General features: G+C 38.9%; 1 protein-coding gene across 8 annotated transcripts; it reads right to left on the bottom strand.

Annotated features, from left to right (window-relative positions):
- Window positions 1–13449: 13449 nt before the first annotated feature.
- Window positions 13450–76417, bottom strand: ATP2B1 (ATPase plasma membrane Ca2+ transporting 1). 8 transcript variants are annotated; one of them, XM_042792142.1, is made up of 23 exons: window positions 75413–75587; window positions 52743–52921; window positions 47905–48315; window positions 42965–43162; window positions 41843–42097; window positions 41637–41762; window positions 41127–41270; window positions 38475–38513; window positions 37218–37379; window positions 35363–35577; window positions 33942–34184; window positions 31302–31543; window positions 28224–28461; window positions 27135–27314; window positions 26964–27051; window positions 26583–26689; window positions 24417–24608; window positions 24009–24222; window positions 23656–23867; window positions 21630–21737; window positions 19536–19718; window positions 19139–19225; window positions 13450–14903 (listed from the first exon to the last, which is right to left on the bottom strand). In XM_042792142.1, the coding sequence occupies exons 3-23, from the start codon at window positions 48107–48109 to the stop codon at window positions 14592–14594; spliced, it is 3750 nt and encodes a 1249-aa protein (XP_042648076.1). In that variant the 5' UTR covers window positions 48110–48315; window positions 52743–52921; window positions 75413–75587; the 3' UTR covers window positions 13450–14591. The 8 variants fall into 8 exon arrangements, with proteins under 8 accessions (XP_042648076.1, XP_042648077.1, XP_042648075.1 ...); XM_042792143.1 differs by lacking the exons at window positions 52743–52921; window positions 75413–75587 and adding an exon at window positions 76024–76417; XM_042792141.1 differs by lacking the exons at window positions 52743–52921; window positions 75413–75587 and adding an exon at window positions 75851–75959.
- Between the last annotated feature and the right edge of the window lie 52899 nt (window positions 76418–129316).

The following is a 129316-nucleotide window of genomic DNA, read 5'->3' as shown; positions in this document are numbered from 1 at the left end:
GAATTCTCAGGATCAGATCAGTGGTAGCTGGCACGCATTAAGTGGTTGGAACTTGCTGCTGAGTGCAGGACTGCTCCTTTGGGCAAAATTTAACCAATGCATTGTCTTAGAGAAGTTGTCAAACTACACCATTAGCCAAATAATTTTCCTAGTTTCATGAGCGTACAGCTGCTACCTCATGCTCAACTAGTAACAACAACCATCATGATTCATATGCTAATTTATATTTTCTGCTGCTGATGGGAGGGGAAAATGGAAATTACCTTACTTTCTGTCTTTTGCCTGCACTTACCCAAGGAGGACTAGGGGAAAACACACATAAACATATCAAATATGAGTGAGCAGTAAAGGTACAACAGAAAAACTAAAGCAAGTGCTTGAAACCGATGACCAGAACTGCCAGGTACAAAGTATGAGGAATGATAACATATGTTTTTATATAAACAAGTGAGGAAAAACAATATGCCACTATTATTGTAAAACAAGGAACCTAATGGAGGAAGGGAGTATGTAGCTGTTAAAAAATCACAAAGGGAAGGTGTGTGGGCCAGTTGATCTTCTGGGTCAACCACTATGACTTCAATTGAACGAGTCTGTTTATAGTTGCAAAGGAGGGGGAACATGGTATCCAGAGAGATGGAGAAGTAAGCAGAGGAGTGCGCGCAGTAGAGCAAGCATGGTCTTTAACTGCGCAGCCTGGTGCACTTACCATGTTTTACCTGTGGTGGTAGTTTCTTCTGCTAAATGCTTGCTGAAGGCCAGGGTCTGACCCATCAGAGACTTCAGGTGCTTAGCACAGAGCTGTGCTAAAGGCATTTGTTTAGCAATGTCATAATGCTGGTCTCCCAGCTCCACACCACCCGTGCATCCTCTAAGAAGGATCCTTGACTCTGTATCTCATGACCTGTCCAGACATAACTTGGGCACTGAATTAGAAACTTCGTTGCTCTCTCCTCTGCTGCTCCTTTGTGGTGTGTATCTAAAAACTGAACCACCAGGATATTTTACCAGGGCTGACCTAGATTTTTGCTAGTCCCCTTAAAAGAAGTAGGAGAACTTGATTCCACTGTTCCCTTAGTTTAGTTTCCAGAGGGACATGAGTAAGGCAAGGTGTTTCTGACCAGCAGTGGCAGCTGCTTCAGATTCAGGGTTGTTACAGAGAAGACTGGGTCACATAAGGGAGAGAAAACCTTACAGCTTACGTTTTTGTACTTCATAGGCAACCCTAAATGCTGACTGATCTGTGTTCATTGTTATACCACAGCAGGATAGGGACTTCTTTGTCTGGAGAAGGAAAGCCTGCATCTGTACTTAGTTTTTTTGTTTGTTTGTTTGTTTGTTTTTGTTTTTTTCTGCTGCAGCACTGGCTGCTTGGGCAGGAAGAGCTTACCAGCTCAGTTGGAAACCCACATGACAGAGTACCACAGATGGTTCCTGCTCCTACCGTTTAGATTTTCTCTTGAATATTCCTTGTGTGGCTGATGCACACAAAAAGATGAAAGGGGTACTAGTAGTTTCAGACTCATAAGTTTTATGATTAAATACACTGTTCTGTTTGCATGCCTGCATTGAGAATGAAAGCTGCTACAAGCTGCTATGATAAATGAGACAGCTAAACACTGGTCTGATTCAAAGAGTAAGTGGTGTAGTTACATCTTGTCAAATGGTGCTTATGAAATTATAAATATTGAACCTATGGGCTCTATTCTGCTGATGGGGCATGCACATATAGCAGGTCATTTTGTGGGGTAGAAGGTCCAAACTGCAAGTATCTTCCCTACTTCACACCTTTTTTTGAACTCCCTTTCCTTTCCTGCAAGAAGGCTGTATACATGCATAGCTGGATGTGTGTCAGCTTGCTCGAAGCCTTCTTGGAGGGGCGTTAATATTATGGAATTTTATGCTGATCTCAGCATAATGACTGGCTTTGTTTCAGAGAGGAGCAACTTCTGAATGCCTGAACAACCCATGTACTGTACAGTGGAGAGAAGCAGAAGGTGGCATCTGCTTAATATCACAAAATGGAGCAGGGAAGAATGTTCCTAATTTTCTTGTTAAAACAAGTCTGCGAGAACACTGCTCAGACTCCCTGTAGCATTCTGTTGTATCACAACACATTACTTGTTTTTATATTTTGCACACTAATTGCAAGGCTGCTGCATATGGACACACTATACCCAGAATCTCCATCACAGTCCAGTTGGGATTCTGCAGGGTGTTTTACAGGGGCGGTTGGCATACAGGTATTATGGAGACTGGTCCCAGCTGCAGGGAGGGTCAATAGGGCCTCACAGCAGACAAGATACGCAGCACGTTGGTATCACTGTAATCCCCGAGCACTACAGAAGAGGAAACGGAAGTCCAAGCGCCTTCACTTTCAAAGTTAGAAGGGATATCTGGGCAGTGCAGCTTTTGCAGAGGCAGATGGAGGAATCGCACAGGAAGCGTGCTCTGATGGCTTCTGCCTCTCTGGAACTACCACAGGCAGTTTGCTTTCAGTATGCTGTGAGGCTGCAACCCCACGGGTATTTTCATGGCACACAATCTCTCTGATGCAGAGAAAATACTAAATTAATGCTAAAATGATCACAAGGCAGCCTATTAGATATGACAGCACTAAACTTACTTTGTGCACTGCTTGCATTTTTTTTTTGCACTAATTCTTACTTAGAAATTGTTTGCTAACTACTTTTACTCTAGGTTAAGAGAATTTGTTCTTAACTAGACTTCTTATTTGAAGAACACAGTCCGCTGTTAGTATAAACAGCTTGCTCTTGCACCCACAGTACAGACAGGGTGTCCTTTGATTTTCCCAGCAGTTGTCAGAAGAGGGTCCTACCTGTTTGCTACATGAGCTGCCTTCAAGATCATTCCTGCTGCAAGGAAGTTTTCCTGTCATAGTATTTAAAATTATTGTGAAACTTAAGTCTTCACCAAAAGCAGATCAGCACATGCAGATAGTAGGCATGTTTTACTGTGATACACCACTTAATTATATTACCCACCTTTAATTTTGGCATTTTGAATAAAAATCATTAGATTAAGTTTCTTACATCAGTTTACTTTGAACATTTGGTATTCTAGTCTTGTTACACTCCCTCCAACCCATCATCACTTATGTGAAATCATACAATAATCCATAGTGGCTGTCAAATTTCAGTATTCAGATTCACAACACAGATCATAGTAGGTTCTCCTCCAAACCAAAACAAGAAGTAAAGGTGACTGAAATGCTCAAGCAAAAGTATGAATTGATAGAGGACATAGTTTGTAGCACTCCTGCCATTAGTGCCTTGAGCTGGAGGAGCCTGCTTTTAGATATGCACTTTTCAACTTACATATTCATTCTTTTTTCTCCTCTCTCTCCTATCCTGTTACCCTGCTTTGCTTCTCTTGAAACTTGCAGTAACCTCCTCACCGCTTATGCTTTTCTTTCCCCTCTCCCAACTCCCACTTAATTTCCTTCATCCACAGGATTTTAGCTGTTACTTCCTCCACCTCTAGTTCCTGGGGCACTAGAGGCCACAGAGGGGAGCACCTTTCTGCTTTGGCTTTGTTGTCCAGAGAACAGCCCATGCAGCTGGTAGCATCCAACAAACATCAGCTCGCAGCGGCAGTTTACCCAGAAGAGGTTCTGGTGTGGCTCACCGCACTGTCACAGAAGCTGTCGAAGTGGCACAACTGAGGGGACACTGAAGGAAGAGCAGAGCAGAGCAGAGGAGGTAACCTGAGCCAGCATCATGGACCACAATCCTGCTGTGTGAAAGGCTCAGCTGCAACCCGATCACAGCCCCCTGCAACCAGGCAGAGCAGTTTGCTCAGAACAGGTACAGTCTTCACAGAATTTTGCTGAACAGACCACGCTGACTATATAGATATTTAACATGTTGCAACTTGTCCATGCTTTCCACTGGGATAGCAGAAGAGAACCCCATCACCAGGAGATCCACCTTGATAAGTATCAAAGCTTGTTCAAAAACTTGGAGATGGCAGAGCATCGGCAGTAACAAGCATTAACAGAAAAATAATACTTCCTCCTCAAAGTCCATTCTTTGAAATGGCTAAGCCCTTTGATTTCAGGACATTACTCTTACCTCGCTCAAAGCAAACCTCTTGAGCTGTATAATTTTATTAGGGTGGTTAGTGGTTAGATGTATTTCTACATAAAGTTTCCTCAAAGGCCTGACTGCTAAGTTACAGTACAACCATCATGCCTTGCAAGACTGAAACAAGGCAAGAAAGCCACAGGAGCAGTTGTCTTGTATTTGGCAATATCGCAAATGCAGTCAGTTTGGAAATAGCTATCTGCAGCTTAACTGTTGAACTTGGATTGATTCTAAGTGCAGCATTTCAAACTGGGTTTATGGTAGCATGCAGGACTATGTTTCAGCATTTCAGTCTTTTTGACAATGATTGTCAGAGATCAAGGATGACTTTGGAAAACAAACACTGAGGTGTCTATGGGTTGTGCTGGTTGCCTTTGGGGACAGTAATGAAGGAAGTTGATGTAAAGTAGTATTCTTAAGTGGTATTTTATCAGCTCAGCCTCCTCATCCAGTAATCAAAAAACCTGTAGCACTTCTTCATTCAAACATATAAAATGCTGATCATGTTGATTGCTATCAAGCTGACACATGATCATTTAGCTGATATTCAGACTTGGACTGTTTGTGGCCCTTTAGAAAAAGAATGAAGTCAGTGAGATTTAAAGCTGAAATAATTGTGTTCAAGTATTGACATGCCTGCAGAAGGGCGGGGGACCCCTGCTATCCCAGTCTCTTTAAAAATGGCAGTTAAGAATACTTTAACCTCCTGCTGTAGGGTTTAGTTCATCTTTTATTGAAAATTAATCACTTTGAAATGAAACAAGCTGCAGTATACTGGCCCTACAGAAGAAAATTCAAATGATTCTGCACCTTTAAGATAGTCATAATGCAGCATATTAAGATTTAGTGGTATAGGCACTCCCCCACATCTTCTAAACATACTTATTTTAAATCTGTTTTAGTTTCAAAAGCAGTGTGTTATTTATAACCAAAAAAAGGCTATGACAACTGTTTTGCAGAAACCCATCTTTTTTTTCAGTAGTTAGAATGTCAAATTTCTATTTGAATCATCTCACATTACTTTAACATTTGGTCAGCCAGCCATCTTAGTTTTACTATACAGCTTATATGTGAAATATCTGACAGAAGCTTTTTCCTATTACATCCTTTTAGGACCAGAATGTCAGTTTTGTAATGTCAGGTTTCCTACATTAGCATTTAAAATTTTATATGCAATTATTTGAGAACTAGGAAAAAGAGACTCCAAATCTGATATAACACTAAGTTCTCCAAGTGTAACAAAGTATTTCTGTAACTCAAAGCAAAAGAGGGAGCATTTGTATGTAACAGAACTGATACTGCATTTTATTTAATTTCACTGATACTTTGCTCAATTAGATGAAAGCCTGTAACAACACCACTTTGTGAACTAAGGAGAAAAGTCAGATTCTCAATTCCATTTAAATTATAGATTGAAAATATTTTTTCAGTGCTCTTTATTCTTGATCAGTTAGCACAATAATATAGATTGCTAACTTTATATACCTGCAAGAGAACTTTCTTTTTCAGAAACTGATCATAAGCACATAAAACCAGAAAAAAAAAAACACAGTAGCTTTGAGAAAAAGGAGCAGGTTCTTGCAAGAGAGTCCTGAGTAGAGAGCAGGGCAGTGAAACAATATAAATCTGCAAGTATATCACCTTTTCATTTTCCTGAGAAATAGGTACTATTTTTATTCCTTATACACCTGAAAGATTTGAAAGAGCCAAACAATAGTATGAGAAATCCTCTTATTCCTTGAGGAGGAGCTGCTTCCTACAGGTCTGCAGCAGGGCTTTCTGGAGACCATGTTAAAATCTGTGGGCTTTCCTATGCATTAGGGACTGTTACTTTGAAGTGGCTAAGCATGTTTGGCTTGTAGCATGAAACAAATATTAGAAGGCATAAGCAAAGTTTAACAGATACCCACTGAAGACAGCTGCAAAATAGGATCACAGAATAATTCAGGTTGGAAGGGGCCTCAGGAAGTCATCTAATGCAAACTCCTGCTCAAAGCAGTAGAACTTCATGAAGTTTCATTCAGATTATTTCATGAAGCATCATTCTTTTAATGCCTGCAAAGACTAAAAGGCTGTGAATTTTCCTCACTGAAGAGTTCTTTTCTGCTGAATAGTCTCCCATCTCCACAAAAGAATAACTGAATAAGCTGATATTTTGAATATTTGGATACTGATTTAACCCAGTATCTCTCAGCTCAGAATATCTTCCCGGACAGCTGTTTGCAGAACTGCATTGCACTGTGATGGGATAAACTCAGGAAGCAGGAGAAGGAGTAGGAATGAGAAGCCACACAAAATCTATGCAGTTCAGCACTGAACAGTAACAACTAAGCTGTGTGTTATTTCTCTTTCTGGTTTCTCTCCTAACAGGAGATGAGAAAAGCTCAAAACCAATTTAAGCTTCACCGACCTTTACTAAGACTCACTGAAAGTAAAAAAAAAAAAAAAAAAAAACAAAAAACCAAAACCCAACAACACAACCAACAAACAAACAAAAACCCCAAAGTATCTGCAGCTTCTTACAAAGAGCTTTTCATTCATGACCAGTAACTTATTTCCTAACTATCTCTGAAATTTAAAATTATCACCACTGAAGACTTTGAGATTAGATGTCATCTTAAGTTCAGCTCACTAGCAAACAACTTTAACAACTGTAAAAACACTGAAGTGACATTATTTGCACTGAACTTCATGTTACTTACATTAGCCATAGGACAAACTTTTAATTCTTTTTATTCCATCTTCAGCTTGTAAGATGATATGAGAAAGAGCTGCTAGAAGAAAGAAGAGAAAAATACATGCTTTTATTTACTAAAAGATGCTCCTACAGAGGAATGGGAACTACAAGTTTTCTTCAATGCACATATGCGATCCCCCTTTCTTCTGCACCCAATGGCCCCATCTTTCCAAAAAAGATCAAAGCTACTGGTGACATTTTAGATAATCTGAGTCCCTCTCTTTTAAGGAATCCTCTGGGATACCTAACAGTCCAGCAAGCATAGGATATCATCTTGCATGCAGTAACTTAAAGCCTGAAAGTTGTAGCATTTTAGATATAAAACAAGCAAGGAAGAGTTGCTTATACTTAATCATATAATTTTGGGACTACTTTTTAAATAGTAGCATCTTTCAGTGCTGTCACCTAGAGCAACTCACAGGAGAGATCTTTTGACAAAATATATGGAAAGAACTAGCATTGAAAAAAAAAATATTTTTAAGATAGTGACAGCTTTTTTCCCCTGTGAGGAAAATAACACTATGAGTTTCATTTCAAAGTTTCAAAGCCCAAAAGAGTTATCTCCAGAATTGCTTAGCTGGTTACTTAGCACATCAGGATTCTAGAAGGCCCATCATGTCTTTACAGAACATAGAGTTGATGACATTTTAGGACATTAATTTTTAACTTTCCCAGACAGTCATCATTCAGAAAGGTTTACTATAGCAGAAGTGATCCGAGCTCTGCTATTACAGTGAGCATTACAGCAGGCAAGTATCAGCAAGCCCATTGGTCAGGTTGGTTTAAGATAAGAGGAAGACAAGTGTCAGTTCCATTCTTGCTTTGGCTCAGATTTGATCACTCCAGTGACTGATTTCTTTGTTGAATTCAATCTGCATGTACAAATAATATCCATGAGGCTAGTGGGAAAGCCTTGTAGAATTACAGGAATCCCAGGATCACAGAATGGCCGAGGTTGGCAGGGACCCCTGCACATCATCTGGTCCAACCACCTGCTCAAAGGAGGGTCAGCTACAGCAGGTTGCTCAGGGCTGTGTCTAGTTGGGTTTTGAGTGTCTCCAAGGATGGAGACTCCATAACCTCTCCAGGTGACCTGGTCCAGCATTTGACCACCAGGCACAGTAAAAAAATTCTTCTCTTGTGTTCGGGCAGAATTTCACATGTTTTAACTTGTGCCTGTTGCCTCTTGTCCTGTCAGTGGGCACCACTGAGAAGAGTCTGGCTCCCTCCTTTGATTCCACCTATCACACATGCACAATTGTGGCAAGTTAGACCCCTACAGAGTTGAAGAGCTTAATGCTTGTTCTTGGGATTGGGTGGTGGGGAGGAAGAAGGGGTGTTAAGCAGGTGTTTACTACCTGTGGCCAGGGGATCTGCACAGCATATCACAGCCTGCACCTGCTCATGTTAACTGTGTTGTGGATCAGTCACTCCTCCACGTACAGGGGTCTGCAGGTCAGGATCACTACGCTTGTTCAAGTAAGTAGATGTTTTATTATATAGCTACCTTACCTTGCCTTCCCTATTAAAGTATGTATTCTCCCTATTAAGTCTGCATAGGTGTTTTATACATATTTTTAAAGTCCTGCCCTTAGGACTTTTTACTAGAAGTGGGTCTTCAAGATGTACCTAACAGAACTCTACTGCAAGGCATAATGCTTTTGAGGTTTACTGCCCAAGGTTTAAATTTAAAAACGTTATCCTAACTCTCAGCACCTGTACATTTGCAAACATGACCAAAGTCCTGCTATGCGCAGCGCTGGAACCCTGACTGTATACCAAGGTGCTTTCAAATAAGCAGGCAAAGAGGTACAAACAAACATCAAGGGCTGAGCTAGGTAAGGGGAGAAACATTTGGCCTTAAATGTTTATTCACTACCACTCATTCTTATATTCATTCACTGTTCATTTTTAGTTTAAAAACTAATTCTTCAAGCCTTCAGACCAATTAAAAAGTATAAGGAGCACGTTAAGGACCCTTCACTGGAAACACCAACAGGCACATTGCACAGCAGTTTTCCAGTGTGTTTACTGATAGTAGGTGAGATCTTGAAGTAGAAGACAGAAGAGAAGCAGGGTAGAAGTATGATAAAGGAGACAAATCCACAATTGCACCTCTTAATTCATCTGTCCTTCACCGATTCCCTACAATAGTCCTTGGCAGACTGGAAAGGGGAAGAGGAGAAAGGGAGAAGATACCAAGTTTTAGGTCGTGTCCCTAACGCTGCTAGATTTATTAGAGCAGAGCCTAGTTGATTTGGTAAAAGAAAAAAAGCTAGTAATGACTCATCTTTTTGGAAAGTAAAATACAACAGGAAGTACTTTTTCCAGAGTATTTTATTTAAAAGCACAAGTTTCATAGAGTGCTTTTTGGATGATGGTCCTCAATGAATTAGACTGTTACACTAATCAGAATATTAATGAGCAATACATGGCAAGTGAGTAAATACATGCCTTCCTGTCTTTAAAAGCAGTGTTGTCAGAAAGTAAATCCTATCAATTCCAACCAAACTATCAATTCAGAGTTCCTTATTTCATGCAATGTATGACTGACCCATGTATTCTTTGACAGGTCCTATGACAAGGATCCGAAAATTCTAAATTGATAGTGTTGCAGATTCTTTCCTAAAATCCATAGCATAAAACACTATGCAGTAGCTGCCAGCACAGTATTCAAAATAAGCTCTGTAGTTCCCCACAAACATCATCCAAATAGTGGCTTACTTTCAAGAGATCTTGAAACTAGCTTAGGTGATATCTGAAGATGCTTTGTATGCACACCCATCAGAGCAACTAACTTGTGGAAGAAGGAAAATGTTAAGTTAAATCTTGTATTTGTAAAACTGAAATTGTCAAAGATAGATGTATCTTCTAGGGTTTAGTTGTAGGCTTTTTTTTTTTTTTTTTTTAATTGTAGCACCTTAAGTCAGAAGTTTTGGGAGGCTATTCACACAAAGTTTAGAAGCGATTGAACTGTATGCTCTTATTCTCTACAGGAGACTCTGAAAGCTTTTAAACAGGAAAAGCTAGTGTTCACTTTGTGCCTTCACAATTGTCACATAGCAACACCAGGATTGTGCCTTTGCTAAGGAGAAAGCCATAGAAAATTTTCTGTATGATTGTACTTACAGTCTTCCAGCCTACTTCAGCTTCGTGCCCTGTAACAGAGGCAGCCTAGGAAAGCAGATGAAGATGTTCAGAATACTGTTAGATACTGCTAGCTTTGCAATGAATCAAGGGGATACAGAATGCATACTTGCATTTCAGCAAGAAACTGGTGCTTCGTAGTTGGACTGACGTGCTACTACACCAGAATTTGAGATGCCAGATGATGTTCCAGTATTCCAGAATGTACACCTCCACCAACCAAAAGCTGTTAATTCCCAGAAATCCCCTTGCTAATCATTTTTCCAAGCTTGAATCCCCACCATCTTCCAGTAGGGGCAAGTCAAGGAACCCTTTTTAGCCTAACATTTTTATAGATTTTTAGAAAACTAGATGTCAGGTGCACGTATCAGTAGTAAAGAGTTGCAGAGGAATTTCCTAAATCTTGAAGATCAGATATGGCTGAAGCAAGTTACTGACCATCTTCTGCAATGCTAGGCATCCTTATCTATCTTTTAAAGGAGTACATCCAGAACCCTAACAACATCTGAAGTGGTTATAAAATTGTATGTGGACACAGAACAAAGTCCTCTGTCTGCTCCATACAGGGCAGGAGAAACCTACTTGCTTATTTGCAGCTGTTCATGTTTTAGACATGAAATATGTAAATTTCTTCTCCTTTTATACAATATATAAACTCCTACTAATGCTGCTGAGTTACTATGAAAGCAAAAGAGCCATGCCCAATTTGTTTCCCCTACTGAGGAATACTCCCTGTTTTGTCAGCTTTGCAGTGTAAGCACTAGCTTTATGCTTTGCAACTAGAATGGTGCTGCCACTGTCTGGTGAACTACCTTTCTCATGCTGTCTTCTTTCAGGTCTTTAAGCCCATCCAATAGTTTTCTAATCCTAGGCCTCACTTTGAACAAAAAGGACAAGTAGTACCTGTAGGAGGCTTTTGGTTTAGATACTGTGCAAGCCATATCTCCTTGAAGGATGCTGCAGTCTCTTGAAGAAGGTAGTTAGGTAGTTCTGTATACAGTCCAGGGGAGAAGATAAGCAGGAACAGCTTTAAGGCTCTTGATTCTGGCCCAGAATTTCTCAGGACATGGCCCTGAATAAGCAGGCCAGTTCAGTCTGGAGATAAGTCGGAGCTGGACCGTCCATGCTGGCCAGGCTCATCCAACAAAGTTAAGGTATTTCAGTGGGGGCTTGAAATCTGTAAGATCAGAAGATATGCACTGCTTGGGAAGAGGGTGGAGGTGGAAAAAAGCAGGAGTTCTTTAGAACCAAGTATTTTCATCAGAAAAGCAGTATGGACATTAAGAAATTCTACTTTAATTTATGCAAGGCTTAATATGATCTGGATTCTTCTAGGGCTCTGCAGAGGCTGGCACTACTGGCAGTAGAAACTGAACTTATCAGGCGTTTGGAATAACTTCCCAATACCATCAGCCATACACAAGTAACACTTCCATGAATATTACATTTGCTTGCTTTGAAACACATCCGTAAACTTCCTGTTATTCTAAGAAAGTCTCAGAGCTTTAGTTCATATGTTTTGGCTGCGTACACTTGCTACAGACCCCTGCATTTACCCATCAGTTTGGCATTAAGGTATGTGATTCCATTATTCTCTCCAGACTACTCCATGATGCAGCATTCTCCTCTTCCTGTTAAGACCAATACAGAAAAAAATGAGTCCTCTTATATAACAATTTTCACCCTTCCCTCAAAGCCAAGATTAGGTGTCCTGACATTTGTTTTAACAAATACAGTAGATCTCCTACCCAGGATACTGTATTTTAAGCCACTTCAAACAATAGTCAGTCCAGAACTGCATTTATGTTAGAAGTTACTATTGCTTGATTATAAATACCATGTACAGCATGACCTCTTGAAAGGGAATGAGCCTAAGTGTAGCATAAGCTATAGAATCGGCATGCATTTCAGGTTTAAGTCAGTACTGTATTGACATTCAAGAATTTCAGTCCCCATACAGACTGAGATGAACAGCACTTTTATTTATTTCAGTTACAAGAAGAAAGACAAGTAAACCTTACAACCAGAAAGGCAATGAAGGCCTCATGAGCTTAGTGATATCCATTTCATAATCTAGGCAACATATTATGATTTTTTGAGATCACAAAGAAAGCATACCCCCTTCTTAAACAACTTTTCCTTATTTCTGTAAGGAAATTTCCTGTAAGAACAGCACACAGATGTTAACAGAATCAAGAGGGACCACTGATGTACAAAGCCTACATTCACCCTCCCACCCCCATTCAAAAGGCTTAAGTGTAGACTTTATTCCAAAAAAGATAACACGCAGTCATGATCACGGCTAGAAGAGAAGGAAAAGTTAAAGTTGTTTTCAAATGAAGTCAAATTATCATGCGTTAACAAAGTTAAAATGAAGATACTTTCTCACGTGGCAGTGTACTTCATGGGTAAAGAAACTCTCCTCATTTTAAGCCAATGCTTATCTGACTTTTGTAGTAGGGAGAAAACAGCTTACATAGAAACTAATCCCCCTACTAAGCAGTCTAGGTAAGATCTATGATGTAAGGAAAGTGCTAGAAACATGTGGGAGAAATTACTATACAAAGTGTCAAGTGCACCCCACCCCTTGCCTAGAATTCAGTGTATTTACTTAAGTACAATAGAAGACTGAATTCAGGAGTGGTTGACAGTGGGATGCAGTGCTACAGGTTGAACGTTAGCTACTAAAGGACAAACCCAAGCATGCATGTATCCCACCACAAGGGAAAGATACACTCGAGCTTCCTAACCTGCTCATTTCTGCAGTTTGCTCTAGTATTATCTCCTCCCTCATTATCAACTTAACTCCGCCGCTCCTTTGAAGACACCCCTTTAAAAATCTCCCAAATTCTGGATTATTTGGCAAAAAAATATTCACCTGCTATTTTAAAGAACACAGAGATGGAAAAAGAAAGGAAAAAAAAGGAGTTTACAGCTCATCTCCCTGGTTGATCATCTAAGCAGTATTGGACCTAGAAAACATGAGGAAGTACCAGATCAAGTACTGTTCCATCATCCTTTGCTGTTTAAACTATACAGCTGAGGCAGGCCATAACTTATTCAGTCAATCACTAGCAGGTCAGTTTTGTTGCGTAAGATATTAATCAACTGAAAAATGTATTTTCACCCGTGCTATATGTCAGTTCTCAGTTTCCCCTCACTTAAGTGGTCAGGGATATGTTTTTTATTCAGTACTCACAGTAAGTCTTGAAATTTCAGGCAGACCTATTCATTCCCAAGGAGCATCCTTTTGGCTCAGTGAAGACTTTTGAGTACCTTAGTTTACATTCATTCTGGAGGCAGCCACCATGAGTCCATTTACCCAAAGTACTATTTTTAGCGGGGCTGTTACCATCTTGAAATTGCAGTTTAAAGTTAACCAGTAATACAAAAGAGTACTTTTCAGTGTTTCCAGTGAAGGAGCTGAGAAAAAAAATCTGTAAGAAACCATTGCTGCAATTTTATTTTAACAAAAGGGCAGATTTATTCATGTTTACAAACAAGTTTCAAAAACAAAAAGGAGAACATGTATGCTACCCACTAACAACCTTTCAAAATGCCAACAGCCCTCATGCTGCATGAAGGATTCTATAGATTAGAAAAAAATCACAGTTCCACTCACAGTTCACCAAGACAGCACTAAACTAACATGTTTAGACAAAAACAAAGGACTAAGATTCTGATGTATTTTGATTTAATCCATTTTGCCCGAGATAACAGAAATATTTCAAGCAAGTTCCATCACATATTGATGTCCTGCATTAAACAATCCTACTAAGTTCTGAACAAAAGTTATTCAGTAAGTTTCTCAAAATCTTTAAAAATTAAACAGTTGTTTCAAAACCATTAAGTAGTAAATGTATTTAAGAAACTAATTAGGACAGAGGCCATAACTTCATTAGAACACCACTGCTCATGTTTTTACAAAGCATTAGTGTTATCTATTTGGCTATTAGTATTAGCAATTTATCTACAATATTTAACAAGGTAAATTGCAGGCAAAATTTAGTACAGTTTCAATAGAAACACCCTTTTCCTGAAAATACAGCAGTATTTGAAGGACTAGTTTTTTTGTGTTTTTTTTTTTTTTTTTTTTTTTTCTCTGCATCATTTATAAGGAAGCTTCCCATCTATGAACAGGAACAAAAAAAAGTATCTACAAACCTTGTAAACAGATCTGTATCATTTATAAACATAAATAATCCAAATTATTAACAGCCAACAGCAGAAATTAAAGTATCAATTCAACGATCCAGGGCCTCCTTGCCCTTCCCAGCCTTCCCCTCAGAAAAGGATCATGATAAACTAAAGCTCTGCTAACACACTGTTCAGGACCATTCTTAAGTACAACAGATGATCCACAGGTCACTTATGCTGAGTTACTGTTTATCTGTCAGAGTTCATTATTACTCCCACCCCCAGAAAAGCACCCTCCAGTCTGGCAGAAAGCTTTTTTTTTAAAAAAATAAATCTACATTCGTACAAGTGTGTCTTCTGTTGAAGTCCAAGACAAGAATATCATCTTGTCCATCATAATGTGTGAAGAGACCCAGTTTCAATTTCTTTACAATGCAGCTAGTGTGTTAACATTCAGCTTACAATCAGAGTGATGTTTCCAAACTATGTAGCGGGCTCCCTGGGGATGAAGAGGTAGCAGACTTGTTCATGTCTGTTGTAAGGTGAATTCCACTGTCAACCGCATTGTTATTTTTATTGGGAGAGGGTGGGGGAGTAGAGTTGCGTTTTGTTGGAGCATCATCTTCAGCATCAGTATCATCAATAAGGGGAATATGAGGCTCGGAGTCTTCTATTCTAAACTCTGGATGCGTCATAAAATTGTGAATTGAACTTCGTGTCTCAGGTTTCTCTAGCCCCTCGTACAAGGAGCTACGAAATGCATTCACCACTCGGATCTGTAAACAAAGAAAAAAGATTGTTAAAATGCTGCAGATTTACTGCTAATGGCATGGTTCTTATGAGTTTGAATCCACAAACAGCTAGACATGAGTGAATCGAATTTGTATGTGATGCAGTGGAACTTGCAATAAACTGTAAAAAATGAAGAGCGTTTCAGTAGAGCACTGCCAGTCTACACAGTAGGAATAAAAATTGTAAAAGAACTGCAAAAAGCTGAAGGGCCTAAAAATTCAGACGTGGCACTAGAATTGTTCAATTATTTAACATGGGCTAAGCATTTTTCAGAAGTGAGGCCAACAATTATTTACTTGTCTACAAATTAAATCTCAAGGAGTGTTTTATTGAATACTTGGGGGTGGGGTAGGGGGGATGGGGGGGAGAGGCTGAAAATAAGTTAGAGGATAAAAGGGTTACTAATTCTCATGCTAGGAATTAGGATGTCAACTGACTATGAAAAAGCCAAGCAAGTGTAAGCCAATGTCACAATGACTGGACATTTACAAAGAGTCATGCAAAAAAGGATACCACTGTAACAGCTGTAAATATTCGAGTATATACCCATCTACCACACTAGAGAAAGTTCCTTACTGAGTAGTGCTTTGGAAACTTAAGACCAGAACTAGGAAATTCAATACTGTATTGTACAATTAAGTAGCCGCAACAGGTTGTAACTTTGAAGAGACTATGCAAGTAGCACGAAGTATGAGAAAAGCAGGTGATTAGCCCTTGCCTAAGTCTCCAATTTATACTGAATTCATGGACAAAATTCCCAGGGTGAGTAATATTTCAAGTCCTTTCATTGTTTAACTAACATCTTTCAAACCAGAAAGCTAAGTTTACAGAATTAATAAATAAACATTTCAGAGTGAAATTAGACAGAATAAGGTACAGCTACATTTTGCAAACTGTGCATGCCCAAGCTGACTTGACTTTAAGCTTTCCAAACTATAATTTGAATGATGAAACCACTTGTCCGCAACCCCCTTCTCCCATACCTGTTTCCCTGACCAGGAATTCAGGATTTGTCCTGAACTGGTAAAACAAATAAGGTTAGGCAGAAGTCAGTGATACTTTAGTCCAACACTTTTGTCAAGATACAGTTTCGCCCTCCTGCTAGCTTCCCATTCAATTCCCAACATCTCTACTCTGAGTAAGTCTCCAGCAAAGCACTGCTTCAATCCCAAAGCTTCTCTGTTGCACAGTAAGCCGTAGAGCAGCTCTGTAGTAAGCAAGAACCTACTGTTACAGACCAAGTCCAATTTAAAGGTATTTTTTTAAGCACATCCAAGGTGACTTGTTTCAAGGTGAGAAATACATCATGACTAGGGCTTCCATAGACTTCCTTGATAGTAAAAATAAAGTGACTTCCAGGTAAAGGAATGAAGTTGGAAGGTCAAGTAGATAAGAGCACAGACCACAAAAACACCTAAGATACACCAAGCAACTTCACAGTAAACAACAAAGAAGGGGCCCCCAAAAGCAATACATTATCAAATTTGTTACCACAGAATCACTGCACACAATAAAGTCTTGGGTCCCAACTGTTCTTTGACCTCTAGAAACAGCATTGTTCCCTCACCCCTACCCGCCTCAGAGCCCTTGCACAAAGAATTTTACTCAAAAGCTATCATGTCTCCATTTGTATGCTACAGGTTAATGATGGGGCTGAGCCCCATTAACCATGGAAACTGGAGGGGGGGGTGGTGGTGGCACGCACGCAAGGGGAAGGACATAACTACCAGTAAAGGCAGGTCAGGGAACAGTATGAATGTGCTTGAAAAGTAAAAGATCACAACAGCGACTAGTACTTTATTGTTCATTGCATGAAAAAAAATGAGCACGCTGTTAAGTAGTTGGAGTGTTACGTGAGCTTTAAACAAGTCCAGCAAGCTGCATAAACTGTATTGGCACTTACCAAGAAAATCAGCAGTGACAATGCCAGACTGAAAGTTTGCAATGCCTTTATTTGGCATGTTGCATCCCACAGTGCCACTGATTTATGTGGCAAAATGAAATGACTGCCTCGTGGGACTGGTTTTTCATTGCTTACAGATGGTAAGTTAGAACATAAGCAGTAATGGAAAACAATTTTTGGCTTAACAGGACAGCTGTAATTATCATAGGAATATAAGCATACCCACAAAAAGGCTTGATTCCCACACAGAATGCATACTAAACAAGTGGTCTAGACACACCTATGAACCCAGGACCCTCAGAGTCCAGCCATGAAGGCAGAAATCAGGCTATCAGCATTTTAAGCTATACTAAAAACGGGAAAATCTAGTGTTTTGAAGGCTTTATTTTCAACTACTCAAGATAATTAGATGAGAGAGATAACTATAAATAAATTGCAGAAGTGAGGAGCAAACAAGACAATTTGTTATGTGTAATTTATACTGTCATCAGGCCTTCCTCATATTAGTACCAGAATAGCAAGGAATGGAGTAAGCACTCCAAATCCTCCTAGCCAGATGGCTGCTTAAAGAGCTGCAACCTCACTTCACAGGAACAGCTGAACTATTTTCCAAGAAACGGCTCCAAAGGAGAGATACAATGAGATAACACATCTGCTTCCCATTATTACGTGTTAGTTATCAAAAGTTGTTCTCCTGGAGGGTGTTGCAGAAGGCTGTACTACTTAGTGAGGATCAAAAACTAGTCCTCTGCTATTGTAGCTCCGTATCTGCATTGGTCATTTGATGCAATGAGATGCTGCAGTGCCCATTAGATTCTGCTCAAATGGCAGCATGGCATGAAGTTGCTCTCCAGAGAATTCTGAATGTCTAATTAATGTTCTTGAGTGTAGTTAGGGATATAGGTTACCAATTAGCATTTTAACTAGGAGATGCAATCCTGTGTATCCTTACTGTTAAATCTACTTTTCATTTCATGTTCTTGAGGCATGCGAATTTGCGAGCTGAGTTTCTCGATACTATTGAAAGATAGGGAAATACCCGTCTCCCCAGTGGAGAACAAGTACAGAGGTAAATACTTTTGCAAGCCCACACAGGAATTCTGCCCCCAAGTCAAAAAAAAAAAAAAAAAAAAGAAAAAATCAGAAAAGAACATTTCATTTAAGACAGCTCCTGAAATTAAGGGTCTTCATCCATCTGGTAATCTGAAAGTTTAAAAAGCAGGGGGGGAAAAGAAGCCCTCTCAGAGTTATTTTAAAGAAAGAACAATTATTTAACCAGTCTCTAGGAAGTTAGAGAAGTTACACATGTAATATATAATTAAGATGAAAAACTCTTTCAACAATAGATATTGGCTATAAATATTCAACTACAACTGTTATGCATCTTCAGGCTCCAGAGTTTAAGCCTACATACATGAGTAATTAAATCCCTAGCCTCTAAAGAGGAAGGCTGAAACTGAAATGCCACTTAGAGCACAATATAGAGGGGAGAATCAAGGCGAGACAATCTTTACTTTCACTGATGGCTTATGAACTGCTGCCAGAAGCACCTAGAGAGGAAAAAAAACCCTTCAGATTTGAATAAAAGCTTTACCATTCATTTTTTAAACCCTTTTTCCCTTTTTATATTAGCTAATTAAAAGTTTCTTCTGACTTGCACACATTTTAGAAGCCTTGTTTCACCACCTGAATCCTGATGTTGAAAAAGGTGTGTTATTCAGTAAAAAAGGTCCAACAAAAGCAGAGATTCAGAAGTTCCTTACAGGCTACAAAGAAAATGCATTTAGTGCTCCATGTTCTAACTACATTCATATTTTTAACATATCATTTGTTTTCCCATCACTTTGTTTACCTTAAGTATAATTTCTGTCATAGTGCAAGACATCTATTTTTGTTGACCTGGGTCCATGATTATACAGTTAATTCACTTATTCAATATAATTCACCCTAAGAGGCATATACTCGAAAATTTACAACAGTTTTTATGTTTTATCTTAAACATCCCTCTGTACACAAATGGATGAAGGCACAGGATGTGCAGGCTCACAGCTTTCACATTAAAGTCTTTTGTTGAAACTGTTCCACCTGTTCTCAGCCCTCTAAGAAAAAAAAGTCTTGAGGACTCCACTTTGTGGAAGAGCTCTATAAAAGCCTGAACGATGATTTTAAGTACTAAGGAGAAAATGAGAAACGTTAGGTACGTGAATTAGGAAATGTTAATTTCATGCACTTTAGGAACACACACTCACACCCCACAGTAGTAGAAGCAGTAGTAGAGGAAAACACTACATGTGTAGGGGTAGAAATATTTGTTACATCATGGTGCTGGCTGGCGATGGAGGGTTGCCGCCTTAGAGCCCCCTGAATGGTACTTCCACTCTGGAAAGCATTCACTACATCCATCTGCAAGGAATCAGAGATTGTGACAGCTTGCTCAGCAAAAGAGAGAGAGAACAAGAGAAAGGACCATCCCATCTATAACACACAAAAAGTAAAGAAAAAAGGCACTTTTTTTATATAAAGCAGATACATGGGCAAGAGTTGCATTTAGAGCTGAAGAAAACAGAGGACCCTGAGGGATTACACATCCATCCATACCCCCTTTTGACAGTCTCAGTCACGCCAGTTAGAACTGCCACCTTAGTCAAAGGACTGGAGATGGAGAGATTTCCCTCCTAACACCCACTGCATCCTACCTTTTTCAAGACCATACCTGAGTTTGTATCCTGTTTAGGCCCCTAAACCACAAGATCTGACCACGACGTAATTCTCTCTCAGCATGATCGATCTCCTCTACATCTTCTGCTAGTTCTTCTTCAGGAATCTCTTCCTTTTGTGTTCCATGACCAGCTTCTTTAAGGAACTTCAGACGGCTCGTTGGAATTGTTGAAATCAACTGACAATGAATGAAAAATATGGATCAGGATTATTTTTTTTTTAATAATAAATGTAATACTAGACTTAAGGCTTTACATAATATCCTGCATACAATTAGCAAAACTGAAAAAACAAATTATGTAAATGAGATGAGTACATCAAATGTAGAGCGATCACTCCAGCTGAACAGCTGCAGAGCTCTGAATATCCTTACCACCTCTACTGAGGCATGAAATTAAACTTGGACTACAAACCTAGAAAACAAGATGTCCTTGCTAGGGACAAAGAATTTCACTTTAACATTACTTGACTGTGCCAGGAAGGAGCAGCACTGAAGCTACAAGAGCCATTAGTTCTGTAGATTGGTGCTTCTATCTACAGCTTTCAGACCTCCATCAGTTTGATGAACATGATGTGTTTTACCTCAAGTGAGAACTACATCATTTAGTTAAAGTAGCCACAGTTAACTCAGAAATACAGAACAGACATGCATTCTTTTGTGACCTGGAAGGTATCAATCCATTTGCAAGGCGAGTGATGTTTCCAAAACCCTTATCCCAAACTGTTCCTTTGCTACTTGGTGTACAGTAGTTCATCTACCTTAAACTAAACAAAAGCTACACGTGGCTGTTCCAGCTTTCCTTTTCATCCCCACCTTCAGGACTATTCTGGTGAACTATGTAGTTAAGGGGAATCATCTTTTGATACGTCCCATCTAGCAGATCCAGATCAGTTCCAAGACTGCTTTCCTTGATCATCACAAACCTAGAAGACCATTTCAGCAGCTGCAGAGGAAAAACACCGCTCCAAAAGCAATATAAACAGCCCTTTATGCTGAAATTGCTACTGTGAATGTTCCCAGATCACACTTCAGTTTCTACTATTCTCAGAAAGTCAAAACCTCTTTGACTTTAATGAGATGCTAGAGCAGCATGAACTGCAGCAGGGAAGGTTTGCCCTTGCAAGACACCTTGGGTCAAAGGTATTTCAAGACATCTCAATTCTCTTCTAGGCTACTTTTAAACCTCAGAGTGACTCTATTTGATTTTTTTAAATAATTAATTTTCCAGAGAAGCTTATTAAAAAGCTTATAGCCACTTCTAGGATATGTGTTTATGTATGCATTTACAACTAAAATTCACCTTACTGATTTTATACTGAAACCTGAAGTGTCCTTTACAAAATGGAAGGAAAGAATCTGTAATGGAAAACTCTTCATGTGGTATGAAAAGTTTAGACAACTATGTCATTAAATAATGGAAAACTCCGTAGGCTCTAAAGTTTCATGTAAATAAGCTTGCTGCTTACAAGCACTGTTGTGCATGCAATAGTAATGAAACCCTAAGGGGGGGAGGGGGAAATAAAAATCAAAATGCAGTAGCTTACTAGGTGGGAGAACTTTCCAATTATTTCATAATTATGCAAATGAAGACTAAAGAGAAGGTTGTTTTGAGTTTTGCTGCATTTCTTGCTGCTCCAGGAAGTTTTTAAATCAAGAAAGTGCTAGCAACTTTAACAATTCTGATTTTTCAAGGAAACCATTAAACACTGAGTTAAATATCTTTCACCATAAACATGTTCATTGCATCTGTATTCTTACAGAACTTCTTCTAGTACTTATCTGACTAAAGACATAATTTCATATTTAAAAGGTAACTACAGCTGTTTCTAGTTAAAAGCTACTAAACTTAAACAAGCCATAGTATCTAGTTATGAAATATAACCGATTGACCAAGTCAAAGTAAAGAATATCCAACTAAGGACTTTCTAGCTATTGAAGAAGTCAATTTTAATCAGTATTTACTGTTAATCTCCATACATTCATATAGTCCACTTGAAAGATCTGAATGATAAAGATAGTGTATTTGTATTTTCCATGTAAAGTATTCTAGTGCAAGTCGATATTTGGCATTTTAAAAAGTTATTTTACCTGGCCCCAGAGTAGTGTTCCCATGCCCAGGAAAATGGACCACAGCCACTGTTCAATCGAGAGTTCTGAGCAACTGAAAGGCTTCCCACCAAACTGCACAATAATTATCTGTGAAGAACAACATCATTAAACAACATGTATCAGTGGCCTGTTACTAGAAAATTCCTTAATGCTTCAAGATCACTACAGACAACTTTGTATTAGAACATAGGATTTCCTATCTTACTAAGCATACACCTCCACTGTCTCAGCAGTTTGAACAAGTTTCTAAACCTAAGCCACCATCTTATGCTTTTCAATATTTCAGGAACTACCCATTTATTCTTCAAATGTCACACTCAAAAACCTGTTGACTACTTCATTTTGCTTGCAGTTCCTTTCCTTCATTTCATAATTACAGCATGTATGTGCTGCTACAAATTTACAGTGACTATTCATCATATGAACACCCATCTCAGAACCAAGCTGATTAATAAACTTCTTTTAATAGAAGCCATAGATCCTCAATACATGAAACATTTCAGAAATAATTCAGAATATTACTATGTATCCTATCAGTGTTAAATGTCAGACTTAAATGTCACACCATGATGACTGAATGTAGTAAGACTTGAGGGGGGAGGGGGCAGAGCTCTCAAAAGGCAAATTAAATGAGCTCCTACTGACTTACCTACTACGACAAGCTGTATGGGCCCTAATGAGCAAGGTATCCCTCTGCATAGGAATTATATGCATGAAATTCTGCCCTGGAGAATCAACAATTCAAGTAGCAGGGCAGGTGTGAAAAGGAGACAGTATTGACCATTAAGTAGGACACCTGACAACTGAAAAGCCTAACAGTATCTTCTTTTATTAACACAGAATAAAACACTGAGGCAACAAGTCAGGAGTTACTTATTTGGGAAGATATTCAGTCCACCAAGTTTATAAAGGGAACACAGTTGCCGTCAGGAGTAATTTCTACATATTTGACTTGGTTGCATAACAGTCAGTCTGCTGCATATGCAATCCTGAAAATAGAAGTAGCTTCTGAAGAAGCGTCATCTAAAAAAAAACTAAACCTGGCAAGTAAGTGAACTAACTTTATGTGAAGCAGAGGTGCATACATTTGCATTGCCTGAGCAGCTGTGAATTTGGTCAACTTCATGCCATCCCAAGTCTAAAGAGAAGCTTAAGGAATAGGTTATATCTTAAATTCAAAATAACTTAATTCAAAATAAAAGAGGCTTCTGAGAAAAAGTAGTATACTGATTTGTTGGTTATTTCTTCTGATGAGTTAAAAGTTAAGGCCATTTAGAAGGTGAAACTATCTCTTATCAACTATTTTCTTTAGATTAAATTTTGACCTGGTGTTTCTCAACAACAGTGTGTTAATCTAAACAATTTCAGATAATTTAATTTAATTTGTTAGGCTATACTGAATTAACTAACTACCTTTTACAAATCTGCCTACATGCACCAATAGAAGGTCCCTAGACAGCAGTGGTTTTCACCTAAAACAGCAGCATCTATACAGGTAACTGCAAAACATATACCAATACAGATAACCGATTTCTGTATCGGGAAGATAAAAACTGATATTTAAGTTTCTAAAGCTTATTCTTGTCCTAATCTCATTAAAAAGATATGACAAGTTCTAACTTTTCTCTAATTGTTTAAATGGGCTCTTGTTCAGATGCACAGGCTGATACTATGAGGAAGAGTTCTGACTGGGAGGGGATGACATAAAACTTTTTTACATTTTGCCAAGACACTAGAACACCAAGATCGAATTGAAGGACTACAAAATTCAGAAGGTAAATACAAGTACTTCTACATTGCAATTTTACCAATTTCAAAAAGAGGTCTGTCTTGAAAACCCTGTCAAGTAGCACTTCCAAGTGATTTATAGCGTGTTTGACACAATGTTTTTCACATTGCAGAAGTGAAATGCCTGGCAGTAGTTGATTAGCATTTCCAAGGTAAGCAAGTACATCAGTGTAGTAACTGCATTTTCCCTGCAACCTCCAAGAATTTACTTACTTACCTGCACAATAAATGTCCCCAGAACAATAGAACAGAAGATAGCGTTGTTAAAGATTCCTTCAAAAACGTTTCGTTCACCATGAATTTTTCGGGCATTAATTTCATTAAAAAGCTGCATCATCACAAACGTATTAAATACAATAGTATAATGCTCTGAAGGAGGAGCATGAAGAGGTGCGTTTCTTCCACTATCAATATCAAAAATTCTCTCACCTGTATACAAAAAAGGCATTTATCAGTAGCTTAATTGCTGTCTTTACACACACACACACTAAATCGAAAAACTAGTTTTAATATCACATCTCTGTTCTGTTCAACTTTTAGAATAGCTTTTTAAAGCGTCAGTATTCTTACCAGCAAACAGGAGTGTGAAGACCACAACAAGTTGGTAGAATGCATGACCCAAAATGTTCTTCATCATTGTACGAGAAATCAAAGGTTTGTTTCTACCATAAGGCTTCCGCAACAGAAGAGCTTCAGTGGGTGGTTCTGTTGCCAGGGCAAGAGAAGCTAATGTGTCCATTATGAGATTTACCCACAGCATCTGCACAGCTTTAAGTGGAGAATCCTATAAAGACAGATATATAAATCCTCCAATATAAGTGAACAAATTGCCACTATTTAAGATATTTATTATATAACATGGGCATGTTCTGAAGAGCATTATGTTCTTTGGACTAGTATTTAACTGAAAGTTTGAACTGAAGAGTTAATGAAATTTTCAATCTTTATTAGCTGAAACAATCCACTACCAGTACGTACTTGTGTTATGCATGCTCCTGTAAAAGCAACAATTACTGCTACTACATTGACAGTAAGCTGGAACTGAAGAAATTTGGAAATGCTGTCATACACGTTTCGTCCCCACATGACTGCTTTAACAATACTTGTGAAGTTGTCGTCTGTAAGGATAATATCAGAAGCTTCTTTAGCTACATCTGTTCCAGCAATACCCTGGTAGAAAAAGAAAAACACTATGAAATAAAACAAGATGCACTGTCTTATGTAATAGAAGCTATTATTATACACTTGGTCAGCATTTCCTTTGATGCACCATGTCTGAAGGACTATTTTATTGTAAGCGCTTAAAGTTCTACTGAATCAAGTTCTGCTTGCAAGTTCTACTCAAGCACAAGAAATTGTAAACAAACAAGGTAATGCTGTCTTTAAAGACTTTAATCAAAATCTTCAAGCTGATGATAAAGACACTGTGTAAGTTCTCCCACAGAAATGTTACTAAACCCTGTTCAAGTTAAAGGCCACCAGATGGTGCAGTACTACAGTTTAGTCTATGTTCTAGGGAGTTTGCTATATGGATCCCAGCGTGCGTTCATAACACGTTAGAATGAGACACGTTACCCAAAACCCTCTGCAGAAGAGCATTAGCATTAAACAGTAGAATATGCAATGCCACTGCATATGACATTCCTAAGTGTTAAGAACCTGTAGTTTCCTACAGTATCCAAACAGTTAAGCTGAGTTCTGTGTAATATGTACTTCAAAGATATTTATTTTGCTTTTGGCATTTCAAAACCACTAACTCAATAGCAAACTTAATGATCCTTATTTTTGATACTTTATTTCACCAAGGCAATGACTCACTGGCACAGATATGTGTACACCTTAAAAAGTACCTTTAAATGTCATATAGTAGATGGTATATTTTAAGTGTTGTTTAGATAAGCAGAGAAATTAGTTTCTTACACAGATGAACAGAGACAGATACTACAGGAAACATTTAAGTTCTGGAAAATGAAAATAAATCTGCCCCTGACAGTTCCAACTACAGCAGCTATACAATAGCAGAAAACAGATACTCTTTAAAACCAGACTGTTACAGTCTAGAGAACGTTTCATGTGTAGCTGTCAAATTTGTAAATTATGCTTTTGAAAAATGCTGCTTGAGAATGACAAGAAAGCTCTCCCTCTTTCCATTTTTCTTCCTTCAAGATTAGCATCTGAGTCAGCGCATCTGCATGTGGTGTAGGAGTGTGTTTTTTTTTTTTTTTTCCCTTCAAGTGCTTAATAATAAGTTTTGAAAGATTAAAGTGACTTACTAGCACCAAACTGTACCTTTTCAGCTTAAGACTGAGGAGGAATCTCGAGGCAACAGGAAGCTTGAGGAATCTATCTTACAGTGTTTTGAAAGAGACAGAAGAAAGCTGAAGCCTACATACTTAAGGCATAAGTCTTTCTAGTATTAGCATTTGAAGCCGAGGCTTGGTTTGGCTACAATTTGAACAGGTAGTTGGGAATTTAAATTGAGAAAGCCAAGTAATCTAAGGAACCATGACGACAAATGCAGATCCTAGATTGTCATAAAATGCTGTTACTGCAATTGTAATAGATTAAATAAATAAATAAATGTACTAAATAAAATGTGTCTTAGTATAGCATCCAAAGCCATTTTAAACGTCAGCTGGTGGTCTCTCTTGCATCATAGTCTTCCTTTTCCTATGCATCATTTAATAGAAACCAGATGAATAAGCTCATCCCATGTTGCATTCAAACTTTACTCAAAGTCAACACAGTTTGCTATTTACCACCTAAAGTCATTTTGCCTCATGTTGAACAGAACTCATTTCAGAATTCTTCAGTATCAGTAAATCTGTTTCTATATTTTGCAACAAACCTTTCTGTAAAAAGGCTTTGATTTGCAAGTGACGAGGGATCTGCATTTAATTTTTATTTAATGACTAATGCCACAAGGACATTTTCCATCAAACATGGGTAAGCTGGAAGACTGAAGCAGGATGAAAAAGGAATTAGTATTAAGTGTGAGAGATGTTGGCTCCATCAATTTAGTTGTATATTAGGCTTATGAAACAAGCAAGGTTGTTTAATCTTCTTTTAAGTGATTTGCTAAGTTATTTCATCAGAATAGGTCTTCAAAATACTGAAGATTAAAAAAAAAATTTAAAATCATACCATAGCAAATCCAACATCTGCCTTTTTCAGAGCTGGACCATCATTGGTACCATCACCAGTTACTGCTACAACTTGCCTCTGTTCAAAGATAGTGCTGTCAATTATACCTAAAATAAAATGACATCTCAGTGTTACAGTTTAAAATTGACAACACAGCACAGATTTAACCTGAAAGAGAATCCCAGTTCTTGTCTTCCTCAGAGTCATCAGATAGTTCTAGTTTGCTCCATTTCTCAAGCAGAAAAATAAATAAATAAAACAGTTGGCAAATGAAGACATCCTCATAGGCATTTCCCACTGCTCAGTCTTAGATTTTTTTCTAGGAGCAGAAAAAAACCATAGATCTAGCTTTACTTAGAAGCCCAGATAGTTTCTACTTACCTTTTACTAGAGTGTGTTTGTCAGTGGGAGAAGATCTTGCAAGAACACGGAGCTTTGGCCAAATTTTATCTATTCGCTCTTGCTCTATCTGTAAAAAGAGAATTAGTCATATTTTACAGTTAGGAGATTTAAAATACCTTCTGATCTACTTTACATAGCCAGTATGCTTACCTCTCCTTTTTCATTGCGTATTCTCCTGTTAAAGTCTTTGCCCTCTAAACACAGGAAGTCTTCACCAGGATTCAGAATACCACATTTTAATGCAATAGCACGAGCAGTGTTAATGTTATCGCCAGTGACCATACGTACAGTTATGCCTGCACGTTGACACTTTTTTATCGCATCAGGTACCTGTAAACAAAAAACAAAAACAACCCACAGGCTTATAGATTGTATATTACCTGAGTAAATTTAGACATGCAAATGAAAGAAATCATTTTGGCTCAATCCAGGATAGCTCTTATTTTAAAATCAAGACTGTTGTTATGGAACATTTAAAAAAAAAAATTAGGTAGCTTACCACAATTCTTTTTCTGAAAAACATACAAATAGCAATTCTGGCAAAGAGGCTTTGTGTTATGTCATGTCCCCTCTTGCCCACCTTGATTTTTCAAATACTGCAGCATTCAAAAGTACCTGAAAAATCCTCATGACATATTAGACCGTAGTATTCAAAGGTACTGAGTACTGGCTTTTCATTTATGATTATGTGTAATAAACTACATCTCCATTACTTTACCCATAACTTTCAGTGTGAAGTGATGATAGTGCAGATCAGACTGGAGTTCCACTTATACTGTCATAAAAGTTTTTGCTATTGAAACATACTGCCCTCCTTTGACTTCAACCACAAGCTGGACTCCTTACCTCAGTTCTTAAGTGACAAACTCTCCTCTCCATCATTACCCACGAGAAGCTGTCAACAAGCACAATGGCTAATATTATCCTAAACAATACTCCTAATATTCCAAGTGGTAAAAAAATAACAAGTTGTTCCATCTACTGAGACCCTGTACAGTAAGCACCTTAAGTCATTAGTTCGTACAGAGCTTCAGCAACAGAGCATAAGTGACATCAAGAAGTTTTAATCTCCTTTTACAGCTCCATTAATTTTCCCCCCAAGAAATTAGATTTTAATTTATCAACTATGCTTAAGGCGTACTATAGCAATTCAGTTTCTTGTACTCTTTGCATGACAAACAACAACATGAATCAAGATCCATTGTAACGGAATCACTGTGATTTAGTCAGTGACCCTACCTCAGGTCTCACAGGATCTTCAATCCCAACAACAGCAATGCATGTCAGACCAGTAACAATATCATTTTCATTGTCCCATTCAGGCTCAGGTTCCCCTGCTGGGAAGTCTCTGAATGCCAGGCAGATGGTTCTGAGCCCTTCAGAAGCCATTGGCTCAATTACGGTTTTCACGATATCATCACGGTCCCTAGGCCTAAATACCTTTGGTTCTCCATTAGCACTCAGTATTTTGAAGCACCTGAAAAGGAAGATTTAAAAGAGTTATCAAATTTTAACCAGAAGTTCAGCACGTTCAATGGCTTATTAGTCAACTCCAGTAAGTTTCCACAAGCTTTGTTTTCACTTGACACACACACGCACACCCCAAAAAAAACAGTAGCAGCATTTTTAAGATAACCTTCTCCATATGCACCTAATCTCTTCTCAGTTGCAAAACATACTAGCTGCAGAAAGTTAACTGAGCCAGTCATCCTATAATGAAAATAAAGCCCAATGAATTTAAGACACAAGCATTAGTTACCTCCAAGAAGTATCCATTACTCCACTGTATGGGAACAGACTGGTGTCGACATTGGTTGAGTCAGTCAATCCAGTTTCAAGTTCAACAAAATAATCCTACCTTGTTAACAGTTACACAGGTCTTAAAAGTACAGTATGCTTCCAGAACATGCATGTAGTGTCTTAACAGCTGTAAGCACTAAACCTACAACACTAAAAGCAAACTCTGGTACTGCTATCCTTAAGAGTAGTAAGGTTTGTCCCCCTAGTCTAAGTGCAGAGAATACAGAGAGCATTTGGCATAGAATACTTAATTTGAAGTATTAAATTAAAAATAATTATTTAAATCTTATTTAATTGCTTGTATAAGAGACTAGATTCAGCACTACGTACTCTAGCACTTCAACACATACTCTTTTAGTTATGTTTCTTCATGCCAAAGACACCACTGCTTTCATAGGCAGCATAAACACTTTGCCAGTATTGATGCCATGAATATAACACTACCAAATATTTTTGCACAATAAATTTAGCCTGTTCATCTGCATCCTTAGTGAAGTTTTGCCATAAAGCAATGCCATAAGCTTGTTTTACAAATTAGTACTAACGTGGCATAGAAAAAAAATATAATAATTCATTACTTTAAAATATCAAGTTCAGACCTGGCAGATCTTAAGTAAGTAAGTAACAGTAAGATGACTACTGTTACATTTAAGTGTTTATTCCAAGGGTTTAGGGAATTCCCAGGTGCAATACATATAAAACGGTTTCCACCTCAGCCAGGAACTGAAAATGAATCAGTTGGTTAAGGTTTCATAATATTCATCAGAACTGAAATTTGAAGTATATCTGAATTGTCTGATTTTGGTTCTCTGTTCAAATGTCAGCGATCTCTAAGGATATCTTGTGTTACCTGAAGTCATAGGACTTGTGATAAATTCAGAGCATTCAGAGATGACTAAATAGAAGCCAATAAGCTTAATGTAAAGATTTAATTGAAACTCACTTCAAATATTTGACTTGATGGTAAAGAAATAAGAATAAAACTGCTCTGCTTGAAAGAGTGTACTGCATTTCTTCTACACTCATTAGTGACTCATTTGCGTTCTATAAATATTCATGTTTAAGCTTTCAGTGCTCAAGAATATTCTTTGTTATAACATGTATGACTGAGCAGCACAATTGACAAACCAGGTTGCAAGCTCCATGATAAGTTTCTGGCACTGCAGAGGTAGTGAGCAAAGAAAGTGGCTTATGATGTTAAGACTTTTTTCTAGTCAGTGCATATTCCGAAATAGTTCTGGAATTACAACTATTCCAATTATTTGGAATATTTTATTGGAATATTGGAATTACAAATATTCCAATAGTTCCAAATCAGACTAGGTTTTCTTGTTCTTTGCCAATTGCCCTTATTTATTTTCTTATATCAGTTATGAAGCCAAGTGGACCACATGAGCCTCAGATGAATGAGTTCTAGCAACTCCTACAGTTCAATAGCTCAATAAGATAATAAAGTACAAAATATTTCTGAAGGCAGAAGTAGTGCAAATCTGGGCATACTGGTGAGACTTGGCTTAAAATCTAGCTGTGAAAAAAATCATATCTAAATCTAAGTTCCATATTGAAAGGAACAAGAGTCATTTAAAGATTGACCTTTTGTCAGCACTAAGTTGAGCAGAAGGAAGATTTCCTCTTTTTTCTTTAGTGCATTAGTACTTTCCTAGATAATGATGGGGGGCGGGGCTAGTAGCAAGCAAAAAAGTAAATCAAACTGATTAATATAATCTATGCACTACTCAGACTAGAAATCGTCTGACATTAGAAACAAAACCAGACTGGCTACATCTGCTGTTCTTAGAGAACATGAGGCATACATGCTTGATTTTTCTCCTCACCTAGTTAGGAGTTACCAGGGCCGCCTTCACACCTAAAGGTTTGTCCCAGTGGTGACTAATCTCTCACTAATACTCTAATCTCATTCTAATAAATCCTCTACAGAAGTGCAGATGGATAAGGAAGCAATTTGCTTTGTCACCCTCAAGTTTCTCCACTGACCAAGTTCAACCTCCTGTTAAAGTGATCAACTTAAACACCCATTTGCACAGTCTTTGGAAGCTAAAAGTAATCACTTTTCAAAGGCACAGGTCCTTCCTGGAATTTAGGCATATCAGTTGTTGAGACTTTACTGGAAGATGGGTGAGCATTTTGACCAACCAAACCTAGAACTAAAATAGTTTACCTAGACAATAGATCAATTGGTAGATGCTTTTCTGTATCAGAGCAGAGTTCATAAGTTAATCACAACCAACTCTTTTTTGGGGAGTAGGGCCAGGGTGTGAGAATTAAACTAACTGAAATGCTTGTCCATCTTACTGTTGGAAGTTAAAGAACTAAGAGAGACAAACTGTGAAGGTGGCTGCAATCACAAGGGTATGGGACTGCTGCACTTGTCTGTGAATAGGGCGACAGAAATATTTTGCAGACTGTGGCACAATGTTGCTTAGCACTTCAGTCTCCTCACCTATCACAACCTCTAGGCAAATTTAAGTGCTGAATTACAATAGTAGTTGTTCTTACTTTTTAAGAACTATCTCAGAGGCACCTTTACTGAATATCCGGAAACTGCCATCAGAGTTTTTTAACACAGTACTCATAGATTTTCTAACAGAATTGAAGGTGTACACTTTGTACAAATCCTCTTCTGGTATCTCATTCCTTACGTCCTGATAATCACGTTTTAAATCCAAGAGCAATCCCAGCAAGGCACATTCAGTTTTATTTCCAACATGACGTGGTAGGCCACCTTCTTTTTCAGGAGGCTGCAAGAAGAATGAGAACCTTCACTGATTAGGAGGTTAACTTATGAACCACTGAAGTACTGCATTTAGAAACAAGGAAGCTAAGGTCAGGCTTAGCCCTGTGATGGGGAAGTTTCACTTTTGCAACACTTACTCTATAAATTGCTATGGGTTGTCAGCCAAAGTCATACTGCTGGCTTTTGTAAATAACATCTGTACCTGTTTAGGATCCTTCGGTCCCTTTCTCAAACTCAAAAATCACCCATTAAGTCTGTATCAAATCCCAGCATGACCCTTCTAAAAGGCATTTTCCATTGCTTGAAATATCTATCTCACCAATTGAGTGTAGCCCCTGAATAATTATTCTGCATTTTAAACGTACAGATAAGTTTACTTAAAACGATTTAAGCAAGCTAAATGACATTTTTTTTTGCTAAATTAAACTATTGCCTCCTGTAATAACTCTTCCTCAATGACTTAGAGTATGATCACATCACCTGTTAGACTTCTACTGAAGAAACTAAGTCTTTAAGCTTCTTAAGTCTCACTACAAGTTCCATTTTCCAGGCCACAGCGTATTTAACTGGAAAGAGTTAAGAAACAAGTTTCCAACCATTTAATACCAGAACAAGTTTCTTATCTCAGCAATGTGGAATATGCACATACTAGTGCTATAAGGAGTATTTCTCTCAAGAAATTACTGAGCTTGTATAGCTATAACATTGCAGTGTAGTTTGTAGCAAAAAAAGGCAGAAGCAGTTACTGACATGCCTCAAGCAGCTAGAGCTGAACTGTATTAATCATAACTCAGTTATTCATTTTCATCGTTCAAAGTGGCAAGATCTTGGATTTGGCTGTACTGAATACTCACACTTTCAAAATGTTCACTTTAATGTGCAGTTTAAGATGTCCAGTTTTGGACTCCCCAGTACAAGAGACATGGACATCCAGAAGCAAGTCCAGCCATGGGCCAAAGATAAAGGACTGAAGCACCTGACGTATGAGGAGAGGCTAAGAGAGCTGGGCCTGTTCAGCCTGGAGAAGAGAAGGCTTTGGGGGAGAAACTTATCAGCATATATTAAATGCCTGAATGGGGCAGGTGGGTGGAGCAACGGTAAAGAATGCCAAGCCAAACTTCTTAGTGGTGCCCAGGGAGAAGACAACAGGCAATGGGTACAAAATGAAACTCTTGAAATTCCATCTGAACATAAGGAAACACTTTTTTACTCTAAGGGTGGTCAAATACTTGACCTGGTTGCCCAGAGGTTGAAAAGTCTCCATCCCTTGAGATTCTTAAAACCCAACTGGACATAGCACAGAGCAACATGCTCTGGATGAGCCTGTTTTGAGCAGGGAGGTTGGACCAGAGGATCTCATGAGGTCCCTTTCAGCCCTCTGATTCTGTAAAACAGACTAACTGACTGCATTGGATGTAATTTGATTAAAATTGTAATAGTAAGGGACCTCATCAGTTTACATGAAACTTTTTTTTTTCCTCCTTTCTATAAAAAGATCTTTAGAAATCAGACTGTGAAACCTCCTCAGTTGTATAACTCAGTAGTATTTCAGTCTTGTTTCAGAGAAATCAGGGCTGGTGATCTTGATGTGCCATCTCAAGTACTGCTATTGAGGAAATTCTTTTAGAGGTACTATCTTTATTGGCTGAAAAGTAGCTTTTTGGACTGACCTTTTACTGCTATTCCTACACAGAGCATCCAGAGTGGAGGCTTCTACTAAATCCTGAACTGCCCATTTATTTACTTTTTAAAGCTAAATTCCAATTATTATTTTTACTGCCTCAAAGAATATGTTAAGCAACACATTGGAATAACTACAGCAAGAAAACTATATTTAGAGTTGCAAAAATGAGGCACACAGAAGTGCTAAATAGTCCAGTATTTAAAATGTATAACAGACCATTACTCTTTCTATTTTGGAAATCTCAAACGAAGTATGAGCAAACATGTTACAATTCTGAAGTCTACAAGCTCATACAAAAGCATCTGGAATAAAAATGCATCAAAATCCTCATCTGGACTTGCATTTTCTCAGTACATTCCAGCAAATGTTATGCTACTCTTACATGTTTGCTTTGAAGTAGCACTCAGATTGAGCCAAGATCTCTTCAAGTAAGATAAACAGCCCCACTTATAAAAACAAATTTAGACACAATTGTGAACTTAAAGGAAGTTATCTTCCTGAGATGGTATCTCTGAATTATCAGTTCTAACCGAAATAAACTATTTTTGAAGTTTAGTCTCAAATGAATGGTTGAGGAATTTACAGCAGGTACAAAATACCTTACGCCGAGTTTTGCCACACACTTACACTTAACTGCCTGACATGTGGCCACCAGACAATTTTCATATTTTGAGGAAGTAGTTTAGTTACCTTGATCAGAATGAAGAAATTCACTTACCAGTATTTTGGAAGTATAAGCACAATTAACAGAAATTCCTGTCACAAGGTAAGCCATAGTTTTCTCTGGAATAGCTTCTGGTTCTGGAATTTTTTTATAATGTTTTTCACTGATGTAGGCTTGGACCACTGTCATTCTGTTCATGGTCAATGTTCCTGTTTTATCTGAGCAAATAGCTGTTGCATTGCCCATTGTTTCACACGCATCCAGGTGTCTCACCAAGTTATTATCTTTCATCATTTTCTAAGGAAAGAAAATCAGTCAACAGCTATCTATGACTGTTCACATTTTAGAAATACTCATTTAGGGTGTCCAGTCTTACACAGCAGTTTCAGATGATACTCAGCCTTTAAGTTATCTGGCATCTTACAGGGGAACAATTTGTAGCTTCCACGTTCTGTAAGGATTCCTTTAAATCTACTACATCACAATAAACTTCATTTTGAACAATATTCTTAAATACAGCCCAAAACTCCTGTATCTGCATGTCACACTGACTACTGATACTATTCAGACTGTTAATGAGTAAATAGTTGATGGTGATACCTAGAAGTAGAAGGGAGGTACAGACTGAGCTTTACCAGATACAACATCAAAAAAGTATTTCTGCTTACAAGAAAGATCAAGTAAGCTATATTACAGACTTATCCAAACATCAGATGAAATATATATTTCAAAAATAGCGCTAGAGTCAGACTTAAAATGAAATACTAACTGGGATCCTAATGTTTCAGCTAAGATCGTGAGGACTACACAAGCTTCATAGGTCAGATATCGCTTATAAATTCTTTACTTAATAGGTTTGGATAGTATTTTAACCTCAAAGAGGCAGTGTAACTTTAAATTATACAATACTAAGGCCACTGCTAGTTAGTGCTGTAAGTTAGTAAGTTTTAGAATACAGCCTAAACAGCCATTGTCTTTACAATTACATTTTCAGATCAATAACCAGTCCCAGCATGCTGAAGCAATAATAAAATTAAGAGAAAGAACATGAGTTAAAAAACATGAAGTATAATAAATAGAAAACTGTATGTTCTACAATATTCAAGTCCCCAAGGAGAATCAATCTGCAAACTTTTGTAGTAGTTGCTTAACACAGGTAGAAGTTCAGGCTTATAGAAGAGGTTTTTTATTTATAAATTTTAACACATCTATTTATTATAGGCAAATGCTACAATGTTATGAACTAAAATCTTTAGCTGTTGATAACCAGTTTGTCACTACCCACTGTTTATGTTAGTGTGTATTCAGAGATTAAGAAAAATACCATAGTGGATTTCTTATGCAGTTCAGGGAAACAAGAAAAGCTTCTCCCCAGTCTGTCACATACATGTAATGCAGCATATCTCAACTGAGATTTCACAGCTGATGAATACACCCACCTACCTTTAAAATCTGTTCCCCATCTATCCACTTACCTTAACAGAGTAAGCCAGAGATATAGTGACTGCAAGTGGAAGACCTTCTGGTACTGCCACCACCAAGACTGTAACTCCAATAATGAAGAACTTCACAAAATACTGAATATAAATTGGTGTACATTCAGCAAGCCAAGGTCTCTTCTGAACCCAGAAGGTATCAATTACAAAATACAACACAAGGATAATGACTGTGATTGCAGACATCAACAAACCTTGTTAAAAAGAGAATAAACAATTTTCAGAAATTACTTCAAATATTTGGCAATATAGACTGTGGATAAGTGCAACTATTTCTGCCTTGATGGAAGTTCGTTTACAACTAAGATTATAAATGCGCAAGTCAGGAAACATTGAGGTACTTCCCAAAGGTGTTCCAACTTTCAATGAAAGTATTTCCTCATGCATTTCACCTAGAAACTTCTAAAAAATTTTTTTTTCTTCCCATTTAATTGAAGAGTGTAGATCTAATTATGAAAAGGAGAAACCGATATGTAAAGTAATTTGAGTAAGAAGAATAAGAACCGAAATAATTCAGCAGGCCTTCGATGATGGTGCTGCTGCCTTGTTCAGTAAATCTGCTGATAGCCTGTACCCTGCTTCCTGCTGAAGGTGAGATTAAATATGGCAGCTAAGCAGAGTGTTCAATGAACTGGGAGTAACTGGGAAGACAAATCAGGACTGCTGTTAGCAAGCTGAGTGGCACACTTAAGACACCACATGAAAACAGTGAAGGAAAATGCACCTGGATGGAATAAAGGAACAGAAGTCACTGAAGTGTCAGCTCTCTATAGAAAGATGCTTCAGTGCGTGCACTGTCCCAAAGCAGCAGGACAAAAAGGCACATGCATGAAGCAGGTGAACATTAAGACTGTGTGGGGAATTACAATGGGTCAAAAGGTGCATAAAGGAAAAAAAAAAAAGCTCTCTTATGAAATATGTGAAAAAATTGTTTGATAAGAAGACTATTTTACACTAAACATACTGTGGAAGCTTCAATTCAGTATTTCTCAGTACAAGTTTCTCTGAAAAATTAACATTGCTATATATAACTAGAGTGCTAAAGCTGAAAGTTCAATTACTTTCTCCTCATATTGTAACTGCTGTCCTCACACCACAGATGCTGATGCCAGCCCTTTTTGAACTGTGGGTTGGGCTACAAGACTCCTAGAAGTTGCTTCTAGCTTAAATCTTTCAACAATTCTATATGGACAAAAATAAATCCTGAAATATTTGAATTAAACCTCTACATACTAGTTAACATAGCCTAAAATTTACAGTGAACTTGACTGTTGTTTTAGTCTACTTTTAAGAAGCAACAGTTTATCAAATGTTTTGACAAGACAGCTGAATATTAGCTGATAGAAAGGTAACAGAAGCTAAAGGATAGTAGAAAGTCAATTAAAATGTTACATATCAGCAAGGCATATGTTAAGCAGAAATTCCTAAGCCTCTGGAAGTACCAGAGATAACCTGGTCGACCCTACCGCATTTTCCAGACTTCACTCAATTTATAGATTTCTAGGTACATCACTAAATGCTATATCTTATCTAAAATCATCTTTCATAGCAGTTGTCCACTGTTATGAAGTTGGAATTTTCTCTCTCAGAAGCTGACACTCTAAAGCCTGAATCTATTTAAATCAAGGAAAAATACAGGCTATCCACGTGACAGTCTGAGAAGCCATCAGCACACTGAGGCACAATGGCATATTTACATGCATTGGAATTTTGCACTTAAAATAATCAAACTAGTCAAGGCTAGCTACTTAAGTCATCCCCTCACAAACTATGCATGTTCTGACTTTATTAAAACATGTGACCTCAACATAAGGAGAGTACTGATACCTCATACCTGCTTTGCCAATCTGAACTGCGAGCTTTGTGAGTTTGCCTTGAAGAACAGATTTTTCTTTCTTTGGCAAATTTGCTCTCTTCTTGTCTTTTTCATCTCCATCCCCACCATCCTCACTCTTCAGTGGTTGCATTTCCATGGCTGCACCATCCTGAGCTTTAGCTAGAAGTTAAGATCATATGAAGTTTAGCCATTCATTCAGTCCAAAATCAGTGATACCTAAAAAGCTTAATAACACCGTGCTCCATTAAACACCAGCACTGCGTAGCACCTTGTATCCAGACACACCACGCCACACATGGATGTTTAGACAAGTGTATTGTGTACAGGTGCCCAGGTGCTGGCAGCAGGGGAGCTGCAGCCCATGGATAAGACCGTGGTGGGGCAGGCTGTCCCCCTGCAGCCCACGGAGAACTACAGTGGAGCAGATATCCACACTGCAGCCCACAGAGGACCCCACGCCGCACAAGACAGACGTGCCCTGAAGGAAGGTGCAGCCTGTGAAGGGCCCGTGCTGGAGCAGGCTCCTGGCAGGAGCTGGGTACAGTGCTTCAGGAACAGAGGCTTGTGCAGTTTGTTCCTGAAGCACTGTACCCTGTGGGAAGGGCTCACACCGGAGAAGTTCATGAAGGACTGTATGCTATGGGAGGGATGGAGAAGGGGAAGAACATGAGAATGAAGGAACAGAGACAAGCCTTATGAACTGACTAAAAAACCCCCGTCCCCATAGCCCTGTGCTCTTCAGGGGGAAGAGGTAGAAGTCAGGAGTGGAGTTGAGCTGGGAGGAGGAAAGAAGATGTTTTTAGTTGTTTTTTGTTTCTCATCATCCTACTCTTATTTTTAATTGGCAATAAATTACAGACTCAAGTTGAGTCTGTTTTGCCTGTGAAGATAATTAGTAAGTGATTTCCTATCCTTATCTCAATCCACAAGCTCTTCATCCTATTTTCTGTCCCCTCCTGCTGAGGAGGGGGAGAGCGCAGCTGGGCAGGCATCTAGCAGCCAAGCAAGGTTAACTCACCTCAACAACATAGCTTGAGAATCATTGGTAAAGTTTACTTCTGTAGTCTCGAGCTATGTTGAGACTACCAAGTTCAGCTAAGCATTTGTTTGGGGCAGATTCACTTATGCCATCTTTAGCCTAAGAGCTTTGGATCCAAGTAGTCAATATGCATTTTCATTGGAAAGTATGTATTCATTACATACACACTCAGAAAATAGGGATTTGCACAAAAGTATCAGAGAACCTGCATTTACCTTTGTTACGGTTTTCAAGAGCTCCATCTTGCTTTTTACCTGTTGAAGAGGGAAACAACTTGTATTTTAAGTTGGCTGTGCAGAGTTATTTCAGTGTTTATATTTATATATAATGCATACATTACCATATGCTGAAACAAGCAACTGCATTTTTAAAAAACATGTAGAACAAACTGGAAACAGAAGGCTGACATAACTGAGGCTTTACAAGAACAAGTCAACTCACAGAAACAGCTCACATTAGTTTTTTAGACTTTACTTTTCACATATAAGACTGCAGCAGTGTTACGCTACCATAGTTAAGTTTGTACAAATTACTGATACATGCATTTATTACACTTGTGAGGAAAGCATTTAAAAGGCTTGCCTACACATTTTTCTAGGAAATAAATTTATGACATTAAAGTGAATCTGAAATTCTGAAATAAGTAAGTGAAACATTAAAGGTAACTAGAAGACCAACACATCATGTGTAGCTTATTTGGGCTGTGGTGGGAGAGGAGGGCACACTACTTCTTTTTGTTTGTGTTTTCAGGTAGAAAGGTTTAGATACTACCTTGGCAAGTGACAATTTTTTCTCTTAAGTTGAAAAAGAAAGGGCTATAGTTACTATTTATAATAACCTGAAATGAAAGCACAAAATTGAGGAACTTAAAATGAACCCCAGAATTTACCAGTATCACTGGTAATTCATTAAGTCTTCAGCCTTAGGTTATGTAGACTGAAACATATGACAATACTCAGGTAGAAGAAAATCAAATTATCAAATAGCCCGTCTGGCATGACATTTAATACCTCCACTACATTATTACTGTAGACATAGTCCGAGTTTTATACATAATATTTCCCTCTAAGCATCCTCATAACAGCTGAGAAGAAAAAAACAAACCAAAACATGTCCACCTTCTCCAGAAGATGCCACTTCAGACTTCTTAAGAACTCATCACTGTCTCCTAATTTAGCATTTGTTGTTTCTTAGTTCCCCTTTCTCTCTTACACAAGCAAAATTCTACACTTGAGTTACTTCTAACTCCTTATACATATGTTTGCTTTCACTCTGAACCAAGTCATACACAGCTAACTAAAAATAGCCACTTTAATCTCCTTAACATTCACAGAGAAGCTAATTTAGTTTAACCTGAATTTTACTGAGGAGAATCTTATCAGGCACCTAACTTAAGGCAAAGAGGAAGTTGTCTATCTTTGGAGACAAAAAAACCTCACAAGTGTTCAGGCCCTAGGACACACCAAAACACTACTTGTCAAAAAGAGTTCTACTTTTAGAATAGTGAACACTGGCAGAATATTAATAAAAGCTATAATCTTCTCAGTATCTTCTGTAGCAGCTGGTACTGTTGCTTGCTTCCTTTTCCTTCCACTGTGAGGGAAAGAGCAAAGGATGGAAACTGTTCCACGCTAATCCCTGAAAATGTTGCAGGCCCACTTTTATTCTTCACTACTTTGCTTAAGCTTGAAACTAATTTTGAACTTTTAATTCTTCTTACAACAATTCTTGTGAAGAAACTCACTCTAAGTTTTAAGAAGGGTCAGAATTGTAGGTATTTGTGTATTAGGACTGAACTGTGCTTTTTGGTTTGTCCTAATTCCTACACAGAGCACACACATCAACAACTGTCTCTAGTTTGAAGGTCATTGAGATTCCTAAGCATGTTTCTGTATGGCTTTCCATTACTATTTCATATTTCTCTAAGGAAAAATGTATATTTTTCTGCCAACAATCTTCACTTAGTCCCATCCAGTAGACCTCATAATGGTTTCTAGAAAAATTTTTGTAGTGGTGAAGCTCAGTTCTGAACATGCTTTGTGAGAGCTAGTATCAAAACATTACTGGTTAACATTTCTAAGCTTTCATTCTCAGGATAAAGGCTATGGCTTAGGTAAGTGATCTTATAATTCCAGCTACTGAGCAAGTCCTTCAGAATAAGGAAAATAGACCATTTCACAGTTCACAGAAGGGCTTCAAAGTGCTCTGGGTTACAAGCCCCTCATCCCTCTAAAAATAAAGTTTACAAAAAAGTACTGCTAGGGATTTGCCTTGTGTGTATCTCTGAGCATTCAAAATTTCAGCTCTGGAAGAAAAGGAGTGGCAGAAGCAGCTGTCTGCTCACCTTTATCAAAGTCAGTCTTGTATATGCTTAAGACATCCACAAACTCATCAGTATCAATGATACAAGTTTTTCCCCTTCATGCATCATAAAGACCTCTCTATACATGACGTTTTCTATCTGTCAAAAGCAGAGCTAGATACTTACTAGGTTGAGCTATTGGTAATAGCCTGTTTGCTGTAAACAAGTATTTGCTATTAGGCATGAATGTACTTCCAAGTTACACAAGCCAGCTGTTTAACAATTTATACATGGCATGGCTGGTTAGGAGTTGTAAATTTTCTAAGCTCCAAGTGACCAATAAGATCTGAACTTTAATTAAAAATCCATGTGACAAGCGTTATTATTAGTGGCATAGTCTCAGGTCACAGGATCTGAGGGTTTTTTTTCCCTGTGAAACCTACTGAAATCATGAAGTTTTTAAAAAAAAAAAAATTCTGGTACAGATGACTAGAACATGACTTTATCCAGTAACATTCAGGAGTTTACCCCTCCCTTCCCATGTATTTAAGATTATTATGCCTACTTTTCTTGTCCTTCTTCTCTTTTTCCTTCTCCTTCTCCTCTTCATCTCCTCCAGCCCCAAGTAAGGTAAAGATAATTCCAGTCTGAGAGTTCACACCTACAGCAGTAACTACCATTCTTCCAGAGCCTTCCATCACATGTGTACCTGAAAGATTGAATCAAATTTTCCACTGAGACTTGAGCAGTTATATGACAGAGAACAAAGTGAGTTCTCAACCTTCACACTGATGAAACAGTAAGAGGTATGTATATATATACCACTGTGATTCTCTAGAGCTTTAGTTGACAAAACTATCTGGAAAACAAAACTATAATCATCTACACAAAATGTTTGTCAATTTTAAGAGTCTACTCACTTTGACAAAGTTTTGTGCTAGTTGCACTGGTTTTGGATACTTTTGGGAGTCAGACTAGGTAAGGTCCAGTTTGCCAGATTTTAACTTCAATTTTAAATAACCAGTTTACCCCAGAAACAAATCACCTCCTTCAAGAATTGTCAAATGTTACACACCTGACAGCAGCATAGGATCTCTGTCAAGAGATTTCTTAACATGATCAGATTCTCCAGTCAGTGAACTTTCATCAATTTTGAGGTCATTTCCTTGAATGAGTACACCATCAGCCGGTAAAAGATCACCTACGAGAGATCACTGGGTATGTTGACTGCAGTTCCTTTTTTAAAAATAAAAGAAAGTTCAACTTAAAAAATAGCTTTACCATATTTCACTTGTGCAATATCTCCAACAATTATGTCAGCTACTGGTATTTGGATGACTTGGCCACCTCTGATGACTGTGAATTTCTGTTCTTGTTCAATACGGCTCTGCAATCCCCGAAACTGTTTCTCTTTACTCCAGTCATTGAAAGCTGTTACTAATACCACACAAACTACAGATAGGAGGATTGCTGCTCCTTCAATCCAACCTGCTTCAGATTCCTCCTCTTCTTCACCAACATTTACTGATCCACATACTGTAGAAAACAGGTTTTAGATTTAAGAAAGTTCATGCAGATAGTTATTTCAAAAACAAAAAGTTTTGCCAAACAGAAGAAACTACTAAAAGTTCCTAAACATTTTCCACGCTAGCCTTCTTTGCAATTTTACATTTATTTTCAGAAAGGGAAAACACAAGTTGCTAATGAACCTGAAAGCTAGAGCAGCTCAAGAAAGTTAAGACACCTAGAATTTACATCCCTGCTTATCTGAACATAAGAGAAGTTGATACAGAAAGCTGCCTGTCCTTATTATCTTGTTAAATGATGGCATAAGAATGCCAGAATAGACAATCAGTTAACCACCTTCTACTTTCTCATCATTTCCCTCTTTACCATTACCTTAACAAGCCAGATATCATTGCAAAAATTCAGTTCAATGAAAGCCAGATTCCTTCATCTTCCATTTAAAAGTATAAATATAGCTTCATTTCTTAAATTAGAATGCTACTAATGTCATATTGCAAATCAAGAAAATTTAAGACTTGCCGACTCCCCAAAGAAAGGACACGGCCGCAAATTATAAATTGCTGAAATATTGAGACAAAGATTAAAAAAACACTTGCACAGAATCATGACAGAATCTAAGACAAGTCATTGCTTCTGCTGCTTGAATTTTACCTTTGGCATTATTTTGGTCAGAATGATACCAGATCATGACTAGGGGAATCTCATGTTGCCCTTTTTAAGGCAAGCTAGAGTTTTAGTCATGTTTTCTCAATAAGGAATAAGCTGCTTTTCCATTGTCTTACTGTCTCTCATCAAATTTACAGTACAGTCATGTTGGACCATGAAAGTCAGGTGTATAACACAGGTTGATACCTACTTTCTAAAAAGTTTACTTACGTGATTCATTTCCTCCTGGAGGCTGGTAAAAAGAAAGGCCCAAGGATACTACAGCTGCAATTTCTAATATAATTAGTGTAACATCCTGTAGTGCTTCCCATACTAACTGAAGAAATGTTTTTGGCTTTTTAGGAGGTATAAAGTTCTTCCCAAAAACTGCTTCTCTCCTTTCTATATCTGCTGGATTTCCACTTAAACCTATTTAATAATAAGACAAAGTTAGTGACGCTTATTTGCATTTCACCCTCACATTAGAAGTTATTGAGATTTCTCATTCATGGAGTCAAGCCCTACTCAATATTTCAGTAACAATACTGAAAAGCCATATCTCAAATACAATTATATAAGTATTATCCTTAAATCAGAGTGACTACAGAAAACCAGCTATATTTTATAATTCACACTTTGCCAATATAAATCAAGCTGATGGTCTACCTACTTGCACTTAATACGACATAGCAACAGAATAATAGTAGAAAACATACCTTTGTACAAAGTAAACAAGTTTGCAAGACAAGATCATTAGCAGAGTTACTACTATCGAGACTGAGTAGCACCATGCAGCTTTAGCAAGACCACAGCCTGTGAAGCCAGCTCTGGTTCCCACTGTAGGGATTCTGTATTCAGAGATAACATCCTAGGATCCTACAATTGATGTAACATTTATAATGAAATGTTTAATATAATTATTACTATAAACACTATAATTATTATTTTTGTGTATTATTTGAGATAAAAAATCTTATAAAAAGCTGGTGAACATTTCCAGGCATTATGTGGAAAAAGGCAGACACTGAATGATGCTGCTTCCACGTGGACAGCAGTTGTTAGCTCTTCTGAAGTTTCATTTTCTATCTCCTCTCACATAGAGAGAGCCCATATTTAACACTGTGCAGGGTCTGTCACCTCATTTTTGTACCTATTTTCTTTTTTATATGGCGCATTTCTTTCAAAGTCCTCCTCTCTGTCTCAACTCTTGTACCATCCTTAAGGGACACTAGCAGGAAACAGTGAGGAGCCTTCACTAAGAGACACTGCATGCTTTAACAGTTAGCCAAGCCCTTAAAAATCAAGGAATACCAAGTATATTCAGTTCAAGGTCACACACTCAAGGTCTTCCATAAGTACACCTCCTGCTTACTCCTTCAACAGCTTCTAGCTGCCTAACTCACCATTAAAAATTTAAGACACTAGCTCATTTTTCAAAGCAAAATGGCCAAATGTCCAGCCATGTTCAGATCAAAGGTCTGGATTATTCAACCATATTGCCCCCAAGGTTATGATCAGCACCTGCTTAAAGACAATGATTTTCCCAGTAGCAGTTTTTTTAGTAGTCAACCCAATTGCTAAGGACCCAGTTGATAAAGCCATTGTAAACACGCTAGGTAATCGATAAGAACAGCGATCACTGCAACTGGCTTTCATAATAAGTGGGATATTTAACACCTCTAACAGATACTTCCTAGAACCATTGTATGCTATTTCAAGACACTGCCAAGACTACTGAACTGCAAAGCTCAGTTTTAAATGCTAACAACTGCTATGTAATCACTCAACTGAAAAGCAAAATATAATTTGCAGATCTTTTCAAAAGTGAAATGAATTAAACATATTCTTAGTGTATATAATAAGTCAGATTTATTCTAACATTCTTAGATACACCCTGAATTCACAGCTTTGGAGGTTTAATACAAAGAAGCAATTTTACTAGCTAGCCACCACACTATACTAATTGAAGTTCAAGTTTTGAGGTGCTTTCTTTCACTCTCAACTCAAAGAGCACTGCAAGACCTTTCTGAAAATCAAGCTATACAAGAAGGTCTTGAGAAACTCAGGACAGGTTGGTCATTCCAAAAGGCTGGACCATATTGCTGTTCTGAAACAGATACCATTTATTTCTTTTAGCATGGCAGAGTTTGGAAGATTATTTAAATAATGTCAGTGGCACCACTTTCCTCCTCCCTTCACAGGGTACAAGGATGCAGAACATCAGAAGTATACAGCAGTGGTTTTCAAAGAACAAAAAGGGTTTTCCAACAAGGCTATGTAAAGTCAAGCTACTATCAGAATCACTTTGTCTGGCAAAGACAAAAAGTATTTGTATTTTTAATATTCACCATGCATCATTACTGAACTTGATACATTTACCACACAACTAGCAATTTCATAGTTCACAGTCTATAGTCCTGAGGTTGAAACTACTGCCATTGGATTGTTCATTATGTATCTTAACGAGGGTAATTTATGTTATTTGGTGCTAGGTTTGAAAATGTTAGGCAAGGGACTAGTTAAAGCTTCATATACAAATTTTATTAGAAATCTAGACATAGAAGTTACTAGACAATCAAAATTATATAGACCTGTGGAAATATCAATGGTGGTCCATCTCTCCAGAGTATAGGAAAGACTTTTGCTAGTATATGTCAAACATTCATTTATTCACATTTGTACACATATAAAGGACATAATAAACATTAAGTACAAAGCAGTAAAGTCTGCTCAGTGTCTTTTTTTAGTAATACTAGTAAAGGACAGTTCCCATTTCTCACTTCAAATCAGGTAGGTCTGATCCGCATTTTGCCTGAAAACAGACACTGCCTTACATTGTCATCAACTTCAAAGCAAGAAGTTACATAAGCTGAACTCATCCACTTTGTGTCATTTCAGAACTACCTGTACTTCTGCTGTGAAGCTACTAGTAATTACTCAAGTCAGCATTTCATATCATAAAGAAAGCTTCTGAATAGGAAGAAGTGTCATAGGGCCTTGCAGGCATACACATGAGATTTTAGAGAGCTAGAACCAGTGTAACAAATAGCAATTTTCTGCTTAGATCTTGAGTAGATTTTCTCCATTTGAAACGTCTCCATTTCTGTACTTACAACTTGAATTTGACAAAAAAGACCTAGTTCTACTTTTATGAGAGCTCTTCAGCACTACCTCCAAGAAATTTATAGCAGATTACCTGACAGTGAAGCTGGTTCTCTAAAGGTTCACTTAATGATTTAGAGCCAAAACGGCACCTCCGCAGAGGACATTGCTCTAACTCATTTTACTTAACCTTTTCTGAGCTAATTATCATGTTTGACTGTTGAGGCCTTGCTGTGTTTATGAGCTGGTCCCACACTTCGAAAAAAAAGATGGCGCCTTTTTATCAAGTTAGTGATTGCATTTAACTGATTGCAGTACAGTACATCTAAATGTCAAATTCTTTTGAAAGGAAAAGGTCTTGATCAGACAGTCTGCAGTACCTCAGAATCAATCTGCAGGAAAGGGCATCTAACCCTTTTTAGTTTTAATACTCTGACACTCATTATTCCCCTGTGTTAACCTGATTGTTATGTTACAAGAAGTAAAGTGAATCCTGCAGTATACCAGGTATTTGGTGCTTAGCGCATCATGGACATCTACAACCATACACCCACCTAGCTTGCAATAATAATGGGCCTTAAACCTTGCAGATTACTGCAAAACAGGATTCAACTCTCAGTTCAGTTCCTGACTGTAGGAAACTACATCCCTTTTCACTGAGAAAGGAAACTGCCTTTCAAAACCATGCAACAAGTCAACAGGATAATGAGAGACTGCTGCTCCTATGTAAGAGGTGTTACACTGCTTGTACACAGCAATGCTACACATGCATGCACTAAACTTTACAACTCCACTGATGCTGAGGAACAGAAGTCTGCACTCATGATTTACAAATGGCTTCTTCAGTCTAAAACTGATCTACTCCCATTCACTGGCAAGTCAGGCATGAGAGTTGGCTACTTCCAGTTTGGTAAGAGGAACCCAGTTCCTGTGCTGAAATAATTTCAGGAGTCTGGCTTCAAAGCAGATCAAGCCGAAACATGTTAAATGCAGTTGTGCCCAGATATACCTTACGGCATTAGTAGGCTGTTCTTGATCCAAGGAGACAAAACTTTCCATAGCATTTCTGAAGAACAGAAAGCAACAGCTCTCCAGGATTAAGACAGCAGGTACTTTACTGTCACCAACATGACACCACATTGGTTAAAAGCTGCAATACCACAATTTTCCAAAATGAAGGTTTTGATACTTCTCAATCACTACCAACAGCAGGACTTCACATTAAGTGTGAGCTAACGTTAGAAAAAAACATGTAAAAACATTTGTACAGGATACTACAGTTTAGATATCTTAAGTGATATGACTTGCATTTTTCTTTCACAAATTAAAGCTTATAGTTTTCATTTACAATGGAAGAGAGTAGTAAGAGAGAGCTAGATCTTAAGGAAAACTTCTGGAAAGCTCTCAGGAAGGAGATATATTTATTTCCTTGTTCACATTTGTACAGTCTATCTCAGAGTACTAACTTTAGAGAGCAAAAGCATCAGGTAGCCACACTCCATAGAACACCATCAAGACCAACATGTCAAAGACTTCTTTAAAGATGCTTATTTCTAGAGAATTAGATTGTGTGATCACTTTGCAAACTTTCTACTAACAGTACCTCTTAGTGCCAAGAGCTGTATTGGTAGTTATTTTGCATAGATCAAATGAAATCTACAGAAATGTTATAGATTTAAAAACTAGATCCTGCTATTAAGAACTCAATGCAATACAAATAGAAAACAGATGTCATCAGTTTTAAAAATTGTTGCATTAGGGAATACAAGAACTAGGAAGCAACACACATTAATAAGCCCTACATTAGACTATTGTATTGCTATTTCATATGTGGATGCCTACATTGATGCACTTTATTCCAGAGTACTTCACCACTAATCCAACATATCACATGCAGTTTAGACCAACTGAAAAAGCTCTTGCTTACATTTTACCATTGAATACTTCTGCCTTAGAGGAGGTAAGTAATAGTATTTTATTATGGTAACTGAAGTACTTTTATAAACTTTGTTTGACTAATGCTTTTCCTAAATGGAGTTTCCTCAATAATAGTCTTAAAATTGACTTACCTTCATTTGGTGAAGTTTTCAATTTTGTACAGATACCATGTACATCTCCATAGCATTCCTGTATTTTATGCAGTGCATCTGTAGCTCGAAGTTCCATAAGAGAACGGAGCTCTGCAAGGGTAACTCCAAAATCTCCATGATTAGCTTCTTTTACAGCATGTTTTACACCACTATATGCAACCGAGTTGTTTGCCATATCACCCATGATGTGTGCAGTCTCTAGTGTAGACGGTTTCCAGTAAGGAACAAGATTTCAACTTAGAATATTTCCAAAAAGAAAATAAATCCTTTGGGTATGAAGACAGTCAGAAGAGCAGACACATCACCCAAGTAAGAGACCCCGTCTGGAGAGATATCTTTGAGGTTGTCCCATGGCGCGTTCTGTTCCCCAAGCCAAATGGCATCTACAGTCTAGGGAAAGAATAAATATACATTCAGTTACATAACAGCTATACTGAAATATATTGTAAGACAACCCTAATCTTTGTACTGAGGTTACAGAACAAATTTCTGCTTAAGGACAATTTCTTCATATTTCCTGTAATATTTTTAGTTAGCATTCAGCTGGCAAGAGTGATAAGGAATAAAATGGATGTTTTCCATTCCAAAATAACCTTGCATACTTATACTTCCTTAAATTATTGATTCCTTCAAACAGCTGTTGCCTTTTAAGTCTTTCATTTTGCTTGGTATACCTATATGGTTCACCATCAAGAGGAAACCTTCAAAAACACCTGGAAGTAAATCTGTTTCCAGGGAAATGGAGTTTGGAACATCCACCATCACGTGGGGTAAAAACATGCTCAAGTTAAAAATCCTAACTTTTCACCAAAGCTTTCACCTCAGAGTTTGGGATGAGCAAGCTTTTGTGTATTCCCATTGATTAATTTGTGCAAAGCTCAAGGAAAACAGTTTCGACACTAAGTTAGCCCACGCATTAAGCACTTTTGTAGTGTAAGTAGGAGTATATCTTCAGGCAGACCTAGGTCTTAATGCAGTTTAATGACCAAACATTTTTAGCTCCCCCCTCCAGCCCATTTCATCACAACTCAAGCCTCCCACAGTATCTGCATTTAATTCTATGCACAGAGGGGAAAATTGCACAATATTACTTTCCTATAGAAGGAATAGGGACACTAAGAGCCGCTCTTCTGCCTCATTATCAGGGTGCTGTAGCTGAGAAATTAACATCTACCCACAGGATTCTTAACCTGCACAGGCAATCTATATTTAATTCCTGCTTGGTTGACACATCTTGTATGTACACATACATCTACACAACAGCATAGTGAATGCACAAACACTTCATGCCTATATAAAGATCTGCTGTGTGCAGAAGACAGAAGTCTGATCATTTAAGTCAGCTTTATCAACATAACAGGGCATGGTGAGCACAAGTAACAATACATTTCCCCATGAAATTATTATGGCTGACAGGCTCAGATGAACAATAACTTGGCCACTTTCAGGTCAACAAAACCCTCAGTTGTCATATGCCTGGGAAAGAGTTACCACTGACTGCATTGTTTTATGAAAGCAAAGAGCCAAATAGCAAAGAAAATACTTCTGGCTATTGTCCTGCCAGGTTAGAGGACTGTTCGACTAAACCACTCTATCTGAGTTGAGGTCCAGGGATAAGCACCTAATTACCAGAAACTTAAGGTCTTGGTTCCAGAAAAACCTCAGTTCTCTGCTCTGGAAACAATCAGCTTCAGCTCTAATCAATCTACCATTTTAAGCACCATGCCACAGTACAGCATTAGCACTGAAGACAACCACTGATGCTGAAAGACCCTGAAGTGATGTCACTCAACCACAAGTGACAATCCCATTTCCAGCAGAACTACAACCACTCTTCTCTTCCTATCACTAGGAGATTCTGAGAAAAACACTGTCTATGGGTATTTTCTGTAGAGCGACAAAAGGCATAAAGCAATCAGTATTCATATGCTTAAAACGTCAACATCCTGTATCATCAACAAGATACCTAATTTAAAAATTAATTTTAAATCTTCATTGTTTTCTCTGTTACTTGCAAAAAAATATTATAAGAGTTGGAAAGTCCATGACAATGGATTTAACCTGCATGCTAGGATTCAGTTTTGATTAACACACATATTCTTCAGCTGGCTATAACATGTTCTGCTAGAGCATCCTGTAAGTGAAGAAATTCATTCAAATCATGTATAAAAGAGTGTTCTTTAAAACCACATCATATCTTTATCTAACGCCCCAAAACTGGATGCTGTTGGCCAACTAGTAGCCCAGGAGGATTTATCAATTGCTATGATAGTATAACAAGAAGCAGATCAGGCAAATGAGTTTGTGTAACTATGGAAAAGATGTAGTAGCTGCTAATTAGGCAAAAATAGACCAAGCAGAATGCCCCACAACTATTTACATCAAACTTGATTCAATTTTAATTAAGAAAAGCTCTGTTCAAGCCTCCAGCAGGAGCCCTGCACTTGAGGCCCAAATACACCCAAATCCAAGTACAGACACGAGGTTAAGATAAGCTGCAGCTCTAGTCACTGCTCATTTGGCATTGAAGAGCTCTGAGACTAAATACGGGGCCAGTGCAAGACTTGCTTTCAGGTGCAAGTAATCTTAAGAGCAATAACATTGCTTAATCATAGCTCATGCTGTGCTTTGCACTCTGATTCTAGCAACTCTATGCATCTCGATCCGTTTCTGTTAAGGTGTAATAGTCCAGTGATTAGCTGTCACTAACAGTTTATACTGAAAGAGGTTCTCAGATGTTCTGAAGTACCTCAGTGGTGTCCTAATGTATCAACAAACCCTCAGAGTTCAATAAACTTGCATTAGAACTACAAAAGCTGTGTGGTTCTGAAGATCAGCTCTAGCAGTGTTACAGATTATTTGACACATCTATGGAAAATTCAGAGGAACTGTGTGAAGGCTCTTCAAATTCTGAATACTGAGCAAGAGCAGTTTTGCTCCAAATCATAAAAACTTGGTTAAACATCAGCAATTGTTACACCAAATCAGACCATAAAGAATCTGCTCCAGAAGAACATTTTTACCAGGCATCTCAATGGACAGTACAAAAGCCTCTCGGCACCCAGGTACAGAATGGACTGACCTTAACATAGTTTCTTTGCTGATTCCTACAGAAAAATCTTGCTACAATTTTCTTTAAGAAATATCCTTAATGCAGTTTTGATGTCAAACCTTGCAACATTCAATTATTTCCTGTTACAGCAAGTTCCAACAGTCCACTTTGTTACAAAAGTGGCAATGCATAATGCAACTATAAACAGTGAAATTCAGTATCATAAAAAAAAAGCATAATTTAAAGCTATATAGATCATCTAATAATATTTACCTCTTCAACTAGTGGAATATTTCATTTGTTTTGACAAGTGCTCCAGGTCTCAACTCAATACTTGCAGAAGCCATTTGAGATATGTTATTTGAGTAGCATGAGCTCTGAAGCACTATAGTGAAAAGCAACTCACCTCAAACTTCCAATCTGATATAATCTAAAATTTTAAATTCAATAAATGGTTATCAAACTAAAAGTCACCTATACACCATTCCTGGAGTTTCCTCTTATTTAAAGTTTAATTCACTTGAAGCTATGTTAGTGTCCCGCTTAAACAAGCTGTACACAAGATGGTTAAGAGAAGTCTGTCTTTCATTAGGCACATAAACTTTTGGATAATTCTTTGTTTACATATCACTGTAACTTTAAAGCTACTGTCTACCACACTCAAGTGACTAAAAATCCTGTACTGCAGAGACACCTTACAGTTGCAGCACATACTCTCATAGGCAGGATTCAGATACTTGTGCAAATCTCTCTGAAAAGACCCTGCTGCTCTACGACTGTAATAACTTCACTGACATGTCACATCATTGCAGCTGCCTACGAGTACTGCATCTTAAATTCCTCACCCAAATCAATATTTATCGCTAAGTGAGTGTGCTTTATTACCAAAACCAATAATTCAAAACCATAACCGATGAAACAAAGGTTAGATAATTTTACCAGTGTTAGAAGTTTGACAACCTCACAAGCCTCTGTAGTTGGACTGGAAAAAGGACAAGTTCTATACAAAAATCTACACATAGACAGGTTTCCAAAGCATTAAGAGACTATAGATTACAACTCTAGTGCCACTGTGTTGACCAAGCTAGCAGCTGCAACATGTTTCTTGCAATGTACTTGTAACACTTTAAATACAAACCCATGCTAATCCTCTGCCCAAAAAAACAGCTACTATTAAAGCAGCCCTGAACATTAACTATGCTTCAAAAAAGACTCCAGAAATAGTCTTTCATAGGAGAAAGTATTTAGTAATTCCTTCTGTCTGGAAGAAAGCTATAATCTGTGTTCTACATTTATTAAGTCAGTGTTGAAGTGAGTTTGCAGTGGCCACACACTGACAATCAAATGCAAACAGCCAAGTTTTAGGAGTGGCATAATTATGATTACCCAGATGCACAGGACCTTGTATCCCTTTGACCCCTATCCAAGACTTTCCTATTACTGAATTTGCATTTAGTACTTGCTTTACCAACCTACAGGAAATGCATTTTGATCTTGATTAAGAAAATTAAAACAGCTAAGTAAACTCATACCTCAAGAGTCAAAGCTCCAGCAGTTATATATCCTGTGTCATTCAGTTCAATTTATACATCTGCTTGAACACTATGCATTCAGATAATAGGCATTAGCTGGTACTAGCATTTGACCTTCAACAACACACTAAAGCTGGCTGCTGTAATATAGGAAAAGGCTTGCAAAGTGATTATCTCAGGAAAGCCTCTGTTTAATCTAATTAGTTCAATGAAGACCAGACAGTTCTACATACCAAGAGGTTGCAGTGACAAAAACTGTCCCCATGTGTTTCAGTTGTCATGCCATTTTAATCTGTTTCAAAAAAACAGCTTTTAAGATACTGAAAGATATAATACGTCTTTGCATACTTCAGTTTGAAACCCACAGCACCGGATATGTTCCACAGCTTCAAGCCATCACATGACATTTTTCCTTAGGGAGAAAAAAAAAAAAAAGTTGTCCTTAATATTATAATGGAAAGTAATTGTAACAGAGAAAGTGACCTGGAAATCACACTGAAAAAGTCTGAGGTTGCCTGCTCTGGAGGGTCAGTTTTCTTACTTTAAGAGACAGACCCTCATACCTACTTGAAAGACTACAGAAACTTAACAGCTGCTTCACAAGAAATATGAATGAGTGCTAATAAAACAAAAGGTTCACACAGAACAGTATGCATTTACAGGTCACTATCCCGTATGTTAAAATGTGCCCAACTAAACAACTCCAGGAGTTAAATCATTGCAGTGACATGCCACTGTTTTAGTGCAAGCATCTCAAAGACCCTGGCTTAACAGACAATCACAAGTAGCTTGAAGAGCTAAGAGGAGAGGGCACGGTCATGGAAGAGATTCCACAACGAAGTTTTTAATACATCACCTTCAGCCTTGAATGTACCCAACAGTGTTGTAATGCCAAATTTCCCTTATTATAACTCCAGTGTTATAAACAGTAAATTCAAAGGTTATGAGTTTTGCTGAGTTTTCAAAGAGAAATCTGATTTAATTCTGAAACTTAATCTCTTCAGAGGCAGATGTACTCTCCTAACTGAAATAAAAACTGGTTGCTGTTCCTAGATTCTTGCAGTGGATGTAAACACTGATATTTATCACACTTCATATAAAAGACTGCTGCTGCCCACTGCGATTGACACTTCTGTACTAACAGTTTCATTCAGTGGTAGGGTTTTTTTGCCTTAAGACCTCAAATTATTTCTTATTGAAATGATAGCTAACAAATTAGGACTTCAGTAGCCTGAAGTCAATTAGGTAGTACAAATTAGTAATGTTTACGCAAAAGATTCCTGCATCATTTCCCCCCTATTTTGGTAGCAGCAAGGGAAAATTTTAAGTGTTTTGAAGGTGAGTTATTACAGCAGGAAGAACATGACCAACTCTTACAAAGCAGCTCACTCCACAGCCTCTGCAAGGAGCTCAGCAAGCAAGTAGACATTGTCTTATGCCATCAAACATGGACACCTGTACTCCCCTGCCTTTTCCAAGCCATGGCCTTTCCTCAGTCACAAAGCAAGTCAACTCCAACTGAAGTCACAGCTGGATTAAGAAACAAGATTGGAAAGTGCTGTATAGAATAGTCTGAGTAGGAAAACTATTTTATCAAAAGCTTAAACTAATTGTTAGCTTTCTGAATTTAAGGTATTTTAACTTGAATGAGATAACTGAATAGATACCAAAAACTGAAACAACAAGTAGGGCTTCAGAAAAACCTATGAACCCTTTCAAGGAACATCAGACTTTAAGACAAACTAGAAAGCTCTAGAGAGCAAAACCAGTGCAATCATCATTACAGAAAGCATTAAGTGTCCCATGTATTTAAAATACTAGGCTTTCATACTCTCCCATTTTGTATTACAATGCTGAGTTGTCTACAAAAAGTCAAACAATTTAAGATAAACTTATGCAGAAGAGTTGAGTTTTTAACTACTTAAAACACTCTTCTGGAAGCAGAAGTTACTCATTCCAGATATTCATTAACAGAGCAATGTCTTGAAGGGTCTCCTACAGTCCACAGCTCTGATCACCACTCAGCTCAAGACACCTTTTTCCTTCTCTACCTGCAGGCCCTCAAACTTCCTTGTCAGTATTTCCTTTTACTAGGTTCTACTTTTTGCTTTGCAATGACATTGTAAACTAAAACAAAAAGGCTAAATTTGACAGGACTGTTTATAATACCAGACAATTCCAAGTTAAAACTATAATCCCAGAGAAAAAACATTTTAACTTAGACATGACTCTCCCATTCTGCATTGTTTCTACCATGTTCAAGTACTTAAAATGCATTTACTGTGTGTGTCAGCTTCCTCAGATAACTTGAGATGAGTGGAGCTGCCAAAATTTGGATTAAGGTGGCTGATAGCTGAAGACAAACATGGGATATCACAAAGCTCCACCTACTGGTGTTTAAAATGCAAGAAAAATATATTTGCCTAATGCTCATCATTATTTTCCTTTACTTCAGACCCACTGAGTCCTAAATAAGGTGATTGAGGATTTGAAGTCTCTTAATCCTGCACAGTTCAGGTTAAAAATGTTTATTTGGGATAATTATGCTGTAAAGTAAGTTCTATTAACAGGTCTGTCACATTAATACCTTATATATAAAACCCTAAAAGCAGATATTTTTTTTTTTTTGTGCCATAAAGTCATCCACTGACAAATATTCACAAGTTCAGGAACAATTTACAACTCTTCTCATCAATACTTATCAAAAACATGTTGACAAATTACAATATAAAAAAATTGAAGTTTTTCAGAAAGAGATGGTAGCATGGCATCCTACTTAAAATTATGCATAAGTCTACAACAGAATTTACTTGCATTCCCAAATTACAGGATGCATTCCAGTCACAAAACCTGACACGCATGTGTTAAATGAGGTATATGACATCATTATCTGCAGCTAAGTTTCAAGTAAAGGGAAAGTGAGATGGTACCAAATTTCACCCAGAGTTGGAATTGGATTCCTGGATTTCAGTCACTTGCTGCATTTAAAGCTTAGTGCGTGCCTGTAACAACACATCCAGCTGGTCAGTTCTGACAATAATTATGACTCAGAGCAAAAGAGCAGCTGACTCCTTCATAACAGTTATTCCTACGGGTATATCACTTGCCTTGAGAAATCTTTTTATCTTTTTTCACAAAGCCTCTAATTTTTGCTGCTTCTCCTTAACCCCGCCTCCAATATCTTTTGTGCTAAACACACATTTCAGATGTTTCCTCTATTTTTACTTCCATCTTTCAATTCCCACAGTACCATACATGCATACCACTGAAATTGCTTCTGTCAGTTTGAGCAATGATTTTCTTCCCTTCCCAATCATTAGACAGTAAGCAGCATTAGTGGAATTTTTTTTGTTCTGAAGCTCCAAGTCAACTTCAGGAGTTCTTAACACAAGAAACCTTGTTTCAGAATGTCACACCCATTTAAATTAAAACATATTCAAGTTAAATTGCATATAGCACTTCAGCCAAAAAGAGACATTTACCATCTCACCCTGATTTGAACACTCCCCCTTTTTCTCCCAGAAAAGTATTTTTTCATATAAATATCCATTTAGAGCAGAGAGGTATGCTTTTGACTGTAATCATGCCTCCTAATATTAAAGAAGTGCCAAAATCTCTTCAGAGCTACGAGCCTTCAAGCAAAAGGCAAAAGTCCATCACTGTCTGATTCTTTCAGTATTCAAGAAACCTCAAGAGAAATACAAAATGAGTCTTAAAACTACTACAAAATATTTATGCCTAATGAGATTAAGCCTAATTACTTCCATAAAGTCACTCTGCATATGACTGACTCCCTCCTAGTAGTGAGGGCAGCAAAATTAAATTAGAAGGTTAAGTTTTAAGGGATTTTTTGCTACCTTGGACTAGCTTACTGCTATGTAGAAACAGTACTATGAAATAGTCTATAAACTTATTGAACAGTAAGCACGTAATATATAAATAGTAACATTTATGTGGTAAATCATCCACTTATGATCCTCAGAATCATCATCTCTGTCAAGCAATGGTTTGGAAAATAAAAAAAATAAAATAAAAAATCCCAGCTCTGGTCACCCGTCTCAACGAGCACACATTATGATTCTAAACTGGATATCTGCTTTGTCCTCTTGTGACAAAAGTTTAAGCAGCTTCCCTCCTGTCCTGCAACATTTAAGACCCTTCATCTTCAGATTCTTCAAAGGCCTTTTGGAAATACAAGAACACAGTTTATCTTTATTCTCAAACCCTTAGAAAGCCTTACTTCTTGAAAAACTTATAATTTGAAAGCTATGCTAGCTTCCCCTGCATGTCACTAATCCCTGCTTGCCAGAAATACACCGAGTAAACTGGTTAAAGAGACATTCTGAAAAAACTCTGTTAAAAAACTCTAATTACATTTGCCATACTCTGTTCCTAAGAAGCCAAAGTTTTTTTTTTATTCAAATATCTTGACTAGTCTACACTTGTGTAGCTCTTTCAGAACTACTGCACAAGTTTGCTGCTCCTGCTGGTGATGGCAAGAAGAGATTCAGGTTTTTTTTTTTGTTATTTGTTTGGTTTTTAACCCCAACATTTGAATTTGGAAATCTACTGTATGGCTTTGCAAGGAACACAGATGTGTAATCTTTTGCAGACTTCTTCATTATGATTATACTCATCACCTCTTTAGCTCTTTTTTGATAAATTTTGAGAGCTTAGCTCACTAATCCATTCTAGTTGCCCTCCTCTTTCTGGTACAGTACAAGAAGCATCTTCAGTAAGTTAAGCCTCATGGTATTATCTGATATGTTTTACCATTTAGTAAGGCTACATACTACTTTATCCTTCAGGCACATCTCCAGTTTCAAAACTGGTCCTTCCTCATGATTATACTTTTTGATCTTTCTGAAGTCTGACACCAACTTAAAGGCTAAGTTCTCAGGCTGCCTGCACTTTCCTGCTCTTTTAGCCATTCCTTTTAAAAAGCCTTCTCATTTATGCAGGGTTGGTTGCTGGTTTGAAGTTTTTTGCATATATTTAAGCATTACTAAAGTATAACTATTGATGTCCATAGAATGATGATGAATTAAATGCTGTGTGATCAGTATGAGTTACATGACAATCCCATTCAATAAAAAGGTAATAAATTCCTCTCTTGGCAGTTTGTTTCTTTAACTTAGGGAGTGTGTGAGCACTGTTAGTAGACAGCAGGCACAAAGCTGAGATTCCCACCATAGCACTTCGTACATCTAACAATGCAAGTAGCAAGTTTGTCACATCCTCAGGTGACCAAAGGTATGGCTGTGCTACAGTGTTGGGGCATAATACTTCCACCCACAGAGGTCCTGAAGAAGCTCTCATTATTTAAACTAACAACACTGCAACTTACACCTGCTACCCTTATCCTTTTTCATTGGGAAAAGCCACCTACATTAATTGGCAACTGCATTAATGAAGTAATAGACTATGTGAAAGCCTCCTGTCGCAACAGTCACAGAGGCAACCCAGGGCTCAGAACAGTAAACTCTTCTCTGTCTTTTTACTCTTCTTTCCCTTCACTGCAGCCACTGAGAGCACTTTGTTTCGAGTCCCGCTCTAAGCCCACCTCTCATGGGACACACAGCACTCCAACCAGTTTCAGCACCCCATCCTTAACTAATCCTTTTCCCACTGCTCTTGCCTTCTCCCTGCATTTCCATGATCTTTAAGAACGATTTTTTTTACAGTAATGCAATCTGCCCCTCCAGATCCAAGGAGGTAGAAAGCAACACACATGTTCCCACGCCTCCACCCTCCCACTAGCTGTGATCACAGCCATGAATTTCACTTCTCTACAGTCTAAGAGTGGGCTACTCACAGCAGCCTGGTGCAGAAAGCAGTCATCCAAAAAGCATTTTCCCCTCCCCCCACCCAGCCACAAAATAAAGCCAAAAGATTTAAATATCAGGGCTTCTACTGGCTGAACAAGTCACCACAACAGATTCCCCAGAAGTTTTTCCACAGAATGCCAGGATAGCTGATTGGTTTGTAGAAGTCATAAAGGCCAACTTAAGGGACACACACTCAGCTAATGCTGGGAACACCTTCATCATAGAACTATGTTGCTGCCACCTTTAAGATAACAATATCTGTTCAAGGAAAGGTTCATCTTCTCTCTGCTATTTCAGGTAAAGTGACATGCCACTAAACAAATCCCATGATACATCATTTTACTGCCAAGGCCAGACACCATTTGAACTGAACAGCAAATTAATCAGACCATCAAACCACAGCTCAATCAGATTTATTAATCTTAATTTCTCAGTCTTGGTAGGCTATTTAATAATTGCTGTACAAACTGGCTATGTGCAATTAACAATTTCAGCTTAATTTCCAAAGTCTTCAGGTGTGAAGGTCTGTACTGTGCATGACTCTCTAAGTTTTTGAGAACACAAGGACATCAGTTGAATGATTAATTAATGAGAAAAAAGTGACTGGGGAAAAGAATGCAAATGGAGGCATGCACCATAGTAATATTTAAAAGTGCTATTTCACACAGTAGAGGAAATCCCTCTCCCAGTTTCCCATAAACCAAATGTCTTAACTCTTCACTAGTATCAGTGGATCCTAATGCAATTTGTAGATGGTTGTGCTTCCAATCTAAACAGCAAGCATTCAAATTAGGAGGTGAACTACATGTCTATTTAGCTCTAGTACAATGCTTACTCCTCTAGGTAGGGAAAGGCCATGCCTTGAAAAATCTTCACAGCAACCAGCTGGACCAATTCAGTGCTGAGGATCAGATATTTGTCTCCCTCACTCCTCTGCCCAATCAAAGCACAAGGCTATCAGAAATAATGTGGTAAACCAGCAAGCGCCCAGGTGCCTAGAGCGTACACTACCGTTGGCATACATAGTGAGGTGTCAATCCCCTGCTAAGGTAGCTCTGAATCCTCAGCAGTAACTCCTAGTAGCTAGTTCAATAAGGGTAACGTTCCTCCTTCCAAAAGACGGCATCTGAATTGGGAGACCACTGCCATGAGTTCAGCTGCAGCTGACTCTCTGGGCCAAGAGTCTATCAATCCATGAAGACTACAGATCATTCTGTTTCAGCTAAGTCAGACCTATTTTGTTCCTTCTACATAAAGCTACTTCCCACAAGTGTTTGCTTATTCTACAGTGGCACATGGTAACATTCTGCAACTTCTGCAATTAGTTTTTAGCAATAGCATACAGTATCTCTGAAGAAAGCGAATTGGGAAGGGCAATATCAGCTCCTCCACTCAAGTGACAAACTTCAAGCAACCTGCTAAACTGTTGAATTTGTGCATGTTAGACTAATTCCAACTGGCCACTGTTGAATGCACAAAGTCTTTTACGGATCAAAATTTTCATGTCCGGCTCATCATTTCCAAAGAACTTCCTCAAAGGGCCATTGCATACGTTTGACTGTAGCATACCTCAGCTCAGCATGAGTTTCTTTCCCCATACAGACAAGTAGGGGCTCACAGACAAGCCCTGATAAATCAGAAGCTAATTACATTTTTAATCTAACCCCTGCCACTCACAAGTTTCCCTTACTGCAGCAAATGGTAAAGCAGAAAGGCTGAGAGCTTGCTCTAGCCTGAGGTTAGCAAGACTCAGGGAAATGACTGTTTCCTCATTGGAGGGAAGTGACTGAGAACATCATCAGAGTACCATGAAACAAGAGTGACACAGCACCATGAAACAAAAGATAATATGAATTACCAACACTCCCACAGTTAGGGACTCACTCTTTCTAGAGGTAATTTTGGAAGATGCATAGAAGTTTCCCCCTCTGCCTCCCACTGCTCCACAGATTCCTAAGCAGCCTCCTGTATCCCTGTCTTCTTCCCAGGATACCATCACCTGGTTTCTCAGCACCTTCAATACTCTTTAGCTTGAAGGACACATAGCAGTCTGTCTCCATTTCTAACAGAGAAGAGAAAGCAGACTGCTGAGAAGCAGCTGCGTTAGGACTGTTCTCAAAAAACCTGCATATTATTTCAGTCCCATTAAGAATGACTTACTTCAATTAGTTTCTCAAGGGGGGTACAGGAAGAAGTCATCTGAAAACATTTATTATTAAGGAAGACTTCAGTAGCGCTTCCAAAAAACCTACCTGAGGTAGACAAGACTTAGAAAAAAAACTGGTGCAAGTATGAAGTCTGCTAGTAACAAGCAACAGACTCATTTTTCACACTTTCAGACTTCATAAGGTCTCTCTAGGCAGGCTACCAAACACTGGTTAGGAAGAAGTGAAACTTCTGAGTCCTACACACTGAAAAACAACCATACACTTCATTTCAAAGTTATGTTATGAACTTGGCTCATTTAAGTTATGTGCATATTCAAGTCTCAACACCATGTCAAGGTGGTTGACAGCCAAATTCTACCATGGTCTATAATCTATGTTTAGTTAAATTCTTACTTTGATTCTACTTCCAGCATTTTACAACATTGTTTTCAGTTTCCTCCCTTTCTGGAGGAAAGGGATGCTTTAAAATAGACACAAATTTATACCAACAGAATCCTGAATATCCTTGGTATGTTTAACATTCACAAGCATAGCAGCACAGCTTATAAACAGTGCTTCCAGTTCACCCTCAGAACAAACATACATTTACACTGAACATTTACATGTAATTTTGTATTTTGCACCTGTAGACTTGATATTAAAAGCTAGTAGCTTTCTCTAGACTATTAATAGCAAGTTGATTCTTGGTGTGCTGCACTCCTGCTACAAAAGACAGATTTTTGCACATGTATTCACTGAAAGATTGAAATCTTTCCCTCTAACCAAAACAGCATGAAATTTGGGTGGTAGTTGGTTTGGTTTTGTTGTTTGTTGTCTTTTGGTTGTTGTTTGGTTTGGTTTGTTTTTTTGGGGGAGGGGCGGTGGGGTGGAGGTGGGGGTGGTGTTAATATTTTATTTTGCTGGTATTAGTTTAGAGCAGTTATCTAATTAAAGGAACTTATCAATGTGATGAAACAGTATATGGTCAGAATAATGTGATCAAACAGTATACAGTCAGAATCCAGAATCCAACAAAGTGTGAAGGAGTAATTTAGGAAGTTACACAGCTGTCTGTCAAAACCACAATCTAGTTTGAGGCATGATGTTTTATGCACATAATTAAGACTAAACAGCTTTTGAGACAGCTTTCTTCCTTAAAACTCAAAAAGTAGGTACTTACTAAAACATTACCTTGTTGTTGAGCAATTATTATTAAAATAAGCCATTAGCTGTCAAGAAGTATTTTCCACTGAGCAAATATTTTCAAGTATTTAAACAATTGCCTCACAGCAAAATTGCTCAAAGAAAGCCCAAACCAAGCTATTTTAAGCTACTTTATTATTTTAAGCTATTTTAAGATTAGGAAACTCTGACTCCTTAACTTGGAGGTTTCTAAAATATGCTAGGCTTTCCTAGAAAATGGAAGCATTTCCCTGTGCACTGAGAATCCTCAGCTGTTCTTGCTTGACAAGATTAGGGTCCAAGGCAAGCATCACTAAACTAAACTTTATGGACTGTATTATGCAGGTCTACAAGTTTTGATTTACTTGTCAACTAACATGAACATTATTAAAATACAACTTTGGACATTAAAACAAAAACTACTGAGCATGGCAGTAAAACTAAATTATGATCATAAGTGGGGGATATCCAAGTCAAAGGACTAAACTTCAAGACTTTAATCCACAATAGCATGCCCAAAGGGAAAAACTGGAAGAGCAGGATATTTGGTAGGGGGGGAACACACTCGCTGTGAGAGGAAGACTTGTTCTAACCTTTGTGTGAACGCCTGGGCAACTGCCTGCTTTTATACCACCAAGCAGTCTGTTCTCAGTGCAGCAATGGCTAAAGACATCTGCAGATAGCCACAGGTATACCCAAAGAGAAATCTAACAGGAGGAACCACAGAGTGTTTGGTCGGACTGAATTCTTAAATAAGGTTTGCACAGTAGTCTTACCATTCCGAAATATTTGACAGTCATGAATTACAGAAGCAGACATCTGGACAAAAGACCATGCTTTCCAGGAAATGCACCTTGCACGCATGAAAAGCCAGAAAACATCCTCAGACTTAGCAACCAGAAGCCATGCTCTCCACATCACAAGGCTCAGGGGTTCTTGTTCAGAGATATACTGAACTAGCTAATGCTAAAAAGGCAGTTTGGCTTGTTATTCCACTTATCTAGCTTCAGACCAGTTACTGACCAGTATAGCAGGGTAGTTATTCTCCCAGTCCTCTGAAATTGTTATACAATCCTTAAATTCCAGAAAACAAAAATAACTAGAATAGTAGTATAATAGAGTAATAGTATCAGAAAACAAGAAAACAGAATCAACTGCATTGGATTGTAAAGATGTCTGTTGACTTTCAAGAGCAATTGTCTTTATTATGGACGTAACACCTATCTATACCAAGACCTTGTTTGAGGTCTGAACTTCTTCCATTCCGGCTAAGAATTTTTGTACTCAATGTCTCTTCACATAGGAAGAAAACCAGTAGTCTCAGAATAAACTAATATATGTACAGAGCACTGTAATTTATGGAAGGATATAAGTTCTCTTCCCTTTGGGAGGCTTCCAGACATCATACCTCTTTATGTACATATGGCACACAGTAACTATAAAAACAAGGCTCAGATGTATGACTAGATGTACAAGTATTTGGAATCTTAATTTGGATAGCCTCATCCAATCATTGATACACAAAAACAGACCAGACTACAATTACAAAGGTATATACAACACCAGTGTTTACCATTATAGCAGGAGATAGCATCTGAGACACCTGATTAGCTTTCAGTAACTATTTGTTGACCCATTTTTCAGGAAAATCCCTCTTTCATTCATTAAACTTTTTTTAACTCAGAATTTCACACAGGTGTATTTGTAAGAGGTGCTACTCGACTATTTAAGCTCACGAAAGCTATTTTTGCAGAGCCAGCAGAGGGAGTACAGACATCATTTTACTTATCAGCTGTGGAAAAGATACCTTGTAAGAAAGCACTAAAAGAGCTGTGCCTGCAAACCTAATGCGGTTAGTTTAAAGCATGCCAAGAACTTCCTCAGGCTTTCAGAGACATGTATGCCAATGGCCAGTAGAGTTGGTGTTTTGTTTCTGATCCCCAACCTGCAGTTACATGTCAAAGTCTCACATCTGACAAAAATGGCAGGATCAACTCTTAACAGTCCTAACAAGTACCATAAGCCTGATGCTTCACGTGTCAAAACCATCCCACTACATAGCTACAGTTCAAGCTAATCAACAGGTTTTATTCCCGTGGATTGTGCTGTTTCTCAATTTCAGGAAAGCTAAACCATTTTGCTTGTTCATTTCTTGAAAAGCAGCTTCACTGGCAAGAAAAGTCGAGAAACTCAAGAGTTCAAGACGACTCACGGCAAAGGAGCCAGGAAGGTGCAGAGCGGTATTGGACTGGAAGGTAACAAACAGCTAACCTTTCTGCTGCCGTTTGCAAAGGCATGCACCTCTACTGGCACATCTGGTTTTATGCATCCTCTGAGGCAAGAGCTCTGATGCTTTATTTAGCATTTCCATTGATCAGCCTGCTTTGGAGCTCGCAATTACGACTGAATGGTGTTGACACAGCAGCGCTCTGGAAACAGTTTGAAAGAGGAACAGGTTTTAAGCGGACAGATTGATAGCTTTTTGCCATCTCGTGGAGGTGAACACTAAGCTCTAAGCCAACATACCTTCCTGGCAAAAACTCCACAAACAGACACTCCTTCCTTGTTTAGACTGCAAAATTTCGACAAGATTTTTTTCTTTTTTTTTTTTTCCAAATAAAGTTAGTATTTCCCAACTTGTTGGTAAGAGGCTAAGGTAATACAAAATTCTTGCCCATCTTAAGCATTCATCAAATTATTTTATTGGGTGGCTATTTCTGGGCTTCACTATTTAAAAGTTTGTATATGAAAAGTTTACGTAAATGTGATGAGCTCCTCAGTCTCAAAATGTCCTCTAGCTCTAGAAGAGTAGCAAAACACTCTCCTCCTTCCAAAGAAAAGATAAATTTCCATCATCTTAAACTTCACATGAACTTTAAAAAGCTTTGACAGCTTGAATCATTAGATTTTGATTACTACCTACCCAAGAAGAAGAATGTGCCTGTAGCTATGGAATTTAGCCTTCACTTGTTTCAAGTTTTTAAAACAGAAGAACCACCCTTCAGCAAATTAGATGGCTGCGTCTGCTCCCCACTTCCACAGGAAAGTGGTGTGCACTTCTCAGCTTCATTTTCAAATAGTAGATTCACTAAATGGTCAATAGGCCAAACTGGTTTCCATCTTACAGAGTTTATGGTTGCATATTATACAGCTGACAAAGTTTCTCCCTCAGCATGTGATGACAGCACCTCACTGTTTTGCTGTTGAAATTGAGGGCTCCAGCAGTATTCCCTATTTGCACGCTGGGCCTGGTTGGTTCCCGGGATTCTGGCCAGGCTGCTCAGTATGTTTTATGTAGGGCAAGCACAGCAGGAAAAGCCCCATCTGTTCCATCGCAAACATGGTGATGCCCAAGTACCAGGATGCATCCTGGCCACTGTGATCATCCTGCCCCTTCCCAAGTTATTGTTGTCTCTTGTGTCTGCAGAAGCCTCACTGTTGTCACATGAGAAGATGATTGAGAAAGAAAAAATGCTGTTTTTCAGGCAGACTGATTATCTAACCAGACCAACCACACAGATAATCCAATACCAGTGCCAACTCAAAATAGGGTACAGAACTACACTGAACCTGCTTGAGTCAAGTAAATGTGAAACCACATTTGAAGGAAAGATGCATTTTTTAAAAGATGTGACTGAATTTATGACTACAAAGTCATAGACAGGTGGCATAAGCAAGGTGAATGTCAAAAATTCACACAGTAATTTACTGGTTGAGTATGCCACCACAACTCTAATTCATCATGCAACTGGAACCTCATTAAGCTCCCAAACAATTATGTTTATATAATATCCTTTACACCTGAGACACTGACATTAGGCTTCTAATCAGCAAGTTAAAACATTTACATGGAACGGGTAGGGTGTGGGGAGGTACTGAAAAGCCCCTTGAAACATGAGTATGTTTGGAGCAGTCTTCTTGAATAAATTTCTACAGCAAATTCCACAGAATTTTACACTTTAAAATTACTACAGCTACCTTTAAAGATCTACAGAAGTTTGTTGTTATCTCAGTTTTTAACCTGAAAAGCTGCAGGCCTTGCACCTAGTACACAGCTGAACAACTACTGATTCCAGTATTAATCACTCCCTGAGATTTAGTACTTCAATAATTAGTAACCGACAGCATGCAGCAGACACAAGAGCTTTTTTAGAAACTAATTCTGAAGTTGTGCACTTCCCCATCCATTTCTGCTCTCACTACCTGGAGGTCCCTATCTAAAGTTCTGAAGCCTGTTTACATTCCACAGGTTAAAAGTTTACACTCCTTCCATCACATGTAAGATTTACCTGACCAAATGGCAACACCCATATCTAAGGCAGGTACTTCAGGCTCTTTTTTTTTTTTTTTTTTTTTTTTTTTTTAAAATAGGCAATGGATATATTATAACTTCTCTGACAAAAGACTAATTTTAACCATCTAGGACATGATCTAACATATTCACGTGAATCTCATTTTAGATGCGCTTGTGTCTCTTCAACAACAGAAGAGGCCCAGGGTGACTGGCTTCAGTGGTTTTTTTAAGATGTTTATTTAAGCGGCCAGGATTGTTCTGTAGAAGTTAAGTGCAGTCGGCTGGGCTGAACTCACACATCAAGCAGCTGCACTACCATGTCAGAGCAGGCACATGCAAGAGGAAGGATGTGGTTTCACAGTTAGTTTAGGAATATCCGAGCCTACGCTACTGCCAGAGGGTACAGTCCTGTGCCAGCACCAATGCTCACCTGACCTCAAGGTCAGGGGACAGCCCTAGATGAGAACCGGTGACAAGGAAGACAGCAGGAACACCGGCGGTTCCTCCTGAAGGTCACACGGATGACAGGGACAGATTCCAGCGCAGCACAGGCCTCCCCAGCTCAAGTCAATCATGGAAGCTCTTCTCCTCACCCCCATGTTCATCCTAGGAAAAAGAAGAGCCTGGCTGCACCTTCGCTATGAGGCCCCATCGAAGACTGTCATGAAGGTCGTTCCTTAGCCTTCTCCTTTCTAGGTCAAGCAAAGCCACCTCACTCAACATCTGCCTGCATACCACAGGACAGCCCCTAACTGGCTTAGGGACCTTCTGACTGCCTCTCTCTGTCAGGAGAGGTGCAAAACATGACAAAATTTTAAACGTGGCCTTGCGAGAGCTATGGAGGACAATAACCCACTGGCCACTCTCTTGTTACTGCAGCCCAGTCCACACCAGCACAGAACCACCCCGCTGCCAACTCAGGCTGCCCTGACCAGCGGGGTGGCCAGGACCTTTCGTACAGACCTCCTCCTCCTCCAGCCCCACCACAGGGGGACAGGCACCAGGCAGCCGAGGCAGCCCCAGCTTCCTCATTCACCCTCACCCCCAGGGATCCTGACCACCCAGCAGCCCTACCACCACAACCCAGCACCGGGCACCATCAGCATTTCCAGCGACTTGCAAATGTTGCAGTGAAGATGAAAGCCCTTCAGTAGTGTTTTTACTTTGCTGGTTCAGTAACATTCAGGAGGGGCCTTCGGCAGCTCCCATCAGAAGCTTGAAACAGGCCTGTTTTATGATCACTGCCTCAAAGTAACATGTATTTACTTTGTCCAAAATACTTTGCCCATAGCTTTATTCTCCATATTAATTTCTCTAGCTTTAGATTTGACAACAAAATGAGAACATAAAGCTTTGAGCCTATGCAAATTCAGTGTTTCAGTTTTGGAGTGAGTAGTCCACTTACCAAAAATGTTACTACAGTATCTTCCCAGAAAATATAAAGTACTCCCCTCAAGCATCCACCCCTTGTATTTTTCCATCTGGTACACTGATCTCATGTGCTTTGAGGTAGCTTAAGTTCACATCACAGCTTTAGGGTGTCAGACTTTGCATAACCAAGACAACCTTTTCTGAACAGTTTTGGTTATACAGTTTGAGGTATTGCTGCCCAGTTTCCAGCAACACCAGAATCAACAAGGAAGAAAAGAAAGCCACATGTGAACTGTTCACTCACAAAGCAGATGGTATCCTTAGTATGTGCCACTGCTTTATATGCTGGTATTTAATTTTTGAAAGTGCATGTTTGCACTAAAGACCTTTCAAAAGGTTCCTGTAACCTAGTATGCCCCATGAACGGCTGTCTCCATCTGAAGAATAGCTCTACTACAAATACTTCCACTGACAGAAACCAACACATATACAAAAAAAACCAAAAGGTAAGAGATCATGTTTTTCTCAATTCCTAGATAATTTAGTGCTTTATTACCAAATGTCTTCCAACTCTCTTTAGAAATACAGCTCCAGTTTAAAAACAAACCCCTGGATCTGCAGAGTCACCATAACCAGATTCACCTATTGCCAAAACACACATCTGAAATCAGACTTTGTGGAGCTCTTAAGACATTTCACTATGAAAAGCAAGCTCATTGTAGAATGAGAAAATCGCTGTTAACTACATGGATTGCAGAGCTGAAGTAGGTGAACACAAGCTGAAATTACTTGAGTTAATAAAGCAGAGGTAAAGCAGTTGTGCTACCACTGTGTTAGCAGTGGTAGAGCACCTTCCCTACCCTCCCCAGCTGTCAGTCTCAACTATGCACATTTGAAAGCCACCTGGCACAGGTTCTGCCAGCCAGTTTAAATCATTTCATGTTTCATACAACCTCACCAGAGTGAGGCTGCTAGACACTGCTTTAATTTAAGTATTGATTTGCACTGTATTCCATAGGCTTCATGAAGTTTTGCACCAGTTTAATTCCTGAGTGAAGAAAAATTGGCAGACCCAAGCGACGTAAAATAATTTAAAGTGCAATATCAACAGTGACAGCAGTAGCACCTAAATGGAAGTGAAGAAGCTCCTGCTCAGTATGCATATTAAGATCCTGCTTTAGTCTCTACTATATCTAAATAGCCAGGAGAGGTTCAAAAATACCACCTTTTCTCAGCTAATTTAAGAGCTAACAATACTTGTCATCTTTTCTACCCATTTCTTGTTACTATCTCCTCAGTCTTACCTAAGTAAAAGCCTCATAAAGCTAGTTTGGGGACACAATATGACAAGTACTTTTTCACTTCCTCCACTGCAGTATCAGACACCACATAGGCACACAGCTAATGTGTTGTAATATTTTTTAGTATTTTACTTAGTACAAAGATCTTTATGGATAGATCCGAATAATCTTTTCTGGAAAACCATTACTTGAAGGCTGGTAGTCAAACTACTCTTCAATCTACTGTCAGAAAAATAACTTCAGTTCTTCTGCATGAAAAGGTTAATACTCTCTAGGGAATGGTTTCAAGCGACAACTGCGCAAAGAGAAACGTTCCCACACCACCGATATGAAGACTCATGCTGCTTCCCTTGTGTGAACGTCACCTCTCATCTTGGAGAGCCCAGTCTGTGCCCAAGCACTGTGTAATACAGATCATCTACTGGTGCAGCGAGGGCACAAAGGAGGGGGCAGTTATTGAGCAGACCAGGACAGGGTGGAAATGGAAGTAGCTACCAGGTCACCTCAGCCATCCCATGAAACTTTCCCCTCACAGTGAGAAGTCAAAAAGGCAAATACAAATGAAGCTGTCTCAGTGTCCTTACAGCCTCTTAGATTATTCTGATCAACACAACAGCTTCAGAAAGCCATCATAAAAGTGTGCCATAACTTTGGAATATTAAAAAAGGCGATCAAACATGTTAACAGAAGTGACTAACAAGTCTTTTGATCAGGACTTAAAAGGCTCCCATCTCTTGAAACACCTACCATACAAAACCAAATGTTTTCCAAGCTTTTGAAGTCACTGTGGCCACCCTCTTAACTTTTTAGAATATTCTACAAGTATTCCTAAAAAAAAAGTTTGCAGTTGCTACAGGACTTTACTGCTAGTGGCTAAGCTCCTTATTTCCACAAAGAGCATAGCACTATGTCTAATTCCTACTATGTTGGAAAAAAATCCATCAAACACAACTAATGTCTCTACTTCCTCCTTTCCCCATATGGAACCACCAGTTGTTTTTGATTTGTTTTAAATCCAGATAGATACTCTGATCTGATTCACAGATGAAGCTTATTCTATCATACAGCAATATACATATATATTACTTTTTTTTAATAATAATAAAAAAATCTGTTATCATACAAGACTCAAGACATCTTGATTTTATTAGAAATGCAGTAGTTCAGGAAGTCAAAGTACACACTGTGAGCAACACATCCTTGTATTTGCATAGACACAGAAGCCATCCTGAAAAAGCCACATGGACAAGCCTCCAGTGACTTGTTGAGTAAGTGCAAAAAAGGTTGTGTGATTGCTGTGTAAGGGTACATTTGTAACACTCCAGTGAAAAGGTGCATGTATTGCAAAGGTGATTAAGGTCAAATTGGACTCAAAATGAATACCAAAGTTCGAGTCTCAATGAAAACACAAGACAAGCAGAAAAATAGGACACCACTGCGAACACTGGGTTGAGTCCCAGGAATTTAGCTGCTTAAAGCAAGAGTGGCTGAATCATCTTTTCTGCCTTGAGATGGGGTTTGTTGCTATCGACTATGCAGAGTACGGTACATCCCAGACCTCCTCTTCGTAGACCAGACACTGTACACCAAGTGGTCAGAACCCAATAGGGTTGTATTCCCTGCTGCCACCTTATCTTTCTGTGAATATAAGGGCACAAGTAAGGGTAGCAGATTACAAGTGATAGGCTCCGCAGAAGTGTGTTTTAAGAACATGGTGTTTCCTGTGCTCACTGGGAATTAAGGCAGCATCTAGCTCATAAGCAATATTAAAAATAAAAACAACCTGAGACATGCAGACCACTGAAGTTCACCATAAGTAGAGGGCCAAGCAGGAACTTACCTAGGTCTCTCTTCCAAAGCAGTATCGGAAAATAGCCAGCAATAAGCCAGCATTACCCCTGGTGCTGAGACAGGTTATATTTTAAGTGTCAAAACCAGCCAGACTTAGTGGCCAGCACCAAAGCTTATCAACTCTGTCTTCCTCAAAGTGCATCCATGCGCTCCTTAACTGCACAATACAGTTGCAAACAGCAGTAAGGGGAGGGTATACCCGCTTCCTCAGTCCATTCCCCTCCAATGGCAAGGCAGATGTTATTTGCCTGTCTTGTAACAGCATGCTACATCTTATCTCTTACTGGACAAAAAGAATTTGGATTTATTTTCAGAGCTATTTCTGGCCTTTTTTTTTTTTTTTTTTTTTTAAAACGCCTCCTACATTTTCTTTACATTTCTTCTCCCACCAGACCTTTGAAATACCAACTGAGAAAGCCTCATGCCTACTTTGCAATTCACCAAAATTAAACTAATAACACCTCCTGCTGTCATCTGTCAGTTAGAATAAGATTTATAAGTGGCAGCAGAAATGACTTTCATAATGTTTACTGGAATATGAATAGCCTGAACAGGCAGATCCCTCAAATTTACTGTTCATATAAAGTGAAACCTGTCATGAAAACGAGAAACTGAATTTTATAAACTGTATTTGAAAGCCTGATAATTTAGAAATAAAAGACATACTGGACGCTACCACGTACTTGTGTTGAAATTACATTTGGTGTGAAAAGATGCGACTGTTCCAAGATGGGTTAGTCTAGTATTTTGCCTGTTGACTCCACTGTACATGTCACCTCCCAGAAATCCTCCTTCTATACTACGTATTATCATTGCTTCCATCTTCTGCACACAACTGGTCTGTTTCAGAGATGCTGAACACATTTTTAGTTTTTACACGGTGATACATTTGGGGGGCTTCACAAACAAAAGAAATCCTTCCTTCCTTATTTTTTAATCACTCTGCTTACAATCAGCACATACGTTTTTTTCAACTATTTGAAGCCAAAGCTAGGGGAAAACTAATATTAGTGACAGTTATTTAAATGTGAAGAAATCCAAATCTAAAGACAAGTCATTTTGGGTTAGTAATTCTTAATGCTTCCTAGAAATACCCATCCTCTACATAAACCAAAGGTTCACTTTTCTAACAGGCAACAGTGTCACCTCTTGTCCACTGCCCTCCTTGTTCTTCAATCAGTTAACTTTCTAGGGAGAAATAAAAATGATGCCTTCAAGAGAAAATTCAAGAGGTTTGAAAAAAAATAAACCTACTTGAGACTGTTGAACACACTATAGCAAGCCAGTAAGCAGAGCCAATAGTAGTTTTTTTGACAAAATACTGCATCCCTAGATTTTATCTAATTTTTAATTAAAATACTGTACAGAGAAAGATCATTATCTCCTGAACAGCAGCTTTTAACAGGTTTTATTATTATTTATTTTATGACAAGTTGAGAATACTAAAGAGTACAAATTTAAGAATATTATTGCAATTTTATTGATCCGTTTGGAGGAAAGTAAGCATGCATTTCTATTAAAAAATCTGCTATAGATTCAAGTAGTCTTCCTTACTTCTCTAAAGATATTTACATTTAAATGCCCTGGGCTAATCATGGCTGTTCATTATTCTGCATTAGATTAAATTTTGCTAACTGAAACCCAACTTCAGCTCTGAGCAAAATGTGCATCCTTGTTGCACTAGTGTTATTTTTCCTTTTAAAAACAGAAGAGAACATATATTAAAATAAACAGTTCAAACACTGAAAGACATCACTGAGGTCACATTTCAGTGGTAAAGAATGCTCAGTGCCATTAATATTTAGTCTACCTTAATGGAAGAAATTTGAGTTAGAAGATACTTTAGGTTATCTTGTCCACCCTTATGTCAAGGGAGACTTGCTTGCTATAGCATGTTATTGATTGCTTTGCTATTTTGAACTTGTCAGTTAATATTGAGTTCCCAGCTCTAAAATCTTAAATATTAGCAAAGTTATTTCTTCCAAAGCATCCATTTTTGAGGTGGCTTCAGCAGATCCAACCTATGTTTCTTCCTTCTTATTATCTTCATCTTATGACTGTCTCCAGTTTATCATATTCTTCTTTTCCGAATGAACTCAAACAGAAAAAAAAAGAAAAAAAAAAAAAAGAAAAAAAAAGATAATTACTACACCTTCATGACTGAGCTGCAGGACATTTACAAGCCTCTCAGCTTCCTGTTAAGCTTCCACAACATGGTTTGGAGGTTCTCAATTTTAACAGCTGACAGAAGTTCTCTATATTGTGGTACATGAAAGAGTCACTTTCTAAACGAGGTTCTTATGTTAGACTGCAGAGCATTTTAATTGGTAGGATCACTCACGGATTATTAGCTGACTGCATATTACACAAATGGGGATCCTTTGCTTATATCATTATCTGGATGTAATGTGACTTTGTAAGAAACCAATACACAGTTTACCCAATGCAAATGTGACACCAGTCTGTTTTCTGCTTTAAGTTCCCAAACACGTCTGCTTAATATGCAATAGTGAGTCACTCTATGTGTGTATACAGAGTACAGCCACAATTCCCTTTCAAATTAGTTTTGACTTATATCATTTCAGTTACCCACATTGTAAGCAGCATTTTTCTTTGAATGAATTGAAGTAGTAATGTTGCAGTTCAGCAGCAAGATAGCAACATTGATTGAGAAAACCTTCAAGTGTCTGTACACAACACAGGATCCCCGTTTTCTTCAGATAACCCAACCTGGGTGGGTTACCATAACTGAACAGAAACAGAAGCAATGCACCAAACAACCCAAGGATGCTGTTCCAGACCAAAAATTTCACATTGAAGTGTAGGAGTTTTTTTTTTTCCTCACTGAATTCAGTGACCACTTTTTCCACTGACACCGAGAGAGTTTCCATTCATTATGCCATAAGTATTAAAGTCCTAGTACATTGGAAGCTATTCCTGCCAAAAGAGCCAATAGTTTAAAGATACACAAGTTTACTTCTGTTGGAATTCACAATTTGTGGTGTTTGGAACAAATCCTTGAAAAGCTCCAACAAACAGGGGGAAAAAAAAAATGGCACTGGCTATGGGTATAGCTACAGCTACCACCTTCTGAACACACTGCATGACGAACTAAGGAGTTGGCAAGTTATCTAGCCAAGATCTTTTCAAGCACCTAAAAACACTATTTCAACTCAAATTCATTAGAACCCACAAGCGTTTTAAGATGCAGCAGCTTTTTGGACACACAGTGGTTTTCCGAAGGCGCACTCTACTTCCAACAATGTTGTCTTGTACCATTAGCGATTGCTCCCAGCAAGACATGTTTCACAGGTACATTTGGCTTGGGACTCCACTTCCAAGAAGGGACATGATCTGAATATTCACCTATCTAGTCACCCCTCAAACGCCGTTAAGCCAGAAAACAGTACAAACACATTCTCAGAATGACAGTTTAAGACAAGGCATAAGGTGTTATCACCAGGTCCTTCTGAACAGATCTTGAGAAAAAAGCCTCAGCACCTGAAGTTACAAATTTAAGAACGCTCTATGTAATAGATATGTAAAGATTTCTGTAATGGGGATCTTAAAATGACAAGAAGAAAAGCCCCCGAAATTCTGTTACAGTGCATCTTTCTTTCCCACCCTTCCCTTCTCATACGGTTTAAAAGCGAAACGTAAAAAAGCATTTAAATATTAGTAAGGATTTATGTCGAGTGTGGAACATGCATAGCACCGCATGGACTCCTGTTACAGCGGTGCAAATAGGTTGCCCCTCAGGTTGAAAAACCTGGGACAGACTCACCCACAGCTCCCGAATTCCAAATGCTTCTCCGGGCTCAGGCTGACACCCCCGCGCCCCCGGCAACCCCGACTCGCGCAGCGGGGCAAGAAACGTTCCCCGAGACCACACGGCCACCTCTACCCGACAGCTTTCCATCAGACCTTCCTCCCGAAACCTTCAATCCTTCCGACCTCAGCCTTCTCCGACAAGCCCGGCGGGAAGCCCGGGCAAGGCGGCGGCGCGAATACCCGCCCGCTCCGCTCCTCCGGTCCCCGGCCGCGGCTCCGGGCCCCGGCCCGCTCCCCAACTCACGTGGTGCCACATCCAAAGGTTACACGCACCGCCGGGACGAGGATGACACCGCCGCCGCCGCCGTTAGAGGCGCTTCCCACCGCGCTCCCGGCTGCCGAAGGGGCGCCGCATCCCCTCCCCGCCCGCGCCGGTCGATGAGCAGCCCGACCAAGCATCGATAAATCAAAACAGCCCGCCCGCTCCGACGGAGAGCGGCGTACGACCCAGCCGCGGCCAAAAACACCGCCCCGGGGGCGCGGCGGGCGGGCGGGCGAGGGAGGGAAGGAGGGAGGAGGAGGAGGAGGAGGAGGCGGCGGGGGAGGCTGCGCGGGTGCGGATGCCGGGCTCCCGGCCCCCGCGGGGCGGCGGAGAGGCGCCCGGGCTGTCGGTGTCGTGCAGCCGCAGCGGGCTAATCCCGGCTACTTAACCCGGCGGGCAGCGGGGGCCGAGCACCACCTTAATCCGCGGCGTGTCCGCTCCCGCCGGGGGCTGCGGGGCCACGGCGTGCCGGCCCTGCCCGGCCCCGGGGTCGGCGGCGGCCCCGCGCCCGGCGGCTGCGCTCCCCGCGGAGGTTCAGCCCCGCATCCGCTGCCCTCAAGGTCACGCCGCGCCCCGGCTGCACGGCGGGCGGCCAGGTGCGCGCTCCGGTTACCTGCGGGGAAAACCGGCGAAAGCCCGGGAGCGCGGCAACCCAACCCAACCGCACCGGCGGCCCCGCCGCACCCAGCCCCGCCGCCCACCGCCTCCCCGGGAGAGCCCGGCCACGGCCCGCAGCCCCGCAGGCGGGAGCGGAGCAAACGCTGCACCTGCCGCCGCGCCGCTGCCCGCTCCGGCCAGCCGGGGGGAGATCCGCCCCAAGCCGCCGCCGCGCTTACCTCGGCGCCGCGGGGCCGACCCCGCCGCCGCCGCCGCCAGCCGGGGGCCGGGACGAGGCGCCCGTGAACCTGCCGCCGCCCGCTCGCCGAGCGCACAAGGTCCCCGCGCTCCCCGCCCTGCCCACGGCCGGCCGGCCCCGCCGCGCCGCCCCCGCCCTGCGGCCGCGGGGGGAGGGAAGGAGAGGGGGCGGGAGAGGGGAAGCGGCGAACGAATTGGGGAGGAAGGAGGGAGGGAGGGGGCACCGGCGCGGGGAGAGCCGGGGGAGGAGGAGGAGGAGGAAAAGGGGGGGGGGGGGGGCGCGGACAGCCCGCCCCGCCTCCGTCGCCTCACCGGCAGGAACCAGCGATTCGCCCTCCCCGCGGGCGCTGCCGCCGCCGCTCCCCGGGGCCCTCCCGCCTCCTTCCTTCCTTCCTTCTTTCCTTCCCCCCCGCACGCACCGGGCAGCGCCGAGCGCGCCCGCCGAACCCCGGCGTCGCAGAGCAACCGCTACAGGAGCCGGGCGCCACCGGGCAGGGCGGGGCGGGGCAGGGCGGAGCGCAGCCGTCCTCCCTCCTCCCGCCTCCTCCTCCTCCTCCTGCGCCCTGCCCGCCCGCCCGCCGCGGTCACTCACTTGTCCGCTCCCGCCGCCCCCTCCCCGCCCGGTGCCGCAGCCGCCGGTCCCTGCCGTCCGTCCGTCCGTCCCCCCCTACGCGCCGCCCGGGTCACGTGACGGGGCCCCCCCTCGCGCGGCCGGGGTAAGGGGCATTGGGGGGGGTGTGGGGGGGTCCCGACATGCGGCGTCTTCAATGGGGGAGGAGGGGGCGGGGCCGCGATAGGCGCGGCGCCCGCGGGGGGGCGGGGCCCCGCGGGTCTCCCCGCCCCCCCCGCGCCGCCACTGGCGGGCGGGCGGCTGACGCGCTTGTTTCCATGACGTCGGCGGGCGGGGCCGCGGCGTTTGATGGAGCCCGGCGGGCTCCGGGGGTCGGTGACTTTGCCACGAGCGGATCCCGCGGGGCGGGGCGGGGGCGGAGAGGGGCGTCCGTCCGTACGCCCGCCCGTCCGTCCCCCCGCCCGTGGGTCCTGCCGCCCGCGGGGCCGGGGGCGGCCTCGGGGGAGGGGGCGGGGATCCCCCGGCGGCTGGAGAGGTCGCGGTCCCGCGAGGGCGGGATCCGCTCCGCGGGGCCGGGGCGCGCCGGTTGCCCCGGTGGGCGGGGGCGACGCCGCAAGGGGGGAGGCGTGACCGCACGGGGGCCGCCCTAACGGCCCGCCAGGGCGCGCGGGGCGCGGTCCTCCCCTGCCCCAGGGGGGGCGGGGGCGCCAGGGCTGGGGGCGCCGTTGCCTCACGGGTTTCCCCCCCCCCCCCCCGTTCCCGTCCCCGTTCCCGCTGCCGCTCCCGGGGGCAGCCGGGCGGTGCCGAGCGCCGGGTCGGTGCCTGCGGGGGCCTCACCGGCGGCGCGTTCGCGGCCTCTTAGCGGCGGCCGCCGGGCGCCCGGCGGAGTCTGGGCGAGGCGCTGCGGCTGCGGGGGTGAAGCGGGCGGGACGTGTGGCGGCCCCCGTCGCGCGGGGACCGGGGAGCGGCGGGGCCAGCCTCCCGCCGGGCGTGCCCGCCTCTCGGGGAACCCTGGCGTCGCCCGCGGGGGGACGGGAACGGTGTGTGTGTGGGTGGTGGTGGTGGTGGGGGTAGTTCAGCACCTCCCTGTCTCCAGTCGAAGGCGCTTCGACTGGAGGAAGAAAAATAAATGGGGTGATGAACGCCCGAGCCCAAGTGGGTTGAACGGGGAGACGCTGGAACAAGCAACTGGAAATAAAAGACCCTGATTTCAGTTCTCGTCCAATGCAGTAGATCACACCCCACCACCCCCCGAAAAATCCCCATCCATAAACCACGCGTAATTCTATAGCCCCTTTGTGTGTTTCTTTCGAGCCTTGTTTTGACATCCTACCCGCCCCTCTGTCGGGCATCTCACCGGAATCACCGGCCAGCTGTGCCCCAGGCTGTCAGGTTCTCTGAGCCTGCCATAAACACCCCGCTTCTCCTTTGTTACCGTGCAAACCCCACTGCTGCCAGAGCCAGGGCTGCAAAAGAAATGTAACGGAGAAGCTCGTGTATCACTACCGCTGCAGACCCGAGGTGGTGCAGAGCCTAGAGGGTTAAAGCAACAGGATGAAGTCAGCACAAAACAGCCCACAAGGACTGGCAAATAAAGAAATCATCCTAACTACGTTATTACCATGGCTTGCCTGAGCTTCATTGTCTCTTTCTTTCTTACCTGAATGCCTGTTACATTTTTTCTCCTTGTTCAAGAGAGGCAATCAAAAGAGACTGTGAGCATTAAATGGCTCCTGATCATTTTGGATACTGCTAAAAATACTACCTTACCTCTCTATATCTAGAGGTCAATTGAAAAATCAAAATACTGAGGTAAGCAATCCTGCAGACTGTTCTGTTGAGATTTCTTGCATTTCTTCCCAGAAGGAGAATATGAAACTATCTGAATGCATATAAACCAAATTCTCTCACATTCTGTCTGCAGTTCAGCACCCGCCGCTGCACTGACCACTGCAGCTCAGCGAGGCTTCCCCAGGCACTTGGAAGCTGTGTTTCTCCTTACAGCTTTATAAGACTGGCAGATGTGTTCTGCACAGTTCTGTTGTATCTCCTAGCTCTCATGCAGACAGAATTAGCTTTGGTACAGCTAAGGAGGAGATGATATGTTTAAGTCACTGCAGTTTGGGTACATGTCTGTACCTGCTTCCTTTTGTCTTGAGGGAAGGTAGGTAGGCTGTGCTTCAGTTCTTTGTCTACGAAATGGGAATAATATCCTCTTTTCTTTGCAGGGAGGAAGCAAAGGTGGGAGAGGTACATACCAATTTTTTGAGATGCTGTTATGGTGGAATTCTCTAAGTGGATACATTTTTCAAGGCACAAAATTGTTATTGTTTAATGTTCCTCTTGCACTGATATTTGAGGGTAGAATAAGAACATGCAACACGTTGACTGAAAGTAAGAAAAAATTCCTTCTAGCTCTCCAGAATCTTCTCCCTGAGGATTTCAAAATGTTTTCCAAATTAAACCTTGAGCTACAACACTATTCATGATTTTTGTGAGAAAATAAGCACTCCTCCTATTTCTAAAGATTAGGACATGTAGGTCACCAGTTGTATAAAGCAAGCAAAACCAAGATGCACAAAGGAATATTTCTGGAGATCTTTCACTTTACTTTTGAAGAAACATAACCATTTCAGGAAAATTCAGCATGGTTTGCAGACAATTTGGAAAGGCCACACTTGACAAATCAGTGACAATAGCTCAACTCATTCCATGACCAACACTCTAATGACAGAAGTATCATACGTATTAACAGATGCAGAAGATGTGTCACATAGAATTTAAGTGGCCTGCCTGAATCTGATCTACTTAGTATGAGACTTTTAACATAAAGAGTATGAATTGGAGTATTTGGATCATTACAATATTTGGCCAAAAGTGAGGAAGATGGACAAGGTCTGAGTGACCACCTCACCATTCTACATGAACTAGGGGCCTTTGGGCAAAATCCCATAACAGACATGACCGGAGAAGAGAAAGCAGGAAACAGACTTTTCGTAGTTTGTGCATAGATCTAAACTTAATTTAATTTTGAATCTGGTTTCTTGACCATCCTGCTAGTGCCAATCCTGTTCAAACTTAGTCAATGAATTAAATTTGGTGAAGCTGGAGAGCACAGAGGAAGCGTGAGCAGTTGGGAGAATATTTTCCTGTGAGCACAGAGAGGCGAGTGTCTGCTGACTATCTCATTCATAAATTGTAATGTCATGATCCTCTCTCCTCTGTGATCAAGTGACAAGGGTTTTGTTTATTTTTCCTCCCTGCCCCAAGATAGGAAGCAACACAGGTAACAAAGCTATCTCTCTCTGAGGCTAACATCAACATCACTGACCAGACTGAGTCACGCTCCTGACTCACAAAGATTAGTTTTAGGAAGAGTAAGTGTAGCCTCACCTCTCTCTCATCAGTGATGGGTAGCTGTCTTGAGAACAATAAATTGTCTCTCAGCAATGCTACTTGAAAGTCCTTTGGATAAGAAGATCGAAAATTCTGTTAAGCCTTATGTTCCTTCAGCAAACATTAACATTTCTGCCCCTTGGCGATTGTTCAATATGGTTTTGAAACATTTAAGAGTCATTAGAGCTATTAGTTCCCATTCTGCATCTCCTTCAAGGAGAAGTATCAGAAAAAATGCACTAATGTATTCCCAGTACCTTAATCAAGAATTAATCATTCAAATAATAAACGATGACTGGAACGTACTTGAATAAATTATTTGTTTTCTTTGTTGTTCAAATACGGCTCTAAATCATCTTGGCTATTTTTAAGATATTAAGAAAAATATCCTACCTACCTAAAATTGCATTGAAAAAATATTAATAATGACCTATTTCACATATATAGTTTAAAACTCTGGGCTCAGCCTTGCAAGCCAATTCCTTATTCAGGAATAATCATTTCCAGATAACAAATAACAGATGTGAAGACAATCAAGGTTAAAATTTGGGTATCTATGAAAAAGTGTGGATGTAAAATGTCTAGTATCAAAGCCTTAAAATAAATCTCTTTTCATAGTAATACAAATTATGGTATTGCATAAAATGTTTATACTTGTTTATATATAAAATCAAGTATGCTTAGAATGCTTAAGTGTAGATTATGATTGATCAAAAGAGGAAAGTCTTGACTAGGATACTGTCTCTATCATCAGATAATAATATAACTATAAATATTAAGGTGAGTAGGAACCAACTTTAAAAAATAATTTAGAATGTTTCTTGTTAGCTCATAAAACCAAGGAAAATTAATTGATTTCTTGTGACATCAACTATATTTCTATTATCTACTACTAGAAAAGATCAATAAGATTTTCCTCTGCCTAAGTTCCCTTTTATCAATTTGATAACATGGCAGGCTTGTACTGAAGAACCAGAGTTCAAATATATCACAGTTTGGGCACATCTAGTACTAGGGCTGCTGTAGGTTATTTTCAGGCTACAACATGTTATACAGCAGTAAAGGCAGTTTGGTTTAGGACAAAGGTGGATTTAAAGATATAAAACTCTTTTGTATATGACAGCAGTCCAATCATTGACAGTTTTGTTACACTCAGTTCTGACTGGGTTCAGTGAGAGCTACTAATACTGACACCTACATTACTAAAAACACCTTGGATTACTAAAAAGGATTTAAAAATTAATCCCCATAAAAATCTTTTAGATCTATTACATTTTAATTTTACAGTAAATCTTAAATTTGTTTATCTTTTTTGTTTTGCTCAGCTTGACATTAAAAACAACCAGGCTGGTTTCAGTGTTCCAGCCAGTTCTCAGTGCCTTTCGTGCACAAGTCCCCAAGCCCCAGCAGTGGCTTTTGAACTCACACCATACACTGAGAACGGCCCACCAGGATACCAGAAAGGTCCTGCAGCTGGCCTGTAGGACTATAATGAGGAGCAAATATATGGGATGTCCTTGACAGCATATGTAATGGTTTTTAAAAATGTTAGGGGCTGTTGATAATCCACTGCTCCAAAGCATCTGAGAACCACTATTCTAGCGCATTTGTGCAATTTTTGGCTGTATACATTGAAAACACATATTTACTTAATGTATCAGTCTCTGCAGGAATACTTGCTCTACAGGTCTCTGCAGAAGGACTTGTAAAGGCACTGGAGTGTGGGAGGTTTAGATCAAGCTCAGCTACAGTCACCTCTCCCCATCATCTGCTTTGGATTAAAAATACTAGAGGGGAGACTTTTGTTTTATAATGAAGATGGCACAAATGTTCATATTTCTTTGCTGTACATAGGGAGAATGCAGAGGTGAACTAATCAAGGATTCAGTCATGTCATAGTGCAGTTTCAGAAACAGCCGAGGTGAGCATTTGGGATCTTCTAAAGATCTTTCTTTAGGACTTGCCCAGCACTGTACCAAAGAGCTGAGCCACACTCTTCCACTCGTTTTGTTCCTCTGCGTAACTCCCTTTGCCTCTTTTCCTGTTATGTACTCTCTCCTTCACTTTTCCTTTGGTTTAGCTTTTTTTTTTTTTAGTTTTTTTTTTTTTTTTCCCCCCAAGTAACACCTTTCCCACACTTCCTGCCAAACAAACCAAACCAAAATAAACCCCAAGAATATCCAGTGGAACTAACGCATCAGATGATGAATTTGCAGTTTGTGCTCTTGGTGTGTGGTATTCCTCCCCTTGCCAGTAGGATGGGATTCATTTGCCCTTATATGGTCATATAAAAGGGACACATCTAGACCTGTACTAGTAACCCTTGGCTCCTTTTATAGTCTATAGTGAGAAGCTGCAACCTCCAGAAGGTGATGTGTGTTTTAATGTTTAGTATAATTCTGTAGTTGTCTCTATTTCTTCTTTAATTCTGGAGGTAAACAAGGGTGAGTAGTTCAAATTTAAATATGTAACTCTTACAAGGTTAACAGTGGGTATGTGAGATGAACTTCTCTTCCAAGTGGGATGATTTTCTGGACTCTCTGAATCTACCAGCGGTTACTTTTAAGTGGCCGCTGAGCTGAAGAATGTATGCCAAGAAGCCAAATGAAGAAAAATACACTAGGAGAACCAGGTTTTAAAACAAACTGTGGCTAGTGCTTTTTAATGAATTTAACTTTTTTAATTAGTGCAACTTTTGCTAACCACTTTTAGTAATTAAAGCATGGAAACTTGAATGGAGGTGAATAATCCTTATGAAATGAATGACATGATCTTATGTTATGCCATGAGTGAAGTATGTCTGAGTCCAGTGGAGCTATATGTAAGGAAAGGGATATTGGCACGCAGAAGGCTTGCAGAACATGTCTTCTGGCTTGAATTCCACTGAGCTGGTTGGTCATGGTTCTGATAGACACAGTTTAGACTAAACTCCCCTGAGATTGTCTACTTTGGTGCTAGATCAGCCAGCCATGGGAAGAAAATGAGTATGGGTCCCATAGCGGAGTTTCTTAAGAATAAGATTTGAGATGTAGTGTCAAATTGCCAGCACTATCACAGCCTGTGTTGAAAATGAAACTGAGACTTGAGTGACACTGAGACATAAGCTTCGATCTTTCCAATCACTATATGCTTGTCTGCCTCCCACCTTTATGTGATTCTGTGGAAGTCCGTGATGCTCTGCCAAAGTGCAGGGAAATGTTAGCACTCAGAAAAGTGTCAAGAATGCCCCTCAAAAATAGAATGTTGGTGTGTATAAATAAATATAAAAATATACATATCCATAGAGAGGACTTGCTTTAGAAGGAAACAGTAATCTAAAAATCTGTCCAGCTAAAACTCTAAACCAATATTACATTTAGCAAAAAAAAAAAATATTTAAAAATTATAAACCACCAGTAAAATGTCCATAAATTTTGTTTGCATTAGAAAATCCAGTTAGTTACTAAAACCAAAATTATTCCTTTCCTTATTACTGATCTCTTCCTCATGGATTTCCCAACCCATTTTAGTTTTTTTGAGAAGACAAGCAAAAATATCCATTTTATAAAAAAGTTAGGAGGTCTGATGGCTTGATACGGGAAAAGTACAAAATTTTGTTCTTTTTGAGAAAAGGAACCAGAACTGTTATGGTAAACAACAGATGTTAACCATGAGAAATGAAACCAGAAAGAGTTAATCAAGACCTCTAAAGCCAAAAACCAGGTACAGATACTTTTTTTTTTTTTTCCCCTGATCTTTTCCTATTTTCTAAATTAGATAAAAAACTACAGCAAACATTAACTTGGCAGACAATTAAAGCTAAGATAAAGTACCTCTCTTAAACCCATAATGCCAGGAAATTCAGAAATGAAGCTACACCATTACTCTTATCCCATACTGCAGTATTTTTGGTGTGTAGGGTTTCTTATTGTTGACATAATACTGAGATGTGTAAGAACACAGATAATTTTTTGCCTTCCCTCAATTTTTCTTTTGTTTGTTTTGAGCTAGAGGAGTAGGGGTTTTTAATAGCTTACTACAACATTTCTATTTTCTTCTTCAATGAGTTCCATACACTGGAATATACTTTTCTTTTATTTTTGGTTTTATGGTTGACAAAAATAAATAATGGTAAATGATAAAAATAAGCAATGAATATAATATATATCTCATACTTGTATTAGATGAGGGGTTTTTATGGTTCTGTTGCAAGCTGCAAACAGAAACATGTATGTAGATTAAGTTAAACTTGTGCATGCCTTTGCAGGTTTAGGACATAAACTGCCTAAAGGAACTCATGAAAATATATTGCTTGTGTTCTATCAGGGAGTTTCTGTATGTCTCTCAGTATAGTCATTGTTTCCCATCTGCAATATTAAAAAACATTTGCCAGAACTCCAGTCCGTTCCTTTGAAAATGTAAACATGTGCACTTATTTTCCATCGTTATGAGAATACGGAATGTTTTTTTTTTTTTTTTCTTAATATATTTCAACTTTATTGCACTCCTGAAATACATCAAAGAAGTATCTGATCTGAAGCCTCATAGTGTGTCATTTTCAGCAGGGTTACAAAGATCAGCAAGTATTTTTAAAACAGAAATCACTGGGCAGGTCCAGATTATTCTGTTGTTCAGCTTTCCCCAGTTTTTACCTGTGGCCCACTGTGTGGAAAGGATGAACGACTGCTGAGTTCCAAGAAGTGGTAGGAAGGAGGGAGGAAGGAAGAAAATTAATCAACGAAGTCCTGGTTCCACACACCCATGCTCAGCTACTACTTTGTGTATGTTGACCTATTATAGTAGAAAGACATTATTAATTCTTCAGAGTAAGGAGAAATCAGAGGGGTAATGGATCTCAAGCATGAGCATCTCAGTCCTTGTATCTTAGACATTAATTCCTGGACTGGTGCAATCTAGCCATCTCCTATTTTTCAGGGCTGTCTTTAGAGGTACTCTATAATAGTCTGTAGGAATTAAAAACTGACTGAGCACAAAAATGTAAATAATTAATCATATAAAATACATCCACCTGTATTCTATTTCCTTTAATCTGTATTTTGAACTACCAGTGAAATAAAAGCTGCAATAAGTACAAATTTATCTAAATTATGTTTCAATTTTTTTTTTTCAGTGTTTAAGACAGATAATTGCATTTTTATACCATAATCTATATAAACAACAATGGCATGGTCTGTTTCCACTTGACTTTAGTCACATGAATTATTTTTTGGTTTATTTTGTTTTTAAACACGACTCATGAGGTTTCTCTACGCTTCTTATGCAATACTTCTTCCTTCCTGATAATGTCTATTTGTTCTCTATTGTCTTGCTTTTCCATTGTTATCTCTTTATGATGTACATTTAGCTGGTGACTGGAGGATCTGTTTAATTAGTACAAACATTACAGAATAGTTAACATATTTTTCTATATATTAAATGTCTTCAGAGAAATTTTAGTATTTGGTGCTTTCATTTTTTTCTCCTACAGTGTTCTTATACTATGATACATTCTATGCACTAATTATTATTTATCTGATTACAAAGCCAAAAATAAATTTAAAATATAGTCAGGTTTCCCTGAAGAAGGAGAAGTTTCACATTATCAAAATCAAATGCAAGAAGGAGTAAAAGGTGACATTTGTGTCATCTGTGGAAGACATATCAAAAGTTCATGAGGTTTCAGATGAGCTATAATGATGTTCGTGTACATCAATAAGACAATATGTTAACTTATTGTGTTTAAAAAGGGAACAGCCTTCTAATGGACTATCAATGCAACAGCTTTTAGAAAAACTAATTCACTAAATGTCAGATAGTACCAGCTTAGTAGGTAAATAAATAAAGCAGTATTCACTCAGAATGAGCATGGCAGAGTCAAGCTTCTAACAGTCTGAAGAACAGCTGGGGGAAAGGTATCCACATTTTATTTTTGTCTTCCCTGATATTTGCTTTCCTCCATAGTTAATATTTATCCTAACAATGGGTTTAATATTACTTTGAGAAATGGATGATACAGTGAAAGAAAATATGTATCAACACTGTATAAGATCAGTTTTTTCTCTAAATTTTAAAATTCCAATTTCCTTAATAAAGCTTACAATCCTGATTTTTAAATATAAAATCTAATCTACAAAAAGATATTTGTTATCATTTGATACACATTGTTTAATATATTGTTCACTCATTAAATTTCATTTTACAAGATAATAACAGGGATGTATTTTTATGAATATAGTTTGATATAATTGCTACTCCCTATTTAATGATAATATTACCTTGTAATTAAACATTTTGCTTTACTCAGACAAAAGTTTTCCATGATATATCCTTTTCTTTTTGTCCACTGAATTTCTGTTAATTCTTAGGTGAAACTATTTGCCTTTTCATCACACTTTTTTATTGTCTTATTTAATGCACACTTAAGTGTTCTCCTGAACTCTGGATGTCTGATGTCAGATTTGTAAAGTTCAAAACACTTGATTTGTTGGGTGATGTCCTTCAGAATAGGAAAACACAGAAGAAAAAATACTGTTGCCTCTGAAGACTTGAATTGGATATAAATTGTCTTTCATAGCTAATATAGACCTATGAGGGCTATGCCTCTGCAGGATAACGATGAGACACTTTAAAGGACCAGAATTCAGGTTTCTATTTTTGATTGATTGTTGCCTTCCTTTAATCATATTTGACTTTTTTATAAGTTACGTGATCTTTTACAACTAAATTATGTAGACTCTCACTACTAAGTTATGTAGGTGTTCAAGAGTTCTGTCTGTAGTACAATGTCTACTCATCACATCTGTAATCAGGCACGATGTGTATAATGGTCTGAAGTGCTGTGGTGCAACTGGGTTTTTACATCAGCATTACAGTCTATCTGACAGAAACTGCTGCATACTTTGGATATGTTTTTCAGAGACACTCTCTCCTGGTTTGTTGCTGTTGGAGCTGCTTTATCCATGAAACACCTTTCTCTCATGTAACAGCTTGAAAATCCTTTGAGCGTGTTCCCCTTAGAAGAAGGGACTTGTGCACAGTGTAATGACAACATCCATCACTTTTTCTTCAGAAAAAACCTGAAGTGTTTTCAGGCAATTCCCTACTAAAAATTATCAGCCAGATTGTTTATGCTATGGGGAAACTGGCGGTAGGGAAAAATAAGGCCAGAATTAAAAAAGCATAAAGCCCAAATTCTTAGAAATGTAAATCCGGTATCTGTCTGTCTGAGACAAATGAGTGGAACAAACCACATTCTGTTTCAGACTTACCTTTTTTGAAAATGTCCTCTGCTAAAGGTGAGAAGGAAAATTTGCCTGTATATCTATTTGGGCATACCATTTGGTTTATATATAAATTCATCACTTTCTTAGTGGTACCTATTCATATTTGTAGTTCTTCAGTAGCTGACAAACAGTAACCAACACACATACATGACAGCACTGCTTAGCTATTCTAGCTTGAAATCCTGTCTAATGGCTAAGCCAGGTTCTTAACTAAGGTTTTCTGCCTTTTGTTCAATTTTTACATCAAATACTGCATCCAGATTTTGATAATGTAAGGCACCACTTCAGCCAAATGGCATCCATGAGTAAGGCAGAAACATTTTTTATTTTCTAGGGCAATTAATTAGACATCCACACTGTCACTCCCACACTTAAATTAATCTCCATATGTTCAGTTATCGTAGGAAAAAAAATAAATGAAAGAAGAAGCTGAAGGGAAAACTCATAGCCACATCTCTGCAATGTTTTTTCAGACAACTAAATTTCTGTCAACATGTTGGGAATTCATAACCTCATTATTACATGCTTAACTAATAAGCACACTTCATAATTTCTGCACAGACAATGGCCCTGTCACTTTTCATCATATATTTAAAATAAAGAAGAAAAAAAAAAAAAAAAGACATCTCACTCATGAGACATTAGTGCTTCTATTACATGCAGTTTACAACAGTTACTGTTTGCCTGTGAAATACTACTTCTAATTTAAATAGCACTTCCCAAGTTACTTGTTTTGTGATATATTGTCTTTGGTTCATTTAATTGTTTCATTTCCCTGCTGATTAGGAAAAAAAAAAATCCATACTTTTCTGGTCATTTTTTTGAATTGTGAAAGTTCTAGTAGGTCTTGTTGGGAACTTTTTAGATCACTTAAAATTAAGTGTCTTGTGTGATGGGTGGTCTCAGGTGAAAAAAAAAAAAAAAAAAATAGGGAAAGCCTATCTGAACTAGTAAAGCTCTTTAACAAAGTGAATGTTAAGAACTTGCAGCTGGTGAAATGTAGAAATATATTCTGTAACAGTTTATGTATCCCTGGTCTGATACAGTTATTTTCTCTATTAACATTCCTGTGTTTTAAGGCATTAAAAATGTTCCCAGCCAAAAGTATCCACCCCTGCCACAGCATACCAGTTGCACAAGACCCAGCCTGGCTGCTCAGCACAGGAGAGGATAGCCTTTATTGGGTCTGGCTGAGATGGGCTTAATTTTCCCCATAGTGGAAATTTAATTTTCCCTCATGGTGCTGTGCTCTGTATTAGTGTCTAGAAAGGTGCTGATAACACGGCGATGTGTTGGCTGCTGCTGGGCAGCACTGCCACAGCTCCAGGGCTGTCTCTCCAACATTCCCCCTCTCCAGCAGGCTGAGAGTGGGCAGGGCCTTGGGAGGGGGCACAGCTGGGACAGCTGACCCAAACTGACTGAAGGGATATTCCAGACCACACACCGTCTGCTCAGCAGCAAAAGCTAAGAGAAAGGAGGAGGAGGTTGGACATTCGCTATTGCGATGTTTGTCTTCTGGAGCAGCCACTCCATGTACTGAAGCCCTAATTCCCAGGAAGTGGCTGGACATCACCTGCTGATGGGAAATAGAGAATAAATATTTTGTTTACCTTTGCTGCCATGCACGGCCTTTGCTTTTGCTTTATTAAACTGCCTTTATCTTTACCCATGAGGTTTTTTTCCATTTTATTTCCCCCCCACCTCATCCTGCTGAGGAGGGGAGTGGTAGAGTGGCTGGGTGGGCACCTGGTGTCCAGCCAAGGTCAACCCACCACAACCATACAGGCATGATTCTTTCATGCAGGGCTGCACAGATAGAAAGAGGCAGACTCATCACCAGTGTTTAGGATGCTTACCACATAGTTCTGGCCATGACGAGGAGTTTTCTTCTCCCAGCTTTTGGAAAGGAGTATGGCAAATGAATCCTAACCCTCTGCTGAGGCTGTTGAACCATGCCAGTACTATCATTCATTTCTCTACAGCACTTCAGGGTATAGCAGGTACTTGAAACCCATAGCTGTAGGGAGTTGGCAACCAGCAGGATTTTACAGTCTTAGTAAAGAAAACCAGATTAAGGAGGAAAGGGTTCAAGCCTTTATGTAAAAATCTGCTTGGTATGCTTTATATTAGTTTTGTGATCTTCATGTCTTTAAGGTTTCACTTTTAATTTATGTATTTTCTTGAATCTTAGGATCTCATTGATTACTTGGTTCAATGTTTTCTTCCAGCCACTGCCTACCTGATCAGTTTTTAAATCCCAAATGGGCTATTCTACATATATAGCTTTAGGACAGAGAAGACTACTTAGTTGTAGCGACACTTGTGTGATTTTTTGTCTTTGTTTGGGGTATTTTAGTTTTTTGATGTTGTTATTGTTGTTGTTGTTTGTTTGTTTGAGAAAATTAGAGTGTTGAAGCTTAATCAGTTATATTCAGAATCAGGTGGCCTCCCTCCTTCCCTTCTTCTTCTTTTCCTGCCTTTCTCCCCTCCCCCCCATCCTTCCTCCCTTCCTCTCTTCTTTTCTTCCTTCTCTCCTTCCCTGTTCACAGAACCACTGAGGAATTCAGTGAGATTTCTGAACTGATTGTAACTATATAACTAGACATTAAAAGAATTGTTCTTCTGTGTGAGGGCAAATAAAACAGGAGTTTAGTGAGAAAATTTCCATGGAAACAATAGTTCAGTGACAATGAAAAATATTTCTCACCACAGTGTGGTAAAAATAACTTCACAAATAACTTCATAAAATTGGAGAATTTTTTATTGATAGCATGTCATGCAAAACCATTGTATTTTTCATCTGGAGGATAACATGGCTCATTCCAAGTTCTGTATCACTAATCCTTGAACAGCATTTGCCAACCTGCTTTTTTAAGCCTATTCTGATGTTAGGTATTCTCATTCATCTAGATACATCTAGATTACAAAGCAAATTGGGCTACACTGTGTGCTCAGTTGCTTGCCACTTCCCAAATTCTTCTGCATTGTTGCTATTTCACAGCAATATTAAGATAAATTCCCCAGGAAAAAAGCAAGCAGCTTGGATCTGCACATCTTTGGTATTGCAAGAACTGTGTATTATTCTTTCACTTTTCCTACAATTTTTAAAGAAAAAAAAAAAGTAGATTGGCAATTCCTCTACAAGCTACAATAGAGGAGTTAAATTAGATAAGGAGTCCTCCTTTGTGAGAACTGTCACTGTACCATATGTGCTGCTGCTTCTATCATTGGGCTTATGAAATTCACTTTGGGGTCTCAATTTTATGTCAGTATCTCCAACAGTCATGTATGTCCTTGTTTTTTTTTTTTTTTTCACATTTGGTTTTCAAGTACAAATATATAAGCACGTATTTGTGAAGATTTGTGTATTTAGCTGTATCTAGTTGATTGATACTGGTTGATGTTATAAGGTATACACAAGTCGGCTGCAGACTGCAACTCTGTTTCTTCCGTAATGGTTGCATGGTCCTACTTTGTTTTCCTACTGTTTCACTTTTTTAGTGGGCTAAAATTTCAGTGGAATTATCAGTATAGGTTGGTTTGTTTAGCTAACTGAAAAACTGTTGTCATAGAGGAAGTAGTTAGTTTCTATGAAAGGAAGTAGGACTGTACAGATCACTTGGTCAACAGGTTTGTCCAGCAGGGTTTTGTGGTCATCTGATGGGTCTTGTCTGACAGACAGACTGGAAGGTTCATGTACTATACATGTACTTTTTCATTTTTTGACAGCCTTCTTAAGGAGAAATTGTCTGCAAGAGCAGTTTGAAGGAAGAGGAAATAATCCTGTCTTCTTGCTGACTGCTGAGCCCTCAGGGGTTTCAAGATGAGTGGTCTTAGAAGTCCTGTATTTAGACCTGCTACTTATAGACCAATCTCTGACTATCTTTATTTTCTTCTTTGAGTAAATGAAACTGTATTCTTGAAACGTCACGCAGAAGTGCAGTTGCTCATAATGTGGGTTTTTTTGAGAAAAGATATGGCTAGTTTATGGTGGTAATTGGAACTGGATCCTACTTAGACATAGCCAGATTGGGGGTTTGGCTCTTAGGAGAAATGTTAGATAGTTGCTCTGTGTTCGCAAACTGAAAAGTAGCATTTGGCTTCCATCCAGATGGTAGAGGTCTCAAAATGGGAGTCAGTAAGCGAATCTCCTCAGTTACATGAGGGTGTCCAGAACTGGGTGCTTTATGAGGTGTTACAGTGGTGAACAATAGTGTTTATGTTCTTGTGGTGTCTTCTCTGCCAAGGACCTGCTCCTCTAAGTCTGTTTATGAGTCACTCCCAGGAAGTATGTCAGCAGCTTAAGCGCCTTAAGAAATGACTTACAGAAAGTTTGGGAAACTATCACAGTTAAAACATGTAAACATTTAAACATGAACAAAGTCTTTAGGGGGTTAGGGTCAATACGCCAAAGCTGCATAGCCTCCTCCAGTCGTGTGATGGTAAAGCAAATCTAATACTATTTTGAACACAAAATTTTGAACAAAATAGTTTGAGAGGTAAGATGGAGCATGCAATGATAAAACAATGACAGCTTTGTCACATTGATAAAAAAGAATTCTAATGGACAATTTATTTTTCTTCAATGTTTTCCCATCTATGTAGTAGGACTTACTTTTAGAGCAGTGCAACTTAAAGATGAATATCTGTGACATATTTATTTACTGGTGGGAAAGAAAAAACCTAAAATTTGGATACTGAAGAAGAAAGTTGCGACAGAACTCTCAAATGAAGGTTTGACTGAAAGAACAGATTGGAGGGGGAGGATATACTCTTTATTTACAACTTTGAGGCAGAACGAACACAATAGCTGAGATCACTGAATAGGGCCAGTATAGAAGTGCAAAGAAAATGAAACCTGTCTTAAATGGAATGTCTAGGTTAAGTAAGGACAGCATGAAGCCTTGTTGACCATTCTGCACAGGGTTTTGTGGCTGACAAAATGGATAGGGCCAGGACTCATCAATCCTGACTGTCAGAAATGCCTTTAGTCTACTAGTGGCCTTTTCTGGAAGAGCAAATTGCTTTTAAAACTAGTCTTAATATGCAAGATTTATTATGTAAATGTTCTAATTAGGCACCTCTGCATTGATTGTGTGACTTTAATTCCTTTGTGCTTAGAAGTTTTGTGGCAATCTCATTAGTGATCATGCTTAAAAATACTTGCTTTAAATAGACAGTCTTCTCTGCATAGTAGATTTATAAATACCCTAAGCTTCAGCATTTGCAGTCAGAACTCCTTTTAAGTGGATTTTGGAATGTCAAATTCAACATACCCTCCTGTCTGTGATCTAGAGTAGTCACCCATGTGAAAGGTTTTCAGCCTGTATTTGTTTGTGCTCTTGAATCCACTGACAGTTCAGGTCTTGCACAGTTGATTTAAGCTGACTATCAATAAGCGGTTTTCTCTGCTACCTGTTAAAGATACTGGTAACAGCTTATGCAGAATATGTAGACTGTAACTTGAAAACCTTCAACTTAAGGAGCTGTTACACTGCATTCTATGACATATTAAGCAGTATGTAGTGTGACAGACTTTAAATGGGCTTGTAGTAATGAGCATCTTATGCAATAATTATTTTAACTAGATCTCTTTCTTTGTGGTAGTTGAGCTTAGAACCAGAAAAGCAAATATCTGTATGTGTCTTCAGTGGTAGTTCATTTGTCCCTGATATTGACCTCTAGACAAGAACTGGTAGCCATTTACACTGCATATACCTAGGCTTTACTCTAGCAGAGTCTAGCTTCATCCTGGAAGATCCGAATGTCCTCCCCAGAGGCTAACCTTGTTCCTGTGGAGTTTGGAAACTGAATGCATGCTGAAGTGCTATTTATAGGCTGCAAATGTAGGTAATTAATTCCAAAATATGGAACATCAAACTTGGCATTGACTGACACCTGTGTTTGCGATGGGTCTGTTTCTACCAGCAGAGTTCCACAAGTGGTCGTAGGTCTGACCTGAGAGTGCTCAGAGGCACTGACCAAGTCACAGGGCTCAAAGAGTCACTGAAATGCACAAATTAAGCATTGGCTTCCAAAGTGTGAATGTTCAGCTAACCCACTGCATGTATTCAGAGAATGCCAGCTGAAGAAAACCTACCCTAAACCCTGACTGTGATACTGGAAAAACGCTCCTTGACCTCTAACCTGATGGTTAAATCTCTCACCTGTTAGATGGGGCACATGAGTCTGGTTCCCTTCTGTAGGAGATTTTGACCTGCCACTTCCTGGTGAAAGTCTGAAAATCAGCCAGTGTCACATTCTGGGCTGGGCTCTTGCAGCTAATTCAGATGAAAGATGAGAAAGAAAAGTCATTGTGTGGAAACACAGTGTTCACTTAGGTGAGGCAACATCCAGGGTGCCAGCAGCTATGGTGGGTACTTCAACATCTATTGTGACTCTCTTCTCAGGCTGATAAAGATGACTCCTTCTGCTTGGGCTGTTTCAGTTTTTCAACTCACCCATTCTTCTCACAAAGGATGTGAGGCTTTCCTTGTGCTGTTTCCCAGAATTGGAACTGGATTTCTTCTGTTCTTGTAATGAGGAGTGGAAATTTTTTTTTTTTGAGTCTTCTACTATATAACTACTATTTGGGATATGTTGGCTGTTTTCTTGCTGTTTATATAAATAGGTTGTCAGTATTTCATTCAAAACCAAAATAAAGCTGAGAGAAGACACAGTCTTGTCTAAAGGAAAGGACTGCAGACTCTGTTAACTCTTCTCCCACTTGGCAGCAGATGTTGCTTGAGGGAGGTGGGTCAAACATTTCTAGAGATCTAACTCTCATCGGCATAGGAAAATGCTGCAAACCTATCCCAGTGCTGCTAGCAGTTGGTTTGCTCCTCAGGTGCTGGCAGTGTTCAGAGCCTTGGGGCAAACAAAGCTGCCAACCTTTTCAACGTTGTTATCTATGTGGAGCAGGCCTAATCAACACTGCTTAAAATGTTAGAGGCCGTCTGTGCTCTCTCTTTACACTATGGCTCCCAACGTTAATGGTAGTAGGGAAGACAAATCAGTCAAGATTTTAGGTGTTGCCATGGTTTAGAGGCTTATAATTAATTTTTTACTGAAGTCTGCTCCTGGAGTGCAGAGTGCCCACTCTGCTTCCACGAGGCTGGTTGCGCTCTGCAAGCCGCCTTTGCAGCCTGGGGGTGTAGTAACATTTTAGCTACTCCCTCAGAGCTGGGACGGTGGTGGGATGTACAGGATGTTCTGCAGGAATGCAAGAGGTGTCATGTGGTGGGCCCTGGAGAAAACCTGCTTGTAATCTTGCTCCAGGCAGGAGGCTGCTATTTGAGAAGAATTACCATCAATGATGTCATGGGTGATGTAACACGGATATTCTGTTATATCAGAACAAAAATTGATCGTATCTTTTTTTTTTTTTTTTTTTTTTGTCAGATAAAATCTAGTAAATGAACTTTTCTTCCCAACTTTAAGCTAGATAATGAATCAGACTACATCAATATAGTCCTTTGGACTTCAGCTGGATTGAAATATACTTTCACAATATTAAACTATAGATAACTATTAAAACATTTTATTTCTGTTCAGTGGTTCAAATTCTTAGCTTCTGTTTCATAAATCAGATTCTGATCCTTTGAATGCTCACATATGGTGCTTTGCACTTTAAACCACATATGTTTTTCAATACATATTATACTGCAAAGTACAAAACATCTTTTTGAGAGTCAGATATTAGAAAAAAAGTTGATATAAAGCACAACTGGAAAATTTTATAGTGCCTTTTATTGTGCCTTACATGACATAAATATATAACTGAATGTAGGGTGATAACAGAAAACTTGAGGAAGGCCTTTGGCTATTTTGGTGACACCTTGACTGTCTGCTTTGCTATGTTTGCTTTGGTTTTGTCTTGCTTTTACTTTAAAAAACAATATTTTTATAATGTTCATGTATTTATCGATTTTATTTTAAGCTTTAGTTTCCTTTAAGTTATTTATATGTTATGTGAGATTCTTGGGGAGACTCTCAGTTCATTTCAACTGTCATTTATCTTTCAAGTTTTAAGATAGCATTCCTAAAAATGGAGATTTTGTCTACACAGAAATTATTTGTTACTGACCTTTTGTATTGTTACTCTGCCAAGTTCAAAATACTGTAGTTTTGTCTTTTTTTCTTTTTTTTTCTTCAAGTTTAATTTGTTGCTAAGTTCCCATCACCGTATATGGTGCCATTGTTTCACTTATTCTATGTATTTTTGTGTTCTGACCAGATTTAGTGGAATGATTGAAAACAGAAAAGTTCTAAGCATGCTTTGTGGGATACTAAAGCAGTATTTAATTTCTGGCAACATATTGTAGGTATTTTCTCAGCTGTATTGTAAAAATACTTAATATGGGTAGGAGGAAGGAAGAGGAGGAAGAGGCAAATCTTGCGCTCCCTTACATGGTTGTAGAAGACAGGCAAGGGTGTGGAAGGAGCAAATAACATTTTTTTTATAGCCCGTGTAAAGTTTTTGGTAAGACCGCAGGGTAGCTGCTGTCAGTTTGCCCATCCTGAAATAGACTTGTTGGAAAACAATGGAGAAGTGGGGAAAAAGGTCACTAGATGGCCTGGATGAACAAATCTTGTACCTGTCAAAAATGTTCAGCAGCTGACTTTCTCCCATACTGACACGGTGGCATATCTCAGGAAGATGCTGTGAGTAGAATGCTTCCACAAGAAACCTCAAGCACCCCTGAAGGATGAATAACTACCAGTGTGTTCTTCCATGCTTTGGGGGAAAAAAAAAAAAAAAAAAGAAAAAAAAGAAATTAAACATGGTTCCAAGCATGAAGATCTTCCAGAAGTCAGCTTTGGACAACACGGAACATGAAAAATGACCAGGAAGAGGAAGACATAATCAAAACCTGTGTAGGTTAGTAAAGATGCAGTGAGGTAGTGGGTTTTAAATAGGGCTTGAAAGCAAAGAAAGATGCTTGGATGACAATGAGTGGGAGGCTTCCAAACATAGGAAGCAACATTAAAGAATGTAAAAGTTGAAAGAGGCAGAAGGATAAAAGAAATGAAGAAAGAAGCCAAAACTGAGTGTAGGGATACAAAGGGTCACTTGAAGTTTTGCAGTTCTATTAGATTTTTTACTTATTTATTTCCCCTGTCAGAATTTCCATCTCTTCATTTTTCTAACTTTTTAGTGTCTTTCTCTTATTTTCTTTCCTTTTGGAATGAGTTATGTATTAAGCATTGATTTCAACATATTTGTGTTTAAAGTCACTGGGCAGTACCAACCCTAGACCCTTTTTTCCCTATTCTGGTAGTGGAAGAGAACTTAGGAACACTTTTTTTCCACCTGTTTGTGAAGCCAAAATGAACACGACTGAGATCTGAGACTTGCTACTCAGCACCTGAATAGCAACTCCTTTTTAGCTGGAAAAAAAATACATTGATCTGAGACTTGGCTTGGCAGGTTTTACATTTTCATTAAATATTAATACTCAAACATCATCTTTGTTTACACTGTATGCTGCTTCCTCTAGGTTTTAAACAAGGTGAGGTTTTTGCAGGTAGTGTTGAAGTCAGGAGTTCATAACAACTTTACTTATTGATGTGTGATAAGATTTTATCAGTGTGTATCAAACAGTATGAATATACTCAGGCATTCTGAATGATGCTTAAAAGCTGTGGGTTTTGTGATATCAGGTTTCTGATTCCAGTCATCTCAGAGAATTCTTTCACTTAAATCAGTCATAGTCAAATAATCTGCACAAAAGTCGTGATAGGTTTGGTCAATGCACTAGGGTGTGAACAGTAAACTTCAAGGACATCAGCATTTGAAATTGATTTAATCTGCCATCTTGTTCTGGTTGTCTGTATTGTGTTTGCTCCCTAGTGAAACATTCGGGTGAATTAAATGAAAAAAATTGCTTTTGTGTATTGTCCTTTCATTTGATTTTCTGTTTTCAATAAATGATTATCTTTTATTTTGAATTTGCCTCAGGATTTAGGGAGAGGCAGAAGGAAGGTTGAGAAGAAACAATCTAAGGATGTTCAGAAGTAAAATTCTGAGATATTGTGAAGATAAGCATGGCCCTGCTGTATGTTTATGTTACCAAATCAGGGTCAGATCCTTCCTTGAGGTTGTTACAATAGGATAAGTTGGCTGCTGTTGTCTATTGATGCCTCGTGGATGGATGTGCAGAGATTGCACAACGACACAACCAACAAGTCACTTGTAACATGACTGAAAGCAGATTTCGCTTGGGGTATGGTGGAAAGGGGAAGGGCTGCCTCCATCTTACTTCCCCATGTCTCTTCTAATAAAATCACAAGTGAGAGTATTAAATCAGCACTTTTTCGCTTGTCAGTGATATCAGTACCCTGTGAGTTCATGGGAATGGAAAGTTCAGGATATCTGCAAAGTCAGCGATTCAAGAGATGGTGGATATGGCATGGTGCTAAAGTTTGCATGTTGCTACATCAGCCTAGATTTAAGTGGTCCTGACTGCCACACAGAGCAGGTGAGAGCATGGAGCTGTACCATGAAAACCTACTACAAGGATAATGTAAGGCGACACTTAAAAGCCAGTTAGAAGGCATAGGCACAGGGTAACTCCATTTTACATCTTCCCATAGCCACCTACTCAGAGCTCCTCTTGCTTCTACTCCTCACATGTAGTCATTGTGATTTATCCTAGTGTCATCTGCAGCATCAGACACATTAATGCCATATCACATATAACCACCTCTTATCTATGAAAGATCCTGGAAGATATCATCTGCTTGCTAAAAGGAAGCTGGCTGAGTCTTGAGTTACTGAGAAACATCCAGATTATACAGGCACAGCCTCCCTGTCATCCTCCTTTCAGATAGCACTCGGGTTGATGAGACCATTGTCCGCTTTCTGCACTCTGCTGGACTAGATCCGCTGGTATTCCTCCTTATGCTGGTGTTGATGACCCTCAAATCAAATATAAAATAAAATAACTCAAGAGGGCAAAACCAAGTGTTTCCAAGATAGAGAGCTCTGAGCCACAGATACACATTAAGCAAGCCTGATGGACTATTAGAATATTTTTTCAAAGGAGGCAGTGGATTCTCTCTTCAATCCTTAGAGACTGATTTTCTTTTTCATAGAGTTACTATAGTTCAATCAGAAGTTATGGGCTTCATGTAGGAATTAGTTGGATTAAAACTGATGACCTAGATTATCACTGTGAATATATTTGTTTTGTAAGCAGAGTCCATGCAATAATCTGCTTATATCTAGCTGCAAAGAATAGGTAGTCATCAACATAATTTAAAGAAAATAAACCTAAGCATAGATGCAAACTGGAAAAACATCCCTGAAGTCAGCAGAGCTATTCTGATGCAAACTGGCATAGGTTCACAGTGAATCACAAGCAAGTCATAAATATTGTTTCGAAAGGAAAGAAGGCATATGGAATATTAATATCTTAAATGAGTAAAGGTGAGTTACTATCACCAGCTCATTTTGTTTATTATAGTAATGACTGGCTATGGAGGGAGGCAATTATTTCATAATTTTCCATGAGTAAGTTTTTCCATTGTATCTTTTATGCCCACACATAACAATCAAAGATGTAATGAGGAGTTGTAAAATGGTTTCTGAAATTGCACAGCACTGGCAGGCTCAGGTCAGAGGTAAATGGGTGCAAATCCGCCCCTGCACAGGGCTGAGCTGTGCTGGCTGCAGTGCCAGGAGGTGTGCTGGGATGCCCTGCTGTCAGGGGGTTCCTCCTACCCCAAGCTCCAGATTAGGCTTTAGGATCCATCACTGGCACCAAATCTGTTAATTGATGTTGATGTTTGAATGCTGATAGTGTCAGTCAGCAGATCTGAGAAAAGCAAGTGAAAGGAAGAGGATGGGCTGAGCAAAGCCTAGATCTTCTGTGCCAGGAAAAATGGGCAATAAATGAATTAACCTTCACAAGAGGCACAGAAATCTGGGCATCCAAACAAAGAGGGAATTGATTGTTGAGTCAGTCTTTCCACAGGACTAAATAACTGATACAGCTAATGTCCTGAAGACCACCACCGTCCCTTCCACTCATGGGTGTGCATCCAAGAGGGGGAGAGGGAAAGGCAGGGTGAGATCTGGAGTATCATACACAGAACTGACAGATCTAGCTTGTCTATCATCCATTTGTGCCTGGTTTGTTTGCATGTTAGCCTTTGGCTCTGGGTTCACTAATTAGGTCTTTTTTTTTTTTTTCTTCATTTTGTTTAACACTTCTAGGAGATATCTTGCATCTGTTTCTTAAGCTGAATGTTTCATGGTGAGCTAATCCTCTTTGACTGCATGGAACATGCAGACTCAGCAGCTCATCTTTTCTTCTTCTCATGCTTTCCTGAAATGTCAGACAGCAGCATTCATATCTGTGCAATGACAGGGCAGGAATCAGCCTGAAAAGAGAGTTTTGGTATTGATGCAGTTCTAATTTTTTTCAGCTGAGTGGAAAAAAACAGACTATTTTTTGGTCCGTTTTAATAGTGAATTAAATAATTTTTCTGTATGTGCATGTGAATTGTGCCATCCTGATGGCAGCAAAGTATGGAAATTAATGTAGAAAGTCAGCTTGACCACTACACTTCAACAATACAAAACTGGTAGATTAAGCTGGGTTTACACTGCTTCATATTTCTAAATAAAATAAAGCTATATTTCATAAAAGCAAATACTTCGTATAATAATTCAAAAGTTGTAGCCCAGACAAATTTTCCTGTATTGTCTTATTAATTGTTTGCATATTTCCCTGCTCTCAGAAATGTATCCTAAGCCATGTATTGTGATGGCAATGGGAATTTTAATTAATGTGTGCATTGCTGAAGAGATCATATAATTTTGTTTAGACTTGAGAGAAATGAGCAGTCAGAAAGAAGTTCCAGAGACAAGAGATTATGAAAAATATATTTATAGCAGTTACATTTGACTGGCATAAACTCTGTCTAATTGATCTATACTTGGGGGAGCACTCCTTTTTTCTGGCATGATTTACATGTCATAATAAAAGCTATGAAGAAAGAAATGAGACTTGATCTAATATAGAATTGTGGGTTTGAGTGGCCTCTTAATGTTTGATATGGCTTTGTCTACAACAGTATGCAATGTCATATTTAAGCTAGTATAATTTCTTGATTGTAATGAGATCTATGATGTCTACCATCAGTCATAAAGTCTCCAGGACAGAACAGAGGAGGAGAGGGGGGGCAGAGTATATATGTGTGAGGAACATGATGAAAATAAGGCCACACTGCATGCTCATAAACAAAAAATAATCAAGTTAGTAGAATACAGGATCTTTAATGGTTTATTTAGTCCTGAGTGCTGGTGCTAGAGAGAATAGAGAAAACATGCACTGACTGAGAAATCATTTTGCAGATGTGTGAACTCTTTTCTGCAAAATGCTGTTTGATGAGTTTTGACCACACCTTTCCTGTCTTCTAAAAAAAAGCTAAAAATATAAACGAGGACTTGCGGTTAGAAACTGACAACACTTATTTGGTTGCATGGTTACAGGATGTAAGCATATCATATCTGTTAGGGTAAATGGATTTATGTTATTGTCAGTTCCAAGTGTTTTGTGAGGTTGTTTCTAGGGCCAATCCCAGAAGCTGTTGCGTAGATCAACAGAGACTTAAACAACAAGTAGTGTTTTGATGAACAACTGCTGAATTCGATTAAAAAGGAAAAGGAACAACTGAAACAATAACAAGTTCTATATGCTGAAAACAAGAATAAGGTTTACGTCTTACTGTAATTTCATTGGGAAGTCAATGGGAATTGGCTCCTCATTTTTGAGGGGAAAGGGGGATGAAAGATGTCTTACAATAACAATTGTAGAACATAAACTGCAGAACTGTCCCTGAACATTTTAAGTATATTGGAGTTTGATTACAGGGAAGAGTTTCTACATCTTTAAAGCATATATGAATTTTAGGCTAATCTGGTTTGGATGTGCTTAGCATGCAGTATGCATGATGCAGTTTCTTCCACTTGCAAGCATTTCACAACCTGAAAATAAAGTAAGTACTTTCAAAAAAATGGGAACAAAAGCAATATCAGAAGTAGAAGCTTAGATCTTGAAATGCACTGTAGGCTTAGGTCTCTATACTAAAGCATGCAATTTTTAAACCGAAATAAAATCAAAAACATAGAAGTAGACCTGAATGACCTGAATAGGGTCCTCAAATTGTCGAGGAACCTAAGTTTTCTGGCAGAATTCCCTTGCAGGCAGTGTGGTGGTGTGGTGGTTAAGACAATATCCTGTGAGAAGGAAGGGGCTGTTTGGCTTCAGATCCCTACTGGGTATTTTGCAGGAGTAAAAAATAATGTAAAATTCAGAAAGTTTCCTGGAAACAGATGATATAGTTATCCTTCAAACAATGTACTGTTGATTTAGAAACAAATGGGACAGGAGATGAAATGGAAGTGAGGCAACAGGACAAAGTATCAAAAACACTGTTGTGGAAATCCTAATACTACTTACAGATTGTTCTTGCTCTCATTGTAGTCACTGATAACTTTCTTGGTTGATCTCAGAAGGCTGAATAGAAGCAATCTGGGTGTGTAAGTACTGAGCCTGTCTGACAGAACTTTACTTCTACAGTGGCTTTGATTTGTGGGGGTTTGGGCTGCACAAAGCCTCACTAGATCCCTAAAACTCACTTGCTCTCAGGGAAAATGCTGACTTGTTACCCAGTTGTCATGACATCTTCAACCATACAGATACCAGATTTGTGATGAAGACATCTATTCAACTGGTCTGTAGAAAGACAATATTAACATGGCACTTTGATAGAACTATTCTCTCATTTTTACTAGGGACAAGGACAGTGAATGGAGCATAAGACCTCTCTCAGACAGTCCAAAAAGGGCATTTTTGCAAGAGGATGTTATACCATGCAAACTGACGTAATACTCACTGACTGAAATGGAAATAGGCTGATTTATACAGGAGGTGTCATTTGAAAAGGAAAATCTTCTTGTAGAAGTCTGTACTGCTGCTTAAACACTTGGGAAAAAAATGCAACCAGGCCAATGGGAAACAAAAGCCTACATTTTAAGATTATCACATTAATTTTACAAAGTGTCAATATACATACTGCTATAATGGTTTTAAAAGATGGGCTAATGACAAAATGACATATTAGATGATGGAATTAAAACCAGGTGCTTGCTACATTAAGAACACTTGATATTTCATCAGCATCTATACATTTATCAGCATTGTGACTGAGATGGCATATAATTTGCTTCTGAAAGTATTCTCTTGCAGTCCTTGAGTCTTCAGAAGCCATTAAAACAAATTAGCAATGAAAGTCTAGAGATCAAAGATAGGCTTCCAAATAGCTGGGCATGGGTTTTCAAACCCATAGATACCATAATAACAGATAAAAATCTTAATGTGTCCCTGCAGTTGTAGTCCATGACAAACACCAGGTCTGGCAATGTTTATATTGTAATTGCAATATTTCTGCCAGAAAAATCTATGCTTTTAATAGACATTATACATTAAACTTCAGTAAAAGTATATATTTTTTTTTTTAAAGTGGCAAATAGTTTTTTGGTGTTTTTTTTTTTTTTATTATTTTTATTTTTTTAAAGGCAATCCAGCTATTACTGATACTCTTAGCAGAAAATGGATGTAGTTTAGGAAAGCTTGTCTACTAAATCTAGCTCTGGTATATATAAGCATGCAGGCTTCATGTCTGTAGACTCTGCAGTATTAAAGACAAGAAAAACATTTTGGCAGACAGGAGTTATCTGAAATGGAGGTTACAGACTGCATAATGATGGTAAAGTAATCTCACACTGTTTATGTCCTCACCATATGGCCTATATATAAACACAGTAGTTCAATACTTGTCTCATTCTTACCCAACATTCTCTTCCTCTTATTCTCATCTTCACTTCCTTGTTTATTTTTTCTGTTAACATCAACAGCATTGTCTATGCACATCACACGCATGAGCACTAGAGTTTAATTTTCATATAAAGTTGTAATTCCCATTATTGTTTGTTTGTTTGTTTGTTTGTTTTCCCCCCTGTGGTCAGCATCTTGAACTATTCAGAAATGTCTACAACCCTTAAGCATATGAACATAAATTCCTCAAGCTCAATTAGTAGCTGAGTTCATTTGAACTATGCTAAAATGGAACCTGACCACTCATGCCTAAAGAATGATTCCGGAGGAACAAAGAAATATTGAGATAGGTTATCACTGGATTGGGTTGACAGTGAGTGATTAGATGTTAAATGATCAACAGGGAAGGTTAACAAAGTCATTCTTCAACTGAAAATGGAACCACAGGGGGAAGATGGGCACTGGTTTGACTAAACCATGTTTATTTTAATTGCTGCTATCTTGGCTTATGATACCTGTTACTAGCCAATGGAATAATGAAATCCTGTTGCTGCTGAAGTTACTGTTCTCTTCCTTTTCCATGCCTAAGAAAAGTTGATTATATTTACTGGCTCCACCCTAACTTATCTCAGCTAGTTAACATATGCAAGCAGAAACTGTTTCCTATTATCTTTGTGTAATCCTAGACCTCCACTGGCACTACTAATGCTGATGAGAGAGACAATATTGGAAGTACCAGAAAGATGGAGACATGTGCCTTTAAACCTATACATACATACTTGGTTTTATATTTGTACATACATTCTGACATATATGAGAATATGAATCAGGCTGACAGATGGAAACATATATAGCAACGTCAGACCACTAAGGACTGATCATGAGACAGCAGTATGCCCTGGCTGCAAGGAGGTCCCACAGCACCCTGGGTTGTGCTAACAGGAGCACAGGCAGTAGACTGATAGAACTGATTATTCCCCTTTACTCATGAGACCTCATTTCGATACTGCATTCAGTTTTAGGCCTCTCAATACAGGAGAGAGCCATGAATTGAGCAAGGTCAGCAGAGGGCCACTCTGGAGCATCTGCTGTGTGAGGAGAGACTAAAGAACCAAGGCTGGTTCAGCCTGGACAAAAGAAGGTTTCAAGGAGACCTGATAGCTGCCCTCCACCCCAAAATATCCTGTATCTACAAGGTATCAAGAAGACAGAGCCAGGATCTTCAGGGTGGTGCATAGTGGATGGACAAGGAACAGTGGGGATAAATTAAAACAAGAGGAGTTTCTACCTGATATATAGTTATTTTTTACCATGAGGACAGTCAAGCAGTGGGTGCAGTAAATGAAACTTTTCACTGTGTGGACAGTCAAGCAGTGAGTGCAGTAAATTAAACTTTTCACTGTGTGGACAGTCAAGCAGTGGTTGCCTACAGAGGTTGTGCAGTCTCCATTCTTAGAGGTTTCCAAGACCTGACTGGAGAAGGCTCTGAGTAACTTAGTCTGACCTCAAAGCTGAATCTACTTTGAGTGACAGTTTGGACTATAGACTTCCTGAGATCCCCTCCAACCAGAATTATTCTCTGATTTTTTCTCTCTGATTCCACATGTATGAGCACAATTACTATCTTGAACTTTAAATTCAACCATATTGAAGCAAAGGAAAAATGGGACACTATTCTGCTATTATTTATTCTATGGCTCTGATTGCAAAGCTAAGAAGTTAAGATATGAAATGCAATAAAAGTGCATTTCAATTAAATTTAACTTTAGAAAACTTCTTCCTTACAACTAGATCTAAATTTCTTGAGAATTCATTGAGAACTGTATGTTTATAGAATACTGCATGTACATAGAAGATTTTATGTAGGACCATATTTTTATAAGACAATATATATATAGGATATATATTACATAAACATACATAGAGAACTTTACATCTTACATTGATGTGTTGAATTTTCTGACATTTGTTGTTTGGGAACCACGTAAAACCAGAAAGCCAAAGGCTGATATCTTGTAGAATGGCTTTGCCTTGTCTAGTTTTTGAGGAATGAAAAAAAGGTCACATACAATTTTTTGCCTCACTCCAGGTACATTAAATTATGTTCAAGACTTATATCTTTAATATCTTATGAGCATTTCATGTTTCTTATATTTTAAAATAGATCTGTGTCAATAAACAATAGGATATTACAAATAAGGGAGACAAAATAGAGGGAAAGCAGCAAAGTTACTCTTCTCTTTACCAGACAAGAACATTTAAGTATTTTTTTAAAAAAGTTCTCTGGATTTGCTCTGGAATTCCCTGCTCATAACAGCAGAATTAGACCCATTTGTACATGTGATTTTTGAATAAAGCAAGATGCAATGGAAAGTGCTATTCTGGAATCGTGGAAAGCACAGAAGACATTAAATTTTGCTTAAATTTCATTTGCTCAAAGTAAATTTCTCTTCCAAGGCAAGGGAGGGAACTCATTCAAATACCATTTATATCATATCCTTCCAAATAAGTGAAAATATATGATCTCATTTTCCTAACTATAGTAAATAAGTTGGATCAGATGAGAGAAAAGGTGGTTCTACCCAGGCAGCATTTTGCACTCTGAAATGATAGGGTGATGGAGTCTAATGTTTTCCAAGGACAAACACAAACTTTAGTACTGCAGGTAATTTAGCTAGTAATTTCAGAAGAGCAGTAGTGTTTTTAACAGTGCTATAATTCATAGCAGTTATTGAAGTGAAAGTAGAAGAGCAGTTTCCTGATCAAAACACGTCTCTGGAAGTGTTAAGCCCCACTACAGAATTTGCTATGTTATCTAATGAAGGTTAATGAGCACTTTTTTACTTTCTGCAATCCTGACATGCCTGGGTATCCTAGGTCCACCTGGACTGTGCAGGACATGGATGTGAAATGATGATAGATGCAGTTTGTACACCTCCTTCATGGCTCTCAACTTTAAGAGGTACCTGAGAACCATTCTGACTGTCGTATGTGACCACTTCAATCACAGGACACTTTGGCAACAGAATATGTAAGGTGTACAAGCACTCTGGATGCACGCATTTTTTTCAGAAAAAAATCTAGGTCTACCAACTTGTGCTTATAGCTTTTTTCTCAGAGGAAATTTCTCTCTGATCAAACATCTATAAGTTCTACTTGCATCACTAAACAAGTAAGAGTGATATTAAGTGCTCAAGGCTGCACAATGAATCTGTGGAAGAGGGAGTTAGCTCATATCTCTTGGGTTGCAGTCTATTTTGAACTTAGCTGTGAAGACATTGGACTCACAGGTTGTGAATTCTCTTATTCTATAATATAAACACTTGTGCTCATAAATCCAGACTGAAAACAACCATCTTTAACTAAATATGTTGTTTTGATAGAAAAGACTTTAATTCTTTTTTTTTTTTAAAAAATACATAGGCTGACTGCAATAAAAATTTCCCTGCTGATCGATCAAATCATATTCTATTTTAGAGAAGGGCAAACTTGTGCTAATTATTCATGTGATAGTCCTATCATCAAAATATTGCTTGCAATTTATTCAGTATCTGGGTGAGAATCATATTTATTTCTGGTTAGTATTACAATAATATCTGCAGTCCAAACAGAATTGTTGTCAAATCCTATGTGGGTACAAACACATAGAAATGATTGTTCTGCCTTTGAAGAGTTCTCATGATTAACTAGATGTCTGATTATTAGAGACACACAATACCTATATTTCAACTAAGACAGGGCTTTAAATTCATTAGCCGACATTCCTTAGATGTGGCTCTACATAGAGGACTTCAGGTTCATACATACTAACCTCTGTTCCGTTTCAAAACTCATTGAAAAAACCCTCTCCACTTCATATACCCCATGAATAGTCAGTGTAAGAGAATGCAGCAAAACAGAAGTACAATTGTTTCTTATCTATTAACTGAGTCCTCTCCTATGATGTGAACCACCTGTCTCTTCACTGGAGCCCCAGTAATACTCAGAGTGTCCTCAGGAACTCTAAATCAACTAGCAGGTGTCCTACTTAGTTCTGTAATTTACCCTTTGTAGTATGGAGTTATTCACTTCCTCTTTCAGCTGTCCTCATGTCAGAGGCTGATTACTTGACAACTGTTCCTGTCCATTTTACTTTCTTTAGGCAAATAGCAGGTAGTGCTGGTGACATGTTGACCATTTCTATTCTGCCTTGAGTCTGTAGATCCTCCTCTTCTCAAATGGCTGACCTGCTGAGATTAAGTAAACCCTAGCTTGTAGTTGTTTCTTTTTCTTCTCATTACAGTGGATCCATAACACTGTCTATTCTGTTGTCCTACACATTGCTACAGAGTGAGTTTTCTTCTATTTGCCTTACCTATTTTTCAAAAATATATCACAGGAGCACAGAGCTCAGAATGATCTAATTACCTTATCAAGAGGCCCATGCTGAGCTCCATGCTACTCCACTGAGGTGACTACTGTTATCTAAGCTAAGTAGTATGTTAATGCTGGCTTAAACATACATTTTTACTGTGGAATAGAGGTGGTCTACTAATAAATCTTGTGTCACTCAACACCCAAAATGCTGGATATGATCTTCCTTTTCTTTCCAAATTTGAAGAATAACTGCAACCCAAACTGAAAAGAACTGTGATACAATTACATTTGTTACAATACCTCATGGGTTCTGTCTTAGAAATTAATAAAGTAATTACGGAGAACTATGCCAAATAATTTCACCATGTCCTTTTAAAAATGTTTTCAGTGCAAAATAAGTTAAAAGCTAAAATTTCATGTGCAAACCCGCTGATTAGAATAACCACTCATGCAAACGAGTTTGGACAAAATAAAACTTGCAATTTAGAGGCTTTTTGGTGTATATGCACTTTTTCATAACAGGAGAGCTATTGTTTTGATTTTGTTACTGAAAACTTCCCTTTAAATTCAAATTAAAGATAATGTGTAACAGATTCATACTGTGTTTAAAGACCACTGAAAGTAGGTGAAATTATTAGAATGATCCTGGAGATTATTTTGATATCCAGGGTGGAGGTAGGATTTTTTTTATGTGGAATTATATGCACTGAAGATGAACTCCCAATATGACAGTGTAGCTATAAACACTGGTGTAGTAGCTCTGAACTGTAGAAACAGAACTTATGAGCATGGAGGCTCTATCACCTCTGTGCTTGTGAAAACAACCTCTACTGGAATAGTGTGTCCATTTCACATGTCCACAGCTCAAGAGAAGGATTGAAAACTGAGAATGAGTAAAAGGAAATGTTATTGGGAGTAAGAACTCTGATAACAAAGCAGTCTTCAGCAGACACATTGTCTGCATTTGAAGAAAAACACATTCAGTCTTGAATTAATGAACATGTTGGAGTTTGGGTGTTTTTTTTTTTGTTTGTTGGTTTGTTTGGTTTGTTTTGTTTTGTTTGTTTTGTTTTGTTTTCCAGAAAAGATAATCAGATATCAGAATAATTTACCAAGGTGGATTTTTCATTGGAAATATTTAATTATAACATAGTTTTTTGGGGATGTTGTTTGGTTTGGGATTTTTTTTTTAAACACATGCTATAGTTCAAATAGGAACAGTCTGGGAGAAGTCCTGTAGCCTAGTAGAGATCAAAAGTCTCAGTCATTACACTTAGCTGACTGATGTACTATTGCTAGTCTGCATACTGTCTAATTATACTAAAGAGAAATATGGGGGCAGAGAAGGATGTTAATCCTATTCCTAACTCTATCTCAGATCACAGGGGTGATGAAGCTAAAGAATAAGTGAGAAGAGATATCGGACACTAATTACTATTACTATAAAAGCAATGGCAAGTGTAAATATTTCATCATGGGTATGAGTGACATTGGATGTTTTCTCTTAGAAGTGTAATTCTTGAAAACCAATGACTGGGATTTTTGACTTTTCTTAAAACAAAAACCAAAAAAAATCTTCCTAACTTTCTCCCTTCAGAGAAACTTGAAAGCAAGGCACAGTTTCACCCTGAAGGCTCAGAAAGTGAGAGATAAAAACATGCAAATATATAAGTAAAACATAAAGCATCATGATTTTTGGAGAGAGAAGTGATTCATAAATTTTACATGTTTGAGGTTGGCAGTACTGTCACTGATGTACTTGAGTAATACACTGATCTGCGTACTCTAGGCACTACATCCTGTCCTTCACCGTTGGAGAAAGTGGAAAAGAGTAGATGCAACCCAGTTCAGATCACAAGAGAAGATCATTGTTGTGTCTCAAGAAAGAAGTGTTTAATCCTGAAATTAGTTAAGATTCCTGTTTTCTTTTTAATGTCTGTGAAAGACATTCAATTGTTAACTACAGAAAAAGGTAAGAGGTTCTAAACCATGTTTATAACCTGTAGTGAGGAACTACAGGTCAGTCAGTCTCACCTTTGTGCCCAGCAAGATCATGGAGTGGATCCTCCTGGAAGGTGTGGTAGGGCACATGGAAAATAAGGAGGTGAGTGGTAACAGCCAACATGGCTTCACTAAGGGCAAATTGTGTTTGAGAAATTTGGTGGCCTTCTACAATGTGGTTACAGCATTGGTGGATGAGGGAAGAGCAACTGATGTCATCTACCCAGACTTGTGCAAAGCTTTTGACACTGTCCAGCATGACATCCTTCATCTAAATTGGACAGACATGAATATGACAGATGGGCCACTTGGTGGATGAGGAATTGGCTGGATGGTTGCCCTCAGAGAGTTGCAGTCAACAGCTTGATATCTGAGTGGAAAGCAGTGATGAGTGGTGTTACTCAGGGGTTGGTATTGGGACTGGTGGTGTTTAACATCTTTGTTGGTGATCTGGACAGTGACACTGAGTGCACCATCATCAAGTTTGCTGGTGACACCAAGCTGTGTGGTGTGGTCTGACATGCTGGAGAGAAGGGATGCCATCCAGAGGGACCTGGACAGGCTTGAGAGGTGGGCCTGTGCAAATCTCACGAAGTTCAACTAAGTGCTAGTTTCTGCACATGGGTCGAGGCAATCCCCAGTATCAATATTGACTGGGGATGAGTGAACTGAGAACAGCCCTGTAGAGAAGGACTGGGGGTATCAGTTGCTGGAAAACTGAATATGAGCCAGCAATGTGAGCTTACAGCCCAGAAAGCCAACGGCACCCTGGGCTGCATCAAGAGAAGTGTGGCCAGCAGGTTGAAAGAGGTGATTCTCTCCCTCTACTCAGCTCTCATGAAACCCCACCTGGAGTATTGCATCCAGCTCTGGGGCCCTCAGCATAAGAAAGACATTTGAGAAGGTCCAGAGGAGGCCACGAAGATGATCAGGGGGATGGAGCTCCTCCCTTATGAGGACAGGCTGAGAGAGTTGGGGTTGTTCAGCCTGGAGAAGAGAAGGCTCCAGGGAGACCGTATAGCGGCCTTCCAGTGCTTAAACGGTGCCTACAGGAAAGATGGGGAGGGGCTCTTTATCAGGGAGTGTAGGGTTAGGATGAGGGGTAACAGTTTTAAACTGAAAGAGGGTTCATTTAGATTGGACATAAGGAAGAAATTCGTTATGGTTGGTGAGACACTGGAACAGATTGCCCAGAGTTGTTGATGCCCCATACCTGGAAGGGTTCAAGGCCAGTTTGGATGGGGCTTGGAGCAACCTGATCTAGTGGAAGGTGTCCCTGCCCATGGCAGAGGAGTTGGAACTAGAAGATTTTTAAGGTCCCTTCCAACCCAAATCATTCTATGATTCTTTGATTATATGTTGAGGCTATGAGTAGCTGATAGCAGGAGGCAAATGATGGATATTAACAGAAGCAATAGATTCCTTCAAGCATGATCTGCTTCCTTCCACCACACTCTTAATCTGCCCTTCTTAATACTGTTGATTTCACCTAGGGCTTGCAAAAAATCTCACATACAGCATTCATTAGGTCTGACTGGGTCTAGAATTCTTTATTGCCTATTTGCTTCTTGTGCTTCAATCTGGACTCATAAACTAATGCAATGGCTTCCTAAGGATATTTAGTAACTTAACAAAAAACCTGCTGTTAGGAATGTGGGATTCTCAGGTGAGTTAGGGACCTAACTGGTCTATGTGTGGTTAATTAATAATCAAGACAGACAGATTATGAGAACTGAACTACAAGTATCTTATTCAGTCCTTTGCTACTGTTGTTAAAGAAAATGCTCCTTATCTTAATTCATTGAGATGATAATGCACTGAATTTTGATTCTGTATGACTTTCAATAATAAACTTAGATGATGGTGTTTCTATTTTATTTTTCTTTATTATCTTTGTATATTAAATAAAACATCTACAAATTTAAAAAGTAATTTCAAATATTTTTGTTTTTCTGAATGTTTTGGATTTATTTGCATGTTTGCTTTCTGGAGTAGACTTTTTTTGGATTCTTGTCTGTTGTGGATAAAATCTATCTTGGTGTATTCAGTTAGCTACTCAGAGATAACAAAGTCTGAGCAACTTAAAGATTTATTTTATATCATTATTTATGTAAATGTTTTTATTATAAAAATAATAATTATTTAGTAATTGCCAAGTAGTTTATACACCAGCTGCAATGTGTGATCCCTAAAAAGAGGACTGGTTGGCAGATAGGTGATAAATTGGGACCTGCAATTTGACAATATAAACATGAGTTAGTCAAAGTGAGTTAATCAACTTCTGTGTAAGGTACAGTACAATATTTTTAAAATGCAATAAATCTCAAAGTAACTCCTTAGTCAGACAAGCTTGTGAAACAGCTGGGAGGAGAGAAGCAGTGGACTTACACAGAGCAGTAATTATATGATATTCCAGCTTGCTCAAAGGTCAGGTCCCTGGTTTCATGTCCAATCACACTAAGGTTCTCAAACAGTGCAAAGCAATGAGGAATCTGTTCTTAGTACAATAAAATCTCTGTTATTAGAGACTCCTAGTCCCTTCCCCTTACAGCCACACAATGTTAAATCAGGTATAGAGAGCGTTTACAGCACTCATTCCTATGATTCTGCCTAAGAGAACTATTTTAATTGCAGATTTGTATTGTGAGAGAAGCTGAGCTGCAGCCTGATGGGCTCATCTCATTCTGGGCTGACAGAGTAATCCTGGACCTGCTGTAGCCAAAAGCCTATGGAGCCTTGGGCAACCTGAATTATTCCAGAGATGTTAATCCCAAGGTGGTCCCCAATTGAGGAAAAACAAAAAATAGATTTAAGAGTCCATTCCTGTGTAAACCATAATCACAGATAACTCAAAGTTCTTCAGCAATGAGCAAAACTCCAAGTTGTGTCCCCTGGGATCATCCAAACTTGGATGGTTCTTCCATGAGAAGGTAAGATGCCAGAGGAGAGCTTTGTAGAAGTCAGTGTGCCTTTTTTTTTTTTTTTTTTTAATGCAAAGAGTGTTTAAAAGTGTCAGTTCTGCCCATGTCTGGTTCTGCCTGGAAAAGATGCCACTGACCCTGCTGATCCTAATTGCTGGTTCTCCCACCTTTCATGGTTGCAGCCACAGCTGACTAGCATGCTCTGACTCTTCCTTCTCAGCAGCAGCTGCAGACCTGGCTTTCTAGAACTTGAACAGCCATTTGCTGTCCCCGGCTCTACTACCATGAACAACCTACTCCTCTGCCTGTACCTATAACATGCCTCAACTGCAGTGCCATTGAATGTCCAGTCTGGAATCTTCTAATTCTCTAAGTATTTCTAGGCTAGTCGAGAAAGCAGTCAGCATCCCCTCAGTACACCTTACTCCATTGCTATTGCTTTTCCACCCTTTTCCTGGTGAGGTTCTTAATTTTATGAAAGCAGAAATTGAATGCTTTTTGTACTAAATGACCTTGATACTGTCTAGACTAATGTCGCTTCATGCCTCCATTTCTATGGTTTTCTCCACATATTTGAAATTAAATGACTGTGCTTATTATTGCTGTCAAACAAAGATCACCCCTTCCTCTATTCATGTTGTAAAAGTTAGTCTGATGACTTCATAGGAGAGAGAGAATTTAGGTAGCTGTGTGGGAAGAATTGGTTCAGAGTGAGAAATCTCAGTATGTTGGAAACAAAAAGGATTCCTCAAATCCTATCCTGCATAGGTTCTTGTTTTAAGTTATCCCCTAAGGCAGGACCTCACTTCATCACATGTGTTGTCCTAGGGAATATATGATCGACTTACCCATATAATTATGCTCTGACTGAAAGAAAATTGTTAAAAAACTATGAGAAAAGCCCTTGTTTAACTTTGTATGTTAACATGAAATATGGCATAAAGGCAGCTTTTTTCCTGTGTAGAAGACACTTGAGCTTCTATCCAGAAATGTGAGAGTTTGGTTTTGAAATATGTATTTTTTTCTTGTGCTGGATTTGGAATTCATAATGGCAGAATTGTTTGTAAATGTGTGTATGTGCAAATGAAGATACTCATATGCCTCTGTGTAGTGGTGGAATTACAAATCTTGATACAATGTAGGCTAATGGATTTCAGTGTACCTAAGTAGTTATTGAAATGTTTAATTCAGAATTTAAAATTTCTCATAATAGCTTATTTTTTAAAATTCAGTCATTTGTGCCATAATTGGTTGGTCAACTATATGGAGCTAAAGTATTAAAGAAGCATCAAGACTAAAAATGGAAAAATGATGCTATTTATAGCTTTGAGGTGACTAATTTCAGATCCTTAAATAGACCTGTTTTTTTGAGATTAGGTCTTCATCGCTTTATGGAAAACTAATATCTATAAAACTTTTCCATGTGGATATTAAAACACTGAGCTATCCCAAAGCATCAATTTATGCCTGATTAGAATAAGTTCCCAGAAAATTATTTCAAATATGACTGTATAACAGTATTGTTCATGTAGCATTGTATGTAACAACAAATATTTCTAAAGTGTGTTATATACATTCTGCTTTTTTACAGTCTTTCAACCTGATTTTTTGGTAAAATTTTGTATTGATTCTAATCTGTCAACTGGATTTAAATCACTTTGTTCTTATACCTTAGAAAGTATATCAACATTCATAGGTATATCTAGACTGAAGTATTTGCAGAACACTTTAGGGGATTAATTATTCTACCACATTGAACTCAGTTGACTGAGGTGAAGTAAATGGAAAACTTCTACATCTGGAATGTTTAAAGAAGCAGAAATTTAAACTCCTGGGTTTATTTGCATTTGACCGATGCTTGGAATTTGTCACTTCAATTGAACATGTGATAGCCATGAAGTGCGCTAACTGACTTCTTTGAGTTGGTGCTATAATAAGCACTGTTCTGTTTCATGGCCAAATTCTCTTCATCAACAGAACATTTTAAAAGTTTCAACTGCAAAATTATAACAACTTTCATGTTGGAAAAATTTTAGTAGGATGCTGGTTATAGATGCTTCAAATTTCCTGGCAAGTATGTAAAGCAGGTTGAAATATTTTTACATGAAAAATTTTCCTCTTGGAAAATGTGGTTTTGCTGAAATAAAAACTTTCTGGGAGAAAATGACAATTTCAATGCATATTTTTTATTTTATAATTGGGGTAATCAAAACAAATCCCCTCACATTTCAAGGTGACAGTTTGAAACAGAGATACTTTTCAGTGCCAAGCAATTATTTGAATTAAAAAAAAAAAAAAAAAAGATTCAGATCAAGTTATGCTAGAACTTTTGTTCCAATCACAGGTGTGGTAATTTTTCACTTTGATAATTTTATTTTGAAGCTTCTCATAGTTTTTTGTCTTACTTTTTTGATACTCCAATTTTTCATTCTTATTTGAAACTAATTTCCCATGGAACAAAATTTTGTTTTCCAACCAGGTCTACAGGAGACAATCAGTGACTATTTTCAATAGGAATAAAGGAGAAATACTTTATGAATATATCAGTTACCTGTCTGATCTCCCAAGCTGTTTTCAAACAGCTCAGGAGAAAATTATGTCATTATCAGATGTAGAGCTCCTCAGAATATCTTTATAAGCAACGTTACATGTGTGAAGCTGTTTTAGATTTTCCTTTGACAGTTACACACACAAGTACTTCAGAAATCATCTTGTTTTGAATCACTTCAGAAACCTTCTTCAGATCTGTCAATAAAGTCCGTAAGAACCGGGGACAATTTTTCCATGTAGGAAGGATGTAAAGACCTCTCCAACATACACATTTCCCAAAGGACATCATACTGCATGATCAGTGCCCTTCTGTCTAGTTGCTTTTTCTTATCTACTAAAATCATATGTGTTAAAGTCAAGGATCTAACAAACTGAAAATCATATCTGAGGAATCACTTCTCTTTCATTTCCACTCGACTCAGTAAATAGCTTCTTTTGTTCACCACAAGACCTTCACAACCACCCTCTTGGTAGTCTTCTATGAACAATGATCTACTCAACAAATATGGTGTAAATCACAGCTGAAGAACATTGTAGAGGACTGGTTAAATTATTATTACAACTAGAGTTGATCAAGTGTTCTGTAAGTATTCTCTAAACATAGCTTTTACTTTGCCTGATTGTTCCTATCTAGACTTCACTGTGTGTCTCCCAGAAATATGGGATTATTTTTCACTTGAGTTTTAGTCTCTGATGTTTTGAGCATCTAGTTATGCTGAAAGACATGTCTCTAAAAAGTAATACATCCATCTTACATATTTTGGGAAGATTAGCCAGAAAAAACTTGAGAAATCCATTAATTATGTTATTGTTTATTATTTTGGTGGTAGCAGATCATCACTGTTGTGTCTAGGAAATAACATCTAACTAGAATCTCTTCCAGCATGGAATTGACATTAGGAACAGTATCAATAAGCCTTGAATATACTCAGTGAGGTGGAGTGCTGGATGTTATTGAAGAAGAAAATAAATCTGTCTTTGTTTCTGGAGACCATATAGTTAAAAAGAAGTATAACACTATAAACAGCTTGTTTCAGAACAAGAATTTTCATTGCAGAAGATATGTGGTATTTTCCTCATTCTTTTCTGATTCATTCCGAGGGCAGACTTTACAGTATCATCTAAAAAGACTGCTATTAGGCATAAATAACAAGGAACCGCTTCCTTAATCATATCATAAAAGTCAACAGTTTGATTATCCAACATGTGTTTAACAGAATGAATCAGAGAGCAAGATGGTTCCTTGCAGACAGAACATGCTCTTAAGGAAGGACTTTGGGAACAGCTTGTGGGACTAAGATTAAATGTCTTATACACACATACATGCCCATGCATCTTGGATATATCTCAAGCTTCAGGATGTAATCACTGGAAAACAGTCAGCTTTTCCAAAGTGTTATAAGATGAAAGTAGATAAACCTGGTTCCTTGATGGACAAGGGAAGGAAGTCTTGCATAAGATTCACTGTGGCTATCAGTGTATGGCTGGGCAATAATTAGCATAAGTGGCTCTCAGTGATAACACTTATACCTGGAGCCAACCCTCCACAGAGTTCATGGATGCTTTGTTTCAGTCCTATCACAGTTGAGAAGAGTCATGTGCTTCAGTTGATTGTCTCAGACTGAGATGGTCAAAAGATTGCTTGGGCACAGATCTTTAAGAAACATGGGATCTGCAGGAAACAAGGTACATAATGCACTTCTTTCTGAGACCTTACTACTAAAAAAAATATCTACTATGATTATGTGAGGATTTTTACGTTACTGCTGGCGTACAAAAAGTGCTTAGCCTCTTACACCATTGGGACTCTTGGATCTGCCCCAACTCATCAGTGCTGCTTGAGGAGGGAAGAAAACTGAAGCTCAGGTTTTACTTTACCAGGATGCTCTCTGCCGTAGTTTCCAAGAGGTACCAGAGTTCAAAGGGGAGATGTTATCTATTTTTCTTTTTATGTAAGTCTTAGAAAGAAACAATCTTATGAAGTAAACCTCATCTATCAAATAGGAGTTCTAAAGGGAGTATATAGGTGACACTTATTTTTCTATCACAGGGATGACACTATTCAACAAGCAGATAAATCCATTTGGGAAGAAAAAAACATAGTTCCCTGACATAATGCAGTAGGCTATTATCCAATTAAAAATGGTCTGATAAAAACACATTTTAACATTTGTCACATTTTTTGCTTGCTTGTGATCCAGCCAAAGAATTTCTATCATTTTCTGAATGCAACTAAGATGTAACTAACTGTTGCCATACCAATAACTAGGAAGAAAAAGAACCTCCTCCACATGGACTACCCACACAGATCTGATGGGCACAGTTTGTGAAATGCCTTGGGAATAAAATGGTGTGGAGACTGATGGTGTGCACATGGCTGCTGCAGTTGGATCTGGCCTTATACTTATACTCTGTGTGTGTATACGTGCATATGGTATAAGTGTGAATCACTGAGGCATTGTATCTGTTCATGTTTCCAATCACATCTCCCATTTAAGTTGTTGGCTACTCTTTTTTTCCTCAGTCTGTCAAACTGTACTATGTCAGAGGAGCTGTGGGCTTGTGTCCGGCTGTAGCTCTCTAACAGCACAACTCACATAATCCTCACAGCAGAAAAATAAATGATATTTTTTTCTATTTTTTCTTTCTTTTTTCTTTCTTTCTTTCTTTTTTTTTTTTTTTTTTTCCTTTAAATTGAGGACAGTTTTGCCTGTGTATCATCTTGAGTACTATGATGTCTATGTGTTCAGTGATACCTGTTCACTGACACTAGATGTTGAGACATTCACATGTGAAGTGAAAAAGACTTTATACACTGAAACTTACACATATTTTCACTTTCAATATGTCTACTAAATTTAATTTTAAAGCAGCATTTCTTTTCCACTCCCTTCTCTCTGTCTTCTTGGTTGTTAGATTGTGAGTATCTTGGAATAGCATCCAACTATTTCTGGATGATTGCAGTGGGCTTAGCACTTCATGAAAGTTAATATATATGTATTTTAAAAAGAATAAGAGTCTGAAGAAGTCTGATCTACTTATTTATCATTTGTGTTATAAAACAGTAAATAAATCTCTGTAGTCCATGGAAAACACTCAGTAGAAAAGAGATAGCAGAATATATGGTTCATTAAATCTTTAGACACTCAAAGATACTGAATTTACCACTCAGTTATTATTATCTTGTAATGCCAATATTGTGATATAACTTACTGTCATGAATAAATATAGTCATTGAATCCCCAACATTGAAAAACTTAGGCCAGTTCAAGTCAAAATAAATTTTGCATGAGAAGAGAGGATTCCTGCAAAATAAAAAAAGGAAATCTCACGTTACTTCATTTTCACATCAGTCAAAAAAACCCCTTAATCTGAAATAAAATATCATTTTACTGTGTGTTATTTAGGACTTTTAACCCTTCCTTCCATATTTTAATCTATTATGATTTTTTTTTAATTTATTATTTTGAAAGCATAGAAAGAAAATATTTTGGCCTTTCCAAAATGAAAACTGTAAAAATGTTTTGCCATTTAAAAAATTCCCTTGATTTTTTCAGTTAACATTTTTCATCAGATCCTATGCACACCTGTAGATAGTTTCTGCCATGTGTACCTCTTCCCCTCACTGAAAATGCCATTAAAAATAATAGTAGTTTCACTGATCACCAAAAGCATGTACACCTATTTTAACAATGTAGTCATACTGTTATATGCACTTAAGCACCTGCAAGGTTTCATAAATCATGTTCCAATGCAATATATGCAGTCATTTTAAATGTGTCTAATGAACTCTTTATTGAATACAAGCTTTTATCACTCAAACATCTGTCTTCTCACTTAAAACTACAGGGATTTTTACAGAGTGCTTTGTTAATAATAAGACTATTTTCACGTATGTTTGAGAATGAAAATGTCTTCTAAGGTATCTGATAGGAAAAATTCAGAGGTTTAGGCTGGATGTGCCTCTTTGCATTCTTGTCTCTTGGCTCCTAATTTCCTACTTGCTGTGTTTCCCTCTATGAGAAGGCAAACTTATTTGTTGCTCAAATATCTTTAATGTAGGACAGGTTCTGGTCTATTTTTTCAAGCTATACACTATCTCCTATATTTGTCCAGTTTCTTCTTTAGCACTTTTTGCAAAAGGACAGGTACCTTATTAGAGATTTACATGTGAATGTCCAAAGAATATCGGAATTCATGGTTTCCAACTCGCAGAATCGTAGATTCATAGCACAGTTTGGGTTGGAAGAGACCTTTAAAGGTCATGTAGTCGAAACTCCCTGCAATGTGCAGGGACATCACTAGATCAGGTTTCTCAAAGCCCCAGCCAATCTGGTCTTGAACATTTCCAGTGATGGAGCATCCACAACTTCTCTGGGCAACCTGTTCCAGTATCTCACCAACCTCATTGTAAAAAATTTCTCCCTTATACCTAATCTGAACCTACCTTCTTTTATCTTAAAACTATTACCCTTTGTCCTACTGCTAAAGGCCCTTTTAAAAAGGCTGTCCCCATCTTTCTTATAAGCCCCCTTTAAGTACTGGAAGGACACTATAAGGTCTCCCCACCTTCTTCCCCAGACTAAACAAACCCAGCTCTCTCAGCCTGTCCTCATAGGAGAGGTGTTCCATCCCCCTAATCATTTCTGTGGGCCTTCTCTGGACCAGGTCCAACAGGTCCATGACTGTCATGTGCTGGGTACTCGATCTGGATGCAGTACTCCCTCCAGGTAGGGTCTCACAAGAGAGGAACAGAGGTCCAGAATGACTTCCCTTGACCTGCTGGCCACATCCCTTTTTATGCAGCCCAGGATACAAAATAGATCTTCTAGTATGACAAGATTTCAATGGATTCATCCACTTAGATCCACAGTGGCTCCAGAAACTCCCAATGAAGAAAACTGCACAGAGCATCTTACATCAGATTCGATAAAACTTCAGCTAAAGCATCCATTCAAATGGGTCAAAAGTTTTAATGGTAAATCTATCAGACTAGGTAATTTTTTTTCTGATTTCAATAACTTTGAAGGATTTGTTCCTTGTGGCTGTCAGTAGGTGTGCTCTTCTGGAAATTAAAAACAGTGTTTATCTAAGGATCCAGCTCTCCTCTGGGACATGCACATACCACTTTTTCCAATTTCAATAGGGCTTGCAAAATTGTACCTGAAATTAAATGAGCCCTCTAATAATTAATTACAAGGATTTTTAGGTTAACTTTAATCTGTGCTGTTCCAGTCAAAAGTCCCAATGCAGAGCCTTTGATAGTAGTAGGTCAATCAGTAGAAAAGCACCAGTCTCTTTTGTCACCTGGTATAGTGGTCACAGATACATGCATAACAACTCTCTGATGAGGTTAAAGGGGAAAAAATACTAAGTTGAATTTCTCTGTCTCCTCACTGTTGTGCTTGCAGGAAGGTTGGCTTTGGTTTTCCATGGGAAATTTCAGCTTCAGTGGAGCCATCATCTTCTTGCATCTCTATGAGTTCTAAGTTATGCAGACATGCATAAGTAGGGGACAAAATCTAAGGGAAAACCCATCCCACACTGTAGTGGAGTAAATTGGGATCACTGAATGCACAACCTCTTTTGCTGTGTCCTGCACCACAGATGGCCATATAACATCCGTGTGTCTGTTCTCCTAATGGTGCACACAATTATACAGGCTGGACTACAATCTAGCCTTAAATTAACTTTTCACAGTTGATAAAATATGTATGTCTTTCCAGTTATGATAACTGGACTCTATTGTCAACATATGTTTTTCCTTCAAAAAAGTGAACTTCATAACAAGTTCAGGGTTTCACAAATGATCCCTCAAGTTCCAGTCTTAGTGTTCTATAATGTACTTTAATACTCCTTCATACTGACTTTCTGTTTACTTAATAGAAAGCTATTTAGCTTTTGGAACTTTACAGATTTTGGCACACTAAAAGAAACTAACCTGCTTTATTAAATTCATGATTGAAGGAAATCACTATAAGCCTAATAAGATTTACGTGTTTCCATTCAATGTCAGCAGGGAGTCAGATTAAATCAAGGCTGAAGGTCTCAGCTGCGTTCGAACTCTTGATCAAGCTACTAATGCTTCAGTTTGAAAAGTATGACAAGATGATTAGATGATTTAAATAGCCCTGTGCTTTTTGAGATGGTTGATATCACTAAAGCAATTATTTTTGCAGTCAAATTATGGATTTCTCATAGTCATATTAATAAAATGTGGTTTGTCAAGTTTTTCAGCAAGGTAGTTTAATGAAAAGAATAATTTATTTTGTTTCTTTTGTTTAACACAGTTACCTGTTATACAAGTGGTCTATTACTGAAAACATAATACCTGATACTTATATAATATTGTCCTCAAAGCATTTTACAAATGAGGTCTGTGTGATTATTCTTTTCTATAGACATGGAATGTAATATCTTTAATGTTACAGTTATTGGATGACATCTTAGTATTTTGACACCTGTGCTGACCCAGCGTGATTAGGGATTCTTTACATTTTGAGGTCTTGTTCCATAAATAAAGCTAAAATACATCTAAAAAGAAGGAGTTATTTAACCTGCATTGAGTGTTTGGAAGAATTTTCTTGTACCATCTGAAGATATAGTAGCATTAGTTGGTATGCTTTCATGAGGAGTGGACCAAAGGGTGCCCATGAAGGTCTACAAACTGACTCATCCTCTTGACTTTTAATTCCAAGGTGAGACCAATGCTGTACCAGTGATCTTAGTACTTGTTGCTACCCATAGCATTCATTAGTCTCATAGTCAAGGATGGATGTCTGAAATTTTCAAGACCACCTGCTGGATTTAGAAACACGACTTCTATAATCTTAATGGAATGAAAGGTATCTTCATTCTACCTCAATTTATGCAAAATAGGCTTCAAGTTTGGGCCACTAGCAGCCTGCTGAAGAAGTCCAGGCACAGGGAGTGAAACCTTGGCAACCTTATTTCCATGAGGTGCATGTGATGAAAATATTGAAATCAATCAATTAAACTATGGTTCTGGTAAAGCACACATTTTGAAAGCTGGGATGATTAATATACCTTTTGCCTCAATGTCCGCAAACCAAAACTGTAATCCCTGACAGTCAGTCTGGGAGCTAAAAACTGCAGATAATGTACCCATTTGTAATCAAGTCAAAAGGTAAGTCAAGCATTAAGGTAGATGGTTGTTATGGAAGGTTATAAACTCACCTAGAATTTGATCAGACTATGTTCTTTTCTAAACTATGCTTTTCTTCCTGCATGAACTGAGTGATCTTTGGTGGCTTTGTAGGTTTGCAATGCAGTGCAGCTTGTTCCAAAAACTGATCAACACTGCTGTAAAATGGATGCACAAATCAAGCTTGGCTTTGGCAACGAGGTATTTCCTAGTCCTTACTGGCAATAAATGACAACCTGGGACACTGAAAGCTGGAAGTAAAGCAGGTTTTAGACATTTTATTATTGTCAGGCACCTTTCTGAAATTGTGTTCTGTATCTTATACTAGACTTCACGTACAGGCACCAAGCACTTGCACTAGCAAATGATTGAGGTCTAACAATGTGGTGCTAGAATTTTTCTGTAGTGAGAGAAGTGATGGGAAATTCTTTCCTGGGCTCTCATCCAGAGTGCAGGGAACCCTACTTCTCTGCCAGGCAATGTGGATATGGTGGGTAGGGAAGATCATGGATTGACACTTCACTTGGGTAGATCACTTCACATGGGAAGGACTTAGGCCTACTAGATTAGGAGGCATCACTGTTGATAATGCCATGGAATTGTCTGAACTGTAATCACACTGCACCTCGATAGCCTGGGAGATAAGTATTTTCCCTTTGCTCTTAGCAAAGTGATAGCTGAGAACTCTCCTTACAATGTTTCGGGTCACTGAAAGCTATTTTCCCCTTAATGAACACCTAAAAAAAAAAGTGATGAGCAGATGGACTAACAGATTCTTCGACATATATCACTCAGGACCATGTAGTCAAGAATTCTCTAATGAAGCAAAATATTGTGGGCTAATATAAACTGTCAGTCTCATCCTTTATTGCTACTTGCCAGTTTGCTGTGGCTGTATAATGTTATCAGTCTACTGTACTTCGAGAACGTTGATATATAGAGATAAGAAGTTTCCATTGTTTATCCCAATCAGATAAAAGTAATGGCAGTCTTAAATACAAGTCCCCCCTCTAATTTCAAACTCTATGGGTACACAGTTTTGTTTGACTAATGTGGGCTGTAAAAATTTCAAATAATGCAATGACTGAAGCAAGAAAACACAAACACATTGCATATTAGATGTGGTTGAGTGAGTACTGACTGACCAATTGCAGCTCCCTGGCAATAAATTCTATATGGTTGGGGAATCTTAACTGCAGAAGTGTCCTAAAATATGCAAAAATGTCCTTTATGAAATGTAAGCATACATGAATGATTTATCCCATTTATTCTAAATGTAGGAAGCAAGAAATTTTATATATATATGTGTATATTTATATATATATATAAGCTCAACATGACTGAAAAAGTGGCAAGGTCCCTTTAGGGACATGTGTTGAAAGGAAACTCTTTTTTTGTGAGTATATCAATAGGGGAATATTTTGCAAAGCCGTCCAGTGAACTGATTGAGCTTTCCAATACTGCTGTAGGCTACTGACCACAAAACAAAATGCTTATGCATCTATTTTGTTACAGGCTGTGAAACGTTGTGTTTGTGTAGAACCTGTTTAATGATGAAGGCCTCGTAGAGGAATTTAACTTCTACCTGCATGAATTCCTATTAACATGAATGACTTTTCTCAAGTAGTAGTCTTGGCTAAGACTCTGTAGTGACTGGCCAAGCTCACACAAGTGAGATAAGACAACTTCTGAATGGCAGGTGTCAGCAGCGTAGGCAGCTGCGTGATGTGTGACTGACATGGAAGGAGCAGGCTGGCTGCCAAGACCTCTAAGCAGCAATGTGCTTGAGGTATGTGTGAAACGCTGAATTTGGTGCTTTGGTTACAGGGCTGCTCTGACCCGTTTTGTGCTCACATATGGAATGTGTCTGCAAGTACCAGAGATAAAGCTGGAGCAATGGGAGACCGAGAGGCATATGTGCATTCATAGCACTGAGCACCCTTAGATAACTTGAATGGACTCCAAAGTGAGAGGAACTCATGTCTGCTGTGATAAAAGTGCCAGATGACTAAGGGATAGACCAATAAGTGGCAGTACAGAGGCACAAGGTGGGCTCTGACATACTCAGTGGCCACCATAGCCTTAATGCTAACCTCTCTTCCATAAGCATGGGAACCCAGTGACTCCCATGAATAAAAAAGGATGAACCAGAGTCTGTCAATGACAATTCTGTTTCTGTCTCTTCACATTCATACAGACACTAATGCTCAGTGGTCAAGAGTTTTTCAGATGCTAACTTCTAAATTACAGAGAGATAGAAAACTGCTGTCACTGTCAAATAAATAGCAATGACACATATCCTAGCGCTGTCAGGCCTTAGCTTATCTCTGGGACTTGCAAACTACTGGCACACAGACTCCCAGGGTGCGTAGGAAACCCCATGCTGTGTGTTCCCCTAGCCTCTCACCTCTGCTATCTACTCTCAGCGATAATTATTCTGCCTTCTGTTTCCTTGAGTGTTTGAGATTTTAATCTTTAATGTCTCTACATGTTGCTTTTTTGTGTGTAGTACTGACAGGAATAGATGAAGTGTCATTTTTTAGTAAGTTACCATGTTTGTTTGTACAAAAAATAATAATAAAAAATAATTAAAAATATCTGTATGGAACTGCTCTGAATATTTTTTTTTTCTGCTGTGGAAGAACAAAGATCATTATTTACCGGCATATTTTGTCCACCAGTGTTATTGGAATCCATAAATTAATAGTCTTTTCCCTAAATCCAGAAAACCTTATTCTTCCTTTGGTATTACCCTAGTGCAGAGTTAAGACAACTTCATACCTGTATAAACACCAAGCAGGGAATCCTTGTTTGATAGTGTTCACCTCCTTCCAGAGACATTTCTGCATGGTCCATGTTGGGCAGTTATTGCAGGTTAGCATGGGGATGTTTGTATAAGCTCCACTCATATTGTACCTATAGGTGGCTAGCTTCTCTTCAAGGCTTGCCATCCAGCATTTCTGAAGGCATTGCATTTATTCTAGCAATAGTAATTTTGATGTGCAATTGGCCTGTTATTACACTTCATCTATTGGAATAAGCATGCAGGTGGAGAGATGCTGCAGCTCTTCTTTGTGCTAAAAGTAGGGTGAAAGGGTAAGTGGAGGGAGAAAAATAGCTTTTGTTTTCAGAGTGTTTGCAAAAATTATGAAAAAAGAGACATATAAGATAAAAGTTGAAATCTCATTAATTCAAACCAGCATGACAATGAGGACATTGTAACCCTATCACCTACATCCTTCGTATAAAGTGAGCCAATAAAACAACAAGGATAGAAAAAATGCTATACATCTGCTTGCTTAATCACTCCTTCCTGCAGCTCTGAACACAAACTAGACCTGTTAACATTCAAAGCAATTCTTTTTTTTGTGAAATGCTGCCCAAAGGAGTTCCTGCAGAGAAGCTTTCCTTTTCTATGGAAAGGTTTGGGAATGTTACTGGCTACTTAGATACGAAGCTGAGGCTCCTTAGTGACTGTAAATCAGTCCCATCTTGTTAATGTCAGTAAGGCTATGCTAATTTATGCTTGCTAAAGTACTCAAACCTGCCAACAGGCACCTGGTTAAATACGTATGTTTAACCTGCTGGAGTTGCTCAGAAGCAATTAAAGCAGCAACCACTCCATTAGAAGTGGAAGGGTTAAAGTGTCACCCAGTTGAAGTGCATCTCTCACTTCAACATCAGGGGCATTAGGGTCCCAGTGAGTGCCTTCCCAATGTCCTCTTCCCACTAAAGCCTCTGATGGAAGTATGAAGGCAGAGGACTATAGATACCAGCAACAACTCTAGGAACAACTGAAGAAGGAAGGTAAAGACTTGCTGAGACCTTGTCCTGCCATGCCCTGTGCTGAATGATGGTATGATCCAAACTTCCCCTGCTATTGCCTTCATAGTCCTTACCTCACTTTTCCCTTCCTGACCTGCCATATCTCCTTGGTCTCTTTCCTTCAGTTCTTGAACATATTTTCTTTTTATCATTACCATAAACGAAAGAAAGAAAAACCACCTGATGTTTGCTACTGCTGCTAACTCTGTTTGCATACTGTGCCACTCTCCTCTCATTTGTGTTGTCTACTTGGACTGTAGACTCAGCACTGTTTATAGCCAAGCTCTATACAAATAATGGAGACCCAATCTTGATTTGCCCTCAGGCATTACCATAATAAGAAATGCAATTCGTTTTAGTGCAGTATTGTAAAGATATTCCTGTTCTTAACGAGAGATTGTCTTTCCTAGCTCCTACCAATACAAACAAAGCAAAGAGAGACCAGAATATTCATTATGAATAATACTTCATCAAAATCCTGCCATTTTATTGCCTTCTGCAATCTACCATCCACTTCTTTTCCTTACTAAGTGTACCTGTTTAACAACAGCTAAAATATTATCATGAAACTAAGCAAAAAGAGTTATTCTAAGGTGACAAGTTGTGCCTTGGCAGGACTGATAACACAAATGATAAAAGAAACATATCAATTGATTTGATTAAAGTTTAAAATAATGTATCACATCAAGTAATAGTTAAAAAACAATCTTGAAAAAAGTAACTTTCTAGAGACAAGATAGTTAATTTTTCCATTTTCTGTTTTGTTTCTTTCTTGTTATCATCCACTTTTACCATCTTTATGTGGGAAATTACTTCCATAGAGTAACATCAGCTGTTGTTAGGGTTTTATATGGGTGGTGAGATGTCAGGGAAGTTTTTGATTGCTTTATGGTAAAGTTTCTTATTTATGCCAACAGTTTCATTGCTGATCTCCCGACTGCAAATTGTTGTAGCCTGGGCAATATCGTAAAGAAACAATTTAGAAATCCTAGTGTAGTCACATGGAAAGGGAATGTAAGTGTGGATGATTTTTACAACTTAAATCAGTGTAACTCTGCTATCTTCCTTTATTAGATGGAGATATGAGACATCCCACCTAACTGTAAACACCCACACTGTAGATATCTCCTTCGAGCAAGTCATGCTGCTCCTTTTATAGTCAATGGAAAGAACTGCCCTATTTTAGCCATTTCCCTTCAGATGAGATAGATTATACACTGTAAGTGCCTGTTTCTGCCTCTTGACTCTAAAGGCCATCTAGACTACAAGCTCAAATGGGGATGTTTACAGTGTAGATATTTTAATTTGGTCAGCTGAGTCCTCTTCTTGCTGTTGGGTCTATAAGGAGTGAAGAAAATATATCTTCTGAAAGGCTTCACTCAACAAGAACCCATTGCTCCTTCTGTGCATCCCAGCCTTGGATCAGAACACGGTCATGGCTTCTGAGTTTGAGGCAAAACTGAAAATTACTGTGAATAGGAAATAGGAAGGATAGTCAGACTGGAGTCTGCAGCACAAGAAGGAACTGGGCAAGGATGGATAATCTAGAGGACTGGGCTTAATGGTCCCACTGTTTCATCCCTCTCAGCTGTTGTTAGTGCACCACATGCGCTGACACCTCCCTTGGCTGCAGCACACAGCCTGGTCTCCAGCCCTCCGGCACAGGGAAGTGATGCTCTGAGCCTGTGGCCTTTCTGACACCTCTGCTGATTGCTGCTTCTGGTACCTCTGACATGAGCAAGCTTTGGCCTGAGAAGAATAAGAGGTATGCTTCCAGACTGGGTATTCTCAGGGCTAAGTCCTCTTTCCTCATCCATCTGTCCAGCTGCAGTTTTTATTTATTTGGCACTTATCTGAAAGACTGTGATACATGGAAAATGGTACAAGGTAGTACAAGCAGGCATCTGCCTCCCTTAGTAACAAAAGTGATGAACTATTGTGAAGGAATTTGCTTCACTTCAGAAACTTAATTCTATTTACAGGCCTTCCTGTCATTTAAATAACTAATCTCAGGAGGTGGGACATGGCTCAGGGGTTATGGGAACAGTTAATTCCTAACGGCCACTTGCTCCTTGTGAAGAGTAAATCCTTCATGGTTCTCTCTCTCAAAGATGCCTAAACCTAATATCATGAAGAACATTAAGGATTAAATCCATTTTTTTTTTTTTTTTTTTTTTTTTTTTTTTTTTTTGAGGTAAGGGTAGGCAACATAATACCAATGCAGGAGAGGAATGATTACTATTTTGTGTGTCTGTGACATAAAAACCACTATGGTAATTTTGTTGGGAATTAAGTGATGGGCCAAATTCACAGAATAATCTGTGAATGGAGATGGAAAGGCCCAAACTATTTGTTTCAATATTTAAAGAATTATATATACCACCTTTCTAGTCTGAAGAGGTTTTCATATTATACAATAATTAAAGATTTATTTGATTTTTTTTTTTTTTTTTCAGTGGAAAGAGATTCCCCAAACAAAAATGAAAACAACATATTTGGTTTCTGAACCAGTCTGAACCAATCCTTTTCACCAAATCTAAAAGGCTATTATTCATAAAATTGTACTTAGAAAAACTGGAGACAGATGAGAGAAACACTTTTTCCCCAGGCTCCTTGGAGACCAGTGAAGCTGCTAGTAGCTTGCTTTAATGCAGAGCTGGAAAAGGGCTCTGCTTATCCACACAGTATAGTTGTATTTATCTGAACGTATTCCTATTACTTTGCCTTGGACACAGTTAATTATTTTTGCACCTACGGTGTTCTGTGACATACCATTACATCACATTAGCCTTGTGTTTGACATCAAACTGATACAATGTCATACATTAGGAGTCTTATCAGAGATGTTTTAATTAGGCAAGATAATTTATTCACTTAGCAAATATTTGTTTTGGGTTGCCTGTAAAAGACCAGAAGGTGCAAGCACCTAAATGCTCCCAAATAAATGTCAGATGGGGTATCCTGTACTCTACTGATTAATTACATAATATTTAGATCATTTAGATAATCTGGTGAATGCATATGACATAGTTAATGAAAGATTTTAAAGCTGCAGGCAGACTTAAGAAATGAATCATCATGTACTGTACACAGTCTTCCTTACTCACTGCAGAGACGCAGCATCCATAGGTACTAAGTTTGAACCCGGAGAGGTGAAAATGGCAAGGTTACCCTGCCAAACTCTGCTTGTTGTCTGTTTTCTGCCTAGCTGAGGAATCACACGCAACAGGCTGAATAGGTATTCTGGCTTCTCCTCAGTGGGGCGGAGATTGATCCCTGAGGTACTGATGAAGAAGGGGACTCATCAGTATTGTTCTCTTCTCTAGAGTGCTGCAGCCTCCTGTGAATCAGGCTCTCCTCTTACACTGCTTCTCTGGGTAAAATTTTGAGGTAAAGAAACAGTAATGCTTGCGGGAGCAGAAAAAGCTCCGTGAGGTGATAGACATTGTGCACACCTGTTTTTTGTTTTGGTTTGGTTTGGTTTGTTTTTTTTCTTCCCACATGCAGAGGATGTATGATGATTAGCTAACAAAGGTTAAAAAGTCAAAATTATCATCACCACCTATCGTCAAGACTTGAGTAACTCATTCCATTTTCAGTGTAGTTTTTCTCAGCTTATTAACAGCAATTAAAGGTATCAGTTGACTTCTATAATGACCATGATGGGTTTTTTTCCGTAACTCTGTTGACCAGAGGTTTACTGAGTTTCTCTGAGATAGTGGAGGAGGAAAGGTTGCCTATTTTTTTTTAAATAAAAGATCTGGGAACATGAAATGGAAGCTTCACTGAACTCCAGCTTGTTGAAGTTCCATGATGTGGCTCATTAGGCCTGGGCTGGAAACCTTAGGCTTGTAGCAAAACACTTTATGAGGGTTTAGTAGACAAAAAGGTGAAAAGCAAATTAGAAATGGTAAGGAAGAAAGGCAGGTGGGCTGAGAAGGTAAAAAGGAGGTCTATTTAGTTATTATGATTTAGCTGATTGGGCAACTC

This window comes from Tyto alba, unplaced genomic scaffold (assembly GCF_018691265.1).
Source record: "Tyto alba isolate M040663 unplaced genomic scaffold, T.alba_DEE_v4.0 Super-Scaffold_2, whole genome shotgun sequence".
In the NCBI taxonomy this organism is placed as follows: domain Eukaryota; kingdom Metazoa; phylum Chordata; class Aves; order Strigiformes; family Tytonidae; genus Tyto; species Tyto alba.
Note: the sequence above shows the minus strand (reverse complement) of the source record. Positions and strands in the feature narration are given on the sequence as shown.

Bases quoted from the DNA above. Each gene is read 5' to 3' on its own strand.
- ATP2B1 (XM_042792143.1), bottom strand. From the start codon at position 48,109: ATGGGTGATATGGCAAACAACTCGGTTGCATATAGTGGTGTAAAACAT. The intron at 27,315-28,223 runs GTAGGGTCACTG...TTTTGTTTACAG, and splicing joins AAGATCCTGTGAGACCTGAG to GTACCTGATGCGATAAAAAA. The intron at 19,226-19,535 runs GTATGGTCTTGA...GATTCCTTGCAG, and splicing joins TAAACAGGATACAAACTCAG to ATGGATGTAGTGAATGCTTT.